The 144,179-nt window shown below is 37.9% G+C and overlaps 1 protein-coding gene across 1 annotated transcript; it reads right to left on the reverse strand.

Moving 5' to 3' along the window:
- Positions 1-32,257: 32,257 nt before the first annotated feature.
- On the reverse strand, positions 32,258-112,263 carry LOC149280149 (anosmin-1-like). The gene is made up of 14 exons (XM_089500769.1): positions 112,042-112,263; positions 90,800-90,847; positions 69,895-69,957; positions 67,606-67,828; positions 63,405-63,589; positions 56,290-56,419; positions 50,016-50,221; positions 49,789-49,927; positions 49,084-49,230; positions 44,100-44,188; positions 40,737-40,908; positions 37,905-38,125; positions 37,584-37,725; positions 32,258-32,316 (listed from the first exon to the last, which is right to left on the reverse strand). The coding sequence occupies exons 1-14, from the start codon at positions 112,261-112,263 to the stop codon at positions 32,258-32,260; spliced, it is 2,046 nt and encodes a 681-aa protein (XP_089356895.1).
- Between the last annotated feature and the right edge of the window lie 31,916 nt (positions 112,264-144,179).

A 144,179-nucleotide genomic window follows, 5' to 3' on the forward strand; every position in this document is an offset into this window, starting at 1 on the left:
TGTTTAATGAATCAGTTGTGGCGTTTTCTTCCCACAATGGTGTTTGTGTTTTTATTTGAGGGGTTAATTGGGCATGGCATACCCTGAGAGTCGAAGCCACTCCTGTCATATGCTTTACTATGGTTTTAGCATTAATTTGCCAACTACTGACACAAGACTTACTGAGCTGTAATTGGCTGAGTGTTTCCTGCTACCTTTTTTGTGAACTAGTACTACAGTTGCCAATTTCTAGTGTTTTGGAACTACTCCTGCCAATAGTGACTGGTTAAGCATCTCTGGTTTTGCCAGGACACTTTGAAGCTCTTTTTATAAAGTTTGGTGTCTCCCATATAGTTAATGGATTTGTCTGTTTTTACTATAGAGAGTTCAAGTAAAACTTCTTCCTTTGTAAACCTACCTGTTTTACATGTCACCCTATTTCTCTTTGCTAACACGGGTCCCACACCTTCATTTTATTGTGTAAAAACAGAACAGCAGTATTTATTTAGGCAGTCGGCTAGAACCTCATTCATATAATCCCCTTCATTTGTCTTAAGCTTAATTATTCTTAATTATTTTTTTTAACTTTTATACCTAAAGATTTTTTCACCCTTTTTTTGACCTGGTGATCTTTTCCTCCATGATTATTTTCGCACAACTTATAATGTGCTTTGCCTCCCTAAGCTTAGCTTTATATTTGGTTTATAGTTCCTAAAAGCTGTCTTGTTCTCCATCAGTAGATCTGCCACAGTGTTTTCCTTTTTCTTTTAGTCTTACTAACAAATGTAATTCTTTTTCTCCTGGATTGATCTAAAGATGTCCAGACCATCAAAGACTCATCTAGAAATATTTCCCTTCTAGGAGAATCTGCCTTTCTAAAATCAAAAAGCTTAGTTTTATTGCAATGCAATCTATAAAATACATTTGCATTTAAGATTTTTGCATTAATATGTATGCATATAAAATACTGGCTTCTATACCATCTAACAACTCATGATTAAGTGTTTTTTAGTGTGGGTTTTTGTGTTTTATGGTTTATTTTGAGATGTTTCTAGTTATACACATCCTGAGATGTGTATTGTATAAATAGCATTAATTATATTCTGACTCTCCAGTTGCTAACAAAACACATATCTTGATATGTAACATATGTGTAGTATTTTCCCCCAAACACGTTACAGTCAAAGAAGTATTCACACATTCTTTGAAAAGTTAACATACGCACCTAAATATGTTGTTCAAATGTGTTCAAGGGTTTTTTTTTAAAAACTTGCATTTTAAAACAAACTCACAGATGCTTATGAAGTTTCCAAATGGCTCTAAGTTTTATGATTATAAACTGTTTAGCAGATTCCTTTCTTTGCAATCTCACAGGGAGTTTGGCAATAAAATATATATGGTTTATTCCAGTCTTTTGTATGTTCACGTAATTTCATGTCAAGCTGTGTTTCTTTACAGGGGCCATTTGGGCAAGCCTTTGGACAACTGTGTTCCTATGGTTAATGACATGTACATATTGTGAAAGTGAATTGAGGGAGGCCAACTCATGTACTGAGACACTTTTTAAAGAGGAGCTAAGATTCCTGGCTTCTACTCACATAAACCAATTCCTGGTAGATTATACAGATTTTAAACCTGATTCATCAACAGTGTACCACATAGCGGTTGATATGAGTCACTTTCATACTTCCCAAAGAAATAGAATTGTGAGTATTAAAACAGTGAAAATTAGAGTCAGCTGTTAGGGCCAACAGGGGCCACCAAAAAGAATGTTTAATTATACACACTAAGGAACATAGTACATCGTTTTTATATTGCAGCATATGATTATATTTACCGTATTTGCTCGATTATAAAAAAAGTTTTTTTTCTGAAAAATACCCCTCGTCTTATAATCGAGGTTGTCTTGTAATCAGACCTCAAATGGGGTCTGACTATGAGACTAAGATCCAGATCCCCCGCAGTGCTGCAGGGGACCCAGGTCCTCCTGTATGGTAACCTCAGCTGCTGCCAGCACTTACTCCGGGCGTCTATCAGCGAGCGCCGACGAAAGTGCCGGCAGCAGCGGAGGTTGTCTGCGTTCATCGAGCGGACGTTCGCCGGCTGCCAGAGAGGAGAATTCCCCGCAGCGCTGCAGGTAATTCTCTTCTCTGCCAGCCAGCGAACGTCCGGTCGATGAACGCAGACAACCCCCGCTACTGCTTGTACTTCCCCCGTAGCTTCTATGACGCAGCATCGGCGTCACACGACCTTCCAGTGCTCATAGAAGTTCCGGCGGAACACCTGCTGCTCCCACCAGACACCAGGGAGTCAGAAGCACTGGTAAGTCAGGGGGGGAGTGTTAAATGGGGGCATAAGGTTCTTCTGGAGCCACAGTGCACCAGGATATGCCTTTTAACCCCCTGTATGCCACTCTGCCTCCAGAAATGCCCTTTAACCCCCTATATGCCACTCTGCCTCCAGAAATGCCTTATACCCCCTTATATGCCACTCTGTCCTATGATATGCCTTTTAACCCCCTATATGCAAGAGTGGCATATAGAGGTATAAGGCATTTCTGGAGGCAGAGTGGCATAAAGGGGTATAAGGCATTTCTGGAGGCAGAGTGGCATATAGGGGGTATAAGGCATATCAGGGAGGCAGAGTGGCATATAGGGGGTATAAGGCATATCAGGGAGGCAGAGTGGCAAGCCTGGGGGCAGATGTGCATAACTGGGGGCAGGTTGGCAAATAAAAATAAATAAAAACCCAAAAAATATTTTTGTCAATCATAGCTTTTATTAAATATGAAAAAACAGTTTACATTAATTAACATTTACTGGTAAAACTTTTTTCCTATAGGGTCATCTTATTTTCAGGCTTTTTCTTTTTTTCCTAAATTAATATTCAGATTTTGTGGGGTTGTCTTATAATAAGGGTCGAGCAAATACGGTAGTTTATGTCGCTCATTTGTATTCCATTCCATTAGGGCCACATTGGTTAAAGCAATACCAATGTTTAGTCCTTGGGAATGAAGGTCTGTTATTTTTTATTTTTTTGTACTTCTGTTCTGAATTATACAACCATGTTCTGTCTGGGCTGTTCCAAGGATAAAAAGGAACTTAGCACCTGCCTCCACCACCACGCCACAAAAGTACTATCTTCGGCAAAAGCCAATAAAAAGCACAAGGGATTTGATGAAGGGTAAAAAGTAAAAGCTACATGGTACACCTCTCCAGACCTAAAATGTAATGGCGTTATGTCTCTAATATAAATAGAAAATATAATTTTGAATGAAAACAAACTAGTTTCATCACGTTATGTTGAGGTCCTTATGTTGCTCTTATAAATTGTTTAGGAAAAACTTGCATATTTTACAGATATTTCATCCCATTTAAGGGTCACAGAGTGTCAATACTTTGGCCTCAAAAGAAAACAAGTTTGTCAATTGTACCTTTATCAACTGACTGAAGCCTTTTATAAGCCGTTTCTCAAACTCAAATGCTATACTGTAGTATTGTGAACTTCAGGTAACTGTTTTCTATAAGGTTGATATTCCAACATTTTAAAAATATTTAGTATATACACCCAGGACAATGGAGTACTAATACTTCGAAAAGTTTCTTTTATATAAGTTTAATAGTAATTGTAATGACATGGTAAAACACAATTTAATCTATCGTGAACTTTTATCCTGAAATCAGATTTGAAAGTTGATGGGAAAAAAAATTGAAGAAATCTTGAACTACTACAGCAGTTGTTTTATTTCAAAATTGTCGCAACCACAATCTCACACATATTTATCAATAAAGCATGCTCCGTTTGCACTATGGAAATGTAATCATGCATCATTGTTGGTTCTGAAGAGTAGGAATATTTCTCGAAGATTTATCCACATTGGGGGCGGATCAGGGCTTTGCTTTATACTTTGGCGGACCAAATTTATGGCACTGAGTGTCTAAGGAGGTATTTCCCATCATGGATATCCATATGCTATAAAGCAAACTGCATGTCATGGAATGCAGCCCAAATCACTAATGTCAGTGTAAGGTCATTTGAAGTGATGGAAAAACAATCAATAGTAACGAGAGGATTTGAAGAATTAAATGAAAGACAGAGGTTCAAAAAAACAGGAATACGGGAATGCAATGAGATGTGTATGATGGGAAAATCATATAACTGAGAAAAAGCTAAGCAATGAGAATGAAGTTAAATTCTCATGGAAGCATCATGGCTACCACAAGCAAACAGGAAAATTATAACTACATACTAAAATATATTGTGGAGTACCTGGTTTAGCAGCGCACTCATTGCACAACTCACTTCTAATACTTAAGGAAGCATTCCAACTTTGTTCAACTTATTACCTAATTTCTCTAACCTGTTACCTCCAATAAAAAACTGTAATCACCTACCATTACCTTCAAGCCCCTGGTCCCATCAGGCAGCTGTAAATGGTACAGATATTGCAGGTTGAGAATCTTGCACCAAACTTGTGGATGAATATGTACGAATAAGGGTGAAACTAGCTCTGATGAGAAAAAATATTACTTATTTTTCCCTATAGCATGTCTACATTTGTGATCCTACATTTTAGATCACTAGTGTCATTATAAAGCAAAAATCTCCATTGGCATACTAGTCTAGTGTCCAAAATGTCTTCATTGCTCTCGTTAGTTGGGTGGATTGTTAATCCAATAGGAGCAAGGTCCATATCGAGATGCATTACTCTTAGGAATGGGCCAGGACTGGTCATCTGGCAAACCAGGCAAATTCAGGTGAGCTAGTGGCCATTGTAGCTGATGCGAAAGATACATTTTACCTCAATAGGTAAAAAAATGAAAATTGAAACTATAGTAAATTAACTTCTGAATTCAAGAGTTACAGTTTGCCTGTTTGCTAGTATGTTTACATACATTTGAAAAGTGTGAGAAATAGTTTTAAAATGTAGAGTTTATAATAGAGCAACTTTCTATAACCATGTTAAAACAGTATATATATATGTGTTTATAAATAGATGGATGGATCGATAGATGGATAGATAGATAGATAGATAGATAGATAGATAGATAGATATTTGGTGACGCTTTATGGAATGCTTGCCTTTACTAAATAGCAGTTTTAACAGCCAAAACACTTTTTATACATTTACACATTTGGGAAATATTACATCAAGGTCGATCAACATTTGCCCTGCTCCCTCTTTGAACACACTATTTCTTTTAATTCCCTATAACTTGTTAAAAGAACATCTTGTCTAATATACTTAGAAGAACACATAAAATAATATGACACAGGAGAAAGCTTGGCGATGGTCATCATACCATGGACTTAATATTTGGAATTACTGTACCCCTTGTGTATTTGCTCGGGGAAATGTTGAAATGTCAAATACATTTGCGTGGACGGTGCAATCACATTACATCTAAAATCACCTAAAATAGGTTTTGTCCTTCCAGCAAGATTTATTTATATGCTGTAAAAGATAACTTACATTTTGTACATCTGCAATAATGGTTGACCTTCACTTTTAAGACAAAGGACAAGTTATGTACTGCAGAGCATCCTAAAAATCTATGTGATTACTAAAAGTGTGTACAATTAAGAATTGTCAGTGCTGTTAATCTAAGAAGTATGTTCTAAAGATATTTTTTAATTTAGAAATATAGTACTATATACTATTTTATCAAGTATTTTAAAAGCGTTCTATTGTGTATGTCCTTACGGTAGTTAATATTTTACTATATATTTTACAGCCGCTGAGAGCGGGATTGGAAGCCTCCTCCGGTGCCAGGGGCGGGGCAGGGGGATAATTGCCCCCCAGGCCTCCCGAAATCTAATCTGAAAGCTCCACCCCCTCGCACGGACCTTTCACCCCTCACGCTGCTCCCATCACTATGTGGCCATCAGATTGCTGGAAATGTAATCTAAATGGCCGATGCGTGCTGATGCCGCCAGCCGGAGCTACTCAAATACATTTAAAAAAAGTATTAATTTTTTACTTAAAAAATCTGATGGCCGTCTAGTGATGATGAGACTGAGAGTAGCGTGAGGGGTGAAAGCTCCGCCCCCTCGCACACTGCTGGAGCACCGGATGTCGGGTCAGTGACATCCTGTATACATAGAGAACAGCGGCCTGCAGCTACCAGAGGACGGAGGACAAGATGAAAAAGCCTCCCCGATATGCCTTATACCCTCCTATATGCCACTCTGCCTCCAGAAATGCCTTATAGCCCCTATGTGCCACTCTGTCCCATGATATGCCTTTTAACCCCCTAAATGCCAGAGTGGCATATAGGGGTATAAGGAATTTCTGGAGGCAGAGTGGCATGTAGGAGGTTATAAGGCATATCAGGGAGGCAGAGTGGCATATAGGGGGGCATAAGGCTTTTACATAAAAAATATTATACAGTTTGTTAAAAAAAAAATTTGTTTACTGACCTTCTATTTCTTCTTGTGGCATATAAAAACAAAAACCAAAAATGTCTCAATCATAGCTTTTATTAAATATGAAAAAATAGTTTACATGAATTAATAAAGAAATTAAAGTTTCTTACAAGAATATCGTGAAGAATAATGTGATCAGTGTTTTGTTCCACTGAATAAAATGGAACTTTTTCATCTAAAAATGTTTGCAGTAGCAAATGTTTTGATTCCATTATGTCTAATGTATTTAATTATGTATTTATTAGGGCCTTTTAACACTTTTGCTTTCTGGCATTTTAATACAAATAATGTGATAAAAAGAATGTTTTATAGTTGTTTGTACGGCAGATAGTGTGACTCGGGTATGTATAAGGGGTGCGTGTGGGTATAAGAGCTCGACCGCGAGATAAACTATATGGGGCTGGTCTCCAAACGTTCCCAGGGCTGCTTTTCAGTCCCAGTCCGGCCCTGCTACCAGATCTTGCTAAGCACCATCTTTGGAAAACATGTATTGTAAAAAAAGAGAGCTTGTGCAGCAGTTTATTCATTATGGCACTTGTTAGAAATGTATAGAATTACTAAATCACAGGTGAATGATAAATAGTAGTGCAAAAGCATTGATGTGGCTTTAATTTACTTTCATGATCTAAACACAGACATCACCAGATCACAAAGACATTTATAACATACATACTTACTTACAATATCTCATATAGTTTTACATTGTCTGCTACACTGTATGATATAATTTATAACTCTGAAATTTAATATTGTCTTTAATATCTTAAGTATCTCATATGGTAGCAATTCAGCCAAAGATACAATGTACTCCTGTTCACCACATATCTTACATAAATATATCAACAGTGACATTTTTATTTTAGATTATTGCCAGATGGATTACGATACTCTGTATTACATATTATGTATATCAAAGACTAAACATATCCATGTACACCTACTTTGTATCTTAAATTGTGATCTTTGATAACCTTGATTATGTAGGTATACAAAAAAAAACAATAACCTTGTATGCTATAGTGCACAATAATTAAACTATGTTATCTTGGTACAGTAAATGGAAATAATACATATTTTATATTATGTTCATTAGATATATTGATAACTCAATAAATTAGGCGAATAAATTGTGAAACGCATAGCAAATAATTAATAAACTGTAAAATAAAAGCAAAGCCAGACAGAAGCCCACTCATTTTTCAGTTTATTAAGGTACATATCACACAGCTGGACTAGGGATGCAGTCAGATGAATGGACATGCAACTGGGGCCGCACATTGCAACACCCGAGTAGCGGGTGTTGCAATATGTTGTATGTGTTGTATGAAACGTTTCTCAGCAAAGATTACATTAGACCAGTGTAATCAGTGGGCCACTTCATCCGAAATGTATGCGCGTGGGCCACGCTCATTTTTCACTGACAGAAAATATGGCCTTTTAGCTTTATAATGCATATTAATACAGGGTTAATTTGGCAGTAATGAAAAAAACAGTGGACAGTTCTTTGATCAACTTTTACCATATTTGCTCGATTATAAGATGACCCTGATTATAAGACGACCCCCCAAAATCTGAATATTAACTTAGGAAAAAAAGAAAAAGCCTGAATATAAGACGACCCTAAAGGAAAAAAGTTTTACCAGTAAATGTTAATTCATGTAAACTATTTTTTTAATAAAAGCTATGATTGAGAAAAATATTTTTTTGTTTTTATTTCCTTGTATTTTCCAACCTGTCCCCCAGTTACGCACATCTACCCCCAGGCTTGCCACACCAATATGGCACTGTGGCCCATGATATGCCTTTTAACCCTCTATATGCCACTGTGCCCCATGGTATGCCTTTTGACCCCCTATGTGCCACTCTGCCTCCAGAAATGCCTTATACCCCTATATCCCATTCTGGCATTTAGGGGGTTAAAATGCATATTATGGGGCAGAGTGGCATATAGGGAGGTATAAGGCATTCCAGGAGGCAGAGTGGCATTAAGGGAGTTAAAAGGCATTGTATAGAGCACTCTGCCTCCAGAAATGCCTTATACCCCTATATGCCACTCTGGCATTTAGGGGGTTAAAAGGCATATTATGGGGCAGAGTGGCATATAGGGAGGTATAAGGCATTTCAGGAGGCAGAGTGCTCTATTAAAGGCCCCCAATGCCACTCTGCCTCCTGAAATGCCTTATACCTCCCTATATGCCACTCTGCCCCATAATATGCCTTTTAACCCCCTAAGTGCCAGAGTGGCATATAGGGGTATAAGGCATTCCAGAAATGCCCTATGCCCCCATTTAACACACACACACTTACCGGTGCTTCCAATTTCCTGCTGTATTGCCGGGGCAGTGGGTTGACGTCTACGCGATCCGCGTACACAACGTCCGCTGCAGCCGGAAGGAGGTGTGGCTAGCAGCGGGGGTTTGTCTGCGTCCGTCGCGCATACCTTCCCCGGCTGTCAGAGATCAGAGTTTCCCGCACCGGTTCGACGTTTCAGTCATTGCTGAAGGAAAGAGAAATCTTTTGCTTTATATATATATATATATATATATATATATATTGTATTTGTCAATATTGATTTAAATTTTATCTACCACCTGATATAATCATAGGTATCTTTGCTGAGTTAATGATGTGATAAAGCATATTCTGTGTGCATAAAGTTGGTTCACATCATAACTTCTATTTTTTTCTATGTGCAAACTTACTGCAGTTACCTGAACTGATATATTGGTAGGCCATGACAAGCACATCAAGTAAACATGTATTCTAAATGATGTTAGATTCTAGGAATTCAAAAATATTTTGACACATAACCATCACACCTATGTGAGATTGTTTGACATTCCATTGCAAAACCATGGGCATTGTGATTGAGTTCCCAAGCCCCCTTTGTGGCTATACCATCTTATGCTCTTCTGGGCAGGCTTTTCTCAGGATGTTGGAGTGTCTCTGTGGGAGTTAATGCCAAATCAGCCAAAAGGCCTCGATCACAATACACGTCTTTAATTGATCACAAAGGTATTCAATGGGGTTGAGGTCAGGCCTCTGTGCAGGCCACTTGAGTTTCTCCACGTCAAACTAGTCAAATCATGTCCTTATGGACTTTGGCTTGTGCACAGGAGTATATTCATGCTGGAAAAGCAAAGGGCCTTCCCCAAACTGGTGCCATTTGGAAGCATACAATTGACTAAAATGCTGTTGAATGCTGTAGCACATTCACTGGAACTAAGGGGCTTAGCCCAAATGCTGAAAAACAGCCCCAGGGCAATATCTCTATACCCCTTTGTGGTGATATCTGAGGCACAAAACATATTACCCGGTTGCCTTCTTGTTCTTATCCCCTCATTGTCAATACATTTTATTATGGAATAAAGCTGATTTTTAGCTGAAGAAAGTCTTATGGTAGCCTTGAATAAGGTATGTGGATGGCTTTTACCTTATCTGGATTTTTTTCTGGGTCTCTTTTGTTAAAGTGGCTGCTTTAGATAACAAGTCTGGATCTACTGATTGCATTACATACCTGAGGGAAAGGTGAGTGCTGCTACATATTTTTTGCTCCTATACTGTCACATATTGTATCCAACTTGAAAATTATGTGAGATTAGATTTTCTCATTCAAACATTTTATACTCCAACATAGAAGGGAAATAAAAAAAAACAAGCCTAAAATCACTTGGTGTCTGTTGTCACTTTAGATATCAATTTAGTCTTCAAACTAGAGATCTGAGATGGGAACTAATGAAAGAAATCAAAAGAGAATAGTTCATTCTGACACCTTAATATTTCACATTTTTTTCTTGTTTTGTGAGGATAGTTTTGGATCAGAGAGCTATTAAATATTAAGTGTCAGAAAGTGACATGATCTATGAAAATCTAGCAGAAAGATGCTGAGTAAACAAAACCAGATGGAATCTGGCGCCTCAAATTAATGTCATGCGGAATTGTTTTGAACGCATAAGATACATATTCTTTGTGCAAAAGTTTGATTTTGAAGTAAATTCTGTGTATTTCTGTGTTTTTGGAGAAAACCAAATTAAATTGGTTAAGGGTAAGCAGTGACTGGGTTTAGGACCTAAATCATTGCTAGATTTTGACGTTTTCAGAGTAGAATACCAGGTGGAAAAACAGCTGTATTAATGGGTATTTAAAAGCCATAAGTAAGCACATGGGAATTTTTGAATGTGTTACATATCATATATGGGGGTTTGACAACAATTTGTTTAGTTTAGCCGATCAGTCTTGTAAAATCCTTTGATCCCTTTGTCAGTGTCCATGGGGAAATATAAGCATTTTTCATTTCGACTAATACGTTTTATTCCTAAATGTATTAATTCTTCTGGAAGAAAAATAATTCAAAAGGATTTGTTTTCAGGAAGCAATAGAGACACATCACAATAAAAATCTGATCTAGCTTTCTGAAAGCATGGGTCAAGTGTCTGCTGATTTATCATATTATGTAAACATGAGATGTTAAAGGAAGTATCAGTGTTGTAATGTTTGCATAAAATGCAAGGAGGAAGGGAGAACATAAGACAATACGGGAAATATATTCAGTAATAACAGAATTTAATGAAATCCCATTTTGTATTATTACTTGATGTCAGATATACAGTATGTGGAGAGTGAGACCTATGGAAATACATGACCACTGCACTGATGATGGGTGAAATAAAAGACAATAAACACACTGACACCGCAGTCGGATTTAATGCACCAGTTTAATAAACATGTTTACTGTTGATTCAAAAACAATCAATACATTATAATATTGTTTACTTAAAATACATACATAAATAACCCTTTTAAAACTTGTCATCCACATTTAACTTCTTAACATAATACAGTGACCCCTGTCATCACCACTATTCAGCATTCTGTAAAAGACCACTGGCTGCACCCCATCGGGGCCGGCCCAAGACCTAGTGTTACTTGAGTTCAAGGATAAAATGCCGCTTCTCCCACACCAAAACAACATCCACCAAAATGACCACCTAATCAATTGTGTTATAACATGATTAATAAAACTAAAATGAAACTTATCATGAAGTGACACACACACTTTTTACATATACAAACACAGTCACACACACTAGCATATCCACACACAGACACCTAAATACACTAACATAATCAGACACAGAGACACTCACACTATCACAGCCAGGCATGTTAGCACACACTGACACAACCAGACATGTTAACACACACACTGACACTAATGCAACTCGACACATGCATTTACACACGCAGTTACATATTCAGAAACACACACTAATATACACAGACACCCACACACTGACACCCACACTACCAAACACACACAGTAACATAAGTGTCTGCGCAATAAAACACAACTTACTTACCATGGAGAAGACTCATCTTGTGCTGCATTCCTACTGCAAGATCACACAACATGACGTTACATGCCCCCACTTGAAGAAACATGCCTTGGGATGGCAAATTGCCATCCCCGTCAAAGTACCGTCTGGGTCCCATGGACCCACCGGGACCCACGAAAGGGTCGGCTTCGCACCATATGGTGCGTCGGGAACACTTCTTATTAGCTCATACTAAAGAAAATCCCCCATAGTACTCAGCAGCAATTCTTATCTTTCAATCAAGGTTGTCCCCATCTCAGGCCAGCTAACCTGATCCCAATTTCACACTCCCAAAAACAGGAGCCCCCCAAAAATGTTTTTAGCAAAGCTGGGTCCTATATAGGCTATGCATTACCCTGTCCCTTAGGGAAAGGCCTACATCATATTGCCCTTTCCAACATTTCACCTCACCCATGCAGGGTCATGTCCACCTTTTTTCTCCAGGAAAAAAAGTTCCCTAGGAAAAAGTCTAGGTGATACTTTAATTGGAGTAAAAGCAGAATGCAAGCCTTAAAGCTCAAGTGTATACTTTTATAGAAATACATTTATTGGGCAGAGAAACCGTAAAGGTCATATAAGTAAAGTCCACACATTAAATCAGTCAATAGTAAAAGTGTAATGTACAATAATACTAGCAGAGTGAGCAAGTGCCATCATTTTGATGGTCAAAGCTATTTTCTTCTCACAAATCAAGAACAAATGTCATGTTCTGAGCTCTATAATCTATATGATTCAAAGAGAATATTATATTCTATGATATGGTGATAGCAAAGATCATTTCTCAAGCTTTGCATCATTTTTATATACCATATATTAACCCAATGTTCTAGCAAACTAGTGCACTGAATGTATTGCCTTCACAGTTACTAACCATGTAGTTAGGGCAAAATACATATAAGTTGTCACAAATTATCTTACATTTAAATAAAACCACTCTAAATTGTAACAACAATATGAATTTCATTGGAGATTCACAGATAGTTATTGAGTCTCCAATAAATTCTAGATGTCATTCCAAGATAGGAAATTAATAACTTATTGGTTACCTGGATTTTTTTCCCGGCTACTTTTGTACAACACAAATAAGCTGAGCATCATAGCCATACGAATTTCCATGGTGAGCTCTCCTTTTTCTGAGAGAGTAGCTTTGTGAAAAGTTTGGGCTAGCCACAGGGCAGGGTTAGCCACAGACAGCCTTTAGCGGATGGAAACTGGGCAGGAAGTAATCAAGATGTGGGCAGAGCTGGAGCATGACCAAACTCTTCTCCCTTGTAACATAGTAACATAGTAACATAGTTCATAAGGTTGAAAAAAGACCAAAGTCCATCAAGTTCAACCTATATACATATTGTGTCCCTACTGTGTTGATCCAGAGGAAGGCAAACAACCCTTTTGAAGCAGATGCCAATTGCCCCATACCATGGGGAAAATTCCTTCCCGACTCCAAATATGGCAATCAGAATAAATCCCTGGATCAACGTTCTGTCCCTATTAATCTAATATCCATAACTTGTAATATTATTGCTTTCAAGAAACACGTCCAGGCTCCTTTTGAACTCTTTTATTGAGTTTACCATTACCACTTCCTCTGGCAGAGAGTTCCATAATCTCACCGCTCTTACTGTAAAGAACCCCCGTCTGTGCTGGTGTAGAAACCTTCTTTCCTCCAGCCGTAGAGGATGTCCCCTTGTTATAGATACAGTCCATATAGATAAACTGCTTCACTGAAAGGCACCAACTCAAACCCGGTATGATCACAGATGGTAAAATGAAAAACAATACTTACTTGACAAAGTGACACAATTACCTAAGTAAACCAGTCTCTTGTAAAAGTTTTAAAGAGATATTTATCATTGCACGTATTCGAACATGGGGCTTATTGGCTAAAGTTCCATTCTGTGAAGATTGGGAAGGTAATTCCATTAAGTACTCATCTCATAAACTCAATCCCACAATAACCCTGACTTGATTGTGAAGGTAACCTAAGAAATATGGTTAAAACAGCATTTTGTTCTGCTAGTTGTACAGGTGACATGTTAGCCATGTCAAGCCATTTTGAATAGGTTTGAGGTTGTCCTGTTTTAAGTGAACCTCCACTTAAAGTTGGGTTCCCATGTGGTTTTTTTTAATCCCACAATGATATCCTGATCCTCATTTTTGTAATAGAGATATGTGTAGTCTTAACCTGCTTTGTTAAATGCTTTAATATCGAGTGTAATGTTGTACAAGTGGAGAAAATTTCATGTGGAAAAAGGCCATCACCTTGGATGTGCTCCCTGCATCCACACTGACTACAAGGAGTGCAGGTGGTAATACGTGACAGATGTGTGCTCAGAAATGGCAGTTCCATTAATCAGGAGTAAGTTAACAGATCTCAATGTGTGCCACAAATTCTAAGGTCAGGTGTGTAATTGTTATTTTTTTTTAAATAATTTATTGGCAAATTTCAAAGGAGAATGTATGTGTGCTGCAAAGAAAAAAATGGTCAGAACTTCTTTTATGTCTTTGATTTACCACAATTTTTTTACAGGGGTCAAATGTTTATTGCAACTGAAAGTACAAAACCTAAAACACACTATTACATATTAAAGGAAATGTCCAGACATTCATTTTATATAATAGCTTAATTATAACATAAGGACACACATAATACTTAGGGTTGATATGTTTCATTTATCATACTAATCAAATAGGATATGCTGTCATAACAAAAGTTCAACATATACTAGTGGGACTCAGTGAAGTAATTTCACATCAAGAATAGATGTGACAATTGGCAGTGAGCCTATCTGACAAGACAGAAAATCTCTCCTAGACTTTCGAGGCACTTAGTCGCGAATGGTAAAACTTATTATTATTTTTTTTCCCTGGTAGGTATATTTATTTTTAAAAGGTTTCAGGAATCCTTTAAAGACGTTATCAGTGATCTCGGTGAGTAAGAAATATGCAGCCAATTTTATGATGTCTGATTCAATCAATGATCTTCCTCATAAAATGGATTTACAGAAAATGAAAAGATAACAGTGGTATTTCTAAAAATATTTGATCCTATATATATTAAAAGTATTTGAAAAATGTACCCACTAAGAGTATAAATGGTGTTTCTGTATTGGGTGTTAGTAGGATGGATAATTGTTTATGTCATTAAGCAAATGTAGAGAAGGCAATCTAAAACCTCTGAGTAATCTTTTTTGTGCAAATATTTTCTATTGTTTTAACAAAGACAAATATACTTTGTAAACATAATAAAAAATATAATGGACATTATTCAGTGAGAGACACAATATATAATATAGTCAGTCCGGGACTAAACACTCTATTAGAGTTGAAGGGCTGCGTAAACTGTTGGCGCTATATAAATAAAGGATAATAATAATAATAATAATAATAAAAGGGGAGCAGCACTGGGTGAGTAGGATTTTTTTTTGTTTCTGGGTCAGTTGTGTTCCTAGGGCTTCTTTCCACCAAGACACATTTTTGGGGAGGGTTTTTCACTAAGCATTTCTAGTTTAGTAACTTTGTTTCCCAGTCTGGTCATGTGGAAGTAAGCTCAATTGAAGTTGAAAGGAGGAGTAGCAGCCAGTCACATATGTTATCCAGCACTGATGTTTTGTTAGCATCAATGAATTCGGCCACTGCTTCAATAACTTAATTTGGAGTACTACTGGCATGTGAAATTTCAATTTGAAATGGATTGCTTTTCTATACAGTACAATTCTGTTTTCACTAGTATATATATATATATATATATATAATATCTGGGGTGAATTGATTAGAATTACGGATAAAATTATTCTTTTATCTGTTACTTCTAAAATACATACTGTACTACAGTGTAAAATAGCTGGCATTGCATCTGTTAATCATCAATGTATTCATCCCAAATTTATAGTGGGTATATAACCTTCAGGTGATCAATATCATCTGGACAGGTTCTATATTTATATGAACAAACTGCTTTATAGTGAAACATTGTAACCTCTATAATTAGTTCAATATTATAACCAGTACCGATTGTGATGCTTTCATTATTTAGACTACCCCATAGATATCCAGTAAATCATAAGGGTAATGCACCTGTGATGTACCAGACACTAAAACTAACAGATGTTAGTGGAGGTTTGCCAATGGTTTGCATATTACAGAAGATCTATATATACGAAGCAGATTAATTACTTTTTTACCAAACAGTTGAGTTATTTGACCCATAAACTCTGCCCCTTTTCCTAACTCCGGTCTTTTTATATGTTTAGGGTGGCCTTGTACCTGTTTCATACAATCTTAAGGGACCACTTCGGCTTTGTTTTCATTTAAAATTCATATTGGAGTCCATTTTACAGATTACACTTCTATGCATGTATTCTTAAAGTGTCAGTGGGTGGGATAGAACATTTAGTCCTCAAAGTTGATGTGTTAGAAGCAGGAAAAATGGAAAGTGTAAGGATCTGAGCGACTTTGACAAGGGCCAAATTGTGATGACTTAGACGACTGTGTCAGAGCATCTCCAAAACTGCAGCTCTTGTGGGGTGTCCCCGGTCTGCAGTGGTCAGTAACTATAAAAAGTGGTCTAAGTAAGGGAAAGAGGTAAACCGGCAACAGGGTCATGGGCATCCAAGGCTCATTAATGCATGTCGTCAAATCCAACACACGAGCTACTGTAGCTCAAATTGCTGAAAAAGTTAACACACAGTACATCACTGTTTGTTGTGTATGGGCCTGCGTAGCCGCAGACCAGTCAGGGTGCCCATGCATACCCCTATCCACTGCGGTAAGCGCCTACAATGGGCACGTGAGCATAAGAACTGGACCACGGATCAATGGAAGAAAGTGGCCTGATGAATCACGTTTTCTTTTACATCACAGATGGCTGGGTGCGTGTAGGTCACTTACCTGGAGAACACATGGCACCAGGATGCACTAGGCAAGCCGGCGGAGGCAGTGTGATGCTTTGGGCAATGTACTACTGGGAAACCTTGGGTCCTGCCATTCATGTGGATTTTACTTTGACCCATACCACCTACTTAAGCTTTGTTACAGACCATGTAGACCCTTTCATAGATGCGGTATTCCCTGGTGGCATTGGCCTCTTTCAACAGGAAAACACACCCCGCCACACACACTTCTCCAAGAGTTCCAACAAATAGAGAACTTGTTTCTTGATAAAAAGGTCAGAAGTTTAGTGACTTTAACCAATGTATTTTGTGTATGATGGAGTTTGTCCTTAACCACTATTTTTATTATTTTTAATAAAGAATACTACTTCCAACTCAAAAGGACAGCTATGGGCACTTGTTGTATACCCAGCTATGCAAATGTATACCTGACCTGGTGAAAATAAACTTGTGTATTTACCCACCCCCCATGTTGGCTTTACACTACACATCAAATTCTTGGCAAATTATGTAGACGAAGTGATATTGATTTGAAATGGCAGCTGTGAACTATTTGAGGAATTCATTTAAAGCTAAATAGTAATGAAATTGGATTCCAACTTATTTCTGTCATTAACCCCAATGAGCTGTTACTTCTAGACTTGACCATCAAAAAAACTCCTCAGGGGACCATTTATACTTCTCTGCATTGCAAGCAAACCACAACAAACAGGCTATTACATGAAGAGAATTTACATCCTGTCTCCCCCAAAAAAAGTATTTAAGACTCTGCAGAAATTGTAATGATGACATGGATTTTAACAATAAGGTCAAATTGTTATAGGACCAATTCAGGGCCAAGTGTTATGCCAACAGATGGCTACACACTCTCAGAGTAGAAATAGACACCCTAATAAGTGACTCCCACAAAAACCTGAGGCCAGTGCGGTCAGATGTATTGGTAACAAAGATTCTGCGTGCCAGTAGTTAGGGACATAATTAACAAATTCAACATTAACCCCCCCTTTGTGCAAGGTTACCCAGGAGAAACCATCCATTACACTAAGAAGGGGTCCAAACATAACAGATAACTTAATCCATTCACTACTCACACCTACCCCACAAAAGACGATGTGGGGTGATATATCTTATAATGTGTATATGTTTTAAATAAAAAATGTCCAAGTGAAAGTCAGTATAAAATTTTAATTGCATAATTACACTGTTGGAACAGACCTCTGAGAAGAAGAATATTAGAACACATTAACTTTATTAGAAATAAATTCTGCCTTAAATTTGTAGGCACAGAGATGTCCTCTCATGGACACAATTGGCATAAAAGACTCCCACAGAGGGAATCCTTTTGAATCTAATGAAAAACATTAGGGCCTGATGGGCTAAATGAAGGATTCAATTATACAGCATTTATATGGGATCATATATAATCATCTGCACATCAAACATTCACAATATTCCTTATTGTCCTAGGGAGCACTATATACCATACTCCATAATTAGTTTATTATTATTTCTTAATTTACTATTTACATAACTTAAGTCAGAAATTCATGATTCTTTTTTTTTTTAAATAACTGAAAATACTGCTATACTTGGTATTAATAAATCCACAAATTATTGGATTACTATACATATCATTTTGAGATTCGGCCCCTTGGAATAGAAGTTGCAGACTGGAGTTCAGAAGCACCCCAATGTAGAGCTTGTTAGGTTATATCCATGGCCAGTCTTAGATGTTTTTGGGCCTTGTGCGGGTCACCCGTGTGATGACACTACCCCCATCATCCCCCCCAGAGTCCCTTTGCCCCCTCTTTTTACTGATATAGATCAAATAAAAAACACAAGGAAACAAAGCATTGTGTTCAGATTTGCGTTTTGTTAAATTATAAAAAAGTAGCAACACATCTAGTAAGCATTCTTACTTTACCTTACTTTTTATAATTTTTTCACACTTCCTAAAACTTTTGCACAGAACTGTATATATACGTATGTAATATGTATATATATATATATATATATATATATATATATATATATATATATATATATATATATATATATATATATATATTAATATATTACAGTGCATTTATTCAATGTCACTGGCCGTCCTAGTAAACTCAGTTACCAGGTTACACATTCTGCACATTAACAAATGTTCATTCCAGCCCTGAAGTCATTTTTCATTCATAGTTCTCCTTAATCTCCATACATGATGTCCACACCAGTTCTTAAGGCTGTAATCCTTTCAGGATTTTTTTCTTTCGATGAACTGACAGAATGGCTTAAGGGAGCTACTAGCTAAGCAGAAGTTCAGAATTCTAAGCATCCTAGGAAGACACTTCCATAATACTAGAGCTGTTTAATGCACTCTGGAGCCATGAAATTATTCTTCCATGTGGTATGTGGTAGGCATTAGAGAAAAGCAGTCCAGATGGCAGCCAGTGCATGGGAGATATATAGGTTATTATTCTTGACAACCAGTGAAAGGTATGTTTACTGGAACATATATAATCACCATTGTGGTTGATGTAATGCAAAGGCAGTGATTGAAACTACAGACAAAATTAAAGTGTCTTTCACGCAACATAATTAGAATGGTTTGGTAGATAGCAATTACTAATGTGGGGGGATTTCATTTGCATTTCCGTTTGGTTTATATTAAAAGCATAACTATAAAGCAATACTTGATAAGCAAGCCAATCCGGGAGCTAGTGTTCCTAGCAGATACTTAGTATCATTACAAAATATTCATCTGTAACAATAAAGGAAACGTAATATATTGAATGAATATATGAATCCATTTATTTATGTTCCCTGCGGTCCCATTGTTGAACTCTACGTGTACCATGTTTTATACATCATTGAAACATAAATTGGTTGTGGATATCTTGAAGCTACAGAGTTTCTTCCGTTGCAAACCATTTCTCCAGTGCATGCTCTTTGGCTTCGTATACCTGTTTATAGCCCAGATTGCTGACCTTGGATATACCTGCTATACTCGAGACACAGGGAGCATTTGATACACCGCTACGCAATGAAATTTATGAATATATACATTCTCTGTGGTATTCATACTGGCAACTGCTGCAATTATATCACTGTAGGTGTTTTCTTTATTGTTACAAATCAACATTTGGTATCTGTTAGGAGCAAAAGCATAATTATCAAGAACTACTTTATACTTATGTTTTTTGACTATTATACAAATTGATTGTTTATACCACATCAAATTAAAGTGTAACCTATATTAAATAACATTAAAAACATGCACACACTTGTCTACAATTGTAAATAGGGATGTTTTCTCTTATTTATTGGTATCATAGGACGACATTTAAGATTGAACTATTATCTGTATATATTGTAGGCAAACTGAAGAACATTAAAAGAAAAGTGTAAAATGTCAAAGTGAAAGTCAGTATAAAACTTTAATTGCATAATTACACTGAAGAGCGGAACACTCCTCATATGACTCAAACAGCCATTGCTTCATGTCAGGAGTCCCAGTATCTTTGGATTTCTCCCTTCTTGTCCCAACATATTCAGCCATTTTCTCGTGAATTTGCATTTTTGCACTGAACTATCTGTGTCTATTCATTTTCAAAATGAGGTTGAATCCTCGTGTCCTGAAACATCACATGGTATGTAGACTATGAATGGTGACTCTTAAATAGACCTGTACCTGCAGCCCAGACCTCTACCTCCATTACTCTGCACATTTTTAGCGTACCCCTGACAGCTCTTAGGGGGCTGGGACAGCTTCTTCTTTTGCCCTTAGTTAAATATGGTCATACCTGTTCTTTCTCCCTTTCCATCAATGGGTTTTAAGTTAGGCCCTCTTAAAAACAGTTGTGGCAGTTGCCCAGTACCTGGGCTGACCTTAGGGGCCCATGGTAGATCTCCCTTGGACCCCCTCAACAAATGTTATAATCTGAAGGAGGAGGTCTATGCAGCCACCAACTGAAACCTCTCCATTAATAGTTCCTTTTTTATACCTAGGTGTGATTGATGAAACACAAGAGGGATAATCCCAAAAGAGGAGTTTATCACAGGTTCTATATTGTTTCAAGACCCTATTTGTAAGAAGTACATTTTTTTCATATTTTTTTAGTCTAGACTTGTGTCAGCAGTTTTGTTACTCTGTTTCTTGGCATGATTATTTCTGTACTATAACTTACTATAATAGCGTATTATAAAGCGACTTCAATAACATCTCAAAGAGCTGGTTCCACAAGCTTTATTTGAACGTCTAAAATACTATATTATGATACATGCGTCACTAAATTGCTCTAAATATTAACTGACGTAAATCAATCAGTATGTGGATTCTTTGCAACATGAAAAATATAACTATTTGTACTTAAAGATAATTAATGACATTAAATCTGGCTCCATGTAAAGCAGGTATAATTATAGAGAAAAATCCCTTAATGGTTTTTGTCTCTTTGTTTCCAACAGAAAAAGGATTTAGATTGATTTAACTTAATCAAAGTTGTGTTACTTAATGTGGAAATGCTTGATTAACTGAATGTACCGTGCTGAAGCAGACATTAATCTAATTTAATGGCTTCACGTTGGTTATATGTTTTTTTCAAAAATGTTTTAAAACTTACTGACAGAAATATTAAAGTGTAATGTTTAGGGGGTTTTAAAACCATTCTCGAAAAATTAGAATAAGCCGATAGCATCTCCATGACAGGGAACCGTTAAATGTTGTGTACCCAACTTTTCAGCCTGATTTCATTATTTATTATGTGGTTCTTTTGTAAATAAGGTTTATTTATTTTGTTGTGTTTTGACCTTGAGTTGAAATCTGTTTCGTCCATTTCTATTACGTATACCAACCTCAAACTAGTACTGTCTTTAAAAGTGTACAACAAGATATTTGTTCAAAAGAAGAAATAATTACTGTATTTGCTCGATTATAAGATGACCCTGATTATAAGACGACCCCCCAAAATCTGAATATTAATTTAGGAAAAAAAAGAAAAAGCCTGAATATAAGACGACCCTATAGGAAAAAAGTTTTACCAGTAAATGTTAATTCATGTAAACTATTACATTTTTTAATAAAAGCTATGATTGAGAAAAATATTTTTTTGTTTTTATTTCCTTGCATTTTCCAACCTGCCCCCCAGTTACACACATCTGCCCCCAGGCTTGCCACTCCAATATGGCACTGTGGCCCATGATATGCCTTTTAACCCTCTATATGCCACTGTGCCCCCTGATATGCCTTTTAACCCCCTGAACACCAATCTGCCTCCTGAAATGCCTTATACCCCTATATGCCACTCTGGCATTTAGGGGGTTAAAAGGCATATTATGGGGTAGAGTGGCATATAGGGAGGTATAAGGCATTTCAGGAGGCAGATTGGTGTTCAGGGGGTTAAAAGGCATTTCATAGAGCACTCTGCCTCCAGAAATGCCCTATGCCCCCATTTAACACCCCCCCTACCCCACACACACTTACCGGTGCTTCCAATTTCCTGCTGTATACCGGGGCAGCAGTCTTCCTTCTGTCTCCCCCCACATTTAACACTCCCCTCACCCCACCCCACACACACTTACAGGTGCTTCCAATTTCCTGCTGTATATGCCAGTGCCGGTGCGGGGAACTCTGATCTCTGACAGCCGGGGAAGGTCTGCGCGATGGACGCACCTCCTTCCGGCTGCAGCGTAAGTTGTGTACGCGGATCGCGTGGACGTCAACCCGCTGCCCCGGTATACAGCAGGAAATTGGAAACACCGGTAAGTGTGTGTGGGGTGGGGGTGGAGTGTTAAATGGGGGGGGGACACAGAAGGATCCAGGTCCCCTGCAGCGGTGCGGGGGATCTGGATCTTAGTCTCATAGTCAGACCTCTATTTGAGGTCTGATTATAAGACGACCCCGATTAGAAGACGAGGGGTATTTTTCAGAGCATTTGCTCTGAAAAAAATCTCGTCTTATAATCGAGCAAATACGGTAAGTGTGGAAGACACTCTTAATGGCCTATTCACTAGTTGAGAGTTAACAGGCAAGTTTGCTGGTGAGTTATGGTTTCTACATCTTGACTTCTCTATACACTATAAAGGTCCAATACACGTGTGTTTTAATAGCACAAACAGCTTAGCCAGCCCTGTTTAATGTACAGTCCAACCAATGAGGTTTCTCCAAAGTCTCCTTCCACGTTGAACTATTCATTATTCAGGGCAGACTGCATATCAGCCCTTCTAGCTGAAGAAAGATACCACTGTTGGTATTTCAGAATGAATAGTGAAGCAAAGGAGCTTTCCTGCAAATGCACAGAAAACAGACTAAAGCTAATACCACCGGGGCCAAAATATAGAGCCGGCATAGATATATGGACACTAGTAAGTATGTGGAGGAATGCACACAGCTCCATAAATTTCTGATGAATGAATCTCAAAGTTTGAGATTTCAGATTCTTCATGATCATTATGTGGTGCCAAACCTTTGGTCTTAACATTGCCTATTCAGAGGAACAGCAGCAATACATTTTTTAGCTATCTTGGGAATGGGAAAATGAATGAATTATTTATACTTGCGTAAGGCTTTTGTAGAATGTTTCTTATAATTATGTGAGAGATCTAAGATCCCTTAATTAGAACAAATCTAACTGGCAAGTATTATCACTCAAACTCTAGACACGAGTTGGCTTTATTTAGAAGAGTTTCAGAAATTACCATTCATGTTTTTTTTAAAAAAAATAAGAAATTACAGCAGCCTTTAGAAAAGAGACCTGGAGTTAATTAATGTTGAACTATTAGGCTTCCACTTTTATAGTTTCTTAAATGTAAGTCATGGCTTAAACCAGTGACTTCCTCTTTTAGATTAAAGATAAATGAGTTGACACTCAGATTAAGAAAATAGGAAATGTCAGAAGATACATTAGGCTTGTATTATTAAATGGTGTTAACAAGCAGAATACAGAGTCATATGAGTATAAATTGGCTTTTAACAGATCAAACAGTTTACGAGAGAATATAGACTTAGACACGCACAGTATGTTTGGTCTTTTTTCATTTAATCATATTATATATAAAGAAAATGCAAACTACAAGCCCTCACATGCATACATGTATAACATATGAGCAGTTGTTGGTCAAAGGGGTTCACAGTACATTAATTTCACTCCAACCATGGAATCAACACAAGTGATTGACAGGTTAAACAAATTACCATCATGTGGTACAGGAAGCCACATTTTCCTGTCTACACCCTCAGCCTGTAGATTCTCTGCTGTAGAATTCTACTTAAACTATGATCTTCTAGAAATGTTTAAAGCGTATAATAATGTTCTAGTACATGTTGCCGTAGATCAATATAGAGAGAAACTACAAAAAAAATGGAATGCCATTTCAGTTTACCTTTTTTGATACCGACCCATATACTTGCTTTTCAGATCTCGATTTGGCACTTAAAAACTACACATGGCAGTATATATGTGTGTATGTGTTTTCTTTCAAACTGTTTAATTTTTAGTTACTTTCATGATGTGCTGAAATATTACCACATATTTAACCAAACCTCTGCTTAATCAGATGATTTAGAAGAAGGCCTGGATATAACAGTTTTGTATGTATTTGTAAATTCATTAGCAGATATAAAAATAGCAGAGAGGAAATTAAACGACATTAAAAATAATTATAGCTATATGTATTTTGTAGCACTAAAAGCAAATTGGAAGAATAGGTTATTTAAAAAATATATACTATTTATCAATCTCAAATAATATATTTAAAAAATCTGTGTTTTGGATAGGTAAATCATATAGAAATATGGGATTAAACACATCTTTTTGTATTTTACAATGTATAGAGGTGAATGAACTTTTATCATGTCCGTTAATAGGATCCCACAGACATAAGTGGTCTGCTAATTGCTTGTCTTTCGAACAGGAAAGGTTGAGGAAGTTCTGATACAAAAGATTCCCTTTTAACAGACTGGAATATGCAGAAAAATATGACTGGGTACCTCTTTCTCCAAACATTTCTCTACTGTCTGCGTATTATCTCTTTCCAATTGAAACGCTTTGTCATATTACAAAAACATTATTTTATCTCTTAGGTGATTGTCAGGTCATGTGAAAAATGTTGCATTGCTTTTACCTTATCATTTACTTAACTATATTGATTTTGGCGATCATCACTTCCTCTAGAAAATGTATAGTTTTTCCTTTAGACACATGCTAGGATTTAAAAAAAAAATAGGAAACCTAACATTTTGCTGATTTTGCAAAAAAAAAACCAAGAATGGTAATTTAAATCTACCAAGATTTTGGAATCGTAAGATTATGTGTCTCTTCAGTATGATGATTTGAATAATACATAAAAACATTACTTTTTAACAAATAGATTTATATTGCTTATATAGTAAGTGTTTATGGTACATACATATAGCACAAACACAGGATTCAGACATTTACAAAAGTGTTTTAATATTTTAATGATTAGTGAATATTGGTATACTGTTTATGCATGTTTTATTACTATCCGTACTGACAAAAAAATCATTGTTGTATTTGTAATATAATTATCAACTAGCTTTGAAAAGAAATATTTTATATTTTTGAGCAATTATTAATCAAATTGTGCATTACACCATTCCTCACTGGAATTAAGAATTTCTGAAGCTTTGAAGTCATTTCTATATAAACATGATCATGGCTTTTAGAAGTATGGAAAGTATTAAACTGAGCTATTTGAAGTAGGGAAGGTGATCTATTTTGATTATTGGAAACCATTTCATACCCAACCATACAGGATGTTACTGTCGAGAGGTACATTGGCTAAACTTTGTATTTTAGTTAAGTATTGTTTGAATGATTATGTGCTTTAAGATTTAAGATATAGGAAATGTAGCCTAAATTGTAAATATGTTGAATTCCACATAGGGTGAAATTTAAACACATGTATAAAAGTACATGTTTTTTTGCAAAAGTTATAAGGCAGTGTTACAGAAAGGTAAATATGGCTTTTAGTGCTTGGGAAGGGTTGAGGGATTTAGGTTATACTTGCGATGAATGCTGAACTCCATTTAAAATAGTTTGCTTTTCTTTAACTCCTATTCATTAACACAGGGTTTCTAAGGTGATCTTGTTAATTATGGAAACATGTCTAGAGAATGTGATTTTGGAAGGAAAAATTAATACATAAATTTATTTATAACAGGTCGACTTGATGCTTTAAAATAGAACACCTCAAGGTAAATGTAAACACCACAAGGTAGATATAAAAAGTGCTTTAGAAATAAAAATGATAACATACAATATGTGTAAATGGTAGGGAGCATTATGTATGCAATACAGTCTAGGCTAAATAAATCGATAGATACAATCTGTTATTTTATTTTTTAACTAAGAATCTTGTACAAAGTTATAGAACATTAATTTAAAACACTGTATATCCCCATGAAGAAGACGCACCTTTTTTAGAAAAATTTGGGGTCTAAAAATTAGGTGCATCTTATACAGTGGTGGTAGATTTTTGTTAAAAATATTTTTACTAAAAAGGGGACCAGAGAGAGGACCTGCTGCTTACCTGTTTTGCTCAGCAGCATCTGTTGCTCCGTCGCAGCTGCACAGGAACCCAGTGGAGTCACGTGAATGCACATTGCATCACATGACTCCGCTCAGTTTCTGTTCCTGTTCGAGCAAGGCAGAGGTAAAACAGCAGCCCCCGCGGAAGTCTGCGAGCAGCAGCAGTTCCGGTAAGGTGGGGGAGTAAATGAATGTGTGTGTGTGTGTTAGCATGGATCCGTGTGTAGGGGGCACAGGGAGGCTGAAAGTGATGTGCATGTACTGGCTGCCTGAGCATGATAGTGCTATCAATTGCTAGCAGCTAACATCAATCACACTCATATCATGCCCAGGCAGCCAGTACAATAACTTTATGTAATATATATTTTTTTTTATTTTGGTCTTATACAAGGGAGCGTCTTATACTTGGGGAAATACGGTAATCGAGTTCCAGAAAAGAAATTGCTCTATATAAGCAAATATTGAGTGCCTGATTAGCCTCTAATATTTTCTTAAGTCTTTTCAATATTGTTATCACTGGTGTAACTAAAGGGGTAACCCCTGCGACCCCTTCCTCCTGTCTCCCCATGCCAGTTCAAAATTCTTTAGAAAGGGACCATCCGACCTGCACTGCACCAATCCTGGTGCCCTTTCTTTTGACCCGGCAGGGTGCGTATCGGGGTCACGTGGCATCACATGACCCTGTGGTGAACCCCAGACTGCCGCACAGTGTGCGTGAGCAGCCAGAGGGAAAGCTGCAGGAGCAGTGAGAGGTAAGCGGGGGCGGGAGATGGGATACATGTATATGTATATATATATATATATATATATACATGGATGTGTACTTGTGTGTGTGTGTGTGAGAGCATGCATGTGTAATTGTGTAAGTGGAGTGAGATGGAGTGTGTGTGAGTGTGTATAAGTGTGTGTAATTAGTGTAAGTGTGTTTATATATGTTGTATATTGGAAGGGGCAAAGAAGGCACAGACCAGTTGTGTGGGTTCAATAATGGCACTAACTGTTGAAGTTAGGGGGCCTGGGGCAACTACTCCTCTGGCAATCACAATGAATATCTGTCACGATCCGGGACGTTCTCGTCCCGAACCGCAGCGGAGCCATTCTCCCGAGTACCCGTGGATAGCGGGTACTCGCCATTTACCTTCCCCGGTGCCCAATCTTCGGTGCCCGCGTCCGGCGGGCACTCGGGGTCTGCTGCTCCCCATGCCGCCCCTCCAGAATAGGGAGGAGGAGCATGCACACATGCCACGCCCCCTCCCTCTCTCTATGCCTCAGTGGAGATCACGCTGCACGCACAGCTCCACGTCATCAGCTGGGGGGGGGGCTTGGAGAGGCGGCAAGTTTAAAACCTGAGCACTGACACTCATTCAGTGCTCGGTTGTTGTTCCCAGCTGAGCTGTTCCCTGCTGCATATTGCGTTTACTCCTGATTTGGTTTGTTCCTGGCTACTCTGATATCTCCACTCCTGACCCGGCTTGTCTGATTACCCTCTCGTTGCTGACTCGGCTTGTTCCTGTTTACTCTGATTTCTCCACTCCTGACCCGGCTTGTCTGAGGATCCTCCTGTTGCTGAATCATTGCCTTACTCCTGACTACGTTACCTTCTCCATTCCTGACCCGGCTTGCTCAACTATTCTTTGGACTCTGTCCGAACTGTTCCTGTTGCTACCTTTCCTGCATACTGGATTCCTTACCTGCATTTACCAACAGGATCATTACAATATCCCATATTTCATTTGAACCCCCCATCTCCTGCTGTTACCCCTGTTGACCACCTGGTATGAATATCCCATATTTCACTTGAACCCCTCATCTCCTGCTGTTACCCCTGTTTTCCACCCAGGAAGTCTGTATCCTGCCTGTCTTCATACCCTGCTGCTATCAAAGGGTTACGTTTAATGCCCTCTAGTCTATCTTAATTGCATTTGTTAGCCAAGGTGTGAAACATCTGCCTCCTGTATGCAATTACCTTATCTGACCACTTGTGAGGCAGCCCGATAAATTCCCAGGCCTCATTTGGAAACAAGCTTGCTTGGAAATGTAGCTGATGTGGCCTTACCCCACGTGGCTTCATCATAAGTGGCTATTTCAGAGTTAACCTGGCGTTAAACTGGAGGGAAACAACATACCAGGTACCACTGCAGAAAGCGGCTACAACACATCGACGGAACCAGATCAACAGCAGTCCTCTCCTATTGTCTCACTTCCCCCTCAACCAACGACTAGATTGTAAGCTCGCAAGAGCAGGGCCCTCTTCTCCTTTTATACCAGTTTGTTATTGTGTGTGTTTCTGTATGTGAAATTGTTCTACTGACTGTAACAGTGCTGCGGAATCTGCCGGCGCTTTATAAATAAATGTAATGTAATGGGGCATATTTTTTGCATCAAGGCCCTGTGGTTTTTAGTTACACTCCTGATTGTTATTTAGGGGATACAGAAACATTGAATTTGACAGCATTTAAGAACCATTTGGCCCATTTAGTCTGCCTGTTTTTCATGATGCAAAGACTAAAACCTTAACCAGGCCTTGGTTTCGTCATAGATCCAGGATAACCATATGCCTATTCCATGCATGTTTAATAATATGCTTCCTGTTATGAGATGAACAATGATCATTTAACACTGGGCTATGTCAGTATGAGCCATGGTATTCTGTGATTCATCATGGGTTTATATGAGCGTGGTTAGCTTACTTGCTACTGTTGTCGAACAAATCTTAACTTTACAGACACAACCGTTCTTAACGTAAGGAGGTTAATATTCACAACATTCTTGGTGGTCTAAAATAATAGTTTTTATCTGAACTATGTATGTTTCTGGAACAGATTTTAAAACACTGACAATAATCCACATAAACATGTTGCTGGTAACCACCGATATAAACAATATGGGTCAATGGATATGAAGTAAACACTAAGGCTTTGTGTCCTATAGTATATTTCCTTTTCTCTGTGTTTTCTGGCTATGATTGTTTTTTTAAGCAAATGAACAATAATTTTATATTATAATCATAAAATGTAACTTTACATGTCGAAAGTTTAGTTATTTTATTGATATTTCACTTGAATGTTTTGGGGTTTTGTTACTTTTCTTCCAAAATCTTTGTGCTGTTCTATTTTCAGTGTTAGTTGAATGATCAGTTGTAAAAAAATAGTCAGTCTCTGATTTATTGTTTCAGTTGATGCGAGATCATGAACCCATATGCTCAAAACAGACATATTCCAAACTCAAAATTAAACCAAATGTCCCAGATAATGCGTACCTTAAAAGGAAATCATTATGTAATTTAAAGCACACTGTGGAAAAATGTAGACGGCTTAATGACAGTACTGCCTTTTAGAGTGATTAACAAACTTCTGAATTAATTCAAACAAATTTAATGTTTTCATGCATTACATTCAGTTTTCTACAAAGTAATGTTACACTAAACCCAATTTATCTGCTGACCTGGAGGACACATAGGTGTATTAGGCCATTGCTAATTGATTCAGGATAGAGCTTGTTACGTTCTTTCTCCATAGTCAGGGTCTCCTTTGGAGAATAAATCCCAGGCATTAAATGGCTTACACAAGGAAGTAACAAATTGGTATGTTTGTCAGGTTGATTGGGAAAATGTAACATTAGATAAACATGTACATAAAGAAAATATGCAGCAGTCAAAATCACTGTATTTCATAAAAACCAGAACACTTATTAATGGGGTGGGAGTTGTGCTACCAGAAAAAGGGTAAGTTCCAAAAGAAATATTTCTCTCTCTCTCTCTCTCTCTCTCTCTCTCTCATGGGATCCGAATCAATGGCAAGACTAAGGACTGATTAAAGTTTGAGTCCTTACATCAGGAAAAAGGGGCAGACTAAATGGGCCGAATGGTTCTTATCTAACATCAAGTTCTAGGTTTCTATATTTGGAATTCGATCATCATACCAACAGACAACACATCATTAAGGCCAAATGTCAGTTTTTTTAAACTGTAATAAGAATATAAAAAGTCAATTAAGTATAATGCAAAGGGTTTTTTTTTTACATGTAAGGAAAGTTTATTACATAAACATTATGTACAAATTCTAACATGGAAATGTCTAACATAAGATTATTTACATTTAGAAATTTCTTTACAAAATTTTCTTTACACAGTTTTTTTTTAAAATTTTATAAACTTATCAAAGGGAGACACAAATGAAAGGTTTTCTTTGTTACATATATAAATAAATACATGCTTGCCAAGACTTATCTGAAACATGATTTCCACATCCAATAAGATGCAGGTTTCACCTGCTTACATTTCTGTATTTTATGGAAGAAAACATATTTTGTTTTTGTGATGTATAACGCTACATAGGAAATTTGACCCAAATCATGCCAACAAATAACCGAAATTCTGACATGCAAAAAAACACATATAACAGCAATAATACTTTACAACTTAAATAAAATGTTACGTTTGCTACATGCAACATTTTATTCACACCGTGGCAATGTCTACAATTCTTCGTTTTGCATACACAGAAATACAGAACACATGTACATATGTAATGTCAACAAAAATGGTACTAGGAAAAAAAAAGGGGAGGGGGAATAATAAATAACAGATACAAAGGGAAAGGTGGAGGTTTCACTAAAGAAATACAATTTTTGTTACAAGTTTTCCAAAATTAAAGGATCATATTTTGCAGTTAGATGTTTATATTGTTCATATTTGTATTATAGTAATTAAAATCCAAAAAAATCATGTATTGTTAACAAAACTACAGCACATAGATGATAACCTTAAATGTTCTTACAATTAATTAAATATAAATGTTTTATACCAACGTCCTAATATATGTATAATATCACGTGACTAAGAAACAACTGGTAGGGTTGGCTTGCTCAGTATGCACTACTTTACAGAGGGTATTTTTTGTTATTTTTTTTTTAAAGAAATAGTTGAAATGCATGAATTAAAAAGAGAGAACATGAGTACATATCTCATTTAAAGTGTCCAGCTGTACTGACTTAAGAGAACAATTTTCAGAAAGCTAAAAAATATGGTCCATATTTGAGTTAATCATCTGCGTGGTATCCCTAGTAATTACGCCATTTAGCGAACATAATTTTCAACTAGAATTCACCTCATCACAGAGGCATTATTGTAACATGTTTTACCATGCATTATGTATGTATACTTCAAAGCTCTTTAGTTCATAATGTTACAATGCGTAACTTTGTTGAGTTTTTGTTTTCATAGATTGTTTAATCTGGATGTTATTTTCTCGCAAACTTGCAAGAATCCAACCAAAAAAGGTTCTGTTAATATTTAGGTACACATTTTTAAATGCCATTTGTATAATGGAGTGTTCACGTGATATATAAATATATATTAAATTTCATAAACCAAAACAATATTATTAAGCATTATACAATAAATGTGTATTTTTTTTTCCATCCAATTCCTACTCAATTGTGTGAAACAAGGTTTATTAAAAAAATGACTTCAAACTATGCTGAATTCCACTCATCAGACTGAAAATATAGTAACATATTTGTAACTCTTATTGAGATCTTAAGTCATTGGAATGAGTGATATATAAATTTCATTATGGTTTCTCAATGAATATACTTTGTATGACATTCACTTATATTATTGCTTTAATTTGCCTCCTCTTCTTAACCTAAATAACTATAATATGTTTTATTTACAATATATATTATTCACAGACAAAATTGTTGAGTGCCATAAGGGTATTCAATATAGTGAGGTGTTTACCACTTTGGCCTAGGGTCAACTACAAAGCATATTGGTACACATTAAAAACATGCTATTCACTGCACCTTTGAAATCTATGTGAAACATGAATGATAGGGAAAAACAAACTGGTATATTGAATATTCTCCTTCGGTAGGTTATAAGGAGGTTCTACACGCGGAAAGGAAATTATTCTCCAGGGTACTTTTTCTCCCTATTATCATGAAGTTGAAGTCTTCAGATAAAACATTATTCCTCCATGTCAGTTCCATGCTTTCCACTTCCATGCAAAGTTCTTCTTAGATCTAACAAAAACTGGCCTCAGATTTTTTCTGGGGACGGTTTGTAGTGGTGTGAATGGTGCTGCTTGAGGTGTGGCCCTTAAAAAAAGAAAGGAACATATTTTCATTATAAATGAAAAAAAAAGAAAAAATACACAGTTTGTAAATATTATACACCATTACATACGATAAATATATTCTATCACTCTAATGTCATATTTTGCCACACTATATGTAGACATTAAAACAGAGAGTACAGATTTGTTTTATCATTTTGGTTTAAGAAAACACATTCTACTTTCTAATTATATATATATATATATATATATATATATATATACACTATAGCATGCACTTTTACTTAAGCCTAAATCTATAAATATAAATTACAATTACATTAGAAAAGGTACTGCATTTCAACAAAGAGAATATAGAAAAATAATAACATTGGAGTTCATACACTAATAGTATGATATCCTTGTCATAGGGAAGAGGTGATGAAGTTAAAAGTCCAGACAGGAAGGTACAGAAGCTTGCAGTATGCGTTTTAATGCAATATACATGTTACATGTATGCAGTGGCGTCGCTACAGGGGGGCAAGGGGGGGCAATTGCCCCCCCTAGGTTAATCTTTGCCCCCCCTGTTGCCCCCCTGCTAAATTTGGATCCCGTCTTTCTTTCTTTTTTTTAATTTATTTTTAAACGCCGAGGAGAGAGAGGGTGCGACCCGAGTAAGATCGGCAGCCAAGGCAACCGATCTTACGCGGGCCGCACCTCGAGCCCGGCTACTTACCTGTGGGAGGGTCTTCTGTACTGCAAAGAGGAAGCGGAACCTAGCAGAGTTCACGTGACATCACATGACTCTGCTCCAGTCCCGCTTCCTCTGTGCTTTACCAGAGAACGCAGAGGGAGGCCGCGCCCTCTGCTGAAGTCTGTGAGCGGCATCAAGGAGCTGCAGTGCAGGTAAGGGGGTGGGGAGGGAGTTTGAATGAGAATGTATGATTGAGGGAATGAATCTGTGAATGAAGTGTGTGATAGCATGGATGTGTAAGTGCTGGAACCTAGGCATGATGGGACTGTGATTGCTGTTAGCAATCACACTCCTATCATTCCAAGTCAGCCAGTACATGCTGAAACCTAGCTAGCTGCCCCCCTTGTCTATGGATGCTGCCAGCAGTATGGGGTCTGCACATCACTTACAGCCATCCTGTACCAGCATGTACTGGCTGACTTGGCATGATAGGAGTGTGATTGCTAACAGCAATCACAGTCCCATCATCCCTAGGTTTCAGCATTTACTGGTTGGATGTGTAAGTGCTGGAACCTAGGCATGATGGGACTTTGATTGCTGTTAGCAATCAAACTCCTATCATGCCAAGTCAGCCAGTACATGCTGAAACCTAGCTAGCTGCCCCCCTTGTCTATGGATGCTGCCAGCAGTATGGGGTCTGCACATCACTTACAGCCATCCTGTACCAGCATGTACTGGCTGACTTGGCATGATAGGAGTGTGATTGCTAACAGCAATCACAGTCCCATCATGTCCAGGTTTCAGCATTTACTGGTTGGATGTGTAAGTGCTGGAACCTAGGCATGATGGGACTTTGATTGCTGTTAGCAATCACACTCCTATCATGCCAAGTCAGCCAGTACATGCTAAAACCTAGCTAGCTGCCCCCCTTGTGTATTGATGCTGCCAGCAGTATGGGGTCTGCACATCACTTACAGCCACCCTGTACCAGCATGTACTGGCTGACCTGGCATGATAGGAGTGTGATTGCTAACAGCAATCACAGCAAGCACAGTCCCATCATGCCTAGGTACCAGCATTTACTGGTTGCCTGGGTATGATAGGAGTGTGATTGCTGTGTGGGCAGTGTGGACGGCAGGGCCGGCTTTGGGGTGCGCAACCTGTGATCTATGAATGTAATTTAGGGGGTTTTAAATATACCTTTTAATGCCGTGTTTTTATGTGAATTCCAATTGATGTTTACCTGCAAAGCTGGGTTTTTGCGTTATTCTGTAGATCCATATCTATATATTTCCATACATTATTTATGTATACCTGCAAATACAGTGTTTGTATGTCTTATTCAGTTGATTAATACCTGCAATGCTGTTTCCATGTATTTATTTGATCTATACCTGCAATGCTACGTTTTATATACTACTGTATACCTGCAAATACAGGATTTGTATGTCTGATTCTGTTTATTTGATATATATCTTCAGTGCTGAGATCACAGGTGAATTTCAGTTGATCTATCCATGCAAAGCTTGGTTTGTGTGTTAATGTGTTGATCTATACCTGCTATCGGCAACTGGGGCTAATATTAATATATATGGGCAGCAGGGGCAAAAACACTAAGGGGGGTATAAACGACAATGCAGTGTGAAAAATCCATCCTGATGCAGACGTCTGTGACGTGGATTGTGTCCTGCTGTTTGTGTGTTTTTGGTTATCAGTGTAGCAGAGCCTGTCCTCGGGTGTGTGTGTATAGGTGTTGGTGTGGCAGAGCCTGTCCTGGTGTGTGTTTAGTTGTCAGTGTGGCAGAGCCTGTCCTAGGGTGTGTGTTTGGGTGTCAGTGTGTCAGAGCCTGTCTGTGTGTGTGTGTGTTTGGATGTGGGTGTGGAAGAGCCTGCCCTGATGTGTGTGTTCAGTTGTCAGTGTGGCAGAGCCTGTCCTGGTGTGTGTGGGTGTCTGTGTGGCAGAGCCTGTCCTCGTGTGTGTGTGTGTGTTTGGATGTGGCAAAGCCTGTCCTGATGTGTGTGGGTGTCTGTGTGGCAGAGCCTGTCCTGGTGTGTGTGTGTTTTTGGATGTGGGTGTGGCAGAGCCTGTCCTGATGTGTGTGGGTGTCTGTGTGGCAGAACCTGTCCTGGTGTGTGTGTGTATGTTTGGTTGTCGGTGTCGCAGAGCCTGTCCTGGTATGTGTGTGTCTGAGTGTTGGTGTGACAGAGCCTGTGTTGGTGTGTGTGTCTGGGTGTCAGTGTGTCAGAGCCTGTCCTGGTGTGTGTGTGTGTTTGGATGTGGGTGTGGCAGAGCCTGTCCTGATGTGTGTGGGTGTGTGTGTTTTTGGTTGTCGGTGTGGCAGAGCCTGTCCTGGTGTGTGTGTCTGGGTGTCGGTGTGGCAGAGCCTGTCCTGGTGTGTGTGTCTGGGTGTTGGTGTGACAGAGCCTGTCCTGGTGTGTGTGTCTGGGTGTCGGTGTGACAGAGCCTGTGTTGGTGTGTGTGTTTGGTCATCTGTTCCTGGCACTTAACTTACAGTAGGAATTATTTAATTTATATTTATCCAGAGATAAAATGCCCTCCTGAAGTTGTAGTGACTTCAGGGGACAAAACGTTCAAGGCCCTGAAATCATTTAGTGGAAAAGTTATTTATTGTGTTATAATATTTATTTCAAGGATTAGTTGCACTCAATTGTGGCTTCAGGCTTCCCATGTTGAATGATCAAGTATTATTTTAGCCCAATAACAAAAGTATAATTCCATAGCACATTATTTTTGGAAATTATGAATGCCCCCCCAGTTTGAATGTGATATCTTGTGTGCCCCCCCTATATATTGTTTCTAGAGTCGCCACTGCATGTATGTTTTGTGTGCCTTTATGGGGTGTGTATGGCTAATAATCCTGTATGGGGTTTTGGTTCTATTGAATCTGCTTAATGGCTCAAACCCCAGAACTTTATATGTCTAGACAGGGATGGGCAGAAGGTTTCAAAGTTAGATTCAGAACAGGGCATTGACATGATTAATCAATAAACAATTTAAATTAGCAAATTACATATTTGCTATTTAACTGGTCTACCCTTAAAACAAAGCAGTGAAACAGTATTTAAAATATAACATCCAGAAACATAGCAACACAAAGTGCATTTGAGCCATTTCATAGAACATGACTTAGATATCATGTTCTCCTGGCTGAAAATAGTTTAATATTAAAGTTGGTATTATTTCAGAATGGCAAGTGTGCGATAAGCTTTTTGATGGATTGCACAAGGATCGTCTCCCATAAAAACATGACAAAACGTAGTTTCCAGCTCCCTCGCTTTATTGCTTGTGTGCACTCAACGCAAAATGAAGAATGTAAATGGTGGGAGGAATTTAACAACAAACACAACTTTGGTCTTAATTGCCAATTACTCCGCTTTTTTTTTCTATGCAGCTGTGGATGATAATGGTACAAACACTCTCCCCTAGCCAAACTGTTTTTACGTTCTGAGTCTGCCTTGTGTTTAAGGATTCCAAGATGTCAAAGGTTGCTTAAGAACATATCTGGGTATTTTCTTCAGCTGCTTCTAAATTCATAAAGTTTCTTTCTAAATAGATTTCTACTGCATAAATCAGAGGTTTTCTTAATGCAGGGATTTGAGCATTTTATAACCCTAATCAAACCTAAATAGTTGTAAAACAGCTGCTAAAACAACTATTTAGTGCTAGGTCTTGTCTTATTTTTAAGGATATCTATCCCATGCATGTTTAAATTCCTTCACTGTATTAACCTCTATCGCTTCCGTTGGAAGAATTTCACTCTTCTTTTTTACTTTTATAATTGTGAATGCTGGGATATACAGAGAAAGATTATTCTAGCAATTCATACAGAAAACAATCTTAACCAGGTTTAATTTCACTTTATAACTGCACCAGTGGATACCAACCAATGCAATGGTCAGTAGAAACATGCTTCTATGGTGATGATACTTTTAGAATTTTGCATCAGAATTGGTCTTTAGTAACATAGTTCATAAGGTTGAAAAAAGACCAAAGTCCATCAAGTTCAACCTATATACATATTGTGTCCCTACTGTGTTGATCCAGAGGAAGGCAAACAACCCTTATGAAGCAGATGCCAATTGCCCCATACCAGGGGGAAAATTCCTTCCCGACTCCAAATATGGCAATCAGAATAAATCCCTGGATCAACGTTCTGTCCCTATTAATCTAATATCCATAACTTGTAATATTATTGCTTTCAAGAAACACGTCCAGGCTCCTTTTGAACTCTTTTATTGAGTTTACCATAACCACTTCCTCTGGCAGAGAGTTCCATAATCTCACCGCTCTTACTGTAAAGAACCCCCGTCTGTGCTGGTGTAGAAACCTCCTTTCCTCCAGCCGTAGAGGATGTCCCCTTGTTATAGATACAGTCCTGGGTATAAATAGGTCCTGGGAGTGATCTCTGTACTGTCCCCTTATATATTTATACATAGTTATTAAATCCCCCCTAAGCCGTCTTTTTTCCAAACTAAATAACCCTAATTCTGATAATCTTTCTGGGTACTGTAGTCCTCCCATTCCCCTTATTACTCTGGTTGCCCGTCTTTGAACCCTCTTTGTCTTTGTGTGAGTAAAGTGAAAAGTAGACTTACGGTGAGGTAACGGCGGCAGCAGATCTGGCGTTCGGAAAGACTTTATTGTTGCGGGCCCTTCTCCTCCTGTTGTCAGTACCTGAACTTCTAATCTGTAAAGCATTGATGGTCTAAGGTTGTGAACTGTAAGAACATAATGGTCCTGTGTGACAAGAAGACATTGTACATGTTAAATAAACCTAGCAGAAATAAAATGTCACACGGTATAAAAAGAAATCAGTAAATAAAGAACAAATTAGCCCTTATACATACTTCATTATTATTAATAATTTCATAATAAAAAATAGTGATGAAATACTGCCAAAAAGATAAATATCTTACCGCTGGCAGAATTTGGGACTGGGAAATGATACTGTTCGGCAAACTGTTCTGCCTACTTTCTGTTGTAACCTCTGCCCATGTGACTTGGAAGCCAGTCATAGGCTGATGAAGATGTACTTTGGAAAGTTTCCATGTAAAGTGACCAGTAATGTTTCCATTGAGGACATCAAATGCGGCAGAGAGGTTTTCTGGTTTTGCCAAAACTTTGGACACTACTTGCCCTGCAAAGACAAATATCCAAACATTATCAGCATGCTAAACATACATACAAGAAGAGTTATGGAAATTTTACAAATGTATTCTCTGTATATTTAATTGGTGCAGATGGGCAGAAATATGGGGTATAAAAAAAAACTACAATGTAGCATTGGTCCTGGGAACTCTCTCGAGATGAGGCCCTGCTTCGGAAAGTACCTGGTCTTCCTTCTTTGGGCAGGACAATAGTGTTGTTCCTACCACTTTCCCTCCAACTAAAGTTTGACTACACACCTTTACCTATGGCTAGCCCCATCCCATTACAAAGCTAGTCATATCAATCTATGTATATATGATTTCTTATGTCCGTTATACTCTTACCCATATTTAAACAGAAAGATCAGTATAGAAAGAATACCCATAATCATTTTTTATTACTTCCATAAAGCTTTTTTTTCCAAGAACAAAACTCCAAGTCGCACAAACAGTAATATTGGACTGTTTTTTAATCTCTTGCAAGTAATTTATACATGGCTCGTGGATTTAATCCATACCCAAGACTGCAAAAAGGAGACATATTTAGCTAAACAAAATGTGTGCCATGGGGCTTTGCCAGACTTTTGTCTGCATGTTTAATAGAAATAGTTTTTATACTTAAAGCAACTGTTTTGAAGGTTTTTCCAGTTCGCTCTGAAAATGAGTTAACTCCCTGCGAATAGAATGATGACTATGTGCGGTAATGCCAACACGAAAAGCCTCTACCAATATCTGGCAAGACTTCACAAACTTTTCACTGAATTGCAGTAAACGTCAGATGTGAAATCTCTGCAAAACCAACAAAGTATGAAAGACTGCTAAACTAAACTTCAACACCTCACTATATACAAAGAAAGTCTTTATTTGTTCTAAGTCTTTAAGATTTAAAACATCAATTGGAAACGTTTGCCAATATACATTATTTGATTGACCGAGACAGATCTGCCCTGAAGAGTTTACATTCCAATGGGATACGAGGGAAGCCATTGCAATAACATCAAAGCCAAAATGGTTTATTTTGTATTGGCGGATACAACAATTGTAGAGAATGGTTACAACCAGGTGGTTTTCTTTTTTAAACCCTGGGGATTGTGTAGAGACTTTAACATGAACTCTGGCAGCTTACTCTTAAACGTAACTTTGTACTAACACCACCTAAGGACGTTCCAAAATATCTGAGCCATTTACCTTAAACAGGACTAAAGAACTCTATGAATAACAATATACACACACACTTCACTTCAGTCTTAGTGGCTCACATACGCTTGTTCGAAGAATATGGACCATAACAAAGGAACTCTTTACTGAAACTTTATATTTCCTAAGAAATACCTTACCGCTTCACATGACAGATAGTTTGTTTGGAAATATGCTACCAAAACAGCAAAAACATAGACTATGTTTACTAAAATAATACTCCATATAAGGCAAAGGAGGAAATTTTATATATATATATATATATACACATGTGTGTGTATACTTTGTTACTCTAGACAACCTGGTGGCTATATGTACAATTGAAAGTAAGTATAAATGTCAGCATTTTTTTGACATATCCTAAATACCTATTATTATTTGTAGTTAATATTTCATTATTAAGTTATTCTGATTTTCTGTCTCTGACGTGCACCAAAAGCATAACTAGAGCATTTCTTGACTAATAGACCTTAATATCGCATGATCCCTCAGCAAAGTCTACATTCAAACACTACTGTCAGCCAAAGTAAAACCTCCTAGACAGTGTTTTAGCAGATTGTGAGTAAGACTTTAGCAATAGAGAAGACTCGCAAGCGTGCAATCCCTCTGTAAAGCTACTATTGTACAAACATAATTTTGTAGCAACATCATGGCCGCAAAATACAGCAAAGAAGAATATAATAGGAGGTCATTTTTGTATTACTACTTAACTACTTAAGGGAAAAAATCTATCAAGGTAAGAGTACTGGGACTGTGGATAATCTAAAACAAACTGGTCACTATTATGGTTTGTAGCTACATGTATGGTTATAAAATAATTAAAAAGTAAATAAATAAAATGTTTTTTTTTATATGTTTTGTTTATTTAATGAGCCTATTTTTCATATATTTATATATTTCTTCTACAGTTCGTTACATTCCCTCGAATTGCTTGTCGCTATACTGCTATTGTCACTCAGTTTTGTCTAGATGGAAATGCTTTGCCCTTTCCCGCACCATTAGCAAGTTTTCAAACCTTTTACACTAATTAGACATCACATCCCAATCCTAATAGATGTATCCAGGAGGAGGTTGGGTAAGAATAACTCATACAATAATGGTGAAAAACACATTTCCAAGGATACAAGTGTCAGTAGCTTTTGGTTTTTTTTTCTTCTGGGAATTTTTACCGGTTCTAGGCAATGACATCTCTTTTTTAATTTGATAAATGAAACATAAATAATACCATAATTGTGTGATTTTTTCCCTTATTATGGTAATGCGCTAGAAATAAGCACCCTTCCCATCAATTTCATACTGTTCAATGCAAACTAATTAACGTAAAAGAAAGTGATCTGTCTCAAGGTACAGTATAACAAAAAGTAACAAATAGTAGTAATTAAAAGGTATGCCAGGCATCCTTACCGCCATCCGTTGGACAGTTTATGTGTTTGTGGTTTTTCCCTTTTAGAGCTGAACATGGAGGAGTCGTGAAGAAGATACTTTCAGCCTTCACATGTCCTTTGGATCTTGCTGGTTGGATGGTAACTTTGTACTTGCAGGAAAACATTAGAGCAGGTAAGATTATATGGTGATCCTGTTTAAGAAAATAGAATTAATGAAGAATTAGTTTTTTTTTAAGAGACACATGCCCATTATTTCTTCTACATGCGCAATACAAAAATGAATGCTAGACAAGCCATACATCTGAGATCCATTTTTAATTCACAACACATAGAAACAAAGAGTTTAATCATCACCATAAAAAAAAAATGTTCATGAAATCATACAATTACAGATAAAAATCATCTCCTGGTTTCAGCTATATTGGAACCTGAAAAGGAAAATTGGTATTACACAATAGAAGGACAAAATAGGCCAAGAAGAGGCTCCATTATCACTCAACATTTACCCATCTGTGTACGTTTGCATTTAAAATGAAGTCTGGCATTTCGGGAAGCCAAAATATTTTCCACCTCTATCGGAACTTTCCATTTGAAACTTTCTGAGCTAAAGGCAATGCCCATTCCATCAAAATAGATAGTATATTGCCCACAAGTCTATGGCGTGGCTTAAGTAATGATTAATTTGTAAAAAAAAAACAAAAAACTAGAGAGATATTTTCTGTTTTAATAAAAAAATGTAAATGATCTGTAATTTTGTTTAGCGATATATTTATCATTGTACGTAGAATCCAGTAGGTAGGGTTTTAAGGGAAACCTTTTGTGTCTGTATTTGGTCTTTGTATCAGCAAATCAGGATTTTTGTGTTAAGAAATAATACAAGATATCGTAGAATTTTACACTATACTATACTATGTAAAGATCAAACTATGAAAGAACTGCTTGAAAAATGTATCCTAGAATATTAAATCCAGTCCAAGACGTTTTCTGTGCACGAATAAACTGTCTGCCAGCATTCTATGGTAAGTAAGAGGTGTTTTCTTCCCAGTAAGGGTGGTTACTAAAATGAAATAATATTTCTGGAATTCTTCAATGTGGATTATGAATCACCTGGGTTGTATCGCATCAAAGCTGACAACTTCTCAAAGAAACCGAAATTCCCATGACACGATAGCCTCTTTGTAACACGGTGTGAATGTGAATGTTAATCCAAACAAAACAAGTGAGAAAGCAGACATAATCCAGCATAAAAGGCCAGTTTAGGATACATCTAGCAACTTCTTTCAAAATACCCTGTTGGTTTACTAATCAGATCCAGTTTCAACACTGGAAGCATGAAGGAATTATTTTGTTTTCAGGTATGAAGCCATCACAAAACATTATTTAGTACTGATGTCAAATATATTGAAGAGCACATGAAACATATACATTTTTTGTTTCACTAAACTAAATCTGGTACAGTAGGATCAATGGATATGAAAAACACACAGTTTGCAGGTCACTTTGCTGCTGTGTATAGTAATAATTAATTACAAGTATGCATTCGTCACAAAACTACGATGTCATACTCATCTATAAATACACATCTTCCATGTACTTAATTGTATCGTATAATCTTTACCTCTCTTCTAATCTCTACCGTTAAAGCTCATGAGTTCTCAAGGGCTGCCTCTATCCGTTGGAATAGCCTTATTGCTTAAACGTTATTTCTCACTCCCAAGGGGTTTGCCCCTTGGATAGGATTTGTCATGGAAGCCTCCGTGACTTGGGACTGGGGGGGGGGGCACTTGGAGGCTGTATTTCCCATTATAGACGGTGGACCCCTGGAATGCATTACATACTTCCAGAAAGAAACAGTGGACACTAACTGCAGTGCAATATCTGATTCCCTTTGTGTGGATCTATGCTTAAGTCACCCTGTACCTAATTAGGGGTACAGGGTGGCAACAGTGAGAGAGCCAGAGCTCTCTAGATCCCAGTTTCCCTCTTCCTCCTGCCTGTTTGACCTGTATTATTGGTTCTGATGGCAGGATTGTATAAGTTTGTGTGGTTTTCTGTTATGACTAATTTGCATACGACCTACATATGGTGTCGTAACTCAACACCAGCCTATTGAAAGCCTCTTGGAGGCTGGTAGTGATTGTTTCCTCAATATAGTTAGTTCTTGTCAGCCCCGTAAAGTAGGGCCGCAGAGGTTCCCAAAGAGCTATGTTTCCTGCTGTCTTCGATGCCAGTCCTGCGTGACGGTTGAAGTTTCATGTTCCCGTGCTCGTCTGGTGGGTGTACCCAGTCGGGATACAGGTAGTTCCTGTCACAGGATTCCTATTAACTTCTTAGGCTCCGCCCCAAACACACTTGTATACGACACTCCCTTGGGTGTCGCTTCATCCATCTTTATGTACCCTTTATAAGCTGTCTATAGTCATTAGTACTTTGCCTGTTCTATGGATTAGATATATGAGCTTAGTGTGCTTCCAGTGTTTTGATTTAGACTGTCCCCTGCTAGTGTCTTTGGGGGACATGGCTGTTATTGGTAAAGATCAGTACCTAAAGTGAGTTTAGCTCCTTTTTGAATTTCTACCAAGTCCAGATGGCCGCACAACCCCAAAGGCTCAACCTGAGGGGAACGTGGCTGTTAGCGAAGAATAGCATACCTAGTGTTACGTATCTCTTCATAGAGCATCCAGTCCTTGAAAACATTTGTTTCAGGAAACCTATTACACAACAGTCCTCTCCCTCAACTACCTCTGCTTCACCGTGCCTAGCCTCACTACATACCCTCTTGCACTTTAGTAAGTCTACATTTGTCTAGTAATATTATTTATTCAGTCAATGTTTATACTAATAAGGCTGGTCCACCTCAAACATTTGCACTTTTAATATAGCATCAGTTCCTTATAAATTGTAAGCTTTTTTGTGCAAATAAAAATAACTATTTGTTATGTCCTGTTTATCCATTGTACGGCACTGTGAACGATAATGGTGCTATATAAATCTATTAGTAGTAGTACTACTACTACTAATAATAATAATTATAAACATTTTCAACAGGATACAATATCCTGGAAGATGAAGTTGCAAGGAAAGCATGATTAGGACTTATATTAACTATTCTACTAAAGCTTACTAAAGAAATCTGTTCAAGTTCCATTGAGAACTATATTCAGGTTCTCATACACTGAGCACATCTGTCATTGCTGATAATCACGTGATTTTAAAAGATCTTTAAAAGCTGCGATATCTATAACTTCAATCGCCGGGTTTAGTAACCAGGTTTAGTAGAGTGAGACAGAGAAAGGTTCTACCGCCCAACAGGAAGCAGTGGATGTCAACAGGAATGATTGTGTCATCATATCGCAGTCAACAATATCACAAGATCACTTACTTGGGTTACTGCTTTTTCTTGTCCTTTGGTTTCATTGTGCGTGCATGACTCTGGAATCCATTGTACATGATACAGTGCTGGCACGGAATCTAAGCCAAAAGACAATCAATTTTAGAATTCTGTTTTTTAAAGGAAATAATATTTTAAAAAAATACAGTATAGTGGAAAACTAAAGATACCATACCCTTGAAATAATAAAATGTACATAGGAACCCATACAAGCAAACAGCTCACCAACACAATTTATAAACCTACTTTTCACCTAGTGGTTGTTATCTTACCCATACATTTTGTACAAACACCCTTATCATACTGTCTTATGGCAAAGAACATAATATCTAAGTCTAATATCTTCATCACCAAGCAGGACCAATGAAAGTATATAGAGGAAAGGACTTCATTAGATAAATGGGACTTCATTGGCATCGCCATAAAGAGTCAGCTCAGTGTGGTGTTTAAGGAGGGGAAGTTACCCAAATTATCACATAACTACCTACAATGGTAGCCTACGGGTCTGGGTCTTTCTTGGAGCAAAAATCAAATAAAACCCACTTTCCTTTAAGTATATTTAAGTTTTACTGCTTATAGCACTGAACTTAACAAAGTCTATATTGTAATTAACTATTACCATTGGTGTTAATGAGAAATGTGCTATGTATCATTCTAGAAACACGGTGTCTGCTGTCTTGGGCTAGAATCAATACTGTATTTGCTATAAGTTTAATAGCTTTTATTTTAAACGTTACTACCAGTGCATAATGAACCTCTTGCAGTCACCTGTTCAAAACATATGTCAGTTTAAACATATTTAATTTGTACTGATAATTGTAATATAATAGAGTTTAGACAGCTTAACCACTGATTTCAGGGTCATTAATAACCACAGTTAAATTATGATTTTCTAAAAAATATATACATTTATGAATGACCTAAAAAAAAGTATTATCTGTACAGCTGTAAATGGTTTTGAAAGAATAAACAAAGGATTAGCGAAGAAAAGAAAACCTAAATAGCATCCCGTGTCGCACAAAAGCTATTTGATCCGAGAATGAAAGACTAATTAAGACGTTTGTTTAAATGGTATGTGCAGCAGCTGTCTAGAGTCTAAAGTTTATATTAATTACTTTTGTTCCTATTACAGAAGCAAGAAGGTTAAAAGCAAAAGTATATTAATGTTGAATAAATACAATTTAATAAATTAAGTTAAATTAAAATACTAAAAGATGCTCTTATACATCTTCAGGAGGTGGGGGGGGGCATCTTTATAGGTGCTCTTTCCCATAGACAAAACATTAAAGGGGCAACCTAGCAGTTTAATAGCTTAATAGCATTATTTTACTTTTTGGCTACAATCTAATCCCATCAGAAATTCTGAATAAGACAAAATATAATATGACTACATTACTGGAATGGTGTATTATATATATATATATAGATAGATAGATAGATAGATATATATATATATATATACATATAGATAGATATATCTATATCTATATATATATATATATATATATTAGTTTTATTCTATGCAAAATAAAACATATTCTGTTTTTTTTTTAACAACATGGTTCCTTTTTTATTTAACTTTATTTATTGTAAAAGTCATAAATATGCTCCAGTCACTATGGATATAATAAAGGTGAAATAGGACCAATAACTTAAAAAACTCAGTACATGCACATTACCAAAAAGCAAATAATTATCGTCTACATCGAATCCATCATTTGTTTCTGGTAGACATTATATCAATCACTATAATAAATAAATTTCTTTTAATGTTCCTGTTTTTTCCCCGATACGGAGCTGACAGGAAAATTTGCAGTCTGCACTCGATATAGGTCACTCTTTATATACAGAACATGTGTACTGATAATTGAAACAAAGTGAATGTACAGAAACAATTTAGTGGGGGGGCATTTTGGTGATAAATAAATTAAAATACCCCCTCCTTTTACTTTGTAGTATTGATTCCGGAACACGGATATCCATCTTAAGATTCAAAGGAATGACATTTTTTTTTTCTTTAGTCATTCAGAATAGCTTTGAAGAATGTGCAGGTTTGTTCCATATGTGTAGACTCTGGAGGTTTCAGAAATCCCTCAACTACAATCACTTGCATCCAAGCATGGTAGCCTTTTAAAGTGAGCTCTGAATATACAGATGGTAAGAGAGGCCAATAAAGGATTGACACATTTTACCCCCCCCGCACATGTTTCCAAGCAGAATGGGTGGCCCTGGTTTGTTAGTTCAATCCTGAATGCCTTGTATCTGCCGTGCATGTTCCTCTACCTCCTGTAATCATAATATATGAAAGGTGTTGTTTTTACCTACTCTGCTTAATTTAACATATTTATACAGTAATGCCTCATCCAAGAGGATCATCCCTAGTACTGATGAATGTCCAGCATGCAACAAGATGCTTCTTATTACTTGGTTTTGGAGGAAGCCATCAAAGAAACTTAGCAGTCTTGGTGGTGGCTTTAGATGATCAATATAATAGCCTGTTGTATCCTATAGCGCCTTCCTACATACAAACAACTCATTAAAGATGAATCCTCATTTTTTTACAACCTGCACCTATTACTAGTGCTAAAACAAAGTTTTTTTTCTAGAAGAGCTTCCTTTTACGGAACTGTGGCTCAACCACTGCTTTAAACATAAATAGGGGCATAATTATTAATGAAGAGTACTGTCATCAATCAGCTTTTAGAAGAACAGAGCAAGTAACCTCTTGCTCCTGCCGGTGAACCACCGTGATTCTGAGCCCCCGCATGCATCTAAATAGAAAAAAACGAGGAGCGCTAATATTGTACTACATGGAACAAAATGCTATTACGGTGCATCACAAAAAATAACAATTCCTGTAAGCAATGTGTAATTCTCCAAAGAAAACAAAGTCTTGGGCAATCTACACGCTGGTTCAGTAAATATAAAGCCAGCTTTTCTGGAGTTACGTAATAACCAGATACAAATACATAACTTGATATGATCAAAAACACTGGTTTTCACTGCACTGACGCCTAGCTATGTATTTAGATGATGGGGGCCAATGCCTTAAAAACTGTACAAGTGACCACCTCATTCCACCCTGGCACTTACTTGAAGGGGCAAAAGACAGGATGTGTGCAGCACAGAGATCACGTCTTCTAACCTCGGTTTTGTTAGAGAATTAGGGTACTTAGACTGCCAATCAACGTACCCCTACATACATGGAAAAAGGTGATTTGTTTTGGGGTGGAGGGGTTACAGAACTGCCAGGTTCATCAGCATATGTGCAGGTACATGAGCGTCAGAGGGAGCTGAGATGTTTCTCCCTTGGATTCATGGCCTGGATGCTTGTTCCCTGTATACCTCTTAATCCCCGTTTTTACACCACTGTTGATACAAACCTGTTTTCTTAAACAGAATTAGCTAGAAAAACAAGTCGAAATACTGAGAGTTCGAGTGATTTTAACTTGTGCTCCTACTTAAGAAACTTCTCAATAAATATTTAGCAACTTGTTAAAGCAACTTAGAAGTAGTACCAATAATCTTTACAACTTTAAGAACACTAAATGTGCCAATCAGTATAAAGTACTGCTGCACATCTGTCTTGTACAAGAACAATGAGCAGAACGGATGAGGTTTTAGTCTTAGTTTATGTATGTATGTATATATATATATATAAATATGCATAAACTATCTATTCACACACACACCTATAGAACAAGAAAGCTAAAACAAGCAAAACATGAAAGGTAACACCTGAAAAGCATTACTTTTTAAAAACATATCCATTAAGTAAGACTACCAGATGCACTTTTGCTGTGATAGATCTTTGTATTTTTTTTCTCAATCTCTATGAAAATATACAGTTTTGAAATGAACCTTGATTCGTGTTATTTTCCTGTTTTAAGAAAAGCTTTAGGATAACTAAAAAACCTGACATTCCTCCCTGATTAAATGGATTAACTACAGACCAGAACTAATCACTGTGGCCAATTCTTAATTCAGCCACGGTGCATCTCGTTTTGCCCCTTCTTCCTTAAGGCGCTTCTAAAAGAATGCCATTTGTATCTCTTCTGTCAATTAACTTCCATTTCAGACTTATTTATACAGATGTTTTCTGCATTTTTGCCACTCTTTGAGTAATCGAGAGTATGCAGATAAGACATTTTAATATTATCTCTTTCTTTTTAGATGTAGATCTTACGTAGATGATATCTTCTTTACAAACAATGTATCATATGAGCAGATTCTGTATTGAGCCTAATTTCAAAGAGTGAAATTAATTACTCTTAACTTGTTATGAAATCAGTTTATAATTCATTAAACATGGTTGGCCCCATGCAGCCAGAATTTCTAATTGGGTATTGATGTACCTTGTGGAGATTTAAAATCAAACTCTACGGGACATATATATTGGGGCACAGAGGCATGTCAAGTTCCCATGTAGTTCCCAGGTATGCACATGTGTTGAGCTCATCTATCATTTTATGACTACAGCTCCCGCTCCAGTTTTGCTCCCATCTTACCCATGATCTGCTCTCCCAACCCTGCAAAATCACCAGATTTCTCCTGTCTCTGCAGATCACAGAAGGGAAATGCACGTGGCACCGTGAGGTCAAGACACAGACGAGGTTCATGTCAAGCATAGTTTTCTGCTAATGTTAAATGGTGCAGCCAAATACTCTGCATAATACAATCTGCCATTCATCTTGGCTACATCGTGGGTGAGCCTTGAGACTTAATGCTCACATACATATACATCCACATTCACCACACTTTCATCTAACCCTGACTGTTAATTTACTTTGATTTGTGTTTATTAGCTAATAAAAAAAAATGCGATGCGCTGATAATGATGTTTTAGAATATTAGAATGCTGGAATAGCCGCAACATCGATTTTTATTGTTTTAGTTTTACAATGAAAAACTCAAATTGTTTGTTGGATGAGGCTTATTTGCACGCACTGGTGAATAAAAAAAACATTGACCTTACCTTCAGATTTTTTCCAATAGACTTTGACTTGAAGCTGGTTATCCTGGAAGAATGGAGCACCTATTTCAAGCATACGGGCAGTTCTCTTCCTTTGTGGTGGTACAAGAGTGTCCGTCTTTATTTTGCTGACTTTTGATATTTGATCCTCTGAAAATAGTTAATTGATTTATTAGTTGCCATCATGCATGTCTTGCAGGTGCAGGCAGATCATATTGGCATCTTTACGGTACCAAAACGTTCTGTAGAGACTGTTCAATGTATTAAGAACCACCTTGTTTCTAAGCACTAAAATCATTATTTTTCCTGCAGCTCAGGTTGCCACCGTGACAAATAAAAGATATTGGCTATGTTATTTTTCCCATAAGGCTATCATGGAGCCTTTAACTGATTCCAGGTAAATTGCCAGCATGGTGTCTATACTACCAGCCTGACTACATACAAGAAGCAGGAACTATTCCTTCTTTGTGATTAACTTTAAAACCATAGAAACCTCCACGTACGACATCATTCTGCTAAATGTAAAGAACACTCGGACTTTAGCTTAAACATCTTCTATCACAGCTCCAACCCAATGTCCTATCAAATAGATAAAGTTAATTTTAAACCAAAGCTATTGTAGCTCACACACACTATGTATAGTGTCGGATGTGTCATCAGCAAATTCTTGACATCTAATCAGCATTATATTATAGTAAAATCACTTACTGCTTGATGACCCAGAAGAAAAGGAAAGAGAAACCTTGGCACTTTTCAGGCGCACTTGTCCCCAGTATGTTATTGCTTGTATCTCTACCATATAGTTGCTGTTTGGTTGAAGCCCTTCCAAAACCACATAGTTCTGAGACTGAAATTTGATAAAAAAAACATAGTAAGACACTGGTACAAAACTAAGACAATTGTGAAAAAAGCATATAAGGAAACATGTATTTTACCCCTTCGGTTGTCTTTCTCCTCTTTTTCTTAGCTGGAACGACTGATTTGCTGTTGGCTGTCCAACTCCAAAACACTTTATAATGATGTACAGGAATATCAGGCTCCTCCGGGAGATCCCATGTAATTCGTGCTGTCACACTACCGTCACCGATTACTGTAGTGTTGGCCAGCTTGAGGTTGGTTGGTGCTGGGGGCGCTGAAGGATCTATAAAAAAGATCATATATAACTTTTTAAACATGTTACAGTCATGAAGTTATGACAACTTTTGGAAGCATTGTACTGGATAACTTGCCTCTCCTATACCCTTGCTGGTACAAAACACAGCAATATTTTTATGATGGTTGAATCTCAACTGTTGTAGAGAGATATCAAGAAGGATGGCCAAATGGACAGATAGGCGTAGTGGTGGAGTTGGTGACATTTCAGATGCAGGAATGTAAGAATGTATGGATTAGGCATAAAGCTTTCAATAACGTAAGATTTGGCCAACCACTGAGGTTTTAGGTCTCATAACAGGTAGTGTTATTCATAGATTAGAAGGATCAATAATTGTGCCATTGCGTGTGGCTCCAATAATAGAAGTTATAAAAAAATGTTATGAGCAGAGCTTGGGGAGTATGTATAGCTAGAAAGACACATATACTTCTATAATATGTAGTAGACATTTTCCCTTGAGAGCACTGTGTGTAACCAGGGAATATTTTGTGCTTAACATTACATCTCAGATAGGAGGTAAGCCTTAATCATAGATAAGTTAGGAGGCTTTCGTAGTTTCTTGAGGACTATCACAACAATTCATGACTAACTGCTCAATTTGGCGCATGTCACAATAAAGTCACAGAAATGTATTTCACATGCGCGATATAGGAGTACAAAAATAGCAGTTCAAGTGGAGCGTCACTTAAAGCTTGAGAACAAAAAGAGCAAAACTTGAAAGCCTTTAAAAAAATGAGGTCAGGCATTCTTTCACTTCGACATGCACCTGGATGTTTTTGCAGTGCTAAATTAGCTATTTAATACATTTCCACGCTCAGCGCTTTAGTCAAATAATCAACATAATAAGTGGAGAATCTTTTCTTTTTCGAAGGTAATCTTCCATTATCACAATGAAACGAAGAGCCGTGGAAATTCTTTGTAGAACAGATGTGATACAAAAAAAAGATTCATTGTAACAATGAAAAGGCAAGAAAAGTAACTATTATTTCTGTCGAACATGTGAATTTAATTTGTTCACCTGAACATTCTATTTCAGGACAACAAATTACTGTGATTCATCTAGATTAATACGTCTCATCATGTCAGTTAAAACACTAACGTCTAAAGACTTTAAACATAATAAGGGTCGGGGCAAGCTTTCCCGAGACCCCAACACAGCCCCCCCCTCACACTTTGGGCCCGGTCGTACTTGCCCTAAAAGACTGTCCTTCTTCCCTCTAACATATACATACATTTACTGAGAGTATCGTTATTACCCCTTATTTTTATAGCCAACAATTTACGCAGGTAAAAATGTAACCTGTTATAGGCATAATATCTATGCAACATATTCATTATCTTACATTAGCACAGACTATCCTACTGTCACTAAAATCTGATTCCACTGACACAATACATGGAATATTTATTTACTAGTGTGGTTACTAGTGAAATGGGAGTCTGTATATTCTACATATACTGTCTACAGGGAACACCAAATGTTTTTCAGCTATTGTTAGGAAAATTGGGGTTTTTAACTTATTGGCATGAATGAAAGAATACCGTTACCCCCCACACATTACTGTGCCCTACTTGGCTTCTCCCAGTTGCCATACCCCCAACATTTCAGATGTCCAAATCGGAAGGGACTTGGACAGTCTCTAAGCTGGCTCAGCAATGTGATCATCTGTTTGTCTTATGAGTAGAGCCACCTTCCAGCACTCAGCAGTAAAGTGCCACAAAGTGGCCATGAGAGAACCGCATGGAGGTCTTTGCTTTTTGCAACACAGGCCTCCATGCAGAGCTCACATGGCCACTTTGTGAGGCTCTCTATTGCTTTCACAGCTCCCTGGGCCACTCAAGCTAGATCAGAGGAACTCCCCAACTGGCCCTTGATCCCCACTGCCTACAAAAGCAGGATGATGGGGCAGCTATCTGGGAAGATGTGAAAAATCCGAAGTGTTGGGAGGTTTGCTTTACTGCTCTTGACATCCTAGTTGATGGCATGAAAGGACACAGCTATATAGAAGGCTGCCCTGGGTTGGCATAACATGCCCCAGGCATGGACGAAAAGGTGCAGATAGTAAGCAACCGGAAACACCCATTCTCCTGACTGCAAATACACAGACTGCGGGAAAAACATTGCATGACTAGCCCTTTAATCAAAACTCAATAATGCACATGTTCTACTGAATTCTGCTTAGGCTGCCAGCACCTAATAGTGAGCTGACTCCCCATCAGGCACTGCATCGTGTGCCATTCCACACCCTACAGGCTAGCTACGAATATACGTGTTGTTTGTGAGTACATTAATGCAAATTCTACTTCTGGACACATTCTTCTCTTGCTCAGTATGCATTGTTCTAACATTCTAAAATAAGATCCCAATTACAATGCATATTAAATATTTAAAGAACCAGCATAACACATGTTTAAATAACAGACTACAGAAAATATGTAATTTTCTCATTTCTATCACTATTAGTGCCATCGGATTTCGAAGCATTCTGCCACATAGGGGGGCTTAAACCAAGAATTGTAGAATTGCACTTTACTTTTTAAAACACTGAGAACCATACAAGCTTACAAATATTATACCATATAATTTAAAATGCCTAGTATGTATTTATATTAGTGTATATTATTATATTTTTTTTCTATTAGTTCCATCATTTTCCATAGCAGCATACAATACAATGTCAAACAAAAGGTTAATTCTTTAAAATATAAAATATGTCCTAATACCTTGGAGGTTATATATTTAATACCTTGGGCTATATATTTTTATATTTTATAATTTTGACCTTCCGCCTCGAAGTCTTAAAGCTGTAGAGCAGACAAGGTTTCCTCCACTTTAAAACATTAAAGGCATATCCGAAGGATTCTAAAAATGACCAAGGAATGACACGCAAAAGCCAGCTGCTCAACATTATAAAATCATTAGTCCCAAGAGGCAGAGAGAAGGAGTTTTATGGAAGGGAGTGGGTGTCTGTTTTGATTTTCCTAACACTTGGTAATATAACCATGAAATCACTTTCCGCATGGGACTTGTCTGAAAAAAAGATGCAATGTTTGTTCTTTTTTTCTTTCATAAGACACAGAATCAACACAGTGCATTCATTAGAGGGAGACATCATGGAACATTGCAGAGCGACTCTTTTTTATATAAGGTAGCATTAAAACGGGTTCAAAAAACATAAAAAATACGACATTATGCCTATCTGCAGGCACCAACCTATTCTACTGCATCACATCTGGAGAGAGAGCCGGTAGATAAGTGGAACATTATGCCAGCATTGGTGGTAGAGGTTAATACAGTAAGGGAATATATATATATATATATATATATATATATATATATATATATATATATATATAACATATAGGTGATCAGCATATACCTATCCTCAATCTAAAACGAGGCCACGGCCCAATTAAGGCTTGTGTCTTCACACATAATGGGCAGACTAGATGGGCCGAATGGTTCTTGTCCATCAAATTCCATGGTTTTGTGCTTCTAAAAGTACATTAATTTTGGCTGCCCGAGGGTACGTTTATAATAACATGTTGGATTTTCTATTGTGAGTGGATAGTTCTAACAATGCCGGAAGTAAAAGACATTAGCAAAGTCCAGACAGCAATTAAATAAATGACAAAAATGCAATTATTTGGCTACAGAAGAGTGTTCTGTTACACAACAAGTGCACTCGGTATAATTAGCTACGCTCTACGTATGTAACTACTTAAAGAATAATACATTTGATGTACATACAAAGAAATCACTGAATTTACCCTTTGCCAGGTGAACTGGGAGGAAATCGAAGCAATGAATCATTTATGTTAAGCACAAATATTTATGGCACAACTCTTTTCAGCCAATTTTCTATTGTCGCCTAAAGATTTCACCTATGATCTTAAGGCCGTTGCCAAAGAAATGTAAAAAAAGACAAATATATGAGTGAGCTCCACAATGTTCACAGTAATGCCCCAAAACGCTCAGCACACAATCACACCCATGCTATCTGGCAACAAAGGACTACAGGTAAACAACAGCCCATCCAGCAGCCAAACCAGCAAACGTCGGGTATGACATGCTTTAACCATACTGGTGAACCCTACACCAACGCTGATGATACATAGCTGCCCAACAAACCCACCCCGAGGACTATGCAACAAGTTAACAATATATGGATCACTGCTTGCCGTTTGGTTACTAAACACATGGTTCTTATTCAGAAGATTTATATGCAAATAACGACTCTTCCTCTTTAAGATAAACAACTAAATGTGTTTTGTCGCACAAGGTGGCAACCTATAGATATAGTTAGATACAAAGCCAACAAGCCATGTGTACCAGAATGTCATAACAAACAGATTTTATGTTTTCATCTGCTCCGCTGTACATTCAACATGATCAAGGGCAAGCAATACGTCTCTTTGGTTTGTGGATACACATCCTTGGTAATTGATCAGTGCTTTGTGCTGGCACTTAATTGTTAACTAGGTTCCTTGGAGGCCAGATAATGGGAAGGGGACAGGTGATTTATGCTACCACTTGACCTGGCTTTTATTTGAACTGACTTAGTCTGAATGCTTCCTGGGACCGTGATTGATACCGTGTTATGAATTATTAGTTTGTGTTGTTTTTTCAGCTAATATGTTGCCGATTTTGTTTCTATGGAAAAACACTGGTTTTCTTTGTTACATCTTTGTATATGTTTAAGCCTTCGCACATGGCAAACACCTTCAACAAATGTTGCAAAAATATCCCAGAATGAATAGATAAATTAAGCTTGGAAACAGACATTTTTAGAGTAAGCAAACAAGAATTTATTTTTAGATCCTTAAAAAAAGATCTCATAAAAAGACTCTTTACTCCACTAGATTAATAGGGCTTTGTTATTCATGTTTTGGAGACAGTATTTGACTTTTAGATGAACACTGTATAATCAAGAATGACATTCTAATTAAGAGTGACATAATTGAGTTAATTCCTCTTGCTACAATTCTAAAAATAAATTCTTTTGTAATGGAAGTTAATCTTTGAGTGTAATAGCTCTGGCTACACCTGGGTTTACTATTCATTCGCGTTGCTATGTATTTGAACAAGAGGGTAGAAGTAGGTTCTCTGAAAACACTGTATTGAGTAACAATACAAAAAAAAGGAATAGTTAGGATTACATCACTGACGTCTGTACACGTAACAAGACGTAAACATTTCTGTTAGATGTTGTTAAGTTACAGAAAAAAAAAATGTATTTTGAAAAGGCCACTCCCGATCTACAACTTATAACATTTAGACCCAAGCACTTAGAACTGGAAATACCGGTTATTAAAAGGTTAACTGTTACTTCTTAGTACAACAGCCAGGAGACTGAAGATTGAAGTAGCCTTACTTCTTTGGGGGGAGCCAATGACATTACAAAAGTAATAGAGCAATGCACAGTCTGTCTAGTGTCTTATCTAATGTGAGGGAAAGGATCTGAGATCAGGTAACTACGGTAACACAACTTTTACAATCATTTTACAGGTCTTGACTGATCTAGCCCAAGAATCGCTCAAGGTGGCTTTTCTTCTTTTCTGTTTCAGGCCAGGGAAACGCTTAAACTCTGGTGCTCAAAGAAAACTTGGTGGAAATATAATTTCATCTCTTTTCCATGGAACTATATTCTGCATGAAGCATCCATGTTTCCATGACAATCCCCCAAATAATTGAATTCTAAAATGTTACTACTATGATTAATTGACCACTAGAATCTCAAAGATTGGCAAAGGTCATATCAAAACAGGAGGCTACCTTCCTGCAAGTTACAGGCCACAACAACCTTGTTAAGTGTCCACTCACTATTTCGATATACGGTAAGACCTAAGATGCGCGCCCTAAGATGCGCGTCTGTACACGACGGTTCATGCAGGTGCAGCAGCCATTTTTGTTATGGGCACATCCATTACAATGAATATCGATGACCATTTTGTTTATTGGACACTTTGAGCATGACTTTAAATCACGAATAAAATGAACAGACATTAGATGTATCACGTAGAAGAAGAGCAGGTTCTTATTGTATGTTACGAACCTTTTGATGACCGAAAGTGTTTACTAGGTGCCGTAAATCCTCTGGTTCCATGCACATTAACAGCAGCGACTCTGAACTGGTACCATCTGCTCGGCCTGACATCAGAGAATTGTACTCTTTCCTCTGTCATCTGGAAGAAAAAAAAAACATTAATAAAGGCGCTGATCAATTTCAAGCCAGTGACAAGAAATAGCTTAAATAACAATTGCTGCTTACAATTTTTGTCACACTACACACTGCAGTCAATGACTTGAAAATTGTACGCATGTGTAGTATGCATATTTAAATGACATCTACATATCTATATCTACATACCTGTACCTAGATGTATATATCTATGTATAGATATGATAGGTTTGAGTCTTTACAGCAGGGAAAACAGCTACACTAGATAGGTCAACCGCCATCTTATCTGTTTAATTTATTTTTTTTATTACGTAACTAAATGAAAAGTGGGTGAACAGAAAAATAGAATCTGAATAAAATTTGACCACCTTTTGCCTTATATTATATGTACTTGTGCACCTCTTTGGTAAATCTACTGCATTTTTACAATAATAAATTATATTTATAATTGCAGCTCTGCACCCCAAAAAACACAGTGAATGGCCAAAATATATTTCTACGCTTTACATTTGAATACTTGTTTCCATGAATACCCTGTTAGTAGCTTACACTGAATAAAATGGAGCAGTATTATTAGAATGGCCTCCATTTATTATTTCAGCGTTGCCTTCCAAACATCACTGCTCGCAATGTGTTTTGTTTGGCGTCAGGGATGGGACTGACTAAGAGTCAATGGATTAACTATAAAAGCCTATTCAGTTACCCTATTAGTTTAATGTATCTGTTGGGCCTCACAAGTAATGGCAAAGGATATTAAAGCAGGAAAGAAGGAAATCTTCACACGTCATTACACTACACACTAACACTCCAAGTCAACAACTTTCCAGGTGTGACCCTCCTACTACATAGAGAATCATCATATGCTTAATACAAATGCGTGGGATTCATTAACTGTAAGAGGAGGCATACATTACAGTATGTGGTATCACTTTATTAACCCCTTAAGGACAATGGGCGGTCCCCAAACCCACTGAAAACAATGCATTTTGAGCCCATACATGTACAGGCTTTGTCATTAAGGGGTTAAAAGTATATACAGCATATGGGCTTTAACATGCTTCAAGTGTAAGGAAATGCTATTCCAGAATACATATAACAAATAATTACCATAGCCATTAACCCCTTCGTGACAAAGGCTGATTCTATTTTTTGTACCCTTCGTGACAATGGCTGTTTTATCGTTTCTGCGGTGTTTGTGTTTAGCTGTAATTTTCTCTTAACCCATTTACTAAACCCACACAAGTTATATATAGTTTTTTTCAGGACAAGAAGGGCTTTCTTCAGACACCATAATTTTTTATATATGATGTCATTTTCTATAATAAAAATAATAAAATATGACGAAAAATTGAAAAAAAAATAAAAATTTCTCACTTTTATTTGAAAAATCTTTTATTCATCATAAAAAACTACTGAAAAAACCTGCTAAATAGATTCTACTATTTGTCCCGAGTTTAGAAATACCCAATGTTTTTATGTTTTTTTGCTTTCTTCTACACGTTATGGGGCAATAAGTACAAGTAGCGTTTTGCTATTTCAAAACCATTTTTCTCTGAATCTGGTAATTCTGTCTCCATGTGGTATTTGGGGCATCTTTGAAGCCAGCAAATTAAATTTACCCCACCAAACCATATATTTTTGAAAACTAGACACCCCAGGGTATTTTAGATGCTGATAGTTTAACCCTTTCCATGCACTAATCCTACCACCAACCCTTGTCAAAGTTTGTGATAGTAATTGTTTTTGCTGTTTTTTAAACATACTTTGTACTTCAGGTGTAAAATTACAGCTCCTGGTATATGTCACTGTCACACAACACCCCGATATGTGTTCAGCAACATCTCCTGAGTACATTGATACCCCACATGCATGGGTTTGTCAGATTGTTTGGGGGCAAAAGGGCCAAATTTGGAACATGCCTCCTCAGCCGTATACCGCTGCATGGCAACAATTGCAGCAAAAATAGTAGGGAAGGAAAGGGTTAATGGCTCTAATAAAAAAAATTAAAAAAACCCTAAAAAAAAGTACAAAAAAAAATAAAAAGTAAAAAAAAATGTAAAAAAAAAGAACCCCAAAAACAATTGCCACTATGCAAGATCACTGTTTATGCAGTGATCAATGGCAATGAAGGGGTTAATATTAAATGGGTGGCTCTTATAAGAGCCTTTGGATCAATAATAATATATATTATTGAGAATACCTAAAAACACACTGATCTGTCTCTCTCCCTCACTAGAAGCAAGTGAAGGAGGGAGGCAGATCCAATACTGATCAAAGGCAATGTTTAGAAAACATTGCCTTTGATTTATCAGATCATGATCACTCTTATGAGTGATCTGACCACTAGGGGTGTTATTCACTGGATGTCCATGACATCCAGCAACACCCCCCCCCCGATGATGACAGCAGGCTCCGCCCCCGGCTTGATGGGCGCCGCCATCTTGAAACACCGCATGTGTTTCGAAGACGCCGGCACCGGGAAGGTAAGTTGAGCATTTAGGAAGCGATCGCGAGTCGCTTCCTTTGCTAAACAGGTGTTGCAAAGATGCCTCGATACTGAGGCATCTTAGCAACACCAGCTAAGCAAAGGAAGCGACTCGCGATCGCTTCCTAAACCCGTTTTTCGGCGGCGGGCGCCGCCATGTTTGAAAGACGTGCAGTCTTTCAAACATGTTTTTTTATTTGCTCCTAGGAGCGATCGGGGGGGGACGGGAATGTTTTTTTTGGTGTTGCTCAATGCCTCGATGTCGAGGCATTAGAGCAACACCGTTTGAGTGAAAAAATCGATCACGGATCGATTTTTTCACCCGTTTAAAGACGTGCCGGTCCTGGCACGTCAATTGTCATAATCGTCACGATTTTCGGTGACGTGCCCGGACCGGCAATTGTCATCAAGGGGTTAAAGAGCGTGTGTGACCTTTACTACCTGTAGCATAACTAAACTGAAGAAAAATAAATTTATTAAACATAGTGGCAATTCGTGTAAAGAAGACCGTTGACAAATACCGTATTGGCTCGGATATAGGCCGCACCCGAATATAGGCCGCACCCTAAAAGTTAGGTGCTTTTTTAAAGAAAAAAATGTCTTAGTAAAAAAAAACCACTTACATATGCTGCCACTCTGCCCCCGCGAGATATGCTGCTTCTCTGCCCTCCCCAGATATGCTGCCACTCTGCCCCCCCGAGATATGTTGCCACTCTATCCCCCCCTGAGATATGCACTCTGCCCCCGAGATGTGCCCCGCCGGGATATGCTGCTACTCTACCCCCCCTAGACTTACCGGTGCAGACTTCCCGGGGTCTTGCAGGGCCGGGGGGGGGACAGCTACGCAGTACGCGTACTCAACTTCAGGTGCTGGCACTTCCGCCGTGGGAAGTGCCGGCAAGGAAGATTGTTAGCGTACCTCGAATATAGGTACGCCGTGGGAAGTGCCGGCAAGGAAGATTGTTAGCGTACCTCGAATATAGGTACGCCGTGGGAAGTGCCGGCAAGGAAGATTGTTAGCTAGACCTCGAATATAGGCCGCACCCCCACTTTAAAGACTTCAAGTGGGGGGGGGAAAGTGCGGCCTATATTCGAGCCAATACGGTATGTATATTAACCTCTTAATGACAAAGCCCGTACATGTACGGGCTTTGTCATTGTCCTTAAGGGGTTAATTTGTTTTCTGTCTAAGTCCTCTATCTTCTGTTCATCCCACCATTAATAAGGGTTCCACAGCCAATCAGATTCCACCCTATGGGAGGAAGAACCGTGGTATAGGAGATAGAGATTCCCTAACAAAGTGATTGTAAGCAATATTATAACATGTTTTAGAGGAATGTATCTTTCACATCATATTTTGTTACTTTCCATGCATATGGGAAAGCGATGTATAATCATGTTATTATCGTTGTGTTATAACATAATAATCATGTAAATGCTGTGGTGAAAATGTTGAAACCTCTACATAGCAGATATTTTTGAGACAAATCAAAATTCAAATAAAAATGCTCAAAAATAAATGAATCCACAAAAGCATAATTTAACTATGTAAAGTATATAAAAAAGTTGATGTGCTACATATTAAGAGGCTATGAAAACTTTGGGGGAAAAAACCCCAAACTATTCTAAAATGAGCAACCCACACATTTATTTTATATTTTTGTAAACGTGCAGGATTATTAAGTAAAAGTACATTTTCCATTGCTATTAACTGCTAGTCATTTCATACCCGAAAATGTATAACATAATGACGTAGAACTAGGTTATACACAGCCATGTATTATGTGTAGATTTGCAATTTGTCGTACTAGTGGAGTAATTCTGGGAGTCGTTTTTTTAACAGTATACGCTTCTATTTCATTTTCTAATGATTCATAATAAACATTGGTATACACAAAACTTAAATTAACCCCTTACGGACAATGGGCGGTCCCTAAACCCATTGAAAACAATACATTTTGAGCCCGTACATGAACGGGCTTTGTCATTAAGGGGTCAAATTTGATTCAACCTGAATAACTGCCTGTAATTACGGTATAACTTCTAACACACCGAAAACAGGACCCGGTAGTAGATAACCATCCGTAACAATACGTTTGACATTTTAATTTTTGCATATTTCGATATATGTTTTTTATGAATTTAAGTATTTTGTACTTGTCAGCAATCGCAATAAAATCCCTATAACTTTAATGCCTGCAAAATCAAAAATCTAATTATTTTTTTTTTGTGTGTAATACAGCGAGTTGGAAGATTTTTAAGGGCCACACAGAACTAATATTGGTCACGGGCCAAGATTTCCCACTTCATAGACTAGTGCCTTAACCTCAAAATATAACTCCCCTTTCTTGCAGTTTGTTTTGGCATTATAATGAAATATTGGCTATGTAGAAACTGTGTAGTCTTCTAAATGTACAAAGATATATGGAAATAGAAATGTTGTTGTACCCCTCAGCCAGATGTGCCATGAGTTAGTACAATAAATCCCATTTAAAATTCTTTTCCTATAGTCGGCTTCATGCATCAAAATTAGCTTTATTTCAGGCTGTAAAACCAGTTTCACCTTATAACGGGGAAACAACCAATTAAATCGCAAGGAAATAACATTAAAAGTGGGTTCCCATAAGATTTGTACTTCAAAGGCTACATATATATCAACTTAAAATTGTCATTTTTTTAAAAAAAAAAATGGTCTTTTAGGTTATAATCATACTGCATCTATCCTGGCAATATGTTTTAGACTTAAATTATAACACAAACTAGCACTATTCTACTTTTTGAAAGAAAGGATCACTGAAAATTGCAAGAAATGTGTATAATGTATTAATTTATAAATAAAATTACAGATATGGGGATGATTTCCAAGAAAATGGCTACTAAAAAATACCTATCTACGTTACGTTGTGTGTTGAAAGAATCTGCTGATGGAATCGACTGAAGATCATGAAGCATCTGTTGTTTGTGGTGGGAAGCCGTATTTATAGGAAGACCCCTTAATGCTGGTGGCACTTTATGGTTCAGAGTCTTTATCAGCCGCGTAAAGAGCTCTCCACAATATGAGAATACAGCACCGTCATCAATGCAAATACGGAAAGGGGTACAGTCCCTATAAACATGGTCTCCAATAATAAATTTAATGAGAGCTACTTACCATTAAGACTTTAAGTTATTGTAATAATAATAATAATAATAATAATAAAGTGTTATCTTAGGGATTAAGAAAATATTTAGCAAACCATATTCATTAGGTTTAATGTTTTGAATTAGACATAAACATGTAATTTTATCAATCTTATTGTATTCAGCAACAAGAAACTTAAACATATCGTTTAATTAAATATTATATAAAAAAGGACCGTCTGCTCGGTTTATCGAAGTATAAGACTTAAGGCAATTTTTTTTTACATTTGAAAAAATTAACCAGCTGTTCATGGTGGTACCTCCAAAAAGTGACAGTTTTTCTATAACAGTTCTCATCCATTATGTGATTTATTGACAGATTACTTTCTTGAGCTAAGTAGTAAAAGGTGCTGAAAATTGTGATAAATTTGGTACAGTTTGATCAAATAAATATGTACGCTTGACATTTAAGTAACATTTAAAATCTACTCTATACATATTTCAGAACCAAAGGTGGAAATAATTTTGCACCATAAACAAAGTCAAACTCTTACTGAGCCTGATGCACTAAATGGAAGATTAATCTTTGCCACGTTTAGTAAGTCATCACGTCAGGTTAACCCAAAAATCATATATGTTTCATTCAAACAGCTAATGCATTTCCCGGTAATGATTATTTTACCTGGCAAATAAACATTTTGGTTACACTAGCTGAGCACAATATTTGACAATGGATTCCTTTTTAGTAAATAGATTAGCACTTTATAGCACCAGAAAGGTTACTTATGTCTTAATGTATTTTCAGCATGAAGAAACAGGGATTAAAGAACAGTGCTATGCATTAGAGACCGTTTCTATTTTCAAATACATAGATAAAACAATGTCTGTCTGCAAAACCCTCAGCAAATACAGCAGCTACCTGTTTAATAACAACACATACATTTAGGGGCTCAGTTCAACCCACGAACCTACGTATAAAAAGTGTGTGTAGTTACATACATACATAGGTTAGTGGCCTGGGGTTAACGTTCAGCACAAGGACATTTCCGTGTCATGCCGACATTGCATGCCCCAGCCAATAACATACTTCACAACAGTCCAAGCTTTCTTGGGACAGTCCTGGTTTCAGCACCGTCCCCATATCCCAGGTAGCTGCCCTGTTGTCCTGCTTTTGTGGGCATGGGGGCCAGTTGGGGAGATGCTCTGATCAGCACAGACCTTCGTTGCAACTCCTTGAGACACCATGTCTTCTTCCCAACCCACTCCTGCCTGCCATCGCCTCTTTCAACAGGGGTGTCCTGATTTAGTTAAAATGTCGGGCGTGTATATGTTATATGTCTCTTGCATTCAAATGCAATCTTCAGATTTAAAGGCAAATACTAACCTGTGCCATTGTTTGCCAGCTAGTTGCATCATCCTCACTTGGGTGAATCCCATAGTTCCATCTCCTCTGCACAACATATATCACTGGCTCCACTGAAATATTAAATTTGGAAGACCATTTTATCTCTAGCGTTCCAGGCTGGAGCTCATTGAAGATCAGTTCTTTCCTGGGCTTCAAAGGAACACCTAGAAAACATGGAACATCATATCAATTATAACCTCATTTGTAACATAGGGCAGATGTCAAAACAGAAACAAAGAAGCCACGAAAGCCTGTAACCCATTTGCTCAATAGTTAGGACTCATAATTAGGACTCATTAGAAATAAAAGTACGTGTTTAAAAGACATCATGAAAGACTTGTTTTCTGGACGGTCAAATTATCCATATGATCATGGCCCCACGCAATTATGATTTACTAAATATGTAGCAAATCCGTTCCCTATGTCATTTGTTGCTGTCAACAAATGACTACTGCTCGATTTAATGATACTTTTTAAGGTTTGTTGTTTTAAGGCTAACTTACTTAATCTAAATTAAGTAAGTTAGTCTTATATATATAATATATAATAGTGATATCCCTTTTTTCAAATTCAATTAAGCTTCATATTCTTACAAAGCAAGTCAATTGTGAATATACACCAATGACCAATTTGTATTTTTCAGTTCTAACAATTTTCTTGAAAATCAATTTTCACAGACTATATACTTGGTCCTAGGGAAAACATCTTCAAGGGACCTCCGAGCCATCATATAAGATAGCAGAGCGACATCTTCTAATATTTTTTTTCTTTTTGTCCAAATTCACAAAAGGTTTATCGTCATTTTGAATGAAGCCTGCCCCCCCCCAACCAAGCTACTTGCCTTGCAGGAGTTGTATTTGAACAAACACATATCCTGCTGGCAACGCACAGCCTTCAGCTCTGGCTCCCCCAGTGAGACCTCTATTTGAAGGCACAGAAAGCGATCACAATGATATCAACAGAACCAATTTCCTAACTGTTACTGGATGCTTTCAGGCAAATCGGCAGAAATCTCAGAGCACAAAGGGAGCATATTTTCCAGCAACTGTATTCATTGTTAGTTAGAATGTTTGGGGAGTGGACTGTCCCTTTAACTGTGAACGACATGTAGAGCGCAGTCCAAAACTCATCAGTTCTAACTTTATGTAGGGAGCGTTATGAACTACGTCAGTTTGCATTTGTGCTTTCTAAAATCCGTCCTTAATTATGATGTACAATAATTCAGCAATTTGCATGTTAAGAAATGTTCCAATCTGCTTGGAATTAAGGCCCATTGGACACACTTGATTGGAACTAAGTAACTCAACCTCAAACTGTTGTATGTAATTGTCAGCAGATGGACTTCAGATGCACCAGGGAGGTGAGCAAGTACAAGTGCATTTCAGTTTACTCCTGCAAAACAGCAAACCGTTAAATCCGAAACCAGATGCACAGACCCAATGATCTGTTAGTATGTTTTTATTGTGCAAATGATTAATTACTTTTATCATGCTTGAGCGAATTTGTTCCTGTATCACGGATAATCAGATGGAATCATTCAAACATACTTTGGTTTTTATGTTGGAAACTCAGGTGTCTGGATTAACATTTTCAATGCATTTTATATACATAAAGTATATTTGGATATGAAATAAAACAAATAAATAAAAAAATGTTATTGTAACTGTGTCTGTTATATGTGTTATTATAGTTAAATTTGGCATTTTTACATGTAGTTTAAGATGTTTCAGGAACCTAGCAAGGCTACTAAATGAAGTTAGTCTTTAAGCTACTCATTAGGGCTGAATGTAACAGGCGGTTATGGTAATGCAAGACTACGTTATACAATACATTGCATGGGATAAGCTTCAAGCTATAGTGAATCAGAGACAAGCCCAAGGACTAAGTAAGATCCGAGACCTAACCTCAGGAAAAATAGGCAGACTAGATGGGCCGAATGGTTCCTATTTTTGTTTCTATGTTTCTACATTTATATCGGCTCCTAAAAGAAGGTGCTTTAATGCACAACTTTAGGTAGTCTGACAGCAGGTTGGTAGAAGTCTACTAAAGAAACCAAAGTAGGGACATTCACCTAATTTGAAGGTAAGGGCTATAGAAGTGTTGAAGTAAATGATTAAAAAAAAATCCAAGATAGTAGACGGCAACAACTAGCTAAGCGGGATTTCTATAGGGATGCCAAATGCCCAATAATGCGCTTCCAGCACAGGTATTTACCTATACCTTATGATTAACTGTAACACGTGACAGCATCAAACTAATAAGTGCATAAAGTCGCATGATACATAGTAAGCATGTGTCTGGATATCCAGCATCAGGACTGCCCATCCTCTGGCACCGGCATGGTGTGCGGTGCCCAAATATTTGTTGCATTAATCCGAGTCTGGACACCTATTATGAAGGGAGAACTTGCTTACCGTATCTTGAAATTTAAGACAACTAATAGACTAAAAACATTTTTGTTGAAGGAATGTGTGTTTTTCATGAAATCCATTGCAAACCTTTAGATGTTGTTTTTTTTTAAATTGAGCACCTTCTTCCCAGAATATTTAGCATGTGTTCAGTTGTATGAGGAGTTGAGAAACTCAGGAGGATGTGAATTAGAACAACTTTTGCATTATCCTAAGTGTTGCACATTCATCACGTTAAGTGATGTTATCTTAACAAAAAAGATAATCACAAACAATAAGTGAATAAAAAAAATTATCCAAACTTTGAAAGATTATGAAATTAAGGAACATGTTTTAATGTTTGATTTCATGTATTCCCCCCCCCCCCAAGTTAAAGTGCCTAAGCAGAATATGAAGTTGCAATGTAAGGGTTATCATACCGACCATCTTCTTATTTTCCATCAACGGTATTGCCTACCATCTTTTTATTTCCCATCAAGGCTATTGTCACCAAATTTGTGTTTTCCTGACCCGTGAAATCCATTTAAATAGTCCTTCCTCTGGAATGTTTCCCTTAGTTCGTATGAATACATTTGTGATAGTATGTGTCAGCATACCTCTGTTAGACCAATATACACTGCCAGATGTGGAGATATCATTAGTGCTATTAAGCTAAGTATTTCCTTTAATTCATCATATAATGAAAGAGCGAGGTGTGCACGTTTGCTTTCTAAAATTTGCACAATGGCTTCCATGGATCTATTCAGAATAATGACCTATTTAATCTCCAAGCGGTATTTGTGCCACTGGAAAAAAAAGAATTTCACTTTAATCATACATCTCTCGCTTATTTTCACCATTTTACCCTTCAGTATCATAGTTTTTTCAGACAATCAAAGGGTAACAAGTAAAAAAAATAAATCACAATTAGCCTCTTATCCCCCAGGTAAAAAAGCATCTACTTGTAAGAAGCCTTTCATTGAATGCAGATCCTGCTGTGAATGTCAGACAATGAGTCCAACTATTCACTGAACATTTGTTGCACAGAAAGAATTAGGGCAATGAGCTCTCGGAACTAAGATTTCTTTTTCTAAATATCTAATAAAAAAAAGGCTGGTGTCAGCTCTCCATCCATATAGAAAAAATAAAGGGGGGTTTCTTGTTTTTCAATGTATTAGCTTCTTTATTTCGTTTTTATGTTTTTATCAGACCAAGCAATTCACAAATGTTATCTAAAAAAATTCTGGGATTTGGTATATATATCTAATATATACAGAAATGTAGAATCAGTTTGTACTACCTAAGAAATGTAATGCTAGTAATAATAATAATTATTATTATATAAATAGAATAATAATAACAATAATAATAATTATTATTTTTTATTATTATTATTGGTTATTATTTTTACTATTATTACTGTTATTAATATTATTATATTTCAGACAGATATCTGTTTCCAGCAGATCTATTTTATTTTTTCATTTACCTTTATTTCTGTTTATATATCCTATCCAGAAATCTATTTAAATATTCAGGAAGCAAAGTTAGAAATGTTTGTGTTAAAACCCTAACAATTTCCTTCAAATTATAACCATGACAAGAAACTGTTTTTCCTGCATAATTGTTCTGACATTTAATAGATGATAAGCATATTACTGTGTGGCTGGAACAACGATAATTAGGTTGCAACGCAAACACTGTCATTACAATTTCCGTCGACAGATTTGTTTTTTCAAATGGCTTGGTGGGAAAAAAAAAAAAAAGCCAGGAACCTTACAGCGAATCCATACCTTTGTATAGGGTTTTAGGTACTTGGCATGTGTGACCACATCCATTGGAGCAACATTTTTTGACCCCTGAGCATTCATTATCGGCATCACAACTTTCAACACAAGCTGCTGCAAATCCACTGGCTTTTTCTGGAGCCGGGCAATCTCCTTGCTTCACGGACAAGACGGATTTGAGAAACTCGCAGCTGGTTAAACATTCATGGTGCTTCTTGGGAAAGAGTGGCTGAAAAACATTTAAAATGACGGAAGATCATTCATTGCCATGCGTGCTGCTTACTTATTTTATACTAAATAGTGGAATATATCATTTTTTTAGCATTAAAAACAATTGTGGTGTTTGGTTGATGGGTTAAATGGTTTCGATATACTTTTGAGATATGATTGTTCTCTGCGAAGAATGAAATATGAAGAAAGTAAGAACATCTACTCAAATTTTCAGATACTTTGTCTCTCTTGTTAGCAATGTTTCTCAGACAGTGAGATATGACGGGCTGTCAAAAATAAGCCAGGGTAGACCTTGCATGCAATCCCTGTTCTTTTAAGATAATAATAAAAATAAAAAAAACAAACCCAGATTTATGTCCAGTTCAATATGCTATAAATCTCATTTATCTATCCACATTGCTGAACATCAGTAGTCCATTATCTAAATAGAACAACTTGGATGAAAACCCCTATTCAATTGAAACAATAAGCTCTGTGCAGCCAATAAAAATAGCAACTTGTTTTTTATGCTCTATTTTCTTCCATTTCCTTATTAAATAGTTACTATACTTTATATGCTGACTATCTTCAGTCTTCTTCCCTATTCCTGATATATATATATATATATCAAAAGTAGGGAAGAAGAACGTAGACTGAAGATATTCAGCATACACACAAAGCAAGCATGCAGCTACTTAATTAGAAAAAAATAGTTTATTCTCCCTTGGGTCCCAATTTGCCCCATGGCTTTGTATTTCTTGCCCTGTTTTTCAGTGTGTTTAAAGCCACTGAGTGTGCTGCTCTTCATTACGTCTCTTTGAAGTTCTAAATTTAGGTTCAATCAATAATCAAAGGGAAACGTTGCCAGATCGAAATGAAATTGCTAGTCTACAGCTGCACTGCAACTGCTTTCCTGGCTCAATGAAAATTGCTAGATAGCTCAAGTGTCTTTTAGCAGCAGTAAAAATAGCGGGCGTTCAGCGTAACAATAGTAATTTATCTATTTCTGTACTCAAATAGACTTAAAGAGCAACTAAATGTTAAAAATAGCTTTGACGTCGCTGATAGGTGACAAAGTTCTTTTCAAAAGCAGGGTGTATCTGGTAAGATCCACCTTGCTAACAGCAACTGTCTGACTCACAGCTTTTATTGGTTGATGACTTCAGCTGAGACTGGATGCCAACACAGAATTCTCATTGCTTCTCTAGTTCCGAACAGGAGAGGGGACCTTGTTAAAATTCCCTTTATCAACTGCTGTAAACAAAAAAAACTGTGTTGCTTACTGCAGGAGCACTGACTTAATATCGGTAAGCAGATCGTTATCTGCAAGCAGGCAGTGCCGGTCTCCCTGAGAATGCAGCCTGTAACTTTTAAATTACGGGCTGCTTACTCCAAACTTGGCAGGTACTGGAAAAATAACTTTGGCTTCAAAAAAAGGCCACACTTATTTTTTAAGGTATAGTTGCACTTATTTACGACACTGCGTCATCGGTTACATGACGTAAGCAATCACTTATCACCATAGCAGCAAAAGTTAAATTCCTACTAATTGGCCCACTTGTTAATGTTCACACCAAAACATGTAGTAATAAACCGTTATGTGTAGATTAAAGATATTAGCCTTCTTGAATATTTTACAAAAGAAATACAATGCTGATTGTGATGTGTATTAAATATCACAAAAACTCACAGCTTATTGAGAGTTTTTTTGTTCGGTCTGTAATGTTACCGTCTTAGGCTCTGCATTCATTGTCCATGTTATGGGAATAAACAATACTAACACTATTCTTCCAGGCTGTACCAGTGAAAACCTTGATACCGTTGTTCTAGTCCAAAAACCTAACACTTAGGACCCTCTTCCAGGCACATCTGTTTGGTCTTTTATTCATATACCCCATACAAGTAACCTTTGAACCCAAGGTTAGGTGACAATAGCTTCATAACAAAGGGGTTTTTTATGTAGAGAAAGATGTGAAACACAGTGAAGCAAAAACATTGTCTGGGCTTCTGAGCAAGAAGTCCTCTCATATATTTCTCGCCTAGTCTTGACAGTGATTTTCTAACAAAAAAATAAATCCGACATACCTCACAGAGACTTTGGCAGTTATTCTTTCTCAAATCCCAGGTTTCTTTGCATGGTTCCAAGCACTGTTGAAAGATTGAACAAATAGTCAGTAAAATGGTTGTCATTTTCTACCATATGTTTTTCTTTTCGTCTACTTGATTCTTGGGAACCTAAAACCACAAAAGTAAGCACACAGACGGAACAGTATTTCACATAATCTGACTCAACTGGCATCTATTGGCAACTATTATATTGGCTTGTGATAATTGGAAAGTTACTTATGATGTCATCTATTAAATGTATCCCAATTATGAAGTATGTGCCAATTTCAATACAGAACAATCGAGATAACTAGAAGGGTGTACCAACCGACCCACTAGACATAAGTCAATGTATATTTTAGTGATTTAATGCAGTTGTGTCAGATCTTTTCTAAAATCCATATTTTATTTTAATGAATAAATGTATATAATAGCATTACCATATTAAAAAGGTAATATTTCTATTTAAAACCACTACAGTTTATACCCTATTAAAGTGTCTCAGCTAACCAGAGGCAAGAAATGCAATGTATTGTCAAACTGCCTTCTCCTAAATACCCCACAATACCAGCAGGCATGCACATAAAATAATGTATTCTGGTTAACAGATTGAATACATAAAAATAATGAAATGGAATGATACATAAGGTAATTGTTTATTTTTGATCAAGCTCTGATATGCCTACATTGTCCACGTTATTGGAGACCAAAGATGCTTAGCTTCATTATTACAGCAAAATATATTTATAATTTTCCTGACATAAATGAATATATTCTCCCATATGATCGCATTGGAAGGGAAATGAGGGATTTTACCCATTCTAGGCTACCACACCTCAAACGCATGTTCCAAGCCAGCTGAGAAAGAGGGATAGAAAGTAATGTTTTCCAAGTAGCAGGGAAAGTATTATGCGTCAAATTTGGTTATGGTATTTTTTTAAGAAAGCACAAGAGCCAGCTCAGGTTGGGGAAAAAAAATATAACTTGGAAAATACCGAAACTCTCTGTTTAATGTTTATGTCCAATACGGACATATATTATCATATAGAAAAATGTTACAGTTTGTTCTAGAATCACCAGGTTTTAATTAAATTACATAGGTTATTTTCAGGACACACTTGTGCACACTGGAAATCTCAGATGATACCATCTGAAATTTTAGTACTTGTAAGTTGATTGGTTGATTTTGACTCTAAGCCAAGTCTCTGATTATTTTTAGCAAGCAAATGTACAGCTGAAACAAATGATGTGTATGTTATGGCTTCCTCTGGACATAAAAAAGTCTCCATAATGGGCATTAACAGACATGGCTAAATTAACTTGAGTTGATATTTTATTATTTTTTAGATAGAGACGCATAATGAAAATTCTAAAAGAAATGTATCCTGGAACATTATATATATATATATATGTATATATGTTATCTGGTTACATTTAAAAAGTGAATTTGCAAAAAAAAAATCGTACATGTAGTAAAAGAAATAAATACAGCAATATAAAGTGTATATTAATAAAATATATGTACAGACAGTTAAGCAGTGATAAGGCTATTGTCTGTGTTTAAACAAGCACTAAAATATAGTTTGAAAAAAAAATAGGTAGATCACCTGTTAATCTTGTTACATACAGGGGCCTTGCATGATCTTCAGGGTTATATGACTCTTATTGCTGAACAATAAATGTAAGATTTTGCTTACAGGGACACTCTAGCCATCATATGCACTTAAATGAATATGATAGCCGAGAAGCCCCTTTAAAAGAATTTCCGTTCTGCAGAATCCCCCCATATGCCTTTGCCCAATTGGCGACCTAAGCTATTTTCCGTGATATGCATGTGATATGCTAACCACCATAACAAAGAGAAAAGTGTGAGCAAATTAATGCATCTCCACACTCCAACTGATGAATCCACAGAAGTCCGGCTGGTATAAAAATTATTGAAAAAAAGATGTATAATAACAAAGCCAATAGAGAGAAGTCTTAATCATAGGCTTACCGCCAATCAGCTCTAGAATCTATTGAGACATTGAGCCTCTTTAAGCATGTTTTTTTTATCTTTTTTATGGCATCCGACTCTTGGTTCAACACACAGTACCCTTTTTTGTGTTAAACTTGCATTATAGAATGGTTCCTGATAGGATCTATACATTTACTCATTCTGTCTAGTTTTCTGTCTCTACTCCCATTTACTAAATACTATGAGTGTTCCTGCAGGTGTATGTGTGTGTGTGCGTGTGAAATCAAAGCAGATTTTGCAAGGGTTCATTCTGCAGATGAAACAGTAAATTTGTTATTGCAGAACTATAAAAAAAATCCTACAAAGCATTTGGTCTTTTTCACAGATTGCAGTATCAGTTTTTATAACTGTGTCAAAAGAGCTTCATCAAAAGATCACAACTTATGCCTCTTCTTGTAAAATTAGTATTTAAAGACCTATAGATTTATAGACCATTTCCCTGTTTTTTTTTGTTTTTTTTTTAAAAACACTCTGCAATATAGAGCAACTTGCATTGAAGCTATTTTTCAAACTCCGGAAAAAGCAGCTGCAAAAACACAACAGCGTGTGAGAACCCCCAAGCTGCAAATTATAACACCAATCAAAAGACAGACATATTTATTTGTCAAACACTTAATCCTTGTTACAACACACCGACATACTTTATGTTCGCATTTGGTACATGCGAAGAAGGCCCATCTCCACTATACACAGAGCTCCTTTGGAACAAAGGCCACAACGATTTCAGGGAAACAAAATAGACATTTCCCGAGGAATTTAAAGGGAAATTAATGCTAGTCAGGGAAGAAACCTATTTCATGTTGAATAAAATGATGGTACATTTTAAAAGCTGTTGCGGTTCTAAAATGTATCCGTGATTGGTAATGAGCGCATGATGGAATAATGCACAACTTTGAATATCAAAACGTAATAAAGTATAAACAAGAAATAGTCGCTATATCTAGATGTTATCACCCAAACAACCACATCAAGCAGGGGACAGATTCCCTAACTGTGTTTCATATGGATGGTGCTTGACGAACATCCTGATTTCATGTCACACTCTTTCATATAGATTAACCAAACTCTCTATAGATACGCAATATAGAACCCTGTATGTTTCCGGTAGCAGTTGCATATAAAGTAACCTTCTTTTGCCACAGCTTCTTCTGGGTGGCATGTGTTAAAAATGCTTTTTTTTCCTCAAGGACTGGGGAATCTAGATTTGTGGACCTAAAAATGATAAAGGACACAACAAAGAGGAGTCATACCTCTCAAGGGGCAAGACACTCCCTTGCCACCCTATGTTCTGGTTGTGTACTGGGGAAGAACCTGATCTTTACCCCAACTACCCCAAAGTCTACCACCCTCAGATAAGATGTTGTATACTACAAGGAAGCCTATCAGGGATATACTCCATGTGCCCTTAGGTCAGATCACAGCCCAATACGGTTAGTAGGAATAGACTCAAGAAGGAACTCAGAATTTTTATAACACTGGGGCCCTGTTACACAGTCACACTATTTTAAAACCTGTTTTGGTCTACATTATAACCTGTACTCTCATTCTTCCCCTCACGCGCAATTGAAGTCTAGCTTTGTCAACGCTGTCTCAAACCGTCAATGCCACCACACATATCTGTCGTCAAGAACAAGCAATCATCATAAGCTTCCGTTTCAGTAGCTAAGCACGTGATGGATGCAGATATCACAGCAATGTGGTTTCTATGTTAACAGGGTCCCCGAAATCTTATCGATATATTAAGAAGGTATTTGGTTTATATAATGTTTCATTGCTAACCCTGGCTGCAACATGATACTGAACATGAACAAAAAAAAAAAGTATCATATATATAGCCCCTAATGATTTACTGGAACCGATGCCTATGTAACTAATACAGTAAAAATCTCATGTCACTATGCAGAGAATTTAACAGTCAAACGGAGTTGTGTTCATAACCATATTTTTCCTGCATGGCTGAAACATACAGAACAATGAAAATATAAAGAGCCCTGTAGCATTTCATTAGTACAATATGTACATACATTTAATCAGTCATGTGTTCTTAATGCTATCTACGGTAAACAATAACACACTGCATTTCGTATGCAGCCAAGCAGAAAACCAGACTTTTAATGATTCCCTCCATACAGAACGCTCTGCCCTACAGCAGTCTATAGGATACAAAAGATGAAAATAATACAGGTGATAAATAACTGTAGACGTATGTAAATTAACATGTGGAAAAGAGTCACTGAAGATAATCCTCTATAAATCATTATTATTATATATTAAGTTTAAAGAACTTGAGAAAGGTAGAGAAAGCTGGGCAGGCAGATAGACAACTTACGTGTATTTATAACTTATATATAGATTTATACACTTATATATTAACAACCTAGGGTTAATATAGCAACCGATACAACCAATGAGCGTTTTGTTTAAGCTACTTTTCATTCTAAATCCGGTTACGCTTGGAGAATGCATCCTTTATTACAAGACTACAGTAGCCTCGGGGATTCAACTTCTCTTTCCACACAATAATAAAATGCTATTGTTTTGTCAAAATACCCCAAAACACTCTCAAGAAACCGCTTGCTTGGTGACCTGGATCATACGTACTTGCAGTGGTGGTGCAGACATACAAATTAATTTGGAAGTCACATCTGGCCCACAGGCCTTCAGCTGGACAATCCAACTACACTGATGTGAATTACTGTCTAGGGCAGCAGTATATTTGCATTCCTGATAACATGTTAGAGCAATGATGTCTAACCTTTGGCACGTCAGGTGTTGTGAATTACAGTCCCCTCACACTCTAACAGTCCATTGACCAGGAACGCATGATGGGAAATAAAGTCAGCAACAGCTGAAGTGCCAAAGGTGAACGCTCGCTATAGTGGAAAGTCAAAGCTGCCACTTTATGTTCCTATACATTATATATATATATATATATATGTACCCGTATATACATTTTCTGGCAAACCAAATACCCTATTGAATAAAGAATAAAGATTTGCCCTATGACTGCTATTTAGCCTGCATTAGATAAACTTTAGTAAAAATGAGCACAACGGTGTAGCTTGCCTGAAAATAAATGCTCTGCATAACTCAATTAGTTGCAGAAACCATCCATGTAACCCAAAGGTTTAGTCAATGAAACACAAGGCCCAGTGACAACAAACTGCAAGGTGATGGGCCATGATTATGAGCCGATATGTTCTCATCTTGATTTCATTCTTGTGTACACATCTAGCTCAGAAGCCAATGTACAAGAAACTATTTTCTTCAATCACTGCAATGATCAATGATCCTAGAGAGTAGACCTTATGGTTCCAGCACCTTTAAGATTAACAGTTGGCATTTTGGGTCCACTTTGTCAGCCATGCATCATATACACGGTCAGCACGATTTAATGCAATAGTCTAAAGGAAATAATTAAGAAAACTTTGCAATACGGAATACAAGTGTATCCTTGATTAGGTGGCCTTGATGGTGTCACTGAGTCATAGCCGAGGAACAAGGAGACAATTACAGGAAGGTCATGGGCATGTACTGACAAATGACGTGTTTAGAAAGTAGAGTTCATTGATTGCTTTATATATTAGGACAGAAGAATATTCATGCTCTATGCATTATTTTAATAATATACATTGTTCTTCTTAATGCCATACTCCACTACATAAATAGCTTTCAATAGATCACAAAGTGACATTAAAAGTCTCAGTAAAGCCCTAAGCCCTAGTCACACATCTAACCACATCCCTCTAAGACAAAAGAGTCCCTTTTTGGTCATGTTGAGAGATATGATTTAGCAATGATGTTTGGATATTGTGGACTTGTATTTTCGAGGTTATATATAGCCTGTTTTTATTTTAAAAAGTCTATATTTAGGCAGAGAATAGGCTTGTCCCAGGAAGGTAAACCCAAAGGAAAAGAGGAACTCTACTAAAAAGCTTTCGTCCCTGATTGACATTTAAAAACAGTAGACGCAACATTACTTATGCATGCTGCTAATTTATCATTCATTAAATTTTAGATCCTAATCCATGTATTTTCTTCTCTATAGAGCTGCTCCTGACAGTTGAGATAATGCAAACATTGTTGGCCTTAGAGGAGGAATAACCACAAATGTCACATATCAAAAGAATATGTTGACTGGTCACTGACAATAGGCTGGGTAGAATTAACGGTACAATACTTTCAGATGGGTCAACAAGATGCCCGAAAGCACATTCCCATTAAGTGAGTACAGAGCTTATCTACTGAACAACACTGAATCAATGCTAAGCAAACTGTTTTTACTGAAATATAGTTGGTTTAATAAGTTTGTAGAGTAGATAATGGTCTCAAAATAAAATAAAAGTTAAACAGAATAACGTCTGTCACTTAGTACTGGGCATTTTCTTTGTAATGGTGGTATGAGCTGGTGTAGCTAAGCTAGAAATTTGAAATATGTCAATGTACCTAAAGAACCTTAGACAATAGTGAGAACACGTGCAACTCATGGAATATTGGGTAGAGTTTGTAGAAAAATGGTTCTTGGTTCAGTTCTCATACCACCAGGTATAGCATGTATGATGATCCCTACCCCCTTTTGAGGATGGGTATGGAAACAAATATGGTGAGAAAAAAAGGAGGTGAGGGGACCGAGAAAACATCAGTGTTGACCTTTTCCTGCTACGTTCCTTTAATTGTTTGTCATCAAATCACTAAGCAATTCTCACAGAGGACATGATATCAAAAACAGGACAAAAAACAGGAAATGTGCATTTTAGAAAGCCAAAATCCGCTCTCATTTACAAGTGAAGAAGTAAAGGTGAATGAAAAACTCAAGCACTAACCCTAGATAAAGCACTCACTATTGCAGATCATTTCATATATAGCATATTCTGCTAGTTTATTAAATATATCTAAAACTACAGACTGAACGCATCATACAAGATCACTATGATGAACAAAGAACAAGGGACATAAAAGGGCAAACAGGTCACATAAAATCAGATTCCATTAAATGGTTATCAATATAATGACATATTGACCTCCACCAGAAGCTAGTGATGGAAGTACCTTCATTATTTATTTATCTAATAATTAAAAAAGGGTTTATTTAACATCTTCAATGTCAACATACACTGTCAAATTATTTTTCACACCTGGTTAAGTGTTTGTTTGTATTATACTTGCCTAAAAAGGTTATAGATTTTCAGGTATAGGCAAAGAACTGCTATACGGATAGATATATTCTTTATGGAAAAATAACTATGTATACTTGACCTGTCCAGAAGATGTTATGATCCCCTGTTTGCTATTAGGAGGTTTTACCTTTTTACAATAAACTTCATCCTTATTATCTGATCTTCAGTTTATTACTGAGCTGCAATTTCTGCAATTTTCTGGACAGGAGGGGTCCTCACACCCATTTACCCAAAAACTTTGCTGGGACACTGCAGGCCAACAATGTCACGTGTACTACTGGGGCAATTTTCCACTCCAGCAGCATTAACAACATTTTTGCCCTCGCTCATCAATCTCTGTAATTTAAAACATTTTATCATCGCATGTCTGGAAATTTGTTTCACTTTAAGTTACTAAAGTCTTGAGGACTTCTAGGAGTGGGTGTAGGAACAACTTATCTTTGTCCTGGAGAAGTATCTTTTGACATCTCCAAAGGAATGTACTACTCCAGTAGTAATCAAATAAAATGCAGTGTACATTCTAATGTGTTACTTATGTTAAATTGACAAAAATTACCAAATGTTTGGGCCTATAATCCTTTCTGGATACAAAATTAATTAGTTAAACTAATTGATTTCAGATAATAGGATTATTGATCAACAGCTCTAATGAAAACATTGTCATTTTCCAATAAGAAAGGCTACAGTTACACGGAAGAACGTACAAGTGACACTCAAATGTAGCAATAGCATTGTGTTAGCATGCTATCTTGTTGCTTTCTTAGCAGTGGCGTCGCTACAGGGGGGCAAGGGGGGGCAATTGCCCCCCCAAGGTTAATCCTTGCCCCCCCTGTTGCCCCCCTGCCGAATTTGGAATAAAGTCCCAATGCGACTTTAAATCCCGTCTGTTTTTTATTTATTTGTTTATTTTTTAATGCGGAGGAGGGAGAGGGTGCGGCCCGCGTAAGATCGGCAGCCAGGGCAACCGATCTTACGCGGGCCGCACCTCGAGCCCTGATACTTACCTGTGGGAGGGTCTTCTGTACTGCATAGAGGAAGCGGAACCTAGCAGAGTTCACGTGACATCACATGACTCTGCTCCAGTCCTGCTTCCTTTGTGCAGTACCAGAGAACGCAGAAGGAGGCCGCGCCCTCTGCTGAAGTCTGTGAGCTGCATCGAGGAGCTTCAGTGAAGGTAAGGGGGTGGGGAGGGTGTTTGAATGAGTATGCGTGATTGAGGGAATTAATCTGTGAATGAATGAGTATATGAATGAATGAGTGTGTGTGATAGCATGGATGTGTAAGTGCTGGAACCTAGGCATGATGGGACTGTGATTGCTGTTAGCAATCACACTCCTATCATCCCAAGTCAGCCAGTACATGCTGAAACCTAGCTAGCTGCCCCCCTTGTGTATTGATGCTGCCAGCAGTATGGGGTCTACACATCACTTAAAGCCACCCTGTACCAGCATGTACTGGCTGACCTGGCATGATAGGAGTGTGATTGCTAACAGCAATCACAGCAAGCACAGTCCCATCATGCCTAGGTACCAGCATTTACTGGTTGCCTGGGTATGATAGGAGTGTGATTGCTGTGTGGGCAGTGTGGACGCCAGGGCTGGCTTTGGGGTGTGCAACCTGTGATTGATGCCTGTAATTTAGGGGGTTTTAAATATACCTTTTAATGACGTGTTTTTCTGTGAATTCCAATTGATCTATACCGGCAAAGCTGGGTTTTTGCGTTATTCTGTAGATCCATATCTATATATTTCCATACATTATTTATGTATACCTGCAAATACAGTATTTGTATGTCTTATTCAGTTGATTAATACCTGCAATGCTGTTTCCATGTTTTTATTTGATCTATACCTGCAATGCTACATTTTATATACTATTGTATACCTGCAAATACAGGATTTGTATGTTTGATTCTCTTTATTTGATATATACCTTCAGTAATGAGATCACAAGTGAATTTCAGTTGATCTACACATGCAAAGCTTGGTTTGTGTGTTAATGTGTTGATCTATACCTGCTATCGGCAACTGGGGCTAATATTAATATATATGGGCAGCAGGGGCATCAATACACAAGAGGCAAAAACACTAAGGGGGGTATAAACGACAATGCAGTGTGAAAAATCCATCCTGATGTAGACCTCTGTGACGTAGATTGTGTCCTGCTGTTTGTGTGTTTTTGGTTATCAGTGTAGCAGAGCCTGTCCTAGGGTGTGTGTTTGGGTGTTGGTGTGGCAGAGCCTGTCCTGTTGTGTGTGTGTGTGTTTGGATGTGGGTGTAGCAGAGCCTGTCCTGATGTGTGTGGGTGTCTGTGTGGCAGAGCCTGTCCTGGTGTGTGTGTTTGGTTGTTGGTGTGGCAGAGCCTGTCCTGGTGTGTGTGTCTGGGTGTCGGTGTGACAGAGCCTGTGTTGGTGTGTGTGTTTGGTCATCTGTTTCCTGACACTTAACTTACAGTAGGAATTATTTAATTTATATTTATCCAGAGATAAAATGCCCTCCTGAAGTTATATATATAGTGATTTCAGGGCCTTGAACTTTTGTCCCCTGAAGTCACTACGACTGTGTTATAATATTTATTTATTTCAAGGATTAGTCGCACTCATTTGTGGCTTCAGGCTTCCCATGTTGAATGATCAAGTATTATTTTAGCCCAATAACAAAAGTATAATTCCATAGCACATTACTTTTGGAAATTATGAATGCCCCCCCCCCCCCAGTTTGACTGTGGTATCTTGTGTACCCCCCCCCCTATATATTGTTTCTAGAGTTGCCACTGTTCCTTAGTAAGTATGTTTATATCAATATGCTCATTTGTCAGCTGTCTTTATGCATCTTCTCAGCAGTGGCATATGACCCTGGCCCTAGCACAGAGAAAAAAAAAAAAAGAGCTTTCAGAATTTGTTACATGTGCATCTGCCACCCAGTGAGTGAATAATGAGGTCTACAAATATCCGTCAACAGAGTGGTTCTGAACCAAACAAAAATTAACAACCGTAGCTAGGCCAAGCCCTTCCTGCTGGGCACAGCCAGCCTCCCATCAGCTCACAAACCACCCAGAAGAACCATCGGCAGCTTGAATTCTTTGTATCCCAAGTTTGATTTGTTTCTTCTTGTTTTCTATTTTCTATATTTTTTTCTATACCTATCGTATACCAGTAGCATTTAAGAATAGAATAACAGATTATCAAATGGCCTATACAACACCTATGCAACACATTAGTGCTATAAATAAAGTTTAGTTAGTAAGACCAAACTTATTTATAAGGTTACAAAGACAACACAACTAGGGATGGATTTCTATTTCGCAGGGCAAAAGTTTAGCGGTCACTTTTATTTTGTTAGCCACATCTGAAGAAAACACTTACTTTATTTAGAATTTGTGAAGTTAATTTCTCAAATCCCGTAGACATCAAACACTAACTTGTGTACTTCACAATTCTATGAAAAAAAGGCTTTCTGATTCATGGCACATTAATAGCAAAAAAAAAGTAATTGTGTCCAAGGGAGAGTTAATATACCCTGTTATATAGATGCAAGCATTCCTGTTTCTCGCCACTACAATGTCCTGGCATGGTACCTCTGCTAAGTAAATATCCATGAACAGGTAGTAGCAGAATCCCATGGAACATAAACTTTCCTTTGGATTCTCTGCAGTAATATGATCAAACCCAGCAAAGCATGTTAAAATAAATGTAAACATTCTGACCACAAACCATGTGGTTTTCTATAAATCAAGTAAGCCTTGCAGTAGCCCTAGGGCTTAAATAGGGTGCAATCATTGGGTCCCCTCCACATTTGCACTTAAATGGTTACGTTGGAGTGGGATAAGCTGACACTTGCTTTAAATCAGACTTGTTAGTAATTTGCCTTGCATCTCCGAAGCTCTGACTTGAACTAAAGTGCTGGATCAGCTATGGTTCACTGATAATTGGGCTACTGCAAGACGCTACTTAATGAACTACTCTCTAGATAGCAAAGATTTACAGTTGATTAGCCTGCATAGCTCGGTTGCTTTTCTCAAACAGTTCTAGGAAGAGATTATTTTTGTGCCCAAGTAACTCCAAATAAAGGAGGGGTTTTGCTCCGAGTCTGCTTTGTGAATGTCCCTTGATTCTGTACAGAGTGTTCAGTGAAGCAGATAAAGCAAACTTAAAGATGCATTTAGTTCCCAAGAATGGCGCCATCAATACTACTTCTGTGTGTTATTTTGTACCTTCCATTTGTGTAATCATAAAATGCACCATTTGTTAAATCGGGCCACTTAACACTGATTTTTTTTTTTTATTCTCGAGAAGAAAGACTTGATCTAAGGATAGTATTTGAAGTTTAGTGGCAAACCGATGGCAGTACATATTGTGGGATGCTTCGTTCCTTGAATAATTTGGTTAATTCATTATTGCCTGCACGGTTAAACTCGGACTTTCAAAGCTTAGAATGTACAATAGCCGATACTCAGACTCACGTCATTCTACTTGATAAGTGAGGCCTGCATAAAGTAGCTTCATATTAAAGAGAAGAAGACATGCATAAACATATTTAGATATTTATAAGCCTTTCTTATGTTTATTTTTTGCTCCTGTGCACACATACTGTACCTACCTGCTGGTGGTGACATTAAACCGACAAAAGTGGTATGAATCAGGTTGAACATTCCGCCTGTTGAAGGGTTAATAAAGTGACAGATGATATGCACATGGTTACCTGAACCCATGACAAGACCCTGAACCAAGTAAGATTCGAGGTCTTACAGCAGGTAGAAAAAGGGGACAGATTAAAAAGGCTCTTATCTGCCATTATTCAATATGTCTGTGTACATCCTGGTGCCTACACAAGGCCAGAAGAGTCTGACTATATAAATGCATGAAGGTATTCACACAAACCATTTCGCTGGAAGAAGCCGATCAATGTGATTGTTCACATTCTCCATTCCGTTCTCCCCCCCTACACTCACAATTAAAAGGCAACCAATCTGATCACACACAGATCAAATTGCTTTAGGAAGACAGCCGAGGATTCTAATCTGACACGTCACATGAAAGATGGACCATGCATATATAGAGATCTGGACGTCTTGGTGATGGGGTCTGTGGACCCCACACATTGTTTTACTTAATAACCTGAAAGCTAAAAGGCTCTGTTTTATTGGGTTCACTGTCATCTGAGAGCAAATACCTTTAAAAAAAATCTGATTAAGTCTGAGCTCAGTTTTTATTTCATACTTGGTCCTGACAGTGTATAATTAAAGTCGCATTAATAGCTACAAAAGACTGAAATTGGGACTGGAATCAAGAATAGTGGAAATATTATACATTGTTTTATTAATACCTGATTCTGTTCTGCATTTTTAAATGCCTAGAGCCAGGTGGTCATATTATATGCATTTTTACTGCTTTATATTGATGTTTATGTCAACATAGCAAAGAATAAATTATATTAAAATATATAATTTCCTGGATTATCATAAAAGTATACTAAGGGTATAAAATTACCTGCATTCTGTAAAAATATGCGTTCAAATACATGCTTTGATCGATGCATATGTATATGAATTTTTAATATGCAGAACAACATACGCCAAACATTTTGAAGTACTTAAATAAATTCATATGTCGTCTTACACTTTAAAACTCTTCCATCAACATCTCTGCTTCGAACAAACGTACTTGTCGTCTCTTAACGTTGCCAAAACGGAATCCTTGATTTCGAAAGTAATAGAACCAGCATTTTTCTCATTCTTCACTATACGCGGCAACAGTTGATTCAAACTATAACACTTTCCCATAATAAAATTTTGACACAGTCTTTATTATCGTGCAAGGCAGAATTCCTCTGGGTTGCGGTTGTAAAGAGGATATAAAAGTGCCCTCTGCATGCCTTCGAGCTGACATGAGTGTTCCTAGGATAAGGAACTTGGAATGCTTCAGTCTTTGAAGACTAATGATCTCCCCAATGCAGACTAATATGTTTGATAAAAGTCTCTCAGCATGAGAGAACAGAAAATTTACCATAAGAATGGCTGTACTGTGGGCTTGGCATATCACTGACACAGTCCCTGACTGGGTTTGCGGCTGGAGGCACAGACATTGCAAGCTTTGATTTAAGTGGGTTTTGACTGACAGGAAGGAGCAGGAAATCTGTTGGAAATCATTAACTCATCTTTCCACCTGAATTGTCACTAAAAGTGACTCTACGGGAAGCTCCAAACACGGGAGTATATAATTGACAATGCTTCTTTATTTGGAAGTTTATCAGGCTAGTCGTTTTTTGTAGAAATGGTTAACCTGTTTGTACAGACTTTATACATGTGTCTTGCCTCTTTTGTCTGTCCTGTGAAAAATCCATTGTATAGAGTTCTTCACACGAAGGCATTGTTGAGTTAACCGAGCGGTCTCTTCCTAATTAAGTTAAAGGGAAACCAAAGCTATTGGAGACGTTACACCTAAATAAAGATTGATATAATTATAGACAACTTATGAGTGTATGTGCTATCAGGAAGAGTCCTTTGCATGGGTATATATTGTGAGGATACAGTAGTAAGATATTTTCCATAGCTGACTTCCTCATATAATTATACTTACTATACCGATTAAGTACTACTGTGTTTCACATTGTCAACTTTTTTCTTACCAAATACTCCTAGCACCTTCTGTTTTCTCTAGTAAGTATCACTTATTATAACTGTTTTCTATATCTTAAGATGAAACCTTTCTGGATACCCGAGAAGTAACACAAAAAAATAGAATCTGACTGCAGATAAGAACTACCGTATTTGCTCGATTATAAGACGAGGTTTTTTTCAGAGCAAATGCTCTGAAAAATACCCCTCGTCTTCTAATCGGGGTCGTCTTCTAATCAGACCTCAAATAGAGGTCTGATTATGAGACTAAGATCCAGATCCCCCGCACCGCTGCAGGGGACCTGAATCCTCCTGTCTCCCCCCCCCCACACACACACACTTACCGGTGCTTCCTGCTGTATTGCCGGGGCAGCGGGTTGACGTCTACACGATTCGCGTAGACAACGTCCGCTGCAGCTGGCTAGCAGCGGGGGTTGTCTGCGTCCGTCGCAGATACCTTCCCCGACTGTCAGAGATCAGAGAGAACTCTGATCTCTGACAGCCGGGGAAGGTATCCGCGACGGACGCAGACAAACCCCTGCTGCCAACTCCACTTCCTTCCGGCTGCAGCGGAAGGAGACGTCAACCCGCTGCCCCGGCAATACAGCAGGAAATTGGAAGCCCGGTAAGTGTGTGTGTGTGCGTGTGTGTGTGTTAAATGGGGGCATAGGGCATTTCTGGAATGCCTTATACCCCTATATGCCACTCTGGCACTTAGGGGGTTAAAAGGCATATTATGGGGCAGAGTGGCATATAGGGAGGTATAAGGCATTTCAGGAGGCAGAGTGGCGTTAAAGGGGCATTTAATAGAGCACTCTGCCTCCTGAAATGCCTTATACCTCCCTATATGCCACTCTGCCCCATAATATGCCTTTTAACCCCCTAAATGCCAGAGTGGCATATAGGGGTATAAGGCATTTCTGGAGGCAGAGTGCTCTATACAATGCCTTTTAACTCCCTTAATGCCACTCTGCCCCATAATATGCATTTTAACCCCCTAAATGCCAGAATGGGATATAGGGGTATAAGGCATTTCTGGAGGCAGAGTGGCACATACGGGGTCAAAAGGCATACCATGGGGCACAGTGGCATATAGAGGGTTAAAAGGCATATCATGGGCCACAGTGCCATATTGGTGTGGCAAGCCTGGGGGCAGATGTGCGTAACTGGGGGACAGGTTGGAAAATACAAGGAAATAAAAACAAAAAAAATATTTTTCTCAATCATAGCTTTTATTTAAAAAAATTAGTTTACATGAATTAACATTTACTGGTAAAACTTTTTTCCTTTAGGGTCGTCTTATATTCAGGCTTTTTCTTTTTTTCCTAAGTTAATATTCAGATTTTGGGGGGTCGTCTTATAATCAGGGTCGTCTTATAATCGAGCAAATACGGTATTTGGCCCGTCCAGCCTGCCCATGTTTTCCTGATGTACTGCAAGAGGTAGAGCTTGGTAAGGCTGCATGGGCTATGGCCCAACTCCTGCCTTGATCTAGCTCAAAATCAACTCCTTCTTTTCCTCCATCTTTAGTAGCTGGATCTGGCTTTGCTTGTACATGGCTTAGCAAACCAGACCAAGAGTCTGGCTGAATCCTGAACTCAGCTCATGCTGTACCACTTCCAGCACTCCCACCACTACTATATGCTACACTTACTGCAGGTTAACGCACTTTAATGACCAAAGACGGACACTGTTGTTCTATGAGATGTGGTTAAAGGTATGACTAGGAACTACCATCACTATCATAGATCATGTTGTAATTGTAAATGTTTGCATGTAAGCATAAATCGATAACAGTTTGACTAAATACACAACTTGAAAAGCATGCATTAAATAAGTTAAACATGTTAAAAGTGTCCCTTAGTTTTTGGCATCCTATATAGCTATGTTTGGGAAATGTTAATTCTATTTATAAAGCTGTTTTCACAATACGTCATTTTATGGGTAGTTCAAATCCAGTCTTTGTTTAGGCTACTACAAGATTGTAAAGCTAGTCTATTACTGCGTTGGAAGATCCCTTCGCTAATTTCAAAGAAAAGTTACATTCCAAGTGATAAATGTATATTGTTTGCGGTATTCACTGCATAAGGAAATTTTAAATCAAAGTGTTTCTATCAGTAGTCTGATTTACTATTGTTTGAAACTTTAGCATAGACTAAATATTCAGTATTATGAAATCATAGAAGTGATAATAATATTTTGTTACATTTGTACAGAACGTTGGCTTTGATATCCAATGACGGGTCATTTTAATTTTTTGAAATTGCAGTTAGAAATATCTACCACTCCAACTGCTGAGTACTACAATTCATTTAATACTCCAAAAATACTCCTACACAATCACCCTTTAGTACGTAATGGCTTAAAGGGCTTGTAGATGATGCACAATAGGACTTCTTCTTGCTTCCAGAATGAGGCACTGGATAATTTACAAATGTAATGCAGAATGTACAACAGCTACAAAAAATGCTACAAAATGCTCTAGGCTTTGGGCAACCTGCAGATTTACCGTCTCTTTATAGTATTGCCAGTGATGTATTTATGAGGGACCCGGCTATATGGCCTGGCCCAGGGCAGAATCCCCAGACCACCACACCTGCTTGTAATCCGTTCTGCAGTGAATGACATCATATCTATCTTACCAGTGAGCCCAATCCCCATTGTTACCTATATTAGTAAAATATGAAATCAGAAACAATTTAATTTCGACACCCAGACAGTTCCCCCATTCGCTCTCTTACTTTAACATCTCACAGCTGGGGGTGGGGGGGTACAGCAGTTTGCCAATTTTTTGCTTGAAAAATGGCATAAATAGTAAGTTATCTACAGAATGTATGACAATAAAAAGTAACATTTTTATTAACATTTCTGTGTGATTTCTTTACAGCCCGATTCTTCTTTCTTTCCAGTAAACGGTGGTATTTGTGTGTCCAGCACTAGCCCTTGTAGGTAATATTTCATCTTGTCAAAAAAACCTAATGAAACCTGTACGTTTTGAGCATCTGTTCAAAAGACAAACACAAGCTCATCATTTCCTGCTGTCAAAGCACTGGAGAAAATTCACAAGGCGGATGCTGAAAAGTGGCCAGGTAAACAGATCACTGTGTAGGTGCTAGAACCAGCAAATGGCTCGGGGCTCTTTACACATGTATCTGAGTTTTCAGTAAAAAGACTTGTACTGACATCTCCTAACACGATGTTATTATATTTACTAAGCAATTGCAGTACATAAATAGCAGCCATAAAGTAATTATTGCCATGCGGAATCAAACACTGAAAGGCAGGTACGCCCGCCACTTCCATCTTTCAGTTACCAAACTGATGTAAATGTGTTTATTTTCACCCTTGGTTAAATGCATTTTTTTTATTCGTTGCACAAGTGTCCCTTACATACCTCATTTATGTCACACTCTAATTGCCTAGCACAAATATTTTCTCTTGACCTTGGATTCTGGTAAATCATAAACCTGTAAAGCGTGTGAAAGCACTTCTGTTCATAGAGTTTGATGATGTGCAAAGAATTTATCAATAACAAAAAGGGGGTAATTTCATCATGTGGGAACCTTAAAGCAGGTAGGATTCTGGGCAAAAATGTCCCAACACCACAACCAAGACTTTTGATTATAAACGTATGTACTGTAAGAAGCTCTGCATAAATTGTTGGCGCCAGAGCCTTCACTTACATGGATCCCTGTGGGTGCAAGAGACCCTGGCTGCACTTTGACAGGAGCAGCAATTTGCTGTCCCAGGATGTGTTATTTACAGATAGATGTTGCCATGTGGACAGCCTCCGGGTGTGCCCAGAAGTTCCACCATTTTGCGTACCAAACACGGTACAGGAGCATAACACGGGGCAACCAGAGGCAGGGATGTGAAATGTAAGGCTGCTCACAGCAGGAGGGAAAGCTGTGAATGAGGTAAGGGAGTGAGTTATGTAGTATGCATGCATGTGTGGATGTGTGTGTGTGAGCATGGACGTGTAAATTGGCCAGCATAGATGTGTATATGCAAGTGAGCATGTATGTGTAATTGTTGGTGAGTTAGCATAAATGTGTATGTGTGAGCATGAATGTGTATGTGTTTAAAAATATGTGCCAGTGTGTATGCGAGTTACCAGGCTGTGTGTGAGAGCATGTATTGGTATATGAGCATGGATGTGTGAGTGTGCATGGATGTGTATGTGTGTGTGTGTGTGTGGGCATAGATGTGTAAGTCGGGTGCAAGTATTTAAGCATTTGTCAACAAGTAAAAATAGGAGGTGTTTATATTCAGCACACTAATTAATCATATGAAAGGGTGTTTACAGATTTAAATATGATAAAGCCCACCTTGACTTTATATCATAGGGCCAGTGATGTTAACTTCCTGTTCTCAGGTTCCACATGATCATTCCTCCTCTTCTATTACCTTTGCCCTGCTGTTGCAAGGGTGGGTTGAGGAGAAGAAAGAGGACTTCAGGACAGGAAATCCATTAGATAATGCTGATCCTGTCACTCTGAGACACAAATCTCAGCTTTCCAGATGAAAACTTAACTAAATAGTTTTATGCTGGTTTAAAAAAAACACAAGCTCTAGGTGATTTGACTATTAAATAACAAATAATTACAAAACTAAAAAAGACAAAGGGATTTTCAATGTATCATTACTTTATTTAAAACAATAGTGCAAGAAAGATCTGACCCAACTGGAGAAAACTAAGTTCAAGAAAGAGATCAATCTTTATATAGCAGAAGAAATACCAGTAATGCATTATAGTATTTTACCTTACTTGTTTTTATCCATTATCATCTGTCAAAGGCTAAAGAGCAGTGATCTCAAGAGGATCATAAAAGGAGAAATGATCCATAAAGTACAAGCTACATCTTTAATTTTAACATCTGATTATACCGAATCACGTAAATGGTAACCTAATATTAAGTTCTCTGTAGATGTAATCAATCACTATCTTAAATTATCAAGAAGTAGAAAGGAATACATGTTCAAAACGGCTAGTATCAATCTTGTTGATTTAATCACGAGAAAGATTATTATAAATGGGCTACAACCAGGCCTTGATTACATCCACATAGCTATTTGGGTATGATAATAAAGCCAGTAGAGTTACTTTCTAGTTCATTAAAATTACTGATATCTTTTTAGTAGAATCCTGACCATATGATGAAGTAAATTGTTTTTTTTGTTGATTCTACTTTAATTTTCTATGCTTCCATGCCCTCATCCACCGTACTGTGTTTTGGGGCTTGAATTTACCAGCATGCGCCATTCATATCCATTTTTTAATAAATTAATAATGTTAGGCAAATAAGCAGTAAAAGAATGTGATGCCTGTGCTACCTCTGCCCTGTTTCAAGGGCAGCGGTGGCACAGGCAGGTTGCTTCAGGGGCAGCGGTGGCAGAGTTAGGCTGCTAAAGGGGCAGCGGTGGCACAGGCAGGCTGTTTTAAGGGCAGAGGCCTACCACGTCAATGTCTGGCTTAGTAGATAGTAATAGGGGTTATGCTGCACTACCGTCAATGTCTGGCTCAGTGTATAGTGGTGGGAATTAATCCGGACCATGTCTGTTCAGTAAATGTTATTTATTTAAATTAATAATTTAATTAATAATTTATTTTTCCAGATTTCTATTTTTTCCAGTTGACATACAGTTAAAAATTTCTGAAATAAATATTCTTGCCAACATTATTTTTTTTGTGTGTGAGTGTATCTGGGGGGGTGTACCACATACAGGATCCACCCCGGGTGACAAATACTCTAGGTACGCCCCTGGTCGTGGTAAATGTTGCTAAGTGTCACACAAACTGGAGTTGACTCTTTCGTATTCTCTTTAATGTTCCCCGAACATTGAATTTAATGCTTTTTTACACTGGTGACATAGTCTATATTATATTTTACCTCCTGAAAAATGGTTTTCATTTTCTATTAGAAATTTTTAATTTGAATGTGGTTGACACTACTAGTGAATCATTGCTACAGCAAAATGGTGAAACCCACAGGTGTTCTTGTACCTGAATTTCCATCACAAGAGTTGTGTTGTATATACATTGCATGACCACTTGTGTAATCAAAGCATAGGCAACATTTCAGGATGTTTCAGGGTTTCCGAGCTTGTCCGCTCTTTTGCTTTCAGTTACCACAAAACAAGTAACTCTTGTTCCCAGATTTGAGAATACTTGTCAAACGAATTCACACATTGTATATAATTCATACTAAACTACATTAAACTGGTTTCTGTATATATTATTATGTATAAACAGTTTCATTCTGCCCAGGCAAATAAGAGTTTATACCAATACTGTGTAACGTCACCTAGAGTGCAACTTGGAAAATACTCTTTTGTATCATATCTCATATCTTTTAATCTCAAGGAACAGTCATTATGTGTTGTTCTGACACATGTGATTGATATTTGTACAGTCTCTATGCATTAGTTTATTGACTCAGAACAAAGGTACATTCCCTGCTGTCAATTTACCCTTGAGTACATAAAAATATTAAACAAAAACGTTAAAAGGCACATATAGTTTTCAGACAACGCATTTCATGTTAAATACATTGTACGACTCTTCGTTATTTGAGGAGTACTTGAGTTCCGTATTCACAATGGATTTGATGTATCACATCTTTCAATTGCACGGTCTAATGAGATTTCACTTTAATAGATTCAATTAGTTATTAGTTTATGTGCTCTCTGGGTTGTATATGTCAAATTGCTACAGTGAATAATGGCTTATGGTTGCCCCTTGGCCCCTGGAGTTTCTGAAATGTTTTGCAGTGATTGTCATAGAAGAGGGGTTAATGAACAAAGGTTCTAAGTGCTATTCTAGGCCTGTCAAGTCTTGAATAAGCATTATCTTGTGAAGCACTGTTTAAATGGAGCCTTCAACAGAGAGGGAGTTATTATTGTACTTTAAACAGCCTAGGGACTAATGATAGAAGGATGAATCACACACAGAAATTGCATTTCTTTAAATCAACCATTAATGGTTCTTCCTCTCTCATCTGTTCTCTTTATTTAAATAAAAAAGATCCATCTTACTGTATAACAAAAGAAATAACGGTTGCTGCAGAATACCTACCTTTGAACATTGCTTATGATTCTGACACCAAATCAGTGATCCATTGTTCTACAAGAAAAAAACAAGAACAACAATTATTTTCTGCATAAAAACATATGGTAAACATGTTATTTCTTTCATGTAAACCGTGCTACGAGTAACCTTATGCTGTGATTTTAGTTTGCAACTAACAAAATCTACTGTTAAAACTAGGACATTCAATGTTATTTTAAGATGTTTTGGGGCTGTGGCTAATCCAGGTCACTGAATTTCAAGATTCCGGTAAGATCCAATCTTGTAAGAACAGTGAACATGAGATTCCATCAACTAGTGATGCTCATCAACAATGTATCACACAGGGCAGCAATGTATCCCTATTTCTCTTTCCCAATCCTTGAATGAAAGGAGTCATCTGGTCACCATCTTACAATAGACCACATTTCAGAAAGTAACTCAACAGCAAATTTGAGTCTTAGTAGTTTGGAAAACTGAGTCACTTAAGATGAGAAATTGGCTGGTTTCAATATTCCTTTACAATCTATTGACACTAAACAAGTATAGCATTCAGTGACACATACAGCTGTCACCCCTATTACACAGCCAGAAGACGATAAGCAAGAAGGAGGATGGAGTAAGTGATCTATGGACTACACTAATACATTTAAATGGGTCGTGCCACATTGAAAGGAATAAATATATAGCCTTTAGATGTTTGTTTTCTGCAGACTGCACTGTGTAGGTTATTGTGGTTATTGTGGTTAGACCAGGCTGGACACCACAGACCAGATTATGTATGCCAATTTTTGGGCCAGTATGTTTAAAAAGAAATTAGGATTGTGTGTGTTTTTATAGAAACGTATGTAGGAGGCAGTTATGCTATAATATAAACTTTGTTTTACGGAAATGTAATGTCAGCAGCAGAATTGCATGAGTGATACATCTGGCCAAGAATCAGTGCTGCCAGAATTCCCAAAAACGTTAATGAGTACTCACGGAACTACCTTTGGAGAACATGTGGTAGAAGCGATATATCTGTCTAATATTTATAAGAACTGTTTCCACTAAAATATATTTAAACATGGTGCTTTTATCACTGGCATTTGCATCCAACTTGTCACATGATTTAGATGGATCAAGGCTGTATTAGGATAGCCCCAAGGTCATCATCTAGAGGTAATCCCAATATCTACAAAGAGCCAACTCAATGAGAACATTTGTTGGGGTCCCACTTGACCTTGGAGTTCTGCACATCTTGAATGCTAAATGTATTTCCCATATATACTACTACTTTTTTACCCCATCATATACCCCACCTGCAAATGTATAGTGTCTTGGGTACCTGTAAGATTATATATTGTAAAGGCTGGATTTATGCTGTGCCTTAACTTGAGTATGGGTAAAGAATGCCTGTTTTGTAATATAGAAGTCATGCTAATAGTTCTTTAAAAGCAGCATATTGGTTAAACACATAATGAGTCACAAGTACCCACTCAGTGTTTAAAAATATTTAACAATCAATCAACACTGCTTGTTAGTAGTAGAAGATATTTCTATCAATTAAACCAAGCATCACAATTGTGATACATTTTTTGGTACCCTCAAAATTACCAAAAAGTATCACTGAGAAGATTTTACATGCTTACATCAACCTTTTGTTAGGCCAATTAATCATTTTTTGTTGCCCATGGGTCCATATTATTAGCCAACCAATTGCAATTAAATAGTTTTAACCAAGAGCAACAATGAAGAAGCACCTCCACAACAGTGTCAATGCAGGCAGATGAAGTGTCGCCTATTAGTTTAGGAAGTGGCGACCAAAAGAAGTTGACCACTTACTGAGAAAATAATGTTAATTATTGCAAAATCACATAACACCAGTTTAAAACAGTATTTTGATTATGGGGATATACTATATTCCTTCCACTTATTCATTACGATTGTAAAGGACAGGTTTGTGGGAAATAGGATATATGTGGGGTAATAATTGGTTTCCCCCAAATATATCCTTTTCCACCATAAGAGTAAATGATATACACATGTATCCCCATTCATTTCTACAGTTTGTATGGTTAATACGCAAGCCAGAAAGACCAAGATAAAGCGTTAAATGTCACATTTCATCAATGTTCTTTGCTCATACATGAATGCACGTGTATCATGGCTGTTTAAAATAAGGAATTAGCATAAAGAAATGTCATAATACAAGCCATTTGCAATCTAGTAACATCTGTAAAGTGAGTTTTTATTCAAGTATTATGTAGATGAAGCACCAGCATAGCTGAACAGAAGTTGGCAGGGCTTGGTTGCTACAGGCCAATAGCCTAATAGTCAAAAAGAGATTAGTGCACTTGTAATGCTCTTGGCCTACTTTCGTGGTCAGTCATTGCCAACCCCAAACTTAACTAAATGTTTTTGCTGGACTCCAGACAAATTTGTTCAACTGAAATGTACCATGATCATTTACCATCAGTAATGTCAATGCTTGTAAATAACATTAAAGAATAACAAAAATGGTAATACTCTAATACATTCACTTAAAACTGTTATGTATTTAGCATTCTTTCTATGATGCTATCTCTACTTCAGAAATTCGGCATGTGTTGTTTTTACTGAATTGGGGAAAAATATCAAATATTAAAATGGATAACTGACTTTTTAATTAGTTTAGGATAGGGCAAAACTATGACAAAATCTGGATGTCATGATACGCAGAACATATAATTTTTAAGAAATTAACTTGTATTAGAAAAATTGTTATATTAATAGCTTTCAATTTGTAATGTGGCTATGCGTGTGGTTTTAAATAAATATCAAAAAGTACAGTCCTTTCAACTGCACATTAGCAGATTTTTAAAACATTTGCTGTGAATGAATGAAATGCTGGTCATTGCCACAAAACACCCACGTGCATTTTTAATCCTTGGCTTTGTGGATTTATAAGTCAGCGTTGTGAATGGTCAGACCACAGCGGCAGGAAAGAACGAATCATGGTAATTTGAAAATTTGCTCTTAAATAGTTCTCCGCGGGGGAGAAGCAAACATCAAGGACATAGTATAATGTGTCTAACAAAATAGTGCCTTACCACAGGCTTGCTCTTAAAAACAGACCTTTGCGTAACAGGACCACCCTCCAAAAGGAGCATGTAATTTGGCCCTTGTGTCCGTTTGCTATAGAATTTACCATGTATACCCTTATCAGAAGGATGCTTTAATGGAAATCAGAACATATCACATAGTAAATACTCCCACCAACAGTGTACCCCAACAAAAGGCCACACAGGTTAAATCCTCCTTTAGGCTCCCTAAACACATTCCCAGATTGATGCCGTTTAAAAAAGAATTAAAAAAAAAACCTAGTTGCAAGTATATCAGTGAGATTAAATACCATTAACTATGCATTAAGAAGGGCAAACCCCAGTAAGACTCCTGTGAGCAGGGCCAGATGTTCCTTACCTATGTTAACGTTTGCTAGATCGTAGATATAGCAGTGTTATTTCTTTTCATCATTTGCATGTATTCCTGGTCTATTTTAAGGACAGATATTAACTTGGGTCATTTTAAAAGTTTTGCCAAATTTGGGACATATAGCTTCTGCTTTGTGATGGGCCAATCACGTTTAATCATTTCCTACTATTCATTAAGGGTTGTAGGTCCTTCGCGGCATATGTGATGTTTTTGAACAGTTCCCTTCCTCCCTAGTTCATAATATTATGACTGACATGTAAACTGCAGTCAGAACAACTACGCTAATCCCATATTTAGAGGATGGTTTGTTTGACAGATCCACCAATTCCGACACTTATTTAGATCATTATTTGAGAAAACACACAAAACCTGCTGTGTTGGCATATACCACCCTCACCTCTAAGGGTATTTTCCATGTTATTAAGGTCTAAGTGCCTTCTAGAGACACTGGGATGGGCAATTAAGAAAGGTGTCAAGCGTGGTCCCAGAGGGCCATAATCTTGTAGGAGGCAATGAACATTAAGTGTTTCACTAAACAAGGTGGCAACTATTATCTCGTCACTTTAAGGATTACAATATGAATATAACTTGATATAATTTCATATAGGTTCAACATCGCAAGCTTGTTTGAGCAGGACCCTCCTTACCTCTTGTTACCGTAAGTCAAATTGTTATAGTATGTACTACTTGTTATGTCCTGATTACCTATTGTACAGCACTGCAGAATATGACGGCGCTATATAAAACAATAACTAATAATAATAATATGCATTTCTAGTTGGCTGTTCCTTTAGTTGGCAAAAAAGACATCAAATATATGTAATTATAAGATTATCAGATCATCTATCTGGAATATTAAAAATCTTTCTGCAAAGAATATGAAATGTTGGTAGCATATTACGGTGGTCAATATTAGATACTTAAATATGTTACATAAAATCATAAAATAACAATATTTTGTCATTTTATATAACCCACAATATTAAACAAATCATTATTTGCACCAAATCTCGTTAGGGTTTATCATGCTGACAGCATTTTATTAGCAAGCAATGATGTCGCCTTCAAAGTACATTCCTATCTAATGATGCTCACATGGAAAAATTCTACAGAGCATCAACACATTGTCTGACACTTGCCTAATGCAGATGTACTATAAAAAGATACCCTTAACCGCAGGGATTTGAGAAGGAACTATTCTGCAGTCACACGAGTTAAAGTGAAGACCCATCATCGCATCTAGGATTTTATAAAGACCGTCAACTGACAGCAAAAAAGCAGTTGACACTAGATAGCGATCTCACAACAAAAAAAGTACATTAAGATAAGACGCACAAAGCTTATTTCTATTGCAAAGACAGCACCCATATGTGTTACAAATGTCATTCATACAGTACATGTACCATGTCAAACTCAAATCAATTACGGCAAATCTAGAAACACAGAATTTACTGGCATATAAGAACCATATTGCCCCATATAGCCTATCCATTTTTTCTGATGTATTCAGGATAGCTTTTTGTCTATCCCACATAAAGTCTAAGATTACACCAATGGATATAGAAAGATAGATAGATAGATAGTGTGAATAATAGGAAAGCAATTTAACCCCTTAATGACAATGTCTGTACATGTATGGGCTCAAAAGCATTGTTTTCAATGGGTTTAGGGACCGCCCATTGTCCTTAAGGGGTTAAAAAAACTGCTGATTAAATAATGAAGACACAAACATAAACATTGTATAACAATATAAAAAATATCAAAATGTTTGCTAGAAATAAGCAGGAGAAAGAATTGTTTGTATAAACTCTTAAAAATTCCACAGTTGCCCCCTTTCTGTCCCAAATTTTTGCCAGGTGACCTCCAACCCCAAAGGTCTTTTCCTTTTTATGGTCCAATTTAAAATGCTTATTCTTCCTGACATTCCCATTGAGTCCTTTGTGTGCTTCTTTGACCTTATCTGTTTCCATAACCCTATGGCCGCACTTTATCCCTTCACATAAATCTACCATAGATGGTGCCTTTTTCTACCTTGTTTTGAGGTGACCTACTGCCATGTTTGATCCCACCCAGTGCAGGACAATTTTGAAGCACAGTTAAAGACTTTTATAAACACAGGAAGATCAGTCACACCAGCCTGGAAAAGCCAATAAGGACTGTTTTTTTATAGTAAGTGTTTGCAAAGTAGTGCTGTAATTGGCTTATGCAGCCAAAAAGAGCCTTTTATCTGAAGAATGTTTTGGGAATCAGCTGACAAGCGGAGATTAAATGCCTTTGAGTGCTCTACTAGATCAACCAAAAACAATAAAAGCTTCTTAGTTTTTTTTTTTGCATTATATTAAAAAAAAAAAGAAAAAAGTGAAAGTGAAAAACAAGTTATTGTATAAACAAAGCACTTCAAGTTAACCTCCTGATTGCCACAAATGCCTTGGTTGTGATGCCAAAGTGTTGATTAAAACAAAAAAACAATCCCAACTTTAATAATACAAAGTCTAGGTTCTTCATCTTCAACTTACCGATATCAGTTTAGCTTTAGATTTTGAAAATATAGTGCTGAGAAATGTTACAGACATGTTACCGATGTTACATGGTATGATGTCACCAGTGATGTCACCATGACCTGAACTCACCCAGGAATTACTGAGCGGATCCAGAAATGAATCAATAGCAGTTTATTTTAGAAACTTGTCATAGTAACATAAATATGTATATTGACAAAAAACACACCAAGAAAGCGATACTGAAAAAAAATGGATTTAATAACTAATACTGGATTTACTTCATTTATTTATTTTGGTTTCAGGGGACGGGGTCTCTGTAGAATCTCATAAACCAAGATTTCATACAATTTCCAAAAAAAAAAGCCCAGCCCTACAAGTTCAGATGTTTTCAGTTGTGTCCATAACATTTCTATAAAAGTCATTTCAGTTGCTGGCTTTTTACAGCAGTGTAAAAGAAAAATCAAATTATTATGGATTTTCCATACTCTCTAATTAATTGATTTACCAATAGTCACCAGTAGGACAGTGATTTAATTACTAAATGAATGCTTTGACTTACTAATTGTCTGTGCTCAATTTTACCCTTGGAGAAAGAATTATGCATACTTTAAATCTGTTTCCTAATGTTGTAATATAAATGAAGGGTAAAAGTAGGAGAATCAATGTAATGTATAATAAAAAAAAATGGAATTAACCATGTGTTTTATATCCCTTAAAATCACGACCAAAAAAAGCTATATTCCAACAAATAAAAGATGTAAATGACATTTTAAATAGTTTAACTTGTTTATGTCCTTATGCATATGTCCAAGGAACGAGTTCACTATATCACGCAGGTAGGTGCCTCCATCAGGTGTTGCCGAATCCAATCCACTCTCACCAGCTTGGATAATAAAAGTGAGAATATTGACCTACAAGCAATTTAAAAGGAGTTCTGTTCCACCAGCTCTGCTGATTTTAATATCTTTTTTTTTTTCAATTAACTGCAAAAGTACAAATGTATTTCCCAGTACTGTTGAGAGTCTAAACCCTTCCTGCAAATATTTTTTTAACCCCTTTACGACCAAGCTCAAGGTTTAAGTCCTTAAGGGGTTAATCATCTAAAATGTTGCTTCACTTATAAAGTTGCCATGTTACACAAAAGCTAGCAAGGACAGGTTTACCCATAAAAAAAAAAGAAAAAATGATAACATTTCTGTGTTGCTTTTATTTGATTAAACTTTCAGAGGAATTATAAAAATGAGAGATCTGCTAAGTCTTATTTGCGCAACACGTCAGGGAACGCAAATAATGGTTTGACTATGTGAAACCATGACATGTTCTACCATCAGCTAGTCTGTGAGTAGAATTGGTACACGGGTGTTTCCAGTCTCTTGGACAACCTTAACACTCTACCTTCATTTTGAACCAAAAATCAGAGTGTTAGCATGCTTTTCTTATCCACAGTGCTACTTTAATAATTAATTGGAATTGATCGTTTATTCTATGATATGTACCTTTTTAATCCATCTATGTGCACGAGTCGAGAGTCTTCTGAAAATGTACATAGATTCCTAGCATTTAAATAAGGTAAAAGAGTACAAGGCTGCATTAATGTCTATATATTTAAATACTTTACAAATGTAACCATACCGGTAAAAAAAATTATTATTCTTTCTGGAATCCATTAATATAAGGTAGTCAGCCACCCAAATGTTCCACAAGTCACATTGATGGCTTTAACGCTATTGGAATATTAGAGTCCTTACCTATGCCCCTGAGACCTACGATCAATAATATATATAGATTATTTAATATTCACAGAATGTATAAATATGAGGTAAATCCAGCATTTCAAATTAAGACCCAAAAAAAAAACCCAAGCATTTACTCTATAGGGGAAATAAAAAGAATTAGAATTTGTAATTTATCTTCCTGGCATTCAGTGAATTAATATTCCATATAATTACACACAGGCATTTGATTGCTTTCTCCACAAATTTTGAAAGCAGTTATGATCATCGCTTAATTATATGGTAGAGATTTTTAGGGGTTAAATTTAGCCAATGCATAGCGCTAGCCAATTTGCTAGCAAATATACAGATACAAAATATAGAGAAAGATTTCACTGTCACACTGTCAGTGTCATAATTATTGAAGCACTTTCCACACTAAGTCATTTGGAGTATAAACGTTCTATAATCTACTCGTGCATTGTTAGAAATGTAAAGCTTCTCAGTTTGTTTAGGCAGGAGATGAGGTCGCAAACCATAACATTCAGTGTTAAATGTATGTGCGTATGTAGGTCAACGTGGATTTGATTTAGCTCCTGGAAGTGCGCGTACGGAAAACAGAATAAAATTATTAGACCTGTGATGTCACTACTTTATTCTTGTTTCTTAAGAATTTAGAAACGTGCCTAAATGCTACATTGAGATCCTTGGCTTACGCACTTTTTTTTTTACAGTTTCACAACTTTGAGTAGTAATTATTTGGAACAATAATATTATCACACAAATCTAAAAGCATAACATCTGGTACTGATCTCACTCTCTAGGAATTAAGTTGTAAGGCGTGAGATCTGCTGCACAGTAACTTAATTAGTTGAAAGGGACTACCGGCGAAGATCTTGTAGCTCAGAGCCACCGGCCTGGCGATGGAACACTTTTCGAGACCCCCCGCTGCTTGTTTTTCTCAACTCACAGAGGTCATCATACATTTCCTAATGAGAAGGGTCTTGGCAGAGGGGAACTCTAAGATCGGTGACTCCAGGATCACATATCTTTCCTTTGCTCAATCAGCTGATACTTGCCACCTAAATATGGAGTCCACAGCCTGTGGTGTAAAAGTACCCACTTATGCTTTGTAATTTTTTGCTAGTGTTGCCTTTTCCCTCTGGATTTTTTAACTCGTTTAAAAAGCAACACTAGAACAGGTGGCATAATGTCACAACAAACAGGGCACTGTTTGTACACAATGATGTGTATACTAAAGCCTTGATTAAGCATTTCTCGTATGTGGAGGGCAGATCAATCGCTTGATGTATTCTCATGAGATTGCTCGGAAACACATTTCCTGATATTAAACCGAAGTTTGCCACCTAATCCCAGGCACTTCCTTCCTGTCGAAGCTAAATTCTATATGTTGGCAATATTTTTTCATCACCTCACATCAATAAATGTTATGAGGACCATCTTTACAGAGAATTATAAGGCAGGACCCAAGAACACATGGTTTCTTCAGGGGCCAAATGAGGGTTACCCATGTATCAGCAATCACTGTTTTTGTTCTTATCACCCAGATGTACCCAACTCAAAGGGTATATTAAGTATACTATGATGAAAATACAGGATTGAGAATAGGTGGGTAGTAGAAGATGGGACTTGGGAAGAGTTAACAGTAAATATGGCCCATTACAACAGGGCAGATGGGAGGGGGCCCAATCCAACTGGTTTGTCCTCCAGAATATTGGGGTCAGTCTTTGTATGTTATCATAGTTCCTACTGCAAAATCCTGGGTTATAGAAGGGTGGTGGGGAGAGTAGGAAGGTGAGCCTTGCCGAGGGAACAGAGGGGAATTTTAATCAGAGAGATGGGGGCTCAAGGAGATAATAAACGGGGGGGGGGGTTATGGATGTTGAAATATTTCTTCTACACTCAGTTTCCCCAACTTTCATGCTGATGGCTTTTTTTCTTATATGGCAATAAAAATTACATTATTAAAAAAACAGTACTAAGTTATCCATTTGTTCTTCTCAGAGCCAGCTCTGAATGTTTAGGGGCCCTTACCCCTAAAGGATTTTTGATAACAGGTACATTCCAATATGGTATTCATATAGCTACTAAACCATGTAGAATACAGTATAATACAGAAAGCAGGTGTTTCAAAAAGGCTTCCATTCTCCCGGCTCCTCATCTGGTTTTGTTGACTTACTTCTTGATCAAGTTATGCATAAAACACCAGCATGCACACAAACATGCTAGCAGTGTCGACCCATCTATGAAAAACTATTTCACATATTGTATTTTCCCTGATCAGTAGAAGGTTCCCTACGATCCTAGCGGAGAGCCTTAAGTGAGCCTTCATTGAGGTATTTGTACAGTAGCCTAGCACAGACCTCCAATGTGCACATTAAGGAGATAAGAATAAACCAGTGATTGGTCTAAGCAGCTGTCCACGAGAGGACCGAGTTGAGAGTCTAGAAAATACACAATTTGTTACCCACAAGACTGGTAAGAAGTGAGATGGTAACGCTCCTGTTATGGTTTAGTGTGGTTGGTAAAGAGTGCTGCAGTATGTGCTATAGTAGCAGTGTGAGTGGTAAGGGCAAAAAGGACAGCCAAGTAGGACCCAAAGCAGCTTGTACATGGAACCACCAGCCTCTGTCCATGAGAACACTACTGAGGGCACATACAGGCTGACTCTGGGTTGATCACAAATCGGGTAGCTGTAGCATTCAATCTATAGTTGCCATGTGTACCATACCCATAAACTTATTGCGCTGTAGAAAGAGGAGGCAAGTAAAGTTTTATAGGGATAGGACTATGAGCCTGGGTGATTAAAACTGAGGGAGATAAGGGTGCTTGGGGATCTTATACAACAGCTCATGGGGGGGGGGGTTAAGGTTAAGAATACGACTTGAAAAGCTAGAAGGGCACCTAAAAGCATACATTTACTCAAAGGCCCATAATGTTAAATTGTTCCTTCATTTAATCAATATAAAACTAGTTGTGTTAATTACATTCAGAGTTTTTTTTAAAAATCATGTTCTTATTTTATTTTTTACCAACCCAATGCTTTTTTTAGTTATTCATTGCTATTTAATATTCCTTGAATGTCATTCCACCCTTTGAACACCAGAGAGGTGAGCCATGCTTGTGTTTAATCTAAGAGTATCGAATTACAAACGGAACAGGAATTCTGTATAACGTTGCTTGAGCAAAAGTGATTGAACCTATTTTAATTTGTTTAATTGAGCTCATAATGGGATACCCCAAAATCCTGACCTTAAATCCAGCATCCCAGACTTAAACCACTACTGACACTAGAATAGGTCTTATGTGTGAGTGTAACACTCTTAGCAGGCAAACTCGGCTCAGAAAGCTCTGCCGACTCCATTGAAAACATATTTCACCAAACATCATACCTTCCCTACCCATGTAATATGGTAAAGTAATAATGAACTTTGGTGACTCCACCTAGAAGAAGCTACAGGAAATTTGAGAAGTTAGCCAGCTGTCTAGCTCACCATTCCAAGTAGCTCTATCTGCTAATCTCTAAGGTCACTCTTTCACACCAATTACTATGGCAGTGCAGTGTGACCTGGACCATTTGAAACCCACACGTTTCAATCATTAAACTGTCACTACAGCGGGAAGAATTTTTTTCTGACATTATATATCTATCAATCTCATATTATATATGCACACTAAGTGCTAGGTTATACGTGCATAGTAGGAGAAGAGGGTCCTGCTCTTGCCAGTTTACCGTCTATTAAGAGATTGAAGGGGGGATGACAGAAGGAAAGGCACTCCTTGGGTCAAGAAAACTAGGGTGATGTGGAGATCTCAGTGGTCTGGGCATCTTGAAGGTGGGGAGGGCAGATGGTCTCTTTAGAATGCACCCTAAGGGTATTAGGAACCCAATCTTTTTATCTTACATGAAAGTGATTTGTTTGTTGCATCAGAGTAGAAACAAAAAACTTCAAACAAAAATGTACGGTCTCTCCTGGAAATTCACTGCAATTAAAACATTAGGCAGTTTTGGGGGGATTTTTTTCTCTCAAGCCAGCATGTACCATACTGTAATTGAGCCAGAATCAGGTACTGTAAGTAACATACACCGAAGAAAAATATACAGAGTGTATAGAAATATCACAGTATATCTGATGTTGCATTTAACAAGGAACACAAAGCAACCCATGGACAGTATTAAAGGGACAGGTAGCCCTTTTATATATAGGGATCACTGATGCACTGAAGCAGCTCAGGTCAATGACACTTAAAAGGACAACTACGTATTACAATGAAAAGCTAAAAGTTAAAAGAACAGTCATGTAATTTTTTAACAGAACCGTTCCATTATGCTTAATTTGTCAGTTCCCAAAGCCTACACCTGCTTTGCACTCTACAGAGACTATTGGCCATCATCCTAGAGTACCAGCCAACAGCAAACTAAACAAGAGGCACTTATCATGCAAAACACAGCTCGTTTAGCTAAATGACAGACATCAATAGAAGAAAATCTGTATTTAAATTAAAAAAAGGCCCCAAACCAAACTTAGTTGGCTATGCAAAATGTTAAGGAACTATCCAAGAAAGGATCTTGTTTTTGTAGCCCCTAAGGATAGCGTTAACCTCTGGTCCTTATGTTATATAATTTTATATTATAATCATTTTGAAAACAGTATAGCACACGTTAAAGCTAGTATATGCAATATTGCAAATATACCACAGTTCAGTTAAACCTGCAATCTACAGAGAGTTATTTAGATTTCGCTTTGAAGTTAATGTTTTCAACTGAGGATTAGTTCAGAGGCGTGCTGACTCTGCTCTGCATTATTTAAGATAGCGCATGTATTTCTACATGAAAAGAAATGTTTGCTGCCAATAGTATGCACTAAAATCACTGGGGACTTTGTAAACTGTGATGAATTCTGTGTTTACAACAAGCAGGCACATTAAACCTGCTATGCGCCCTTACCGTATAAAATCATCTGACTAGCTGGAAAAGGTGCAGGGTCTGTTTTAACTTCAAGTATAACATAGAAGTAGACGATCCAGCTAGGACAAATCCTGACCCCAGGCTTAGTTTATCAAGCCTTGCAGGAGCCGAGCCAGACTCCCTTGCACAATATGGAAATGTAGAGAAATAGATATTGAACAAGAAGAGGAGTTTGTGCCAGCTTGGCTTTTTTATCTTTCACAAGCTGGGCAAAGCCAGTCATTGGGCGCAATCCCAGCTTGAGATAATGTTGGCTATCACAGTTATAGTATAATATCCAGATACATAGAATGATAGAAGAACACTGTTCAAGTAATATTATTGGGATACCTGGGAACTCTCCGGGTTTGACACATGAAGCGTTGCTTGTCAAGATCTCTGGATCATTCTCCCCTTTCTCCAAGGCTGTAATATTTAGCCAATGTAGACTCCCTGCCCAACTGTCCTCCTACCCCCAACCCCCTATAATATCATACTAATATCAAGGATACATGGACACCTCCAATGTATTTACTTTTCTGATTTAATTAATACATACTAGAAGACTGCAAGTACATACATACCCATTAAACACAAAATGGGAAGAGGAGGACATTACACTTTTGTAGAAGAAATAATAAACGGATACTTTTCTGCAAACGTTTTCCCTTTAGGCCATGTACATTTACATAACAGATTTTTTTTTTTTCATTTTTTCATTTCCATCTACAAAAATAACTAACTCAGGGGCATAAAACATACGCATTGTAACATAAAGAAAAAAAGAATATATGGCAAAATTAATTTGTACACAGCGTAAATAATTCATTACTTTACAGACAAGAATGATGACCTTATGTGGAACTCAAAACTCAATTCCAGTACAATAAAAACATCTGGATTATGAAATGACGCCCCTTGGCTGTACTTTGCAATAATGAGATTTTATTTTGTTCAGTGTTGACACAGTGTGTATATAGAACCACCCTGACGTAGGGACAGAAAATGAAAAATTACTTATATAATTCCCAAAATGTGCAATATTGATTTGAACCTTGTCCAATGTATTAGTTCTCGTTAAAGCCGAATACCTAATTTACTATACAACGTGCGGGAAAGTGTGTTTGCACGCAAGTTATTGCAAATATCTACTGTACCTCAGTCAACATATTAAAACTAATGACAAGCGGATGATTTATAGCAATGTTTATTTGTTATAGTACTGGAGATGGCTTGTTCAGCTGTTACATGGCCATATTGTACTGAATATGTTTGTTCATATAGGAGAATTCTCTGACATGGAGTTCCTTGGAAATCCTTAGTTTCTGACATAGACTGGCTGTGACATAATTGGGCAAGGTCGATATGACCCCGCTATCATTTATCATCTGTTAAAAAAAATAAATGCTTAAAGGAAATAATCAATTGAAAAGTCAATACAGTTCTCATATCAAATGACTAAGGTCATCGGGTCATTAGCTGTGGCTGTCTGATTTTGAGATAATACATAATGTGTTGTATACTTTTCACTTATCTAGACTAATTATCGACAGAAAAATTCTTTACACATTCAACCCACTCTTCCATAAAAAAAACCAACAAAAAAAAACCTTATAGCTAGAAAAATGATAGAGCTAAGGACAGGTTCTATGTTCTTCACCGATAGTGCTATATTCCTAGATGCGGTTTAAGCCTATGGAAAAACCAATCGGGAGAACCTACTAGGATGCAACCTACATGGGTACTGTGTCCATCCATGTCAATTACAGGGGATTTTTACAAAAGAGATTTGGGAGAGGAGATAACAAAATCTCATGGGACAACCCTACGCGAGTGATCACAGATGTCTACCTTATTAAAGTGACCCATGGACTATTGTATGTGAAACCGACAACTGCTTTTTCTACATAATATAAGGATATTTTCCTATTTAGAGCTTATGTTTCTACAAGACTATGTCAACTAGGAGGCCTTTTTACAATAGCCAGTCCTACCCATGGTCCACTAACTTTCAAATGCTGTTCTTCCAAAATCCGAACCAGTATTAGCCATAATTATTAAGCTATATGTGTGTTTTTGTTATCGAAGAACATCTACAGTATTTGTGCCAAAGGGGCATTTAAGGCAATAAGATATCAGAAATCATATAACCAATGAACATATATGGTAAAGAATGTTAAAGACAACAACAATTCATGCAAAAAAATTCTACATTTTCATTAGTTTTCTCTGTTCTTACTTCCAGGCATAATGAGAAACGTTTTCACATATGTTGTATGTATAAATAATACCTTGTGATCAGTGGAACTTTATATAATTTGGCATATGTACTATATGATTAATTATTATTGTTTAATATTCATAAGTAGATTGTTTTTTCTTTATAAGACTACATTGGAGTCTCAGAAACCAAAATTTGTTTTCTAAAAATCAAATGGGGAACAGCAAGTTAAACAATTATGCATTAAAGTGATTGAAAGATACACTGTTTAATACATCAGGAACAGTCAAAGGAACAAGCAGCAAGATTAAAGCTTCTATTCTGGTGACAGAATAGCTATTGATGCAGAGCATCCTCCACTACATTAAATGAAAGTGTTGAAAAAGAAAAGCTTTTATTAAATACGTTCCCTAAACCCGAGTGAAAAATGGGCTATTGATTTTACTTGTTTGGAATAGCTTTCCAAATACTCTTTTAAGTTAAATCAGTAGGTATTTCAGCAAATAAGCAAAGTCAATTTCAATTCCACTCCTGGTGCGTGTGTTTGTGTACAATCCATTCAGTGTAAAGCCCTTACTGTTTGCCTTAGTTGTACAGCATGCCACAACAGGCAAGCAGCTGACTAGATCAAAGAGACGGTGTCTGCCTCGTTCTTCCTCTATACACGCGGAATACTCATCGACAAGCTCACTTACTTAATGATTTCACTGGGGCTCTAATGCTAGAACTTAAATGCTACGTATATATGTGTCCAAATGGGCATCTGTCCTTACAAGGTCCAGCTTGTGTCCATGTGCACTTGGGTAACTGAACTTTCCAAGCACAAAGCCCAACCAAATATGAAAAATATGAGACATATCCTATACCAGATGGATTTGCAAAAAACTTCCGCCGGAGCCTGACTGCACACAGAAATCCCGACGTATTATTGGGGAGCCCAGTCCCAATGTATGCATTCTATGTGTCTATGTACACGTCTATGTATACGGACCACCGAATTGTGATACACAAAAAGCCAATTATATGTAATAATAAGCTGAATTTATAGATAGATGGATTGGATAGACGAATGGTTGGATAGATGGATGGTTGGATCGATAGATAGATAGATAGATAGATAGAACACACACACACGTTTAGTGTGATATTGAATTACAAACGACATACTGCAATAACAGTCTACTATATCATCCAAACACAAAGCTGTCATGATCTCATTTGATGTCAGTGGTATGTAAACACAGTTATGGATATTTGTGTGACAGAGCATCTTTAAAATTCATCTAGTTCACAGTAACAGATTGATATTTGAGAAGTACAGAGAGAGAAAAGCAAACCAGTACTGTTTAATCCATGAGTCTGTCAGGGCATTAAAAGCGCTGGTCCATCTATTCCGCTGAATGGAAACAAGTGTAACAAAATGTAGCATTAGAAACATAATTGCTAGCGCTGTGTCCCAACATTTCCCATAAATAATTTGCTTCATTGATCATTTTTGCCGGGAACATTTGTCATGTGACACAAATGCAGGCGCTAATACGCTGTTGCCATAGAAACTGAAAACTGGTCCTAATAGTTTTGGTGGTGTTTTATGTTTGTATGTTTTCCTTCCTTTAGAGGACGGGCAAAAATGCCAGGTTTGCTAGATTTCATTTGCTTAACGTACTTGAGAGTTCAATCATTGTTTTGTCTAAGTGGAAAAAGGTCAAACGAAGCAAAACATAAGGTTAATTGGATATATGAGACAGAAGAGAATGCACGGCTTTCCAAATTTTAGACAATAAAACTGTTATATACATATATATTTTAAGTAAATATGTTTTTCTATATTATGGGTCTCCTTTTTTATTATTATACCTATTATTCCCTAGGCTTAGTTCTTAGCTTTAGTTCTTTCTGTATCTGAACTCTCTATGGACTCCTGATCGTTCTCTCTTGTTAAATTGGTGTATTTACTATACATCATACATAAATTAACTTTCAACGTCCAGTCATTTACCGAAGCTAAGCTTCCGTTCTCTGTACCATTTTAGTGCATTGTTTGCCTAAAAAAATCTTCATTACCAACTCGTATTAATGTATTTAACCTTACAAACGGGAATTGAGCTTCTTCCATTAGATAGATCCCACTATGTCTTTCTACTTATGAGCTACAATTTATTTAAGACTATTAGGATTGCAAAAAAAAAGGTAATTTGAGTTAGCGAGCTCTACATCCACGTATCAGATATACTAAGTGGCCAAATGGTTACAAACAAATGGTCTTTTCCCCCCAAAAAATGCGAGCCAGTACTTTACATGCTGGTGACTTGAAAGCTATGTCACAATAGTGAACATACACACAACAGCTGTACACTGTAAAACCCCAACACAGCTGTATTTTCTGTAAGCAGCATTATAAAAAGAAAAGGTTTCATATTCTGGTTGGGCGCTTAATGCATTAAGCACTTAAGGTCACATCAGGATCGTCACATCCTTGCCAAGCCAACAACGTTTGTGCGTCACATTAACGAACAACACAGTTCCACAAAGTTGTGGGTCTAAGGGAGTAAATCTGAGCTCTTCTTCTTCTTCTGCTCTATGACAGGGGCAATTATACACGTACTAAGTAGTCGGCTTAATAGCTTGAGCCAATTTAGTCAACCAATACTTGGTAGTTCTGACACTGACGCACAATCTTTTTTAACGCTCGACTATACCCCAAGGAGTCCCAGAATGATAGAAAGCAATTGTTTCAATCAAGGCTACACATATACCTAATTGTACTGCTAAGCTATAATTAAAATCAAGTTTCTTTTGCAACATAATTATTTTGCTTATGAAGTTAATTAGCTGAATATGAATATATTATAATATATATTATATATAACCCAAACTTGTGATTACTAATCCATGTATCTTCACATCAAGCTAATGCCCTATACTGAAGTATCATACTATGCAATCATGCCAAGTGGCTACTAGTCAACATTTATACACAGCACTTATACATTCAATGCTGTGGATAAAATTACCCTAAATAACTCAATAATACTCCAGACCCTAGACCAAATGTTTTGGGGTTTTTTCCCCCCAATGCAATATATGCAAGAATTGCTATTCAATTACGTTGAATCCAGTCCATTATTTGTTCTCCAAAGTGCCACAAAATGAATAGCCATCAGCTAAAGTAATAAAACCACTAGTCTTGACAGAAGAAAATGAAACTCAATGTTACACATTCTTATCTATCCAGTATTGGTTTAACATTGAATTACAAAAGCGCGGAAATGCTGATATTGGAAGACTGATAACAATTACGGTTGGAGGACAAATAGAGCTTGGGTCTACATGGTCCTTCACTCTCACTTTAACATTAAAAATGAACTTGTAGTGTTTAAAGAATAGTCTTTAAAGCAGTATAGAAGTGCTTGCTATGCCAAGTAAGCAAATAGAGGTTTAAATTATGAAGTCATTTAACAAGCAGAACTAGTTTTATTAGAATTCCAACCATGAAATGTAAAAAAATGGTTCATATGGGTACTAAATACTTGTAAAAAAAAAATTGAGATCTACCGGTAATTTCATTTTTTTTTTATCATAATGGTTATTTTTTCCTGATATTATCAAAAGGCAACATAATTATCTTAATTCGGGGTTCTATGTGAAAATATGGTGACAGGTTTTTGTTGTATTTGTTGTTTTTTTTTTGTTGAAAAAGCATGATTATGAATGATTGACAGGTCTCTGAAATTGTCCTTATACGTTTAAAAAAAAAAGAAAACAATTCAGAAATCTCTGCTGACAAGCATGTGCCTGTTTCAGATTTGCAAATATACTATAAAGAAAAAAAAAAAAAAAAGAATACCTCCTACACAGCTTCCAGCGCTAAGCAATCCCTTTCATGAATAGATAACTGTCTGGCAATGCAGTCTCATGGGTTAAAGTAAGCATTATTACCAATGTTTTGAAAGGGATCTGTTCTTAAATGAAAAGCAGGCCTAGATCTTGTTTCAGATTACAAAGAAAATCATAGAAAATGTCATATTTCATAATACACGTCATTTTGTGAGCAGATAATTGAAGTTTGCCTCCTTTTAAGATATGTTAAAGACATGTGTGGTTCATATACTACCTGACAGCCAGCCAGAAAAACCAAAGCTATGTTATTGGCAAAGTGAATACACAGGTATATAACGTATATAACGTGGCTAGAAGTGACAATTGAAGACAGTTTTAAGAAGTTGGTTACCCCAAGGGTCGTACGATAATTATATGGATACCACAGGCTAATAGGTCGGCACATATATTGTGTAGAATAAAATACAGCCTTGAGATTAAAATCAGAGCTGGTTTACCAATTATATGCTTGCAGCTAGAGATGCCTTTAAACAAACCTATAATCAGTAGGGCAATCTCCTCTTTTTTTATGACTGCAGTATGCTCAGGCTGACCACAGAGGTGGCATTTGTCACTGTAAAAAGCCAACAGGTGTCATAAAACCGCCATGTAAATAATTCTATGAAAACAGTCTGCCAATAAAATAGCGTATTTCATACTGTTCTATTCGTAGACATATATTTAAATTAAAAACATTTTTTTTCTAAATGTATTTTATTTTTTACAAATGTATTTTATTTTCTACAGTCTGGTTTAAAAAGAAATAAATAAATAGAAATAATGAATTAAATAAAATTGGGCTGTTTTTAGTGGGAAAAAATCCATGAAACCTTTTACAAATTTTACAAAGCTGTTCTACCTAACCATCCTAGTAAATGGATTGTCAGCTCACAAGAGCAGCGTCCTCTTCTCCTTTTGTAACAGCATGCTTTAAATTGTCGTGTATTTTCACTGCCCCCCCCCTTATTGTAACAGCGCTATAATGTAATGTAAAGAGTGTCACATGACTCTGTAAAAGTTAAGCTTGTTACTTTATCAATGTAGAATCAGACTCATAGTTTTTAACACAAAACAACGCAAAAGGTTTAACGTCAGCGCATACGTAACGAGACAACACTATGACGTCACATTGTCAAATGACAAAGGAAAAGCATAATGCATTTTGAGACATTTATTAACAATTTGATTAGTAGTCAGCATTAAGATTCTTAAACATGACTGTTGCCATCTAGATCACTAGGGACAGGTTCAGTGGAGGGTAATGTATACTTCAGGATCTATATAGCTTATGCAGTCTTGAGTCTCATGCAGAACATCCAACAACCCACAAACAAGAGAAGGTTTCTACCACCGTAACTAGTTTTAAGCAAGCAAATGATACATTTGTTTTGAATCATAATAATCAGGAACAATACCGTAATAATATTTGGAAAGCATATTCAGAAACAATAGATTCAGCAGCAAAACTACAAACTCAACATGCGTATTATCTTCATAAACGCCTTTCATAAATCACCTAACTTATTACCTAGGCTGGGTTGCAGTCTCTATTGATTACAATTAAAAAACGTAATATATATATATATATATATATATATATATATATATATATATATATATATATATATATATATATATATAGCCTTTTTTTTATAAAATAAAGTGGGTAGACAAGTGCCAAACCTAGACCCTTAAGTTGGCATTATGACTTCTAATCATAAGGATGCAGTAGATGTGGATACTATTCCAAGGCACTTGCCTTTGAAAGTTAACAGAAATCCATAGCAGGTGGGTGTATCTTCAGCCTATTCAGTAGGAGTGGAATTTGTCTCCATGATGCACATAATTTAAATTAAATGAACAAGGGGGGAGAAATGATGGAGCAGTCAGGGGGAATCGAACACACACGTTATGATTGTCTCTGGGACGCAAATAATTCAATTAACTCAATATGAGTGAGAAATGATGGCACAGTCAGGGGGTTGAGGGGATACCCGAACCCACCAGTTTTGCTTGTCTCTAGAACGGAAATCATTCAGTAAAATGAATAGGAATGGGCAATGATGGCACCGTTAGAAGGTTGAGGGGGTACTCGAACCTACAAGTTATGCTTGTCCCTTGGACCCAGATAATGCAATAACATTAATGTGAGTGGGAAATGATGGCACGGGCAGGGGGTTGAGGGGGTACTCGAACCTTGAAGTTATGCTTATCTCTGGGACCGATATTTCAATAACATTAATGTGAGTAAGAAATTATGGCACAGGCAGGGGGTTGAGCGTGTACTCGAACCAACAAGTTATGCACGTCTCTAGGACGCAGATAATTGAGTAAAATTAATGTGAGAAATGATAGCACAGGCAGGGGGTTGGGGGGGTACTCGGACCTACAAGTAATGCTTGTCTGTAGGACCCCGATAATGCAATAACATTCATGCGAGTGAGAAATGATGGCACAGGCAGGGGGCTGAGGGGGTACTCGAACCCGCGGACGGGCTGTATCGGAGGCTAATGTACCTGGAAGTGCTTGAAGAAGGCTGAGATGCGAGTGATGTGCAGACTCAGGCACCTTGACGTGCATCTTGCTCTGTAAACACTGAGCATGGAGAGAGTCTCGTCCTGTTTGCGAGCAGAAGAAGCAGCAGCAGATGCAGCTGACTTGGTAACAGCAAAGCTGCCCCACAGCAACATAATCCACAAGAAAAGGGTCAAAGACCAGCCATGATCTTTCAGCCCCATCTTCTTCAGGTGTTCAGTCAGAGGATGAGATTGGTGCTGAAGCTCCCCCTGTGCCTGACTGGCTGTGTGGGAAGCGGGATACAGGCTACAGAGCTGCAGAAACTAAAAAAGAAAGTTCAATCATTCAACTCTATTGGGTTTTAGCTGCTCCACTTCCCCCTCCTCCCGGAGCTTCTCCCCCCTCCTCTCCGGGCAGCTGCACCTCCTGGAGGCGGGCTCAATCTGACAGGACTGCAGCCTTATTGGATAAGAGGGGCCGATGATTGACAGCAGCTTTGGTGTGCTGATGAGAGGATAATGCAATTGCAAGAGACAGGAAAGAAATGACATGAGGAATGAAGAGAGTGCATTTACTTCTAAAGTTATTCGGCAGAAGGAGTTAAATTGAATTGTGTGAGAGGGAGAAAATGTGTGTTTTGTATGAAGGAAATGTGGTAGTACCTGAAGAAGTGCCCTAGATAGTCCCAAGAGCTTGCAATCTATTATATTGCAGTTACCCATAACTTTTTTTTTGGGGGGGGGGTTACGTCTAACACGGCGGAAAGGAAAAAATTGAAAATCAAATAAATGCAGCGAGAGAAATAGGTTCTTATATAAAGCAGGGCAGGAAAAATTAAATATTGCATTGTGTGCCTTCCTTCTATCCCCATCTGTACACAAATCCAACAAAACCGTCACTAATTATGCATTTTTGTTTTGATCAATAAAGTTATTTTACCATATTAACCCATTAAGGGCCAGAGCCGTTATACTCTGCAGGACCAGAGCATTTTTTTGTGTGTTTTTCTTCAACTGTTATTTTCTCACCCACATTTTTCTATACCCACATTATATATAATTTTGTGGCACAGAAAGGGCTCTGTAAGTCCTATCTATATATACGTAGGATATGTAAGAAATGAAATTGAAATTATTAATAAAACACTATTTATTAACGGTTTTACTGCTGGTATAAATGGAAAAAAATATACCAAAATAATATGTATACATTAACGTGCCCTGATTTAAAAACCACCCTAAATTCCTATAATTTAAATTGTATTTTTTTTTGGGCTTCTAATTTTTAGGTTATTATTTTAACCCCTTCCTAACTCTAAACCTAACCCTATGTAAAAAATTAACCCCTTCAGGTCAGGTAAAGAAATAACGTTAAAAAAAATATTATTTTTTTTTTATTTTTTTTTTTAAACCTTGGGAATCACTTCTACTTCACCTGTTTTCTCCCTCCAGGTCACGTTCACAGTAAGAAGGAGAAAGTCAGAGAACAGAGACAAAAGCAATGCTTACAAGCACGGCCCTTGTCATTTAACTGTATTGCTGCATGTGATTGGCTGTAGAAGTAGACCGTAGACCGACCTCTCCAGTTAGAGTGCAGTGGTGACCCTGCGATCAACGACATGGGACTGTTTTTAACACATGAAGTACCAGGTACGACATTGGTCCTCTAGTGATGTCTTTTCATGACATACCTTGTACATCATTGATCATGGAGGGGTTAATCTGATTTAAAAGTAATATTTTGCAGAAATTCATCATAGGTAAGAAGCCTTTAGCTCTCAAAAAGCTTACAGTGTGCAATTGTAACACAACTAGATGGAAAAAGTTTGATCATTATTAATATATCGATATGAAAGGCACCGTTACACTTAGACAAAATATAAATTGCACAGGCAAACAAACCTTAGCAGATCTGTTTTTTAATTATTATTTTTTTCTGAAGATTTAATCACAGGGAAACAGCACCAGAAAAAGCTTTTTTCAGTTTCTAGGGCAACAACCCCATGCTTGCTTTTGTGCCACATTATAAGTAATCCCTAAAAAAGAGGCAACATTTTACTGAAATAATTATTCCTAGGAAGCGTTTGGGCATTGAGCAGTACATGGAATAGCTTTTCTAATGCCAAAAAATGCACCTTTAATCATCAGCCTTTCATTCATGTGATCTGATATGTTTAAAATACAGTGGTTACAAAGAGCTATTTTGCTGTCAGACAAACCCAAGGACCGATTAAGGTCTGAGTCTTTACAGCAGCAAAAATGGGCAGACTAGATGGGCCAAATGGTTCTTTATCTGCCGTCAAATTCCATGTTTTCATGTTTCTTTGTATGTGTTAAATGCTAGGTTAGATTTGAAGCTAAGGTGTACTACCAGTTCTGGTTTATGGATTTGGGAAAATATATGTTGCACTCATGGTTGTTCAAAGTGAATAATGTTATTAAGCCTGAGCTACAGCATTTATCATTTTCAGAAGACTTAAAATCTCCCGGTGCCCATAAATCAGATCTGGAAAATTAACATCATAACGCATGTTATAATACTTCACCAATTTCTTTCACAGGTCCATATACTGGGGGTGGATAGCCGTAGACTATGTGGTAGACATTTAATTGAATATCCCATGGTGTATGGAATTCCATGCTTATTGTGTATTATAGCAGCTCTAACCATTGTGGAGCATAAAGAAAGGCATCCCATTGGGAAGCGCTGGTTTTAAGACAGTCCTGTAGCGTAGAATTAGAAGTTATATCATCCAGTTTTAATGGGGAGGTTTTTATCTATTGTTTATATAGCGCCATAAAGTCCGCAGCTGTTCTTATAATACATATATTCAAAGCGTATGATAAGCTAGAACCGACAGACCAAGACAAACCGATCCATTAGGTAAAGAGAGCCCTACTCGCAAGCTAACACTCAAGAGCTTCACTAAGACTCTTTCTTATTAGTGAACGATGCCTTAGTTACACATCAGTAACTTAGTATATCACCCTACTTTGCGTCAAAAATGTAAAACGCAAGCGTTAGCCGCATTACAGGTTTTGCTTGCTTGTTTGACTAGGCAACTAACAATATAGCTACATTTAGCAACATACCAATAACGGTGTCTTAATTAAGCTGTATCACGCGTGAGATATGTGCTTCTATATGCATTGTTTGCATTCATCTCAGGGTTTAGAAGAGAAAATTTAGAAGAGCAACAGAAATAAGTGAGCAGTGAAGACCGAATATAAAATGGACTAAACTCCTGTAAAATCAGCCACCTTTTTATTAGATATATCAGCACATCGCCTTATTCTAACACTGTGTAATAATGTTCTTTCTCGGATGGGTTATTGACTGCAGTGTACATTAAAAAATCTGGCGGTACCAGTATTGATGCCTGCTACACTGGATTGCACACCCCAATGGCACTTAAATGGTTAAGGATAATTTTTTGGGGGTCGTTTGATGTTTGCAGACATTGAAAAGCATTGCCAATAATTTGTGGCAGTTCGTAAAAAAATGCAGCATTTATGCAGAAAAATATTTTAAAATGCCCTGCTCATGTTTACTGTGTATCCTTGAAGGACCATTCTTAAATATTGAGCTTGTCCCTGTTATTACAGAGTTTAAACTATATTTTTTATGACAGCACTATTCTATAGTAAGAGTATCCATGTTGTTTTTGTGAGTGCCACCGTTGGTATTTCCTAAATTTTTACCTCTTTTGGTTTTAGTAAACTTAAAAGTGCTTAGCTTGGGTTTAATGTGCTACATATGAGTGATATGCTTTGTATTCTTCCATTTTCCCTAACCCCAATTCCAAATTACCACTTTATTTATCTAGAACAACCAAAGGTTTACCAAAACAACAAAAAAATTGATATTCCTATATTGGCTTTAGAGAAGATAGTTCAAAGGTAGTTTTAGAAGTTTAGCGTTCATAGACTTTTAAGGCCTCAGCAAACATCAGTGGAAGACTTAGGTATACTCTTGCGTGCAGGTATATATTCTGTACCCTCACTCTACCCCCACTATAGGAACATTTACCCCCGTGCTGAATTTGAGGAACAATTTGCCCCACTATTTCTCCTATGCTTATAAACAACATATACTGGATGGCTATATTAAAATCACTCCTGCTCTGCATGAGGTCACTCTCACACACAGCTGCGGAGATTTGAATAACTATTCCATTACATTTTTTTTTTTTATAGCGCCAGCAGATTCCGTAGCACTGTTACAGTAGGGGATAGTTACAATATTATACTGGTACTGAAGGAGAAGACGGCCCTGCGCTTGCGAGTTTACAATCTATGATCATTTCTACCACTGTCCACATAGTACATGACGTTTATATATATAATTAAACAGAGTAGAGCTAAAAAATATAGGCATACCTAGAAACTCTAGGGGTCGACCCAGGGAACTCCGGGACTCCAGTTCTCTGGGTCAACACCCAAATCCTCCTGGTCGTGGGAGCGGGGTATTGACACGTCCCACTCCCTTCCTATTTCCCCTTTAAATGGGGGTGTTTCCTGCGATGTCAGCGGGAACACCCACTGACATCAGCAGGAACACCACCATTGTTAGCAGAACTGCCCATTGAGGTCAGTGGGCAGTCCTGGCTGCGTTCCTCAAGGGTAGGCTCTGGGTAGCCGGAGCTCACAAGCTCCCAGGAATGCGTATAGGACAGCAGCTAAGCATTGAAAAATGAAACAAAGAATTTGCTCTCCTCATAAGGCATGGAACATTAAACAGTGGGTGTCACAAAATAAAATAGAGGATACAAAATACACTATTGACAATATATTTGGAAATAGACAATGCCAACTGTAAGTAATTGCTTACTTTTCAATAGACCTGCATCTTTCTCTGTACTTAATCTGATTTTCTATATCTTTTTCTTCAACTTTTTTTAATACATGTGCATAATAGGCCCTGGGAATTACTGTATAGCTCTATAAGATATATATATATATATATATATATATATATATATATATATATATGTATACATATATATGTAACACCTAAGTTTTTTTATGTGCTTATGGAAGAATTGAACAATGCATTATTATAATTAAACTGGCAGAGAGTTAAAAATAGGTTGGCGCACCACGAACTAGTCAAACATTGTTAGATGATGTTCATTATTATTGGTAAAAGAAATGATTTGCAGCACATACACCTTAGATAACTAAAACTTAAATATTAACATTTTGGGGGCCATGGCTTACAAAATCTTATCCTGAATAAATATGAATCTGAAAACAAACAAAAAAAAGAATTTACCCAGATTTATACAAGAGTATGCGGGGGAGACAAAACAAGTTAGGAAATGCAATCCATTTTTAGGTCTAAGCTGTAAGGTATAAAAGCAAACTTTAATTATGAGATATGCTGATGTTCAGTGGGAGGCAGTGCCACCTGCTGGCCAAAAGTAAAATGACAGCCGTATATATTTTTTGGCAATCACAGATATTTTAATCTTACATTAAGACAGCTCAGGGTAGGTGGTGCTGTACCTAATTCTGTAGCCATTTAAAGTCGAAATTGTTGATTCACAATTAACTAATGTAGTCTGCACATTATCTTAAAAAAAAATTGCCGTCAACATTTGTTGTTTTATTGTATGTCACGCTATTTACATTAACCTATAATTACATGATAATTACATACATAAGTGCACTTAACTGGTTTTAGTAAATCCCTATACAGATGACAATAAAAGTGAACTAATCCATGGTATAGGGTTTTAAGCCTAAAATCATGAAATTTTGGCTAAGAAGACATCTTTGATCTAGTTAGTGACAGTGTGGCAAATGGCATCACTCAAGTAGCTCTGTAAGCCAAACCTGCTTACACCTAGAGCCGGCCTCTAGTACGCCACCAAGTACGCTGTTTGTGTGTTAGATTTTATAGGCCTTAAAGGCCCAGAATATGTTTATTTTTTTTACTAACTAAAAAAGGTAATTCATGTTTTACCTAAGTGTGTCCCAACTGCTTCAATGTTATTGTGGTCCAATCACTCAAAATTGTATCATTTGTACTTTATTATGATGTTCAAAGGTAATTTTGGTTAAAGATTTTATCATTTATACTGGTGTGCCATTGGAATATGTAATTACTAACAGTATTAGGTAGTTGAGTATGCGATAAAGCATGAAGGAAAGAGAAAACGGTGTATAAAACCATATAATAAAACTAGAGTTTGACTATGGAGAGTGATTATCAGCATCACAGTGGGGCTCCTTAAAATAACACTGCTCTTTCCACCATCATCTTTCTCTACTCATGATAAATACATTCATATTGTCTTCCGCAGCTCATTTTTTTCTATACTTTTCCTATTTTTGCTTTCTAAATGTTCTGTTTTTATTTTCTACATTTTTGTATAGGACTTTGACTAGTGTCAATATTATCAACGGGCCATAGTGCTTTGTACGTACATGTTAATGCTAAATGATTGTGATGGCCATTACAGGGGATCAGGAAGAATATCGCGGCTTAGTAACGTAAAACAATTTGCAGACAAAGCATTTGTAGTTCTTTGATGACAAAATCAGCTAAAACGGCAACATTTTGGTGAGCTTGGGAAAGGGTGTAGTTACCTCAAGGTTCTGCTCCACCTAGAAAACTTAATAATAAATGAATTTTCCAGCAACTGGATAAGCTCTGCTGCATTCTATGTGAGCATAAAACTTAACGTGTGGCCGCACATATCCGGCCGACGGATGCACTTACATTATTGCTTGCCTTAAAGTGCCAGGGATGTCTCGTTATCCCCCACCCTGCAGAGAACAACTCTATTTTAGATACCCTATGCAATATGATTGAGAGGGAGTCATCTTAAAAAAGTATAAGAATATACATAAGCTACAGAATGCAAAATGTATAGATTATCCCACCCCCTCACATACTTGCTTCATTATACTTTTTTCACAATACAAGGGCTAAAGTCAGCATCCTATAATACTTGTTGTTGCAAATGAAAGATACCAAATTCTGACCACTTGGTCACGGGTTCTAAAAGGTAGCCTATGAGCTTTGTAAGTAATTCCTTCAGGCTTATGAGCTCCCTCTCTATAGGCTTCCGTGAGTACAACGTGGAGAAAATATGGAACGGAAATTTACAATTATTAGGAGCATTTGAAGTAGTTTTTTAAAAACTGTGCAAAAAAAGTAGACATTACGGAGAAAGTGGGAGCAATGAGAATCTAGAAGCAGATATGGTCTTATTACAAGAGCTTCTAGTAGGTAATTTACTCATTTTGGCTCAAAGGTAAAGGACTCTTTAAATATAATAACAAAACTATTTGTGGGTTTCCTACATTTGTATAAATCCAAACCTTGTATGAAATATACAAAAGTATTTTCCTGTCTTTAAATAATTTGGTGGCACTTTACTATTTGTATTTAAAAGAGGAAGAGGATATCAGCAGTATTAAAAGGTGACATTTGCCCATTAACTTTATTTTAGAACTGAGGTTACTAAAAGGTAACGCTCCTAAAATTACCATTTTGCAAGGTTGGTTCAGCCGTTCCTGTAGAGTGGGTATAATGTAAAAAAAAATTTTGTCTTTTTTTTTAACTGGACCACTGCTTTTAACATATTATTTCTACAGTTCACGGATCAAACTGCATTTTGATGCCTTGGGATCATATAAATGGCTTCTACTTTTTGTATTGGTTTTGTACTTTTGGAAACTGCTGAATTTTCATATCCAAAAGGACAATCTTAAAACAAATCTAGCATTAAAATGTAATAAAATTGTATTTAGCATCAAATACCGTTAACTGTATGTAGTTTTACACTTTAGCATGTCAATTTCTGACTCTGGTCACAATAGTATCACTAGGTATATAGGATGCAAGAGACAAAATCATCAATCAGCATTACAAAGAGCAGTATGTGGTGTAAATTTTAAATATATACAGTATATACCACAGAAACGCCAATCAGTGATAGTGTATAAAAATATGTCGAATATTTACAGTATACTGAACAAGAGATAAGGAAAACTTTCCATGGAAACCCCAAAATGGTCTTAAAGAGTTTCCCAATAATGATCAGCAGATAAACGTAAAATACAAAAGAAGACACAACTTACTATAGTGCAACGTGAATCACGTTTTCTTTTACGTGGCACCAGAATGCACTATGGGAAGAAGGCAAGCCGGCGGAGGCAGTGTGATACTTTGGGCAATGTTCTGTTTTGAAACCTTAGGTCCTGCCATTCGTGTGGATGTTACTTTGACAAGTACCACCTACTGAAGCATTGATACAGACCATGAACACCCTTTCACGGATATGGTTTTCCCTGATGGCATTGGCCTCTTTCAGCAGGATAATGCACCCTGCCACAGAAATGGTTTGAGGAACACAACAACTAGTTCAAGGTGTTGACTTGGCCTCCAAATTCCCCAGATCTCTGATATAACTATAACTATATCAGCAGAGCAACAACATTGGAAGGCTTGACAAAATCAATAAAACCTCAAGTGTAGATCCCACACAAATGAGCTTCTGCTACAAGAAGAACTTGGTTAGTCTAGTCTCATTGCCCACTGATTTATGCATTAAACAGGGCTGCCCTATCCTTGCAGAAGAATCTTACTGGGCTTGGTGATTTAGTGAGTTGCAACCTTGGCTTTACTGCAAACTCCTTTGCCAATGCTGGTTTTACTAAATCACAATAATAGACAGTGGTGAAGGCAAACGGTGCAGGTTGGCTTACGCTTCTGTAGAGATCGAAGCGTAACAACCTGGTTGTTGTAGGCTTACAATTCTTATGCAGAAGGCAGGTGTTGGTGTGTCAGAATAACTTTCATGAGACTCCATCATATACATATATTACTAATATGGCAACAATTAATTTAAATACACATCATAAACAAAAATATCATCTTTGAGGTTTGTGTACTCGCATGACACACTTATATAGTCCTGCCATAAACCCTGTTTTAAAATATTAAAAGCTCATTGTACTGGTAAAAAGGAAACATTACTCAGATACTGTCAACTTATTGAAGTTTCCATAGCAACATCAACTACCCATTAATTGTCATTTTCAAGTCTTAGCCAAACCCAAATACCATGAAGATGTACAGGATATTAGAGTAAGATAAATGAAATTGTATAATTTTGCTTTACTCCAATAGTCTTTCATTTTGAACTAAATCATGCGGCATTGATTGATTTCTTGAAAACAGAAAACCAGCTTTAAGTCACTCAAATAGGATTCCAATGCAGTCAGTACAGAAATGTAATATTGATCAGTATCAACTTATTCATTGAATGCTACAAAATCAAACAATAAAGATCTTACAACTGAGAATAGGAAAAGAAAAACACCCCCAAGAAATTTAATTTTCAGTGCAGAAATAATTGAAATAAAATAATCTATTTGCTGCATGACAGATGTAACATCAATTGTTCAGCCCACTGGAACCAAAGGGTTAATCAGGAAGATACACTATAGCGTAGAATATGTCACAAAGTGTTCTGGAATGTAAATGTAAACCATAAATCTACTATAATTTACAGAAATCTATGTGGTTAGCCAAAATGCAAAATTTATACAAAAAAACAGTGTTTCACATATAAATAGCCTAATTAAATGTTATAAGTAAATGGGTGTCACAAATTTGTGTTCAGTTTTTGCAGCTGAGACTGTGAAGTCAGCACTCTATGTGTTTATACAGAATAATCGAGAAATTATACACTAGACAAAAGTAATAGTATGTTGGCACTTACAGATACCACTTTGAGAAGGACTCTGAGAAGGTGTAATTTAATCAGACAAAGACAGGTCAAGTAAAGACATAGCTATGAAATGTTAGTATGAGTTAAATATGTAATAACATATATCTACCATCAATTTTACACATATGGAAAACATTGCGGGCAAATTCCTCTGATAAATTGTATATATTCTTAAATATATATATATGTATCTTGTGAATAGTAGTAGGGTTTCTGGAGCCAAGATCTGCAGAATGTCAAGAGTTAATGTTTCATTGTTGCCTTCTCTTTAATCTCCTCAATTGCCTCAAGATCTGCTCTGGTTATGTATAAACGTTTTGTTGAATGCCAAAATCATTCCCAGAAACAATTCTTTAATCATGTAAAACTTTGCACCATTCTTTTCAAAGAAGGTTTTGTCATGTGAGACAAAAGTTGTTGCTATAAAAATGGAAATATATGTTTTCCTGTGTTCATATGTGATTAAACATTGAATGAAAGGATCAAAATTACATATCTGCTAAGGTGTATTTGCCTAACACGCTAGAGAGTTCTCTTAATGTCTTGTCTAACTAGAAAAGCATCTTTAAAAAGGACAGCTTTCTTTAAGGTGTAGAGGAATTTTGGGATTTTCGTCTGACTTAAAATAAACTCTGCTCTCAGATTTACTCAAAACCTGTATATGATGCTTTCCTGAGGGAAAGAATTAGGTTATTCACTGCATGCAGTGATTCCATGTCAACAAATGATGATGGTCAGCCTCATAATTTGTCCCCATTTCAATTCTGGACCACCCTTGTGGCAGGATCAGACTGATATTTTGATGTTTCGATTTTATACTGTGTAATGCCACAAGAAAGCTAAAACTTGAGCGGAGATGCACCATAGGACAGGCTATAAAGCGGATGTCTGTTCTCTTTGAGTTAATCCCAGACATTTTTTGTATGGGATTTTGCTCCTGGACCTCCTTGCTCGCTTCTGTCTTGTTGTATACTACCCAACTCTGTTGATGAGGCCTATACAGGGCCGGCCCGACAATGGAGCTGAGTGGGGCAACTGCTCCAGGCAGCCCTTTTTTTTTTAAAGCAGAAGAGAGAGAGAGAGGGGCGCCGAGTGGTTTTCACTTACCAAGTTGTCAGTACCCGCTCGGCTCCCCTCTCTCTCTCTCCTCTGCGAGCCCTCTAGCTCGATCTTGGTGCCGGCTTGTAATGCTGAGCACCGGAAGATGACGTCATTTCCGGCGCTCAGCATTACAAGCCGGCACCGAGACCGAGCAGGGAGACTCGCCCCAGGACTGCTGAAAGGTAAGTACAAGGAGGGGGGGGGCATAGATAATAGGGAGGGAGGGAGAGGAAGTGTAGATAATGGGGGGGCGGCAGGGTAGATAATGGGGGGTGGCATTTTAAACTTCGCCCCAGGCGGCATTTCGCCTTAGGCCGGCCCTGGGCCTATAAAGGCAAAATACACGTGTCTGTAGTTGTTGGTTCTCTTGTCCAGAGAAAAAATTGTCTTGCATTTTGGTTCTGGACTGCCCTTGTGACAAAATTTGATTTTTCCTCTGTAATGCCACAAGAAAGTTAAGCTTGAGAATTAGAAATACACCATAGGACAGGCTATAACGCAGCTGTCCATCCTCAGCAATTCCATCTGAAACATGGCATTTTTTTAAAGTTGATGCGTGGAAAATGGGTCTCTCCATATTTTGAATGTGCCATTTATTTTCGTGCACAAAATACAAAAAAATAACAATAAAATAAGTTTCAGTTTATTATGCTTATCGAAAATGACACTTTGGCGAATGCAAAAAATCATTAGTAAACTGATAAATTGAAAAGTATGTAACATGTCATGCTATGCCTTACCCAGTGACCCTTTTAATGTATATTGTATGCAAAACTAATCTGTTTAACGTCCGTATCTCTGACAATTATGGCTGAGGCCATCACAAAGTAACAGATGTACATGGGTAATGGTAACTAGCTCAATATGTACGTACGGATATGCAAGTTGGAAATATAGTTAGAAGCTACTGATGATGATGTGTTGCTGACGTTAATGGCACCTGATGATGTAAAACAATGACCCAAGCAATGAGAAATATAGCATTTATCACAATAAAATAAAATACTTTAAAATACAATCCGCAGTGACTCCTGCCACTAGCTATAAATGTATTTTTACAGTCCCATAGAATATAATCCTGGTATACGGAGATACTGAAGGGTACTAGTCTACTTCCGTCTTTAACTGCATTACATAAAGCATAAAAATTAAAAAGGCTTTTGCTTTCTTTGTGCATCATTTTTCATTATTGGCCAGCACCTAAAGGGTTTCATCATGAATTACGTATGATTTCATAGTCGATATGAAGCTTAGAAAATAAAATGTTCTAAGGCAATATGCAGAACTTTTTGTACTTGACATAAATCTTTGTAAAATAAAATTTCATTTTATAGATTTGGAAGCAAGTTATAAAGTTGAGATTTATGAAGGTTACAGCACCATAGAAGGGCAGACATAGACTCATGAATCATGAAAACTAGTTGGTCCATATGTTGTCACGGAAACAATATGCAACAGTTTTTTTTCTACCAATACCTACAGTAATAAATTAATTACTGGAATACGTATAATTTGTTTATTCGTTTTAATGTCATCAGTGATCAAACAGCAATCAATTCCAAGTAAGTAATGTTGTACTCACCCATTACAAAGTTATGCTTTAATAAACTATATATACTGTAAATATATTTTATTTATTTAATGTGGGATTTATTCACTAAACAATGAATTCTAGGTGATTTAAGATGAAATGAAAAGTATTTCACCTCACCAGGTTAGGTTATATTTTACAATATAACCTGACAAGTTTCTTCTGAAATTAGGTATGTATGTTCCTATTTATTGACAATAACATGTTTAAAATTAACAATTTTAATATATACACACAAAAATTGAAATTAGAATTTTCACATATAGACAAAATGGATGGATTATGTATGAATAATTTAAACAATCCCTACTATGCAAAAAGTTAGAGCTATATAGAAGTTTTTGCTTGTGTTGAGGAAGTTAAAGGAGAAGTCCTATCATAAAATGACGATCTCCTGGTTTTATCTAATCTTGTTCCAATAAACTTCCTTTATCTGAAGACCTGGAGGCTCCCATTGTTGTTGGTTATATGATATGACTTTCCTGCCCAAACCACACCGAGCTGAATTTTTTAATGGAAATTTTGATGCGGTCCATTCCTTTATAGACTTTCATTAGTCAGGCTGGGTGATTAAGACTGACCCCTTCTATAATTTACCACAAGCAGTGTGATAAGGTCAGGGTGTTTGTATAGAGCTAGGACAAATACAACACAAACAGCTGCTAGAAAACATTATATAATGCATTGCATTACATTTATTTATATAGTGCCATCAGATAGAGCTGTTACAATCAGTCAGTGAAATTATTTAAAATCACACACAATAACAAACTGGTAGAAAAGGAGAAGAGGGCCCTGCTCTGGTAAGCTTACAAGCTAGTCGGTGCTTGAGTGGGAAGTGAAACAGTAGGAGAGGACTGCTTGGATGGGAATCAGTCGATCGAGTCAGGATGAGCTCTAGAGATTGTTGGTCATTCAGATGTCTTGATTAGGATGCTGCCTGAGTGTTAGGAGGAAAGGTTGTACGCGTCTCGAAAGAGGTGGGTTTTCAGAGAGTCCTGAATACTAGTGGGTGGAGGTAATGACAGTAGAAGAGAGATGCAAGTAATGAGAAGTACAATAGAGTGGTTAGTGGTGTTTTTGAATAGGAGGGTAGAGATACAAGGGGGTGCGGAGTTCTTAAGGGCTCTGTAGGTCAGAGCCAGAAGTTTGAATTTGATTCTGAATGGTATGGGGAGCCAATGAAGTTATTGCCATTGGGGAGCAGCAGATGAGGAACGGTGACAGAGAAATATTAATCTAGCTGTAGTGTTGATGATGGATTGAAGCGGTGAAAGGCGAGAGAGGGGGAGATCAGTTAGTAGGGAGTTGCAATAATCCAGACTGGATATCATAAGGGAGTGGATTAATATTTTTGTTGTTTCTTGTGTGAGCAATGGGCGAATTTTTGGAGGGATTGGATGTGAAGGATGAAAAACTGCTATGCAAAAACATAATGTTTTTGAAAGCAAATTCTTAATTATATACTACTAAGAAAAAAAATGGTGGGAGTTGAGATTCTACATATCAGTTGTTTTCCTTAGGTTATGAAGGGTGTAGAGAGGACAAAGGAATCCTTAATATTTTATTATGAGGTTATATGCAGTTTATATCTATATTTTTTATTTTGTTATAAACATAAACAGTACCTGAAATAGCATATTGGAAAAAGTTTGGAAGTACCTTTTGAAGGCTCCCATAGATCTCAGTGTAAAGCATTTATTTCAAGCGTAGTGACAGTACTGCTAAACAAATAGTCTTTGTTTTAAAATCAAAGATCGTGATTGTTTTTCCTCTTGCCCACCCTCTTCCATAAACGTGCGGTGAAGTGGAATTTGGTGAAATAGGCTAGCAATTCAAATGATTTCACATCCATTCCTGCATGACAGCAGTAGGTTACTGACCTAGAACACACATATTATCAAATATAAATAGTATAGAATAGTAAAAAGAGAAGCACTACGTGTAAAGAGAAGGCACTGCTTCATGAAAATAATTGTATCATTTTTAGTGGACTTGTTCTGTGTTATCCTCTGTTTATGTCTCTGTACTGTCTAAGGGTAAACTTGCTTGGTCCTGCGTTTCAGATATATCCTGAATAATGTCTCACAATGAATTACCCTGCTTGGGTAAATGATTTTGTGGGACAACAATTACACAAACACCTGACAAATCAAAGTTTTCACAAAATAGTATTACAAAGAGTTTAAATGTGCATTGTCTTATAAAGATCAAAACGCTGAGGTAATACTATATTTACTTAGAAATAGTCACAGGATATATATATTATGCTTCATTACGAAACATATATCCACAACTGAAAGCTATTCAAAAGCATGAAATGCCAAAAAACAAAATCAAATGAAAAGGGACAAGCCTTCTGCAGAAATTTTAACTGCATTGTACTCCAAACCTCAAAGGGAAAGTACATGCATTCTTTGGCTTTGTTAACATTTTTTTTGTACTGGGCTGTGATTTTATACAAGTGTATTCATATTTGAAGAATGAAAGGTGTTTGCATGTCTATGTTTCAAAACTCAAGTGATGCATTTTCTAAGGTTTGTTCAATTTTCTTTCTTCTGTGTGCTTATATAAACATTATTCTAGTCAATAGCAAGTGAAACACTATGATGTATTTTTTTACACCATTGGCTCAAATTGTCCACTGATTTCATTTCATCCTCAATCACCTAGTCACTGTTTTAACTATATACTAATAGACTGTAATTCACTATGTGGACAAACGTATTGGGGCACCTGACCATCACACCAACAAGGACTTGGACGTCATTTCCGGCGCTCAGCATTACAAGCCGGCACCGAGACCGAGCAGGGAGACTCGCCGCAGGACTGCTGAAAGGTAAGTACAAGGAGGGGGGGGGGCATAGATAATAGGGAGGGAGGGAGAGGAAGTGTAGATAATGGGGGGGCGGCAGGGTAGATAATGGGGGGTGGCATTTTAAACTTCGCCCCAGGCGGCATTTCGCCTTAGGCCGGCCCTGGGCCTATAAAGGCAAAATACACGTGTCTGTAGTTGTTGGTTCTCTTGTCCAGAGAAAAAATTGTCTTGCATTTTGGTTCTGGACTGCCCTTGTGACAAAATTTGATTTTTCCTCTGTAATGCCACAAGAAAGTTAAGCTTGAGAATTAGAAGTACACCATAGGACAGGCTATAACGCAGCTGTCCATCCTCAGCAAGTCCATCTGAAACATGGCATTTTTTAAAGTTGATGCGTGGAAAATGGGTCTCTCCATATTTTGAATGTGCCATTTATTTTCGTGCACAAAATACAAAAAAATAACAATAAAATAAGTTTCAGTTTATTATGCTTATCGAAAATGACACTTTGGCGAATGCAAAAAAATCATTAGTAAACTGATAAATTGAAAAGTATGTAACATGTTATGCTATGCCTTACCCAGTGACCCTTTTAATGTATATTGTATGCAAAACTAATCTGTTTAACGTCCGTATCTCTGACAATTATGGCTGAGGCCATCACAAAGTAACAGATGTACATGGAGACAGGAATGTATCGGGGCATTTGTGTTTGCATTTATATATATATATATATGTACTTGTGTGTGTGTGTGTGTGAGCATTGTATGTGTAATTGTGTGCTTGAGCATGGATGTGTTATTGTGTGTGTGTGAGCATGGATGTGTAATTGTATAAGTGAGGTGAGCTGGAGTGTGCGCTAGTGAGTATGAGTAAGCTTGTGTAAGTGTGTTTACATATGTTGTATGTTGAAAGGGGGGCAGGGTGCACAGAGCAGTTGTGTGGGGGCAATGATGGCACAGACCAGCTGTTGAAGTTGGGGGCCTGGGGCAATTTTTTCGCAACAGGGCCCAATGGTTTCTAGTTACACTCCTACATGCATCTCAGCACTCGGTCGGTGACCCCGCTCTGTGACTTAACATGGTTAACGTGGTTGCTGCTGTTCCTAAACACTTCCAGTATTACCACTTACAGTTGACCATAGAATACCTAGCAGGGATGAAACTTCACAAACTGACTTATTAAAAAGGAGGCATCCTATCACAATACCACCATAAATGTTTGTAAATGCAGACTGCATGGCTAGGTGCTTGATCTTCTATACATCTGTGGCAATGGGTCTGATTAAAACAGCTGAATTAAATAATTAAGAGATGTGTCCCAATAATTTTGCCCATATAGTGTATATTGATATTAATTAACTGTAATGTTTTTTATTTGTAAACTAGTTTCTGTAATGCTATAAAACAAAATTCAAATATGTTTTAATAAGGTATACATTTCCAAAAATAAATAGTCATGATGGCCCTGTTATGTAACGTTACATAACCATGTCCAAGAACCTGCTGCACAAGTCCATTCCATTCCAAAGACACAGTCCCTTGTAGATATCTAATTGTCCCCTGGCTTTGCCATTCTCTATAAGTAGCCCAAATAAGTAGCTTTTGCAGTTTGATAGCCTTTTAACAGGCTAATAAACTATAGTACTTTACCATAAAGGCATGGCCTGCCTATCATATAGGCAACAATGGCTGTCTAGGGCACTAAACTGATGGTAAGGCACCACCATTAGGTTCTCTCTTCTGTTGGCAGACAAATGAATAAAGGAGAAGGTTAGAAAATCTACTTGTCTAGAGGTGTTGGGAACCCTACGTGTTTGCTTTTGATTACCTACTATAATTTATCTGAGGATAAAAAAACTGTATACATTAATGTAAAGAATACTCAGGGAATATACCCCGTGTCTAAAAGTAACAACTTGATAAGTTGTAACAACAGAAATGAAAGTGTCACGGGGTCAGGGAGAGAGGAAGGATCCTACTATGCAGATATGTACTGTGGAGAAGTCCAGTATACAGTCCGTAATCAAAATTACAAAGGCAGGCAGCGAGGTCAAACGTATCCGAGGTCGAGGCTGGCAGAATAGGAGCAAAACAGGTAAACTGGTCCGAGGTTGTAGGCAGGCAGCAAGAATCGTGGTCAAAAACAGGCAAAGGTCGGTACACAAGGAAATCGAGATAATATAGAGAAACCAGCACACCCAAAAAGCATAACACTTTGAACGGGTGAAGACTGGAGAAAAGAATGGGGTTTAAATAGGTGATTAAATTACAAACTGCTGTGTTGCGTACGTTCCGTACCCTGCGTACGCTGTGGTACATTCGACGCGGACCTTCGTCGCGTCATAACCGCGTTCCCGTAGGGGGACGTGCCAGCGCGTCCACGGCGTGGAGGCGCGATCCCGGCCGAGGTGGAGGAGGCGGGACCGCGACACTGCCGTGTGCGCACGGCGGGGACCGCAGCGACGGAGGAGTCGGGACCAGGCAAGGCAGCCCTGGCATCAGAGGTAGGAGCCGCGGCGCGTGTGACAGAAAGTAAGTCAAATGCAGAGCCTCTTCTCGGGAGGGGCACTCACTCTAACACCCACCCAGACACGAACACGCACTAACACTCACAGACACTTACACTCACAGACACTTACACTCACAGACATTCACACTCACAGACGTTCACACTAACAGATACAAACCCAGATAATCACACTAGTACACACAGACATACATTAACACATATACCCAGACACACGCATTGGTTGAAGCCCAGCAGGTTAAAACGTGTAGCGTGTCTAATTTGAGCTGCAACATTTTTTATATTTTGAACATTTTCTGCTTCTTTGTTTTATTGCTGGGATCTTTGTATATTTGGGATTCTAAAATAAATTGTTGAATGTTATATTTGCTGATTTCTTCTTTTTATATCTTTATTATGACAAGCCTGTTTATCTCTATATATGTATGTGAGTGCATCTTACATTGTTACGTCACAAATATTTTTTTCTCTCTTGTTTTATATCCATATTAATTGGAATTTTGGAAGCCTGACTGCATCATCATAATATATTATTTATGGTTGTAAATTGTCTCAACCATTCTCTGGTGAATTGCAGAGGACATTTAGGCCACAAATCAACACTTTTTGATTTACTTTGTGTTTTGTGTACACTAACACACCTACCAAGACACCCACGCTAACACACAGACACTCACTCTAAAACATAGTCACATTAACACACAAACACCAATATACACACAGATATAAACACTAACATACATACACCCAGACACGTGCACTAACATACCTAGTCACTTGAATTTACATACCCAGACACTCACAATAACATACCTATGATAATGTACCCAGACACACAGGCACATACACTAACATACCCAGACACCCCACACAAACTAATATAATTAGATACACACACACATGCAAATGCCTGCCCAAACACACACACCCCTGTATCCAAATGCACATTAATGCTTGCTCTTATACACTTTCTCTTTCTCCTTTTTTCCCTCCTTTCTCTTAATCACCCCCCTTTATGTTTTTCTCTTTCTAATTATCTCTCCTATTTCTCACTATGATCTTTTCTCCTTCTGTTTTTTTTCTGTCTTAATTCCTGTGGTGGGAGGGTGTGGTCTATCTGTTTAACTGTTCCCTCCTGGTCCACGTAGCTTCAGTGATGAGCACCGAGATATTATATCATATGCCAGCGCTCAGGATAAAACATAGGCACACATCACCATGCAGCATTGAAGCAGAAGTCTGAAGGAATAGACGATCTCTGGCTGGTTAGAGATACCTCTATGATATCCCCAACAAGCCCAGTTCCTCCAGTAATTAAGTGCATCTCTAGAGAGAGCTGGCAGGTTGACAGACACCTTGTTGACCGTCGTAGGTTGTGGTATGCTTCACTGAGGCTTTTTAGCAATGGTTGTGGCCGAAACACCTAAACGCAATAATTAGAAGGGATATTCACATACACTGTATGAGCAATGTTATGTGGATACCGTCCTAATTATTGCATTTAGGTGCTTCAGCCACTTCCAGCACACAGAGTGATGCTGTTGAATGTTGAAGCATGTAGCATGCAAAAACAAACTGTCCTCTCTAGCATCACCCACTACAGAGTTCAAAACTGGTTCTGGAAGCAACATAAGCACAAGCACTGTGTGTCGGAAGCTTTATAAAATTGGTTTCCAAGGCCGAGCAGCTGCACATACCCACACTACCGTTCCTCCCTTTCTCCTACTTGTTACCGGAGTCCTGTCTTGGCTGCAGCTCTGTCTCTGCATCGATGTGTCTCAACTATAGCAGTTACGTAATGTGTGCTACGTGACTTCTCTGGGCCTCTCAGTTACCAGTAGCCTGGTTGCCAAGGTGAAAGAACAGGGAGACAGGGTTCCCATGTTTAGCGCGGGCCTGGTACAGCAGTACCAGGTGTATCCCCCTGATGACTGCTCTGATATAGGTAAGGAGATCCATCAACACAGGTTCTAGGATGACATTATAATGTCAAAACAACCTTCAACAGAGAGAAATGGAACGATTTTTCAGTGACCATGGAAATTAAAATAAGTCTCGGCCAGTGGTGGATCCAGAGCCCAATCTTGGGAGAAGCACTCACAAAAACACACATTTAGACATTCAAACTAACATACCCAGACACTCATACACACCCAGACACTCATGCTAACACACAAACACATACACACCCAGACACTAACACGCAACCAGAAACTCACACTAACATACCAAGACAAATATGCTAACATACCCAGACACCCACTAACATACCCAGACACTCCTCCACACATTAACATAATAAGACACACAAACAAGCAAATGGATGTTCCAACACACACCTGCTATTACACATATAAATGCACACACACATTCACAAATATCCTGGCTTACACTTTTCCTTGTGTTCACATGCTTAGACACACTTGCCCTAACATAAAACCAACACACACTCTGTTTCACCTTTCTGATTAACTCTTTTGTATCTTCTCACTACACCGTAGTAGATACCTGCAGCACTTTAAAAACCCCTCAGACAACATTGCTCCAGTGTTCTAGAGCTTAAGTTCCTCTATGTTCTAAGACTCCAGATTCCAGTACTTCTTTGCTCGCTTTACTGCAGACCCTATATTGTATTATCCGTTACCTGTCCTTTGGCTTCCCTGTTGGACTACCCCGTTTGTCTATTTCCTGCTTGGATTATATAGTTTGTTCCTGATTGCCTCCTGTCCTCATCTATTAGACTGTTCCTGACTTCGCTTTTGGATTATCCTTTGCACTTTTGTGCTCCCATAGCTACCAGGGTGTCCTACTTGTCTACCTCTGTGTACCACCTGGTACGGGTGCCTAGCAAGAGATAGCATTCTCTGCTCTTACACTCCAAACCCAATCCTGACGCCTTATGTCAAGTTCTTATGTTTTGTTGACCAGCATTCTATATGTAACATATCACCATTGTGTCTCAACTGAGGTATTAGGGAGCCCTGTGCTTGAACTATTAATGTATTTTGGCTCAGCTTAAGTTTCTGTATTGCACTAGTAGATTCTGCTTTAACCAGTTATTAAAGAAGGAGCTTTTAGGCCTGTTACAAGCAAGGACTCTGCACGAGAAGAACCCTGCATGCATACTTACATACAAAAAAGATATATAATGCTCTTAAGAAGTGGTACTCTTGACAGATTCCTTGCCCAAAGGAACAATAGAGAAAGCAGAAAAATACAAAGACAGATACAAATAAATGGCATAATGAACTCCCTTTCCATACTCCTTGTGCATTTTGCTGTTATTCCATGTTAGAGCCCTAAGCACAGTGAAAGACTCTTACAAGTACAAAGAAGGTTTTTTATTTCCAATTCAAAGCAAACACTATAGATGAATCGTGCAAAATCATCATCGATACAATGAATTTATATAGTGAAATGTATATTGTAAAAAGTAACACAGGGCAATTCATGTAAAGTACAAAAAACACACAAATGTATCATAACCACAAAACCAGTGACATTCCTAGTGCATAATACATGTGTGATACCTCAAGAAAACACCTGGGGCTGGTAGTATGTCAGGGGATGGGTCAGGGGTGCAGGCTGAAAGGTAAGGCGCGTGAATAACAACCTCAGTTTATATTTCTGTGGAAAATACTTATGCTAAAGCTCTTTCTTAATAGACTCCTTGAGATCACTCTCTCAAAACCTGTGCAACAGGCACTGCCAGTGAAGTAAAGGGATGTCTTCTCATCCACAATGCATTTTTAGCAGTGCCTATATCTATACATCACAAAAAGAAAGGTTGGAATGCAGCACTCAGCAGTGAAATGGTGCACGAGCCAGGGTACCACCAAGTCCCTCAATAAATCCAAAATAAAGAAGCGGAGGCTCAGCACTCAAACGATAAGGTGAGTTTATTTCACGCAGGCACCGTTTCGACGCACAGGTCTTTCTCAAGCCTTAGAAACATTAGTGCACACATTCAAGTATTTATGCAACAACAAGTGATTAACCCCTTAACGACAATTGCCGGTCCTGGCACGACACGGAAAAGCATGTGCTTTACGACAATTGACGTGCCAGGACCGGCACGTCTTTAAACGGGTGCAGAAAGCGATCTACTTTCGCTTTCTGCACCCAAAAAGCGTTGCTGAATGCCTCGACATCGAGGCATTCAGCAACGCCGCGATCGGCACGAAGGGGCCATCTCTGGGCGTCAACATCCGCCATACTTTGTATGGCGGCGGACGCCCGTTTTAAAAGCGTTTAGGAGGCGATCAACGATCGCCTCCTAAACTTAAATTGTGTCGCTGGAATCCCTCGATCAGGAGGCATCCAGCGACACCAAACACTTACCTTTCGGTGGGCTGTGACCGCTCCGGAGAGCGGTCACAGCCGCAGCTGCCGGTGATCTTCGCCATCAAGGAAGATGGCCGCCGCCCTGCAAGAGAAACAAGCAAGTTTTAAAAGCTCGCTAGACGGTCTCCAGACCATCTAGAGAACTCTGGCTCCACTTGCAGGTTGAATACAGGTACTGCATTCACCATGCAAGTCAATGGAGCCCAGCTTTCTAATCACATTGTGATTAGTAAAAAAAAAATAAAAAAATAAAATAAAATTAATAATTAGAAAAAAATAGTAAAAAAACAGTAAAATGTAAAAATCATTTCCCACTGATGTCACTATCAGGGGAACCTCCAAGTTGAAAAAAAAATGTTTACATTTTTTTTTTAAAAAAGGCAACAAAATATAAAATATATATATAAAAAATATATTTTTGTGAGCAAGTCCTAAAATTAGCATATTAGCTTAAAACAATTCTCGCATGGAAAGAGTTAAAATACTGGCATATTAAATGCCCGTGGGGTGTCTACTTTTAAAAAAGGTATGATTTGATGGGGTAAATTGAATTGGCCAGGTTCAACAAGGTCCCAATTAACACCGGGGGAAGGATGGCCACACATCTAATTTCCAATTAGAAAAATGCACACGTACCAAATGTGGCCTTTTAGTTCCCCCAAAAAATGACAAATTCATGCATGTGGGGTATCACTGTACTCAGGAGATGTTGCTGAACACATATTGGGGTGTCGTGTGACAGCGGCATATACCAGGAGCTGTAAATTCATACATAAAGTAGGTGTGTGTGGGAAAAATACACACACAAAAATACTACTGCAAACTTTGAAACAATGCTGGTGGTAAAATGTGTGCATGCAAAGAGTTAAAATACCAGCATTTAAAATACCCTGGGGTGTCTAGTTTTCAAAAATATATGGTTTTGTTGGGCACACTGAAATGGCCCGGCTCAAAGATGTACCAAATAGGGCATGGGCAGTGGATCCCCAAATGCCAAAGTTCAACATTGAAAAATGCGCATGCCCCAAATGTGGCCCTTTTGCCCCCAAACAGCCAGGCAAAATCATTCATGTGGGGTATCACTGCGCTCAGGAGATGTTGCTGAACACATATTGGGGTGTTTTGTGATAGTGACATAAACGAGAACATTTTAATTCATACCTGAAGTAAAATGTGTGTGGCAAAACAAATGCAAAAAAATGACTACCACAAAGTTTGACAAAGACTGGTGGTAGATATGGTGCATGGAAAGAGTTAAAATACTAGCATTTGAAATACCCTGGGGTGTCTAGTTTTCAAAAATATATGACTTGATGGGGTAAATTGCATTGGCCGGGTTCAAAGATACCCGAAATGGCACATGGGGGGAAGAATTACCAGATTTGGAAAAAATGGCTTTGAAATAGCAAAACGCTACCTGTACTTATTGCCCCATAATGGGTAGAAAAAAGCAAAAAAACATAAAAACATTGGGTATTTCTAAACTCAGGACAAATAGTAGAATCTATTTAGCAGGTTTTTTCATTACCTTTTACAGATGAGTAAAAGATTTTTCAACTAAAAGTTAGAAACAGTCATTTTTTTCTAAGTTTTTCACCATATTTTATACTTTTTTTAGTAGTAAATAATAAGATACAATCAAAACAATGTCATCTAAAGAAAGCCCTTCTTGTCCTGAAAAAAACAATATCTAATGTGTGTGGGTTCAGTAAACGGGAAAGAAGAAAATTACAGCTAAACACGAGCAGCGCAGAAATGTTAAAAAGGCCATTGTCACGAAGGGTACAAAAAGTAAAATCAGCCTTTGTCACGAAGGGGTTAAGGGGTCGGACACACCCGATCCTACATAACAATTTAAAGTGACCGTGCAAACTGACCAGTCTATATATAAAGTAACAGTTAGCCAGTCAATGTGTATATATAAATAAATAACATTATATTAAAAATCTGAATAAATATGAAAGTGAAGTGATAAATATACTACAAATATATATATATATATATATATATATTATATAAAAAAGTGTACACAAGTTTAAAATCAACACTGTACTACAAATACAGACACTATATGATCTAAAGATATTACTGTAACAAAACTGTGGTATGATAATATACAATATTAAAGATCGGTCTGTCAGCGCAGCGGCACAAATATTACATAATCTCAAAATTTACAAAGAGGCATTAAATAAACCTACAGGGCCAGCTACGTCCCGGAATAACCATCAGCCGAGCTAAAATAAAGTGAATCTAAAAGAGATAAAGGATAATGTTTAAATTAATAAATAGGAATATCATTATATAAAAGTATATATTTCCAAAATAATTTGGTTCCCAATCATCCTAAATGTCTCATATTAGGGCAAGGCTTTCACACAAGTTAACAGCCTATGACACTTGGTATTTCCAAGTAGTCTCCCATCCACATACTAACCAGGCCCAGCCTTGCTTAGCTCCCAAGATCAGGTGTATTCAGGATAGTATGGCCATAGGCTCACAAGAATGGCATTAAATCCAGTTCCCTATTAAGTCCATTTGGAAATAATGTATCCAATTCATAAATCCACCATGCTTCACGTTGTTTTAGAATATTAACTCGATCACCCCCTCGTTTAGGTCTAAATACCTGTTCAATAACACGAAATTTAAGGTCCGTCAATTTATGTTTCAACTCATCAAAGTGGGATGGGACCGGTAAATCCAATTTTCTTAATTTGATGGTGGATTTATGTTAGGAAAATCTATTTTTGATCTTCTGTGTAGTTTCTCCCACATATAAAAGGTTACAAGGACATGTAAGTATATAAACTACATAGGATGATTCACATGTATAATGGGATTTAAGATTGTACCATTTATCTTTCTGTGGGTGTTTAAATAATTTTTTTTAAACCCAAAAACCACTGTGAGTTATCACATTTAACATTTTTAAGTTCAGCGTGGACCAATTGATCCCGAATAGTACCACCCCTTCTATATGCCATAAGAGGGGGCGATCCAAACTCTTTTATCATTGGGTAGCCATCAGATAATATATGCCAATGTTTTCTAAAAATCTTTTTAACATCTTTGCTATGGGTACCAAAGGATCGGGTGTGTCCGACCCCTTAATCACTTGTTGTTGCATAAATACTTGAATGTGTGCACTATTGTTTCTAAGGCTTGAGAAAGACCTGTGTGTCGAAACGTTGCCTGCGTGAAATAAACTCACCTTATCATTTGAGTGCTGAGCCTCTGCTTCTTTATTTTGGATATATCTATACATCAACCTAGCATGCATTAATGTCCTTAGAGACAGGCCTTCCTCAATGGCCATCTATTTAATGTTTTTATGTTGTTGGTCAGCCTACTTGATGCTGCATTAGTCCATACTGATGCTCCCCTGAAATGCTCCCTGTGACAGAATGACCTGTCATACAGGGGCCCAAGGTACTCAGAGATGGCTCCAGCCTGGCTGCCAAACAGGCAGGAACTCCATTGTTAAACTAATCCCATTAACAGGATGGCTACCAGGGGGATATTCAGTAGCTAAAGGGTTGTCTACCTGTTTATCAATGTTAATTTATGTTAATGAAGTTCTGTGGCTATATCAGTCTATGTTTTATAAACTGTTCATTCCTGCTGTACTCAGTTAAAGGTAGTTGTCTACTTATTGGGTACACATAGCAGGGTTCCAAGGTGCGCAAGCTGACTGGTGCTGGAAGTGATTCCGGGGACAACAGGAGGATACATGCAGGTGATCTCTGGGAGTTACTACAGCTCTCTTGGTGAACCCGTTACACTCTCCACAATGTTCTTGGCTCTAATGAGCTTGAGGATCACAGATTGAGTCTGTGGCTCATGTTTAACGTCCTCTAGGTGGCGCTTCCTCACAAATTTGCCCAAGTCCAAGTAGAACCAAGGCATAGTTCAATAATAAGGAACAGCTCGACAAACAGCAGCCAGCAGGGGTCAGGCCTGATCCAGGTACTGCAAAATAGGAAGGATCTAGTTTCACAGCACAGGTAGTTTCATTTCAGCAATCTCTATATCTTGCTGATTTATAAGGGTTACATAGAAGGATAAAACAAACTGTCATATGCAACCAAACTCAAGATCAGTAATGACTAGACTTGTGGATTCGGATTCGTCCATATTGCAAATTTTCTGAATTTTGGTCAATCTGACGATTTGTACAAAGCCCCGAAAATGGGGCCAGAGCTTCCTCTTCTGCATCTTTTTCTTCATATTTTAACGTCTCCCTTGTCTTCTCTCTTCTATTCTTTCCCTGATCCTCCAATCCAGTGAAAGTGAAGGCAAAATAATGTTGCTTGCGGTAATGTCCTCTCCCGGAATTGTTCAAGACTTCTACAGGCTCATTTACAGCCTGCAAATGGACTACTCTCTTATAGACAGTCTAAAGGAGGAGGACTACTTCCCTTTTGGCCCATCCATGTTTTCCATTCCCTCATATACTTTACATCATGCATGTCACATCATCACAATCTTTCTTGATGTCACCCTATATTTATATATTTTGCATTTAAATACTATTGCATGTTACTATAAAATCAACATTAACTACTTGTACATACACTGTATTTCTGACTTTGTCAGAACTGTCTGTACTGATAGTGTACTGATGATGCTTCTGCCTCCGTGCTGTATTCTAGCACATTATATGTTTATTTTATAGATATTGTTGTCATGATTTTTTAACTTTTATTCACCATTTAAAGTGCAATAACACAGTAGCACATATTTTGTTCGGTGGTAAGGCAATCTAGACAAATAGTACGTTTATTCCTACGAATGTGGATTGTTATAATTCATCATGAGAGGACTTTTAAACCAGTAGATAGGGAATTTACTTTTTACTCACATAGACAGTCATCTGGCGAGTGATAGTTATTAACCCCTTAATGATAAAAAATGCATTGTTTTCAATGGGTTTAGGGACGGTCCATTGTCATTAAGGGGTTAAAGACTGTAGAATGTTTAAATTGGTAATGTAGCGTGGTCTGATCATAATCCATTATTCTTTGAAATAAAGAGGTCATGTAGCAGAAGCGCTACTGAAGGTTGAGAGACACAATGTTGTCATACCAGGAAAACATAGATAACATTCTTGCAGTTGCTATCCAATACTGTGAAGAAAACATAATGGGAGATGCGAGTCTTCCTAATGTCTGGTGTGCATTGTAACTGTGTGATCAGAGGTCATTTAATTAAACCTACGAAACTAAGAACAGGAAGAAGATGTCCGTTTCTATACTATTAAACCACTTGAACAATAAATGGCGCAAGGTCTCTGAATGCGTCAACCATTAAGGAAATAGACAAAAATATATAAAAGAGATTGAAAAACAATTAGCTATTAAAGTTAATATAAACTAAAGTTAAACAAAAAATGGTACAACCTGGGTAATCGTTAAGAACAAATTCTTAAGCAGTCATAAAGCAAAACCTAAAATCAAGAATTTTTTGAATTATTTCTGATAAAAGTCCAGGATTGATTGCTGAAGCATTCAGAGAATATAACCTAAATCTTTACAACATTTCCCAGGTAATTAGCCTGTCCTGGTATGTGTTACGTCGGATCAGGCACCACAGGTGATGGACCCACGATGCAGGAATGGCGAGAATATCCGATAAACAAGCCGGGATCAAGGCAGGCAGCACAGGAGCGTAGTCAAAGAACAATAGCCGAGGTCGGGACGGGCAGCACAGGATCAAGGTCAGAAGAACGAAAGCCGAGGTCTGGTACACGTGGATATCAATCAGAAAGCAAGAGCAACACAAGCACCCTGAGAACAATAACATGGACTCGTTGAACGGGCAAGGAAACATAGGACCAGGAAGTTTAAATAGAGCCAATGGCGGGAGAGCAGGTAAGATGACGTCATCGCGACCGGCTCAAATAGCGTCGTCGCGATGGCATCCAAACAAAACCTCCTGCCTGTGTTACTTCCGCGAATGACGCGGAAGAGCTACACAGGCAGGGGAGGTAATGTAAACAGCCTCCGTGGACATGCAGCGACGATCGAACACTCGATCGCCGCCGGCATGCCTGCGGCGGCTCAACCACAAAGTCCTCTCTGCTTGTGTTGCCGCTGCGAGCGACGCGGAAGCGCCACACAGGCAGAAGAGGCACTGGTCGGGTGCCGCGAGCATGTAGTGGCGGATCGTTTCTCCGATTGCCGCTGATATGCTGCGGCAGCCCGATCTGGGCTGTCAGTGGCTGGGAGGCGTGCCTGCTCGAGGGGGACGTGCGCGAGGAACGCCGTGGGACCTCGGCCGGACAGGTAGGCATGACACAACCCCCCCTCCCAGGAGCGCGCTCCGGGCGCGAAGGACCAGGATGGAGAGGGAATCGGGCATGATAACGGGAGACACAAAGAGGCGCATGCACAGCATAGGCAGGAACCCAGGTCCGTTCCTCAGGACCGTACCCACGCCAGTCGAGCAGATACTGGAGGGAGCCGCGGTGCCAACGGGAGTCGCGCACGCGACGGATGACGTGTTCCTCGTGACCGCGGACAAGGACAGGGGCAGGAACAAGGACAGGGGCAGGAGGACGAAGAGACACAGAATAGCGGTTAACCACGCAGGGCTTAAGGAGAGACACGTGGAACGTGTTGGGGATACGCATGGACGGAGGAAGAGCAAGGGACACGGCGACCTCGTTGATACGACGGACGATGCGGAAGGGACCGAAAAATCGGGGACCAAGCGTTCTACTGGGCTGACGGAGTGCGATGTTCCACAGATATAGTCGCCAACCCTGTAGCGAGGAGGCGCAGCACGATGCTTGTCAGCAGCAGCCTTGCTGCGGGTCTGGGCCTTGACCAGCTGGTCACTGAGGGCTTTCCAATGGGCGCGCATATTGGCAACCCGCTCCTCGACGGCAGGAATGCTAGCACCGCGAGAGGCGGATGGCGGCGGTAGGACAACAGGATGGTATCCCAAAGCGGCATAAAACGGCGAACAACGCAAGGATTCATGGACAGCGTTGTTGTAGGACAGCTCGGCCAAGGGTAACAGGGAGGACCAGTTGTCTTGGCGTTCATTGACGTGTAAGCACAGGTATTGTTTTAAGGTCTGATTGGTGCGCTCCGTCTGGCCGTTCGATTGTGGGTGATAAGCCGAGGACAGATGTGTCTGGATGCCTAACTTGCAGCAAAGGGTCCTCCAGTATCTGGATACAAACTGGGGACCCCTATCCGACACTACGTGGAGCGGCAGGCCATGTAACCGAATCACGTCTCTGATGAACACATCTGCCAACTAGAACGCCGTGGGTAGCTTATGCAGGGCAATAAAGTGGGCCTGTTTGGTGAACCTGTCCACCACAACGAGGATGGTAGTGAATCCTTTAGAGACAGGAAGGTCGACGATGAAGTCCATAGCTATATGAGTCCATGGGGTTCTAGGAACGGGAAGAGGCAATAAGAGACCGGAAGGCCGGGTGTGTAGGGACTTGTGACGAGCACATTGGGGACAGGTGGCAATGAAGGTGCTGATGTCACGTGTTAAGGACGGCCACCAGAAGGTTTTCCGGATGTGGTACTCGGTTTTGCGGGCTCCAGGATGACCGGCTAGTGGTGGGTTATGACCCCAATGGAGAACAGCATCACGAAACCGCTGGGGGACGTAGAGGCGTCCCGATGGAGGACGTTGGGAAGCGGTGATGTGCGCCTGTTGCATACGAATCCGGTGCATCATGGAAGATGATAAAGAAGAGATGACGCGTGCTTGTGGAATGATGGGTTCATCTTGGGTGAAGTCCCGATCGAATTGACGGGAGAGAGCATCTGCTTTGACGTTTTTACTTCCGGGCTGATATGTCATGACATAATTAAAGCGGGTGAAGAACAAGGCCCATCTGGCTTGTCGAGGATTCAGACGTCGAGCAGATTCTATATATTGTAGGTTCTTGTGGTCCGTCATGACCACAACAGGCAGTTTGGTACCTTCGAGTAAGTGACGCCATTCCTCAAAGGCCATTTTTACCGCGAGTAGTTCTCTGTTTCCCACGTCATAGTTACGTTCGGCGGATGAGAAGCCCTTTGAGAAGAACGCACAGGGGAGGTATTTGGACGTTATCGGGTTCTGTTGAGATAGAACAGCCCCAGCACCGTTCTCTGAAGCGTCCACTTCTAGGAGGTACTGTAAAGCAGGATCTGGTCGTTGCAGAACGGGAGCTGAACAGAAGGCTTGTTTCAGTCGTTCGAAGGCTTTCACGGCTTCCACGGACCAGTACTTGGGATAAGCCCCTTTTTTTGTAAAGGCGATAATGGGCGCTGCGATGGAGGCATAATTGCGTATGAAACGCCGATAATAATTGGCAAATCCCAGAAAGCGTTGTACAGCTTTTACGGTATGGGGAATAGGCCAATCGAGGATAGCCTTCAACTTGCTGGGGTCCATTTCGAGGCCATGAGCAGAGATGATGTACCCGAGGAATGGAAGGCTGTTCTTTTCGAAGTTGCATTTCTCGGCTTTGGCATAGAGACCGTTCTCACGCAGTCTTTGCAGAACAGAACGTAGATGTATATGATGGGTTTTGACGTCAGGTGAGTATACAAGGATATCGTCGAGATAGACGACCACGTGGGAGAGCAACATGTCCCGGAACACGTCATTAACGAAGTCTTGAAACACGGCAGGGGCATTACAGAGGCCGAAGGGCATCACCCTGTACTCATAATGACCATATCTCGTATTGAAGGCGGTCTTCCATTCGTCGTTTTCCTTTACACGTACTAGGTTGTATGCCCCTCTTAGGTCAAGCTTGGTGAAAATCGTAGCCCCCTTCAATCTGTCATAGATCTCCGTGATTAACGGAAGAGGATACTGGTTTTTTACGGTAATGCGATTTAGTCCACTGTAGTCTATGCATGGCCGAAGGAAGCCCTCCTTCTTGGAGACAAAAAAGAATCCAGCCCCTGCTGGTGAGGAAGAGGGTCGGATGAAGCCCTTCTCCAGGCTCTCTTTGATGTATAATTCAAGGGCCTCATTTTCTGGCTCCGACAGGGGATACGTGTGTCCTCGTGGTGGCATGGTACCCGGCAACAAGTCTATGGCACAGACGTAGGGTCTGTGAGAGGGTAGGCATTCAGCCTGTCTCTTGGAAAATACATCCAGAAAGTCCCAAGCACTAGAAGCTTGGGGTCTGTAGGCTTGATCTCCAGAACGAGGTTCACCCATGTGCAAGGTAGAGAACAAAGGCGGTGACAAGAAGGACTCCGTGCAAGTATCTCGCCTTTGTCCCTGTCAATGCGTGGGTTGTGCAGGCGTAGCCAGGTGAACCCCAGTATCAAGGGGGCATGAGGTGACTGTATGAGTTCGAACGTGATGGTTTCTCTGTGGGTTGCGCCAATGAACATAGTAAGCGGACTGGTCTCTTGGGTGACCACTCCCCGACCTAAGAGACTACCGTCAACAGCCGTCACCACAGAAGGAGTCTTTTTGGGACGTAGCGGTAGCCCGTGTCGTACGGCCCATTGTTCGTCCAGAAACACTCCAGCCGCCCCGGAGTCTATGAAAGCGTGGGTGACCACGGAGTGGTCTAGCCACCTAAGCGAGACGGGTATCAACATGCGTTGGGGAGGAGAAAAGTTCTTAATGCTTAGGGGTTCTCCTCCTTTGTTCCCTAAGACCTTTCGTTTCCCGGACGTTGCGGGCATGTACGTAGGAGGTGATCCGCTTGACCGCAGTAGAAACAGAGACCTTGATTCCTCCTTCGTGTCTTTTCCGCTTCGGTAAGGTGACGTATAGTGCCGATCTCCATGGGTTCCTCGGAGGGATGGCTAGGTGTGGTAGGTGGAGAATGAGGACTGCTATGGGAGGTAAACGGCCGATATCGCCTGCCTTTGTCTTTCTCCAAGTGTCTCTCCTGAATGCGCTTGTCCACGCGCAAACAGAGGGTGATAAAGTCCTCCAGGTCAGATGGGGGGTCATGGAACAACAGCACATCCTTGATCTTGTCATTGAGACCCTTCCGATAAGCGGCTCGGAGGGC

This window comes from Sceloporus occidentalis, unplaced genomic scaffold (assembly GCF_023333645.1).
Source record: "Sceloporus occidentalis isolate IW3139 unplaced genomic scaffold, rSceOcc1.0.p SCAF_159, whole genome shotgun sequence".
Taxonomy (NCBI): Eukaryota; Metazoa; Chordata; class Lepidosauria; order Squamata; family Phrynosomatidae; genus Sceloporus; species Sceloporus occidentalis.

Bases quoted from the DNA above. Each gene is read 5' to 3' on its own strand.
- LOC149280149 (XM_089500769.1), bottom strand. From the start codon at position 112,263: ATGGGGCTGAAAGATCATGGCTGGTCTTTGACCCTTTTCTTGTGGATT. The intron at 50,222-56,289 runs GTTCGTAACATA...TCTTTTTTATAG, and splicing joins ACACTTTCGGTCATCAAAAG to ATCCTTCAGCGCCCCCAGCA. The intron at 37,726-37,904 runs GTAAGATATTTA...CTTGTCACACAG, and splicing joins AGTCCCAAATTCTGCCAGCG to GACCATTATGTTCTTACAGT.